This window comes from Amborella trichopoda, chromosome 4 (assembly GCF_054954075.1).
Source record: "Amborella trichopoda isolate Santa Cruz 75 chromosome 4, AtrichopodaSantaCruz75HAP2 v2.0, whole genome shotgun sequence".
Lineage (NCBI taxonomy): Eukaryota > Viridiplantae > Streptophyta > Magnoliopsida > Amborellales > Amborellaceae > Amborella > Amborella trichopoda.
The window spans coordinates 41,123,105-41,267,283 of NC_142339.1; the positions used below are offsets into that span (position 1 = coordinate 41,123,105).

Below are 144,179 nucleotides of genomic sequence, written 5' to 3' on the forward strand. Positions count from 1 at the left end.
ATTAAGCTTAAGGGTCATGCATCTGCCTGGTGGAAGTGATTAAAAAGGGCTCGAGAACAACAGGAAAAATCGAAGAAGGTTAAGGGAGCAGTTCTTGTCATTTAACTATGCCCAAATAATGTTTCAGCGACTTCATATCCTTCATCAAGTGGGGTGCTCTGTTGATTATTGTACTGAGGATTTCCATCAACTAGTTGAAGGGAACAACTTGTCCGAGACTGAAGGGCAACTAGTTGCCCCATGCTTAACGAGAATGCACCAATCAATTCAAGACGTTCTAAGCATGCACCTTCTATGGATTGTTTCAGAAGCCTATCAACATGCTTTGACGATGAAATAATAACATTCCAAGAGCAGGGTTGGCGCAGCCACGAGAGGAGATTCAGGTCTCCATGTGGGACTATTTCAAGATCGTGGTGCAAGGCCTAAAGATGCACATTCTGGGGGGTGTCGGGATGCCACTACAATACCTATTAATCGCCCAAATATTGTTGGCCTAGGTGCTAGAATTTAGGGCAGCAATTCAACTCTAGTTGTTGCAAGTGCAAGGAGGTGGATCATAAAGCCAGATATTGTATAAAGCCGAATAACTATCCTAACAAAGACATACAACTCATGATTGGGTAAGAGCACCTAGATGATGTTGATGGGTATGTCAATGATCCAATTTATGATGAGGAGCCAGATGAGGTTGATCTTGTCTATGGAGATGTTGGAGAGTCTCAGGTTATTCAAAAGAACTTATTAATGCCCAAGCATGAAACTCAGGAGGGCTAGTTGAGGACCAATATTTTTCAAACCACCTATACTATTGTAGGTAAGGTCTGCAAGTTTATTGTTGATAGTGGGAGTTGTGAGAATGTGATCTCACAAGAAACAATCACAAAGCTCAAGTTTGGCACTAAGAAGTATCCCCAACTATAGAAGCCCACTTGGTTCAAGAAGAACAATGATGTAAGAGGACATAGTAGAAGCCATAATTTTTGTTCTATTAGAAAGAAGTATTTTGATGAGGTGTATTGTGATGTAGTTGTCATGGATGCTTGTCATCTATCATTAGATAGACCACCGCAATATGGCCCTAGAGCTATACATGATTGGAGGAGAAAAACATACACTATTTGGAAACACAAGAGTAAAATCGTGTTGGCTCCCATGAAAGAGGAAAATATACCTAAGCCTAAACCAAGGGAGAACATAAATTTACTCTCAATAGCTTTATGGAGGAGTTTTTAGAGACTAGGTCAATATTTGCTTTAGTGGCTCATGAGAAGAGTTAGATCATTACTCCTGAGGAGGTTAAATCTCTAAATGAGGACTATAATGATGTTATGAAATGACCTGCCTCCGGGTTTACCACCCATGCGAGATATACAACATCACATAAAGTTTATTATGGGTTCTAGCTTGCCAAACAAGCTAGCATACCACATGAGTCCTAAAGAGCATGAGGAATTGAAAATAAAGGTTATGGAATTATTGGAAAGGGGTTTTATCCGGGTTAGTATGAATTCGTGTGTAATATCTGCTTTGTTGATACCAAAGAAAGGTAGTAGTTGGCGAATATGTGTGGACAGTAGGGTTAAAAACAAGATTATTGTGAAATACCATTTCCCTATTCCTAGGTTAGATGACATGTTGGACCAACGTTTTGGTGGCAAGGTCTTTTCCAAAATTGACCTAAAGAACAATTATCATCAGATACACCTTAGACCTGGGGATGAGTGGAAAACAACTTCTAAAGCATATGATGGGTTATTTGAGTGGTTGGTTATGCCCTTTGGATTGTTGAATGCTCCTGTGCCTTCATGAGAATGATGAACCGTGTGCTTAAATCCTATATTGGTAAGTGTATTGTCGTATACTTTGATGGCAGATTGATTTATAGCCCTTCATGTGAAACTCATATGCAGCACCTCAGGGATGTTGTTGAAGCTCTAAGGCAGGAGAAACTTTATGCTAATCTTAAGAAGTGTAGCTTCATGAAAGAAAGTACAATATTTTGTAGGTATGTTGTTTTTCTAAAGGGGTGAAAGCATATTAGTTCAAGGTAAGGGCTATACTTGAGTGGTCTACTCCACTCAGCATACATGATTTATGTAGTTTTTATAGTTTGGCTTCTTTTTTACAAGTGGTTCATCAGGAATTTCAATGCCCTCATTTTACCAGTTGCATATTGTTTGAAACTGTGTACATTTCAGTGGATTCCATAAGTAAAGCATAACTTCCAGTTCACAAAGAAGAAAATGTTAGAAGCACATGTATTGGCTTTATTTGACTCCGATAAATTTTTTGAAGCTGATTGTGATACATCAGGAATTGGTATTGGTGTTGTGTTAAGTCAGGAAGGAAAGCCAGTGGCATTCTAAACTGAAAAGCACAATGGGTCTAAGGCTAATAATTCTTCTTATGAGTTTTATGTCATTGTACTAGTACTGAGGCATTTATAACATTATTTAGTGCAGAGAAAGTTTATTCTTTACTCAGATCATGGAGTTATTAAATACATCAATAGCCAGCACAAACTCAACGGAAGGCATGGTAAATGGGTGTCTTACTTGCATGAGTTTACTTTCACCTCGAAGCATAAAGTATTTATATTCGGGCAGCTGATGCTTTGAGTAAGAGAGTTACGCTACTTACCACTATGAAGGTGAAGCTGGTGGGCGTTAATACTTTCAAGGAGTTGTACCAAGATTATCCTCAATTTGGAGCAATTTTGGCTCTTAGCAGGTAAGTGTGATGACTACTATGTGCATGATATTTTCTTTTTGGAGGCCTGAACTATGTAAGCGTGATGATTATTATGTGCATGATATTTTCTTTTTGGATGCCTGAAACTAGATATACCAGATTGCTGACTACAAAAAAGATCATCTAGGAGTTGCATAATGATGGTCACTTTGGTCCTGACAAAGCCATGGCCTTGGTGTATAATGATTATTTTTTGCCCAAGATGTTACATGACATTGGTAGATTTGTAGACAGATGTTATATTTGTCAAGTCTGCAAATGAACAGCACAGAATATTGCACCCTATACTCCATTACCAATACCAACTTCACCATGAAGGATGTCAATATAGATTTTCTGTTGGGTTTACCAAGGACGCAAAGAGGTATGGATTCAGTATTTGTGGTGGTAGACAAACTCTCCAATATTGCACATTTTATCTCTTGTAGGAAAACTATGGATGCTTCTAACATTGCCAAAATCTATTTCAAGGAGATTGTCCAATTGCGTAGCATTCCAAAGTCAATCACTTCTAACATATATGCAAAATTCATGGGTCATTTATAGAGATTTCCATGGAAATTGATTGGAACGGAGCTATATTTTAACAATGTTTATCATCCACAGCCTGATGGTCAGACATTGGTAGTGCATAAGAGCTTAGAAAAATTAATGCCCACAAGTTGAACTTGCTTTCAAAACAAGTCCTAGAATCGAACTCCTCAAAAAAGCCCGTTTGAAGTTGTCTATGGATATAATCCATACATTGTGCTAGATTTGACTCCTATATCTCATGCAACAAAATTTAATGGCAAGGTAGAAGACATAGCTGACTAAATCAAAGGCATTCATGAGCAAGTTAAAAAGCTTGTACGCAAGGCCGCTGCAGATAAGCATCATCGCAAGTAAGTATTTGAAGTCAGAGATTATGTGTCAGCTATTTTGACCAAAGATAGGTATCAAGCTCAACAATCAAAAGATTGAGCCATGCAAAATTTTAGGTAGTAGTTAAAGCTCCTAAACTATATGAAGCTTCTGACATTTTCAATGTCAGTTGCAGGAGATATCTCTAGTAATAAAGAGCTTAAGTTGAGAACGAGTTCTCTCCAATCATAAGAGGATGATGCAGTAGAAATTATCGCGTAGGACTATCTATAGCGGTCAGATCAGGATTGGAAGAAAAGGCACTAACAAGGAAGCATTATTGGGGAATTATCGTATCGTAATTTTTATTTTATTTTTTTATTTGTAAGAACTCTTTAATTTAGAAAATCTTTTTTTTGTAGTAATCCGTTTTATTTTTGGGGGGACAGGCTTTATCCTTATTAGAGTCCTTTTTTTTTTCTTACCCATATAAGAGTAAGATGTTTTGTTTCCCTTACCCAGCAAAATTTCATTGGTTAGCAAGATAAAGATCTTTAGTAACTAAGGGGGAAGTTGTATAAAACACAGCAATGAACATTGTAATGGTTTCTTTTTTTATGATGGAGAATGAAAAGCCGTTGACGTGTAGAGAGAGAGAGAGTGTCTTTTGTGAATTTTTTCCCCCTTACTTGTGTTTTTGTTGCACGTGGCGGAGGATTAGAATCATCACGATGTTTGTACTTTCTTACGATTTTCTTGTCAGTTTTTGTTTCTCTAAAACGCTATTATATACGGTTGTTGTTGACTACTAGCAAATTTTCGTTTGCATCACTAGGAAAATACAAATTCTTCGGAATGTAAAAAATAAGAATGTTAAGATCAGGCTGTAGTAATGGGTAACGCTTGGGATACTCAATATAATTATTTACTATAGGCACGACAGGCAGACGAATGGGGGGGAGGGGGTTATAGTTCGACTTAGGCACTGTATGTAGCTCTTACAGATGAATTACTACAACCATTGTCATCAGTATTAGAGAATTGATGAAGAATTTGGTCCAATCAAACCTAATCCAACTTGGTGTTTTATTTGGAAGCTCCTTATTATTGATGCATTAAGAAAAAGGGAAAAAATATTATAGATATCAGCGTACCGTGCAAAAAGAAAGAAGAAATAGGTAATCATCTTCAGTCATCGACTGCCATGCTGCGTTGAGGGGTAAAGGCATAATGAGATGATCTTCCAATCTTTTGAGTGTGCCACGTTCGAAATTTCTCATTTCAATATTGTATGATACAAGTGGAGTAAGGTGGGCATTGATAGGATAATTCACGCTGGATATTGTTTGCAAGTAGTTGTGAATGGAAGAATGTACAGGAATATCTTTGATTTTTTACGTAATGTAACGACTGGTGAGGTAAATGTCTTACTGTCCCTAGATTGATGTAATTTTGAGAAGGTGATAAGAAACTCGTTATTCTTGTTAAGAGAGAGAGAGTCTGATTCAAATACTGTTTTCTGAGTCAAAAGCTCCCGTTATTTCACACTAATTCCAAACTAGATTTCCTCTCTCTCTCTAACTGATCCAAATGGCAGTGAACTAGAGCGACCAATTCTTCGGTTAAATCTCTTCCTCCCTCTAAAGGTGGCAGAGAAGTAGATCTCTGCCTCCCTCACCGAGTGCGCACCTCCTCATTTATATTTTGCTGGTATTCACTGAAGGACATGGTTTCTATGAGTTCACGTAAAAATGAGTTACCTCTTAAAAACTTATTTTTGAGATGGATTTTTGGATTTAATTTTAAGGACATGCAATCTCTAACATGGAGATCATGAATATGAATAAATAAATAAATTTTATATTAAAAATAATTCTATTAAAAAAACATTTGGACTGTTAATTTCAATTGACCAGCCATTTGTATCCATCTTTAAAATAGCTGTTTTGTTTTATACCTCGAGAACCGCAATGTAGAAATGCAGTCCCCGCCATATGAAACAATCTTCCTCCACAGAACTTCAAAAACACAGAAAACCTCTGCAAATAAACCATAATGCCGTTACAACAAAACTTGAGGGGCTGCAACTCCCGTTATGCTCTACTTCCTTTCTTCTTCTTACCCACGCTTGTGGCTCGTTTATTATTCTTTGACCTCGATTTTGGAGCTTTCTGCTTTGAATTGAGCGTGGCCACATCCTCATCTGCCCTAACCTCCTCCAACTTTATTGGGTTAATAATTACACCAGGCCTTTTAACCACCTGGAAAAAAAAAGATGACAATCCTCCAATCAAAAGAGAGTAAGGTGTAGGTTCTTAGGATGCAAGAATTCAAAACTCACACAAAAACACATACACACGCATGCACATTTTTCAAGCATGGTCAGTACCATTTTTGTATAGAGCCCTTAAAACGATGACAAGAGCATAAGGTTTTAAATAGGAACTAGCCAAGAAAAACTAAATCATCACATGTTATCCCAACAATCAAGGAAATAACTACAAAAATAATGTTACCAATCATTATTCTCGCTCTCTCTGACATGTGCACGCGAACACACAACCCTTTCACTTCCAAACATTATTTTTGAGTCCTAGACCCATGGAATGGCTCCTCCACCCCACAAATCCGTGTTCTCTGTGGGAGTAGATGTCCATCCAATAGATCTGCCTCGGATCGCCGGATTGCCAATCCAAATCGGTCCAAATTGGCAATTTGGAAAAATATTAAAAAAAATATATACAAGAAATAAAATAAAGGTTTACCCGCAGCGGGGGGGGAAGGGGGCGGGATTTAGGGGGATATATATATAAACTGGCTCCATCACAGCCAATACAAGTTCGCATCCGTGACTCCCAATCTGGATTACGAGTTTTTTGAAATACTAGTCATAACTAAAAAAACTGAAACGTTGAAGCATTTCTGGGATTTAAAAAGTACCTGAATGCTTATCAAAGGGTGGTTTCAGAAAATTCTTCCAAAAGCATAAATAAAATGCTCAACCCAATCTCCTAAATCCCAAAAATTACGTTGGCCATAACAGGTACCATAGAAAAGCACGAGGCAATTCAGTTGTTTCCATCAGAATTTACAGGTTTATTTATCTTTTGCTTCTAGAGAAATTCATTATAATTTTTACACAAAAAAGAGTACCACTCACCGATGGCCGGACAAGGGCTCTGAAAGAAGATGTGGGGTTATAGTCAGGTCCGAGAGGCACGCGGATGCTCTGTTCAAAAACCTCCTTGGACTTGTAAGGAAAGGGAAGTTCCTCTGCATGAAATTTTGCAGCCTGACAAATAAAGAAAAGCATGCCCATTATTACCGCATGCCCAAGAAAGGACATACATATGTTCAAAGAAATGCACCGCTACAGTATACATTTAGATTGATATCATGCAATGAAAATCTCATTCCCTGGGGGCTGAGTCAGTTGTATTTTTCAAAACAAGAATGGACCATAGGATTCCATCCGTTTGGACCAGAATTGGTCTATGAAATAGTATGGTTGAACCCATAAATAAAAACACGAGTCACGAGATAACAACTGGGTTGATAAGACTAACACTCACAACTGACGAGAACAAATTTTTCCCCTTTTTTTGTTTAAATCTTTTTGCCCAGACAATTGGGCTGGCCCTCTTAAAGCCCAAAATTCATCCTTCCACTGGACAAAAAGAATGCGCAACATTAGGTAGAAGTCTTATTGATCGCAAAAATAAAACAAGCAGGAAAAAAGGAATGAGAGAGTCAGAGAGGCAAGAAGGAAAACAAAAAGGAATACAATTGAGGAATAAAAGGAAAGGATGATAATATAGGCCATCTGGCATTCATAAAAACACGCAACAAAAGGAACTCAAAAAAGTATGGAAGCTCCATCAGAGACTTAAAATCCAGAATCAATTCAAAGGCCATACAACAGCTAAATGCCCTACAAGTGCAATCTTAATAACAAGATTTCAAGTGCAGCCAATGAGATAAGAAATATTAGTCTTCAGTGCGTTAGCAAGAGCAGTGTTCATTTCTATCAGGAATACTTCTTAGGAAAAACTACGAGATAAATGCTGTATAACCCGATAAGAATTGGATATTTTCCAACAAGTTAGAAAATTTCAGAACATAGATATGCGAAGTGGTTTAGAACACTGACCTTTTTGTCAACCCTTTCAGAAATAATCACGTGTTTAAGATTTGCATCTTTCCTCTTTTTAAGTGCATCTTCCCTCTTCTTTTTAGCACTTTCATGCTCTTCCACCATCCATGAAGGTAAGCCTTTCTTACGCTGAACATCTGTCCACTGGCCCCAACCAGGAAGCATAACAAGCTTTTCAGGTTCAGGGATCTCTTCATTCAACAATGCCAATTTCTCCTTCTCAAATTCTTCTTCTACGTCATCACCAGCAAAAGCACGGTGAATTAGGTCTGATTGCGTGGGAAGATTGTCATCTGAGTCTACTCCATCAGAATGACTCTCCCCTTCTGATTCCTCATCGCCACCCGTGTCATCATCGGTTTCCTTTAACACACCAACAAAATTAGACGTTAATTACACTAAATTTGAAGATATGATGATGGGCAAGGATATTATATTCCAATCGATACTGATGAGCAACAAAGGACAGATTTTTGAGAACTCATAGTCCATTGGGAACATCACTGTCCAATGGAATGATTGATAGGGAGTGAAATCCATCATTAAGGTCATACCCTGTAATTGTGGCAACCCCACAATCCATCACCATCCATTGGATTGTCATGAAATCAATGGACTATGGTCCTTTGAATTGTGCAAAAGTCAATGGACTACATTTTCCATAGCCCAGTGATTGTAGAATACTTTCCCTATAGAATATAAGGGCCATGAGAAAGTGGACCAAATAAATCAGCTTAGACCTTGGGATCCTGAACAGGCATTGTGTCCAGTGCTGTCTTGGACTTAGTTGTATCGACATCAATTTTCTTCTGATATTTCCTCTGTTCAAAAAAAAAAAATGGAAGATCAAAAGCCATAGAAAGTAGCATGAAACAATTGGATCTTAGAAAGGGAAGAAAAGACGAGAGAGAATGACCTTTTGAAAAGAACCTGAGGTAAATATTGCAACGTCATATGTTGTTTTTGGTCCCAGTTCCTTTTCTATATCATCAAAACTCTGAGCGCCAAACGTGAAGCACATTAAGTACAGGCATAAATCTTAATGGAAATGCGAGATCTCCAAAATAAAAATCAAAATACATCTCACACACCTTATAGACAGGATCATGAGCTCTCTCCGATTCTTCACGGAGTACTTCAAGATCAACCACAGCTTCTCTCTGTACAGGACCAGGATCGGAGTCAACCTTTTCCTTGACTTCAAAGTCATCTTCACTATCACTTACTCCATCAATATCATTTGATTTAGTCCTAACAGTGGGCTCTTGAGATTGCCTTTTTGGTTCTCCAAAGACTCTTCTACCACTTACAACACCTCCTTTTACATTTGGATCATCATCCTCACGCTTCAAAGAGGAATCATACTCCTCAAGAGCAAGACGAGCTTCTTCATATGCCTCCATCTTTCGCTTTTTTATTCCACGAACCTAAACATAAATTGTTCTCAGCGCAAAAATATGGAAAGAGTAAAGATTTTCATTTTCCTTACATTGGTTAGACATCAGACAAAATTTTAAGGATGATAATACGTTTTAATGATAACTCAAATGCAACAAAAGAGAAAGAAATACAATTCAGCAAATCAATACATTTATAGATACTGCAAACAGCAGCTAGCAGTTTTGGCTTTTATTATCATCTTAAGTTTCAAAGATCCACAAAAGTAGTTTGTGTCCACATGTGACATGGAGAGAGGTCCTAAAAATCTGCATATGTTCACAGAGTGGAGCTCACACAACTTGTATCTACATATGATGCAGAAATAAGAAAAAAAGGCATTCATAAGTAGTGAATAGCATATTTATGTTAGCAAAATTGCATCAAATTTAGCATTCAATTTTAGTTAGAATAGCACACCATTCTAAAAATTGTCATATGATACATCAAGGCTGCTCATTAGCATGCAGAAACAGCCAATTAGCCCCCACTATCGAAGCCTACAACTGTATCATCAGATAGGGTACGTTACTACTGATAAGACCGTACAAGTTCATGGTAAGCAACTAACTATCAATTGATGTGCACATTGACCGATAGTTACTGTCATTGCAAATTGGGGAATGGTATGGAAGCTAAAAATCCCTTACGGAAGGTTAAAAAGCCCTTACTGCGCAGAGAAAACAACAGAAATATGTGTCATGGTAATATATATATACAAGTAAAAAAAGACTTGCAAGAAACGGCCTGTATTTTGTTCACCGAAACGGGTCATCTTATGGGGAAGAATTAGTTACTTTGACAGAAGAACTCCAGCAAACCCAAAAAACTTCTAAAAGAGCAACTGAAACATTTCCAGTTTAGCCAACTGACAATGGCAAAATTTCAGCTTAATAAAATGATCTAAGGCAAGCAAGTTCCACAACTGTGGCCTTGACCACTTGCATTATTGCATGACAAAGTTTTATTGCTACTGCCATAAAATGGTCCATTGGAATCAGGTCTAAAGACTGATATGAGAATATGGGGCTGAGTTAGATGGTGAGTTATGTGAGTTCATTTTTCTTCTTGTAGGAAAATTCTATGATTATTGACTAATAAGGGATTGTTGCCATGAAACTTGATTTAAATTTCTCATAATCTAAATAAGAAGATAGTGAGATACTTTAAAATGGCAGCCGGTGTTGGGGTGCTTTCAGTGTCAAGAAGAAACTGGTGAGAGAATTTGTGTCTACAAAACTTGCATGAGACAAACTTTGAAAGACTCTAAAATCGTGAAGTGCTCCTATTACTTGGTCATAGGGGCTACATGTGACCAAATGTGTGCCAACTTGGTATACCACTACTCATGACACAAATTAAGGAACTGAACCAGCTTATTAGCAAGATACCACCAATCAGCCGTTTTGACCTTTTGGATAAAGTGGAAAAAAAGAAAAAGAAAGGAAATCCTCTTTTATCACTATCACAACAAACTTTGCTATTCTTCCCCTGGATTGTGACCATTGAACGGTGCCTATTTTGAGGGAACTAAAGATACAGATATGGCTATCAACACATCCAATGGGCCCTACCCTCCACAACTGAATATGGATTCCAGAGAACACCGCCCTACCCCTCATCAAATGCACCCTATAATGAACAATGAAACACAAGAAGCAACAATCAGAAGATTCTCTCAACCTTTTTTTTTTTTTTTGGATGAAGTTAACTGTTACCTTAGGACCATTAAACACAAGATTCTTTCAATTTTTTCTTAATTGTTACTTGAAAGCAGAAGGCACTTTCAAGTAAAACCTCTTTTCCGACACCTCACATGTCAGCAACTCATCTTTAACCATGAACCGCACAACACTCCCCTACAAAGCAAAGCATGAGTTCAAACTTCCCAAAGTCCGGCACCAATCAACTGTGCACTCTCTTCTAAAATATTCATCAACAGAGCAAGTCCTTTCCCATACGACTCACTAAAACAGATGGAGGCTACAACATAAGCTTAGCTTTCGCCTCAGCAGTTCTAGATGAGCATTAATCACCTCTGAGTCTGTTCTTTTTCATTTCTTTATAATAAGAGAAAATCACAAAAAAATTCACGTACCACATAGCAATTTAATCCTTTATTCTACATTGTTCAAAGCAACTCAAAGTGTGTCATGTTTTAACTAGAACTTATGAGCTTAATTCTTCTCAAAAGTGGTACATACTGTTTGATTGTTTTAGTAGACAGGATTTCTAAACAGAATCTGTGAAAGCAATCAAATTTTATGCACATAAAGAGTAACCATAAAAGGATAAAAATTAGTTGATCAAAATGATAAAACTTAATTGAAAAAAATTAGCTGAAAAATCTGATGCGTAAAAAGGAAAAGACTGAGATGCAAGAAGTTTACCATAAATGGCAAGGACATCACTCCTGATTTTGGGATATCATTCTCATCTAAAAGCTTCGTTGTCTCCTCTTTAGCATTTTCAATAAGCTTGGACACCCCTTCATCATCATCTCCACTACTTTCATCACTGCTAGAACTATCCTTCATGGAATTCATCTTTCTAGTAAGGAGCTCATGTTGATGGAGTTGTTCTGCGATAGCTGCACGAGTCCCTTCATCTTGAGCTTTCAATCCACGTTTCAGGATTCGTTTGGCCCATTTGGAACTGTTTTTATGCTTCAGAGTCATCCGTTCCTTCATTGCCAATAGAATAACTGAATTTAAGTTTAACTAATTTATTTGAATACATTATATTCAGTGACCTAAAAATCATTGAACAGCTCTACAGACAGCTCAACAATCACGAAATTGGCCCTACAGATATGCCACGTATGTACGTTACCCAGAAAGAGGAAAGTGAGCATTTTTAATTAAATTTGAGTATTTGAGTATTTCATTACTGAATTCAAGTGCTTAACTTTTAAGTATGGGTGTGGTTTCCATAAGGTTGCAACCTTAAACAATCCATTTAAGGCACACCTTCAAATTTTATCATAACATATAATTTTGATGTAAAATATTCTTAAGATTATCTCAAAATCTATTTTCAAATCTAATTATGAATTTTAAACTCCAAAAATGATTAAAATCAAGTAGATCTGTAAACATATGAAACTCCTCAAAATGGATGGTCTAGATAATGTGTTGTAAGATGCATCATTTCTAGGACTCAAAATCTTTTTTTTTCATGGTCATACATCTCGATGTTGAGATGATCAATTAGAGGGTTTTCAACATTAAAACAACCTTTACTGATGGATTTTTGAGGTGCATCCGTAGTTCTACATTTTAAGGTTGCAATCTTATATAAACTTTTCCCTTTAAGTATTTGATGAGTAACTAAGTTGAACACTCGTATTGATTAATCAAATACATGCACATGCACATGTGAGCACACACACAGTTTGTATGTGTGTGTCAAGAGAGAGGTAGTAGGCGATAAACTATTCCATTTACCTCAGCACGCTTGAATTCCTGCTTCATCATGTATTCTTTTGCTGCTTCTGGGTCCATTTCCATTTCCGCTGATGCAGATTTCAATCTGTCCCTCTTCAGCATGCGATGATACGTCTTAGACTTAATCTTCTTTAAGTGCTTAGCTTTTAACTCATGACGGAAGAGCAAGCTACGCATTTTAGCCAGACGATTCTGGCGCTCCCTTACATCTTCAACTGAAACCTGAAAAAATTGGAATGCAAATAAATATGCAATTTGAGAATAGAAAGAAAGTTTTCACACTTTTACAGAAAACTCTATTCAAACAATATAAACAAATTGAGTAAGATGGACATTGTCACGTAAAATGAGAGTAGTACTAGGAACAATTCAGGAAAAAGTACATCAGTGCATCCCAAGTTCTGAACTAGCTGAAGTAAACCAAAAAAAAAGTCTGAGGTAATGTTAAATGGGTTCCATGAACAAATCATAAGAGCAAAAGACAAGGATATATAGACAATTATAAACAAGTTAGATAGTAGCCAAAACATAATAGGCTAAAAGGGAAAATGCATGCATGCTACAAAAGCAAGTAAATTTTACAAAATCAAGAAGCTCCAAATAGGTAAAATTTACAACTGAGAAGCCAGGTCCAGCAAAAATTACGTGATGGTAAGCTTGCCATATTACAACAGAAAACCATCTGACAAAAGAATATGCTCTCAGTCAACTGCAAGAACTCAGCGATCTACAGATTCAGTGAGGAGAAATCTTTTCAAACACCAGTTCCATATACTGCCTTTTCCAGGATAAAGGAGATGCATATCTGACATGTCTGTCACAATCTCTTCTGAAGGACAACAGAAGTTAAAAAGTATAATTATAACAACGGTGAAGTAGCATCAATCATGCATGAAACGAGAGATGAATGTCATTTTTGATGTGATGTTTCTATGAGGGAACCTATCCAATGAACAAAGTAATGCATTGTGCAAGGTAGCTATATCTTGCTCTCAACTGAAACCATCAGTGAACAATACAGTAAGCAATATCTATTGAGTGGAATCATACTTTATCTGGGAAATTAAGGTCCCTACCTCCTAACCCATGTGCTTTCTTTTTGCAAGGTAAATAAGCATGGAGCTACAGGCTAAAGTTTGCAACAACAAGCGCCTCCCAATTGAGCAATAGGCATGAATCCCGATCCCTTGTGCTTCCACCAATCCAGGCATACTTCTATGAGTCCTCAATTTCGTTTTATGACCAAATATCATTGGCATTTTCCTGTGCAGGCAGTTATGTCGGTAAAATTTCCTAATGTGAATATACATTGGTTTATTTATCTCCAGTTTGAATCCATCTTGCATTTTGATAGGTGTGTAGATATTCCAACAAAATGCCGTGTTCTGCAAGTGGGATGAAAACTGATGTTTTCATTTTTTTCATCTAATTCACAAGATCAAGGCACATTTTGAGTGTGTCATTACCTACTTGGAGTTCTAAAGTGGCACCCATGGGTAACACATGACCATAAATGGTCACTCACCCAAAATGTTGACCCAATAGCGCCAAACCATGATTTGGGTGCAAACAAATCCTTACGGAGATGGATTAATAGGCTTTCTTTTTAGAAGTTGGATTTCCTTGGCACAGATTCATCATTATGCATCAATTCAATACTCAAACATAGGTAAACAAGTCCCTCACAAAATAATGTTTCAATTCAGCGTCTAAGCCACTGCAACTTCTATAAAACAGGGCCTAATATTTACAATAAATACAAGGCTCTGCATTAATAACTAACAAATGCAAGCAAAATAAAATGGAAAGTAGGAATGTCACCACATAAATAACAAGCAAACCACTCAAACTACAACTTCTTTAATAAAGGGAAACAAGAAAGAGAAAAACAAGACACAAACTAGAGTCAATTGGACTAAAACATGATATGAAATTATGCATTACATACCGCGTTAAACTCAAGAAGCTTGGAACCATCTTCGCGATGTGCTTCCATAACCTTAGAATCAGTCAATAATGTAGCCATTTTTTTCTCAAAATCTGTTCTAGGCTCAAATTTGGCAGCTACGGCTCCTACTGTCGAGAATCCCACATCAGTGTTGTCATCAAAATAGATTGTGGGGGCCACTCTATTCTTCTTAACAATTGGTTCCCATTTTGTAATGTCATCTTTAGATTGCTTGTAAGCTACTTTCCTTTCCAACCTCTCTTTCAAAACTCTAGGAAGGGGAGGCTGGATAGGTGTCGCATTCTTCTCCAATTGTTGCATCCTTTTCCTGAGATTAGAGTAACCAGCTTTGTCCTGAAGTGGGTCCAAAAGATCCTGAATTGTGATTGGGGTGTTTCCATCTGAAGGTTTCTGGTCCAAATTATACTCAGATTCTGGGAGTGTCTCAGACACAACCTTCTTACTCCTTTTCATGCCTTAACACAAACACGTCAGAAGTCAGAAAGCCCGTAAAGGAGTAAACTAGAATCTTGTTTTACATAAATTCATAACCTCCTATCAAAAACATGGGTTACAATAAATGATAAAATTGTCAGCTAAATAACATATTATTCAAGGAAAAAAGAGAAATAGGAAAAAAGAGAAATAGGTGATTGTTCAATATCCTTATCATCTGAATCACACTGACACAAAATAAATCTACTGCTCATCAACAAAAATAAATGGAGAAAATACACTTCCAATGTGAAACTTTTCATCAAAATCCCACGGTTAATTTCATTCGACCATATCATTCAAATTGATCTTAAAGACCGAATTTTAAAATTTCATCAAAACTAAACTCCCATTTAGTTTGATTCTCTTTCATGGTGACAAAGGAAACACGCAGAGGCTACCTTGGCGAATATTTCCGGGCATTCCAGTAATTGCTTCTATCATCTTTTTGTGTCTCTCGTCGTCTTCTTCCCCCAATTCTTCATCTGCTTCATCATTCTCATATTCTGAAGTATCCAAAAAATCCTCGCTTTCGTCATCTGAGTCATCATTTCCCTCATGGTCTTGTCCCACTCCAGGAAATTCATCATCACCAGATGCCAAATCCTCATCAATCTCCTCATCCTGTGAAACCAATAAGAAACCCAAATTATCACTCAAAAACCACATAGTTGACAAAACAGGGGGAATTTTCATGGAGATGCAAGAAAGTAAACCATTTTGCCTAGTTCTTTTTATTTCTTTCATGATTGGTGAAAACAAATACAATAAGTCATCCAAAAACCAGAATAATTTCAGTGGTAAGTGGAACTCAGAGAAAACGAAACCAAGTCGCTTAATCTGGAATTTTGAGAAACCCACACGAAAAGATTCGGGCAGCTCGTACTCAAGGTTATCAACATGATCAAATCTACGGTTCTTCTTCGATTCCTCTTGGGGCAATGGCTCGTCATACTCATAAACCGCATCTCCTGGGTGCAACTCTTCCTCTGAATTAGATTCATGGCCATCTTCTCGGTTGAATCTCTCAATTCCCAGTTCTCTTCTTAGGCTTGAAGGTAAATGAGGCATTTTTTTATCTTTTCTCCCGCCACCCTTCTGATTCTTTCTTTTCCTGTTATTCATGGTCTTTGTCGGGTTTTTCTGCAATTCTGAGACAAAACGAAACCCCGATTTCCTAGAAAATGCAGAAAATCTAGGGTTTTCGGTGGAGGAAACCTCTATCAGAGAAGTGGTCTGTCAGCGAAAACCCTAAACCTCACGCTCTCGGGCTCGAGGGACCACGAAACTCACCGTCTGATGAATGAAATTATACGGCGGCACCAGCAATATGCACAGGCTCTCTGGTGGTCTCATCCGAAGGATAGATAACTTGGTTCCATTTAAAACAGGGTGTGGTTTGTATAAGGCCCGCTCTCTAAACAATCAAAGTGAAGGGCACCTTCAAATAGTGTGAGAGAAGTAGTCTCAATACTAAAAATCGGTGTGATGGCTTCTAAATTATTTTTATCGATAATTATCAAATTTAAAATTTAAAAAATAGTGTAGATTAAGCATATCTACGAGCACTTGAAAATCTTGAAAATTGACAATCCAAAAATACATTACAAGATTCACTATTTCAAAAACTTGAAATTTATTTATTTTTTTCATGTCCATGAATCTTGAGGTCGAGATGATCAATTTGAGGATTTTTAGACATTAAAACAACCTCTTCTGGTGGAAATTTTGATGTATGCCTTAATTTGATTGTTTAGAACCTTGCACTTATACAAACGTTTTCCTTTAAAACGTAATATTAAAAACAAATAATAATAATAATAATAAAAAAATCAAACTTTTTTTTGAGATATATTAAAAACTTTGAGTTTTTCAAAAGATTTTCAAAAAATCATTTATCTTAATAGAACTAAGATGAATATGTATTTTTTAAACAAGATCATCAAAAAAACTTCTTCCCTATAATTTTATTGGAACTTCTATTTTCTTCATTGATTTAATATCTTTGACTTTTCATTTAAAGATAAACGTATTAAAGTGATACCAAATTGAAAATCTCGATTTTACAAAAGATTCTATAAAAAATATTTTCTTCAAAGGGTGTATTAACAAAAAAACACAAGCACTATACTCCCAAAATAATAATCTATCAATGGTATACCTAAAAATAATGGTAAAGTTAGAAGAACAGTAATTCATCCAAAATAAATAAAAAAAAGTTAGAAGAAGGATAACCCAATAAAAAATCTTCTGTTCTCTAAACCTAGAGCATTATAAAAAGTCACACGCGTCAATGAAACACATACTTAAGCATTTTATTGTCTTCTTTTTGTAAACATAAGTTTAGCTTTTCAAAAAATGTGTCATTTTATTGGAGTATATATCACAACATTTTGGATGGACCACTTATTTTCATATTTTAATTTTTATATTTAGCCAACTACAATCCTATATTGATAATATTTCTATCGAGGATCTTTCTTTCTTCTTCTCCATTTTAACAATAATCATGTACCGTTCGTTACAATTATTATTTGCTAATGTAATTCTTGTGTTTATTGTTGTTACTTCATTGTGCGCTCTTAATAAATCTATCCTGTGTTGTATCGTAACAACATAGTAAGCATTGTTGTTGTATATATTGAGAATTTAGACCAAAATTAATCATATATTACCCTAATGATACTTAGAAAAGAAATGAATTTATTGTTTAATAGCTTTAATATATCCATACCATATCTGCAAATCATAATATCATCTTGTGCTATTTTTATATATATGATTTTTGCAGTCTGTCCTTTTTAGTCAAATCTTAAATATTCCTAAATTCTTTAACTTACCTAGATTTTGGAGATCCATAGTTTTTACCCAAGTTTTTGGGTCTGACTTTTTGGAACAAAATATATTTATTATATATGTTTTGGTTTGTCGATATATTGTTATTCCCTAACTTGTTACCTATGGTAGGGATAATGTGATATTGATATAAATATTTGGAGAAATAATGATTATGCCTCTTTATACTATGTTATTGAATATTATATATGGGTGCAGTTTGCATACGGATGCATCCGTAGGGGCAAAGGTAAGGTGCACCTTCAAATTTTATCATGGTATATAATTTTGATGTAAAATGTTTTTAGGATTTTATCAAAATCTATTTTTATATTGAATTAAAAAATTTAAAATTTAAAAATTAGTTAAAATCAAGTAGATCTATAAACATATGAAAATCTTGAAAATGGACGGTGTAGATAATATGTTGTAAAATGCACTATTTTTTAGACTTAAAATCTTTTTATTTTTCATAGTCATACATCTCGATGTTCAAATGATCAATCAAAAGGTTTTTCAACATTAAAACGACCATTTCCTATGGATTTTTGAGGAGCATCCATAGTTCTACATTATAAGGTAGCATCCTCATATAAACTTTTTCCATTAGATATTGGTTTAGTCAGATGAATAAGTCATTTATGTTATTTTTATAACAATAGATATAGGACAATTATCACAATTACAATGAATTTAATTTACTTGTAACTAAATTAAATCATATTAAATTAACTAATATTAGGGTAATTACCAATAATATCCCATATTCTAATAAATTTTAAAAATACCTAACATTTAACATCTCTGCCTATACCTATTTTAAAAATTGTAATAAATTTTTATTAAAATTTCTTTCACAATTTTATTAGAACCGTGATGTTCCAAGCTTAGCACTCACGGCCCAAGTCATTTTATAGATCACCATGGTACTAATAGTATCATGATGGTGCAATGTCCTAAAACGACCATCACTGCTTTATTAGTGTCATAATGATTTAAGTTTCTTTGGACCATCACGGTACTAAAACCATTGTGATAGTTCTTGATGGACTGGAAAAGAACATTAAACCATGACGATATCATTGGTAGCCCGTGATGGTCTAACAAAAAACCTGAGGCGTGAGAATTAGGCGTTGGACCATGATGGTTCTAATAGAATTATAAAGGAAGGTGTGAGAATTAAGCGTTGGACCGTTCTAATAGAATTATAAAGGATATTTTATGTATATATATAGCGAGAGGAAAAAGCTTGGGTGAGCCCACTAGCTCACAGGAAAAAATGAGTCTCATGGTGACGATCAATGATGTCTAGTAGTGTTTGAATTTTAATATGTTTTTTTTACAAATCCAAATCAATTGAAATTTTAGAAGTGTGTTCTTCTTATCAAGTCGCACCTAATAAAAATATAAAAAAAAAAAATTCGTAAAAAAACAATTGACCAAAATACTCCTGAAATTTTTTGGAAGAATTTTGGTCAATTTATTTCATATAAAATATTTTTTTGATATTTTTCGAAGATTCATCTATTTTTTTACATACACACGCTCCAAATTTCAAGTGATTTGGAGAAAAAAAAATTAAAATTCAAATAGTATCAGATATATGTGATCGTCAAATCGGCCCAAATTCAATTTCGGCTGTTGGGCTCATTTTTTCCTATGAGCTAGTAAGCTCACCCTAACATCTTCCACACACATTATATATATAATATATATATATATATATATATATATATATATATATATATATGAAGAATACGTATAGACGTAATTTTCAAAGAATTTGGATATTTTTCAAATTTATTAGAAAGTAAAAATTTGTGATAATTATCCATAATACTATATAGTTATTATTATTAAAATTATATATAATGAATGTTAGTAATAATCACAAATATTTTTTTAGGATAGTTCAATGGGGAAGGGGTCCCGTACCTGTGAATTGAATTCACGTACCTATCTGTTAACATATTCTCTTTCCATATTGTTAACTAAATCTAACAAAAAAATAAGGAAAACTCTTCCCAATACCTATAGGTGAAAATGAACAGTGATTTCGCCTATCCTCATCACCATCCAAACTTCATCGCATGATCACAGTTGTCTGGCAGTATTTCAATTTTCTTGATTTTTCTACAAATCCAAATTACTTGAAATTTAAAGCCTGCGTACATCTTAGTGAGGCGCATCTAATAAAAATGTGAAAAAATAATTCATAATATAAATTAACCAAAATACCCCCGTAAAGTTTTGGGGGTATTTTGGTCAATTTATATTTTACTAATTATTTTTTTCATATTTTTATTAGATGTGTCTCACTAAGATGTACACATACTCCAAATTTCATATCATTCCAATTAGTAAAACCAAAAATGAAAATTAAAACACTATCAGACAACTGCAACAGTGCGATGAAGTTTGGATGACAATGAGGGTAGGCGAAATCACAGTTCATTTTCGTCTATAGGTGTTTTGTAGTATCTTCCAAAAAATAAATATATTCCTTGAAATTCGTTCCAAGTTTATCCCTTTGAAATAATGTGGTAAGGCTTCTATCGCTACTTTTTAATGGGAAAGTTTAGATTAAAGAGAGATTTTAGGAATTTTTTTTGTGAGAGAAGTGGAGAAAGAGATAGAAAGAGAGAGCAACTTTCAAATTCAGTTACCTATAAGAGAGACATTTTGAATTCTAATTATTTAGATAAAGAGAAAACCAAACCCCAATTTCTTTGAAAATGTAGAAAATCTTGGGTTTTAAATGGAGGAAATGAAGGTGGTTTGTCAAGAAAAAACCTTAAATCCCAATTTTCTCATGCTTGAGGGACCAGGAAACTAATGGTTAATTGTATGATATTATATTGTACAAGTGAGATGCATTTGCTTTGCTTGTAGATCCCATTAGAAGGTTATATGCATAATGTGATAATCATAGAAATGTTATGAGAATTAATAACTATGTCTCTATCTATACTATGTCATTGATTATTAGATATTGGTTTAGCTAAATAAATAAGTTACTTATGTTATATATCATAATAACATATTTTCATATGTTATATTAGAATTATATATAGAAAATAAATATTATTTAATGATAACAAATATACTGTTTTAGTTAGTTTAGCGGAGAAGGGCCGTACTGACCACTTAACATTGAGCCTATTCCTAATAATAATAATAAATATATGCTATTATAATTAGTACAATCATAATTTAATTATTATTATTACATGTAATTGCATAATTATATTTAATCCTGATTTTAATTAGTTTTAGTTATTATAATATTCATTACAATGACAGTATATGAACTGCAAATTTAGTAATAATAGGAGTAGAGACGAGAAATTAATTACGATTAATGGCCGAAAAGTACCAAAAAGACCCCACTTTTAATATATCGGGTCGATAATATAGGAAAATAGAGAAATTGAGGAAGATGTCACGCACAGAATTAGAGTTGAGTAGGTGAAGTGGAGATGTACAACTGTAATTTTATGTGATCACCGCATACCAATGAAGTTCTTCTATAGGACAGTTGCGAGACCAGCTTTGCTCTATGAGGCGAGATGTTGGGCAGACAAAAAACAAGATATTCATTGAATGAGTGTAGCGGAGATGAGGATGTTGAGATAAATGAGCAACAAGATAAGAGGGGATAGAGTTTGAAATGAATCTACTCGGGAGAATTTAGATGTGGCCTTGATGGAGGGAAAAATTATACTTACTTTTAATTTCTATTCAATTTTAAAAGATATAAATTCTGATTTATTTCTATTTAGTTTTAGGATTTATTTTTAGAATTTTTAGTTTTTTAGGAATTCTAGGGTTTTTATAGTTTTTTTTATTTATTTCATTAGTAGTATTCACTAGTACCACTCAAGGGTAATGCTCACAGGAGCAAAATTGTCATTATAAAATTTAAATTTAAGTTTAAGTTAGTATATGTAGGTCATTTTAATCATTTTATGGACATGTAGGGTACGTTTGATAGCACTCTAATATCCTAATATTTCTAGCTAATATAGAATATTTTATCATTTATATTATATAAGTTTGTATACCATATTTGATAAGATCAAATCAAATTTTCTAATATCCAAATAAGCTCAAATTATCTAAATCCTCAATAATTCAAATCCTAGTTGAATTTTGCGGTATTCTATTTCTCGATCAAATTTATATGTGTCTGTTCCATTCATCTACCTCTCTCGTATAAGGCAAAGGCCACTTCTCTATAAACGGATATCCCAACCCCTCCTCACCTCCCCCCCTCTCTCTCTCTAAACGGAGACTCTCTCTCCACATCATTTAAGAGTTATGCAGTACTTTTTTCTCTCTGTGCATCTTTTTTACAAAGGCAGACAAAATTAGTCCTATCACAAAGGGAACATTAAAATGTTCCCTTGAAATTCCTTCTTGCCCAAAGGGAACATCAAATAAGATAAAGTACTCCTTTGAAATATGTTCTTCACCAAAGAGAAAATCAGGAAAGAGAAAGAGTGTTCATTCTTCTTCCACAAAGGAAAAATCAAGATAGAGAAAGAGTTCCCTTGAAATTTATTCTCCTTAGCTGAAAGAAAAAATCGAGAAAGAGGAAGATCTTCCATGAAACTAGTTCTTCATCAAAAGGAAAATTAAGAAAGAGAAAGAGTTCCCCTGAAATATGTTATTCTTCTTCACCTAAGGGAAAATAGAGAGCTATTCAATAAGCTAAGCGATTTTTGTACACTCAATTCGCACATAAACAAATCTTCAGTGAATGTGAGTGATAAATTTGCTTAGCTACGCCAAATCATGCGGAGCTTGCTTCTTTATTACAAGGCCTAAAGTTATTCATCTCCAAAAATCTAGCTCATTGGTGTATCTGCGAAGGAGATTATGTAAATGTTATTAATTGTTGTAAAAAGGAGTCACGCACGCCGTGGTTACTTCGGTCTTTTTTGTTGGAAATCATGGATTTAGTTGCTCCTTTCCCTATTCCTTCACGCATGTTTGAAGCCAATTATGTAGCAGATTCCTTTGGTAAAGGCGATGCTTTTTTGCCTTCTCTGCTTGTCCTCTAATGTAATTTTTTTTGCTTACGTTTATTAATAAAGTCTGGAACATTTGTCAAAAAAAAAAACATTTGCAAGCATTACATGATATCTTGTAATCTAAGTAAGACTAGAGGGTGAAAACTCAAGCCATTTTTGGTGCGAACTTCTTGGCCTCACTGGCAGTCTCCCATCATATCAAAGTTTTACCGAGAGATCACCATTGTTGTTTGCCTGGTTCATTGGGACATAAACTAGGGTCTGGTTCCATGATGATCTTTGCAAAAAACTAGGGTTGAGAGAAAGAGAGAGATAGTGAGTGTGAGAGAGAGAGTATGCAAAATGAACCACGCTTTCAAGGTATTGGTGTGTTTTTGGATCTCGACAGAGCACAATATGCATGCCTTGTTCAACCTGGCCACGCGGGAATGGATTGTCAGCAGGGAAGCTTGCTCCCATGCAAAATTAGAGAGAGAAAGATGGGGAGTCATGTAATTTTCCCACTTGTTTTTTTTTATATAAAATATAATCAAACATGCATAGAAAAATATATATCAGTATAATTTATAACTTATAGCTGGCAATAACTTTATTCAAATTTCTATAAATTTGAATATTCAGATTCCATTTTGTGAAACAGAGCCGTAATGCCTTTGAATATCGAAATGTAATTATAAAAAGTGTGTGGGGATGTTGAGAGGTGAAATTCCAAATGATTTTTATAATTTGAAAGAGGGAAAAACTTAGGCTTTTACAACTCTAGTTTGGCTGTGGAGAAGAAACATATGGTTTCTTTTATTTATGCTTGTATTTAGCTTTGTTTCTTGTTGATTTTATTGTTCCCTCAAATTTCTCTACATTAAATTGGTATCAGAGCCCATAATATATACAAAAAGTATTGTAGCACTATACAGAGTTACTATAATACCGATATTTTAGCACCCTAGGGCAACAACAAAGCGAGGAAGTTACAAAGGGGGTCTAGGGTTTGCTGATTTTGTCTAAGGTTTTACCAAAACAAATTAGATCTTATTGATTTCAACAATTTTTTTATTGATTTTTTGCATAAGATTTGTGATTCGATGAACCAATGGTAGCGAGAAGGGGTCGTCGAATGGATATTTTTGTAGATCCACTACATAATTTCACAGATGATAGAATTGGAAAACTTGAAAGGTAAGTACAACAGTTAGCTCAACAGTTCACGAGCCTCAATAATGGGAAGATGGTGATCTTTCAACGTAAGAGGATCTCCAGTACAAGTCTTCTCACTTTCGCGCTTTGTGTGTGGAGTCAGATGATGAGGATAGTGATTAAAGACTTAGAAGAGGGATCATCACTCTAGGGTTTTCAATTTGACGGATGAGATTTTTTATTTTGACACAGAATGTATGGAAAGTAGAGAAATTGTAAATTGGGATTCACTATCAATCTTTGATATATACTCAGATGAACAATTATATGTTTTAGAAAATTTTGTTCTAGTGAATTTAATAATTTTTGTAGTGAGCATAGTATTGCTGAGCAATTGAAAGTTCTTGGAACACCTCAGTAAAATGGTATTGTTGAGAGGATGAATCGTACTATTAGGGAACATGATATGTGTATGTTGAGTGCTATCAGGTTAGAGCAATATTTCTTGGTAGAAGCAGTTTGTACAACTTGTTTCCTAATCATTAAGTCTCCTAGGTCTGCTATTGACTACAAGACACCAGATAAAATTTGGATAGGCATACCTATTGATTATTCTTTCTTTCGTATTTTTTGTTATGTTGAATATTCTTTGATTTCAAAGAAGAACAGAACTAGTTGGATGAAAAATCCAAGAAATGTATTGTTCTTGTCTATTATGATGGTTAGGTACAAATTATGGGATCCTACTGACCACAAGGTTATAGTAAGCCGAGATATTATTTTCAATGAAAATTCCATGCAGAAGAAGAAAAATGAGCCAGATGCAAAAACTGTTGAGGTGGAATGCACCCACGAGAACCAGCGAGATGGTGGTCAGGACCAAGAACTTGAAATTGTCAAAAAGCATGAATAATATTTAGGTGATCTTGAATTAAGAAGATTTGATAGACCTAAAAATGCTCATGTGAGGCTTAACGACTATATCTTATCTTATGCTTGCCTAACAGAAGAGGGCGAGCCAGTTTCTTTTCGTGACGCATGTGAGGTCGATGAAGCCGATTAATGGAAAACATCTATGGAAGAAGAGATGGAAGCCCTGTGGAAAACTAAAACGTGGGACTTTGTCAAATTGCCAGAAAAACGTAAGGCAATTGGTTGTAGGTGGGTCTTCAAGAAGAAGAAAGGTCTTGATGATACTGTTAAAAGGTACTGAGCTCGATTGGTTGTGAAATGGTATGCTCAGAAATTAGGTATTGATTTTGATGAGATTTTTTCTCTTATTGTGTGTATGTCTACTATTAGAGTTGTTTTGGATATGGCTACAGTTATTGATCTAGAGTTGGAATAATTAGATGTGAAAACTGCATTTTTGCATGATAACTTAAAAGAAAAAATTTATATGACCCAACCTGAAGGTTTTATTTGTAGGCTAAAAAAATCGTTGTATAGGTTGAAACATGCGCCGAGGTGTTGGTACAAATGATTTGACTTTTTCATGTTCAGCTTGAATTTTCATAGATGTAAAGCTGACCATTGTGCTTATTTTCGAGGCAATGATGATGAAAGCTTTATTATTTTCTTATTATATATCGATAACATGATTGTTGCAGGACCAAATAATGAGAATATTGCCATACTTAAAGCTCAGTTGCTTAGGGAATTTGAGATGAAAGAATTGGGAGCCGTTAACCGAATTCTTAGGATGATTGTACTTAGAGACAAGAAAAACATGAAAATCTGGTTAACTAAGACGAGTTATGTGGAGAAGGTTTTGCAACGCTTCAATATGCAGAATGCCGAACCAGTTATTATCTCAATTCTTGTGCATATGAAGTTGTCTTCAAAACAATGTCCTAGCATCGAAGAAGAGAAGACACATATGTCTTGAGTACCATATTCATCTGGAATAAGGAGCCTCATGTTTGCCATGGTTAGCACAAGACCTGACATAGTACAACCTGTAGGAGTTGGGAGTAGATCTATGGCAAATCTTGGCCATGATCACCAGACCGCTATGAAGTGGATCTTTCGGTATTTGAAGAGAACGTGATGATGGTATTTGTTATAGTGGAATGGATTTAAAAATCACTGGTTATGTTGATGCTAACTTTGCAAGTGACTTGGATAAAAAAAGGTCTATTACCGAATATGTTTTTTATTTTGGAGGTGGTGCAGTTAGTTGGTTATCAAGGTTGCAGTTTGTGGTGGCATTGTCTTCTATAGAGGCTGAGTATATGTCACTTACTCATGCATCTAAAGAAGAAATTTGGCTAAACATGTTACTTGGTGAGTTTCGAGTTGTACAAGATAGTATTCCGCTTCATTGTGATAATTAGAGTGCCTTGTTTCTAACAAGGAATCCAGCCTTCCATGACAAGACCAATATATATTGATGTTCAGTATCACTTTATTTGTGATGTGGCAGAAGATGGATAAATTTTATTGCAGAAAATTCATACTGATGACAATCCAGTGGATATGTTGACTAAACCCATTTATAGGGTTCGGTAAGTTGCATACGTCCACGGGATAGCAAAGTTCTCTTCCACTAATCAATACCCCAATATATCAGGGACTTGGGCACAAATAAGTTCACAAATACAAGTTCTTGACTTAGCCATGGAACAAAAAAGTTCTTCTTAAATGAAAAATAGAAAAGTTGAGGAATAAAAATTTTCCAGTAAGTTTCGGACATCCTGTGCGTCAAACATGGGTTTGCTATAGTGTTAGGGATTTATTTGTTCTGAAGAAATAAGTTCCCCCAAACAAATGTGCCTTTAGAATATAAGTGTATGGTTGTTTGGAAATTTGGATAACATTGGTAAGAGGCTGGAAGATGTATGTCCACTATTTGGATTGCCTGGAAGACGTGTCTCCCAGAAATTATATACTATAATGTTATAGAATATTATAATATTATAGAGTATTACGTTTATATATTAAATATATACTAATTATTGTATATTATACATATTAGTTAGGGGTGAGAATTAACTCGATCCGTATCTGAAATATGGATCCAGATACAAAAGTAAGGTCCGAATTGAAATCCAAATCGGATCAGAGTGCAGGTGGAGGTGGATCCAATTTGCATCTAATCTAGATCCAATTCGATATCCAACACGGGTTTTAAAATAGTAAATTTTTATTATATATATAATTTTTTAAAATAGTACATATATAATCTGGATCTGGATCCAGATCCATATCTGATGAATACTATCCGGATCCGAATTTAGATCCAAATATCCAAGATCCAGTTTGAACATGAATCTAATATATACTATTTGGATCCGGATCTGGATCTGGTCGGATCTGGCCCCGCTTTCACCCCATTTCTATGGAACCAAAGGGCCTTATCTCGGATTTATACATTGAGTGTGGTTCGTATAAGGCACATGCATATAAAAGATTCACATAAACAATTGTTTTGATGCACAAAACTTTTTCAATTGAAAAAAAAAAAAAAAAACTCTTTTCACTGTAATTATGAAATGGAAAGCTTCAAATATACGGTAGATCAATGCACTTGAAAATCTTGACAATTGACTGTCCAAATCAATGTTATCAAATTCGCTTTACTTCGACTGAAGAGGCCGAAGCCTTCAGAATTTAAGCGTAAACCGAAGCTAAGAGAAGCGTAGTGCTGCCGCTTTGGTCAGATTCGGACCGCTTCGGGCTGTTTCGGCCTGCTTCGGGTTTGCTTCGATCGAATCTTCGGGCTGCTTCAATCATAAAAGAATGCATATATAAAAGTATTTTTTTTAATTTCTTTTTAACTTTTCTTTTTTAAATTTTTTTCATTATTTATATAATATATATATATATATATATATATATATATATATATATATGAAAAAAGCTGGGATTAGCCCACTAACTCATATGAACATATGAGTCCAACGGCCTAGATTGAATCTGCGCCGATCTGACGGTCACGACCTCATTTTGTGTTTGAAATTTAATTTTTTTCTACTAATCCAAATCATTTGAAATTTTATACGTATGTTCTTCTCATCAAGGCGCACCTAATAAAAATAAAAAAACAATTATTCGAAAAAATAAAATGACCAAAATACCCCTAAAACCTTTTAGGGGTATTTTGGTCAATTTATTTTATGTAAAATATTTTTTTGATATTTTTTTAAGATTCAACTATTTTTGATGAACACAATCCTAAAATTTCAAGTGATTTGGATTGGTAGAAAAAATATTATAATTCAAATACTACTAGACATCTGTGATCGTCAGATCGGCCCAGATTCAATCTAAACCGTTGGCCTCATATGTTCATATGAGCTAGTGGGCTAATCCCAAATTTTTCCGATATATATATATATATATATATATATATATATATATATATATATATATATATATATATATATATAGGAAAAGTCTTCCCAACATCTATAGTCGAAAATGAGCAGTGATCGCCTACCCTCATCACCGTCCAAGGTTCATCACACGTTCACGATTGTCAGGTAGTGTTTTATTTTTCATTTGTTTTTTTATAAATCAGACTAATCTGAAATTTGGAGCATGTGTACATCATAGTGAGGTACACCTAATAAAAATATAAAAAACATAATTCGTGAAAAATACATTGACCAAAATACCCCTGAAACTTTTCGGGGGTATTTGGATCAATTTATTTCATGTAAAATATTTTTTTGATATTTTTTATAGATTCGTCTATTTTTTATGAACACACGCTCTAAATTTTAGATCATTTCGATTTGTAAAAAAAAATGAAAAATAAAATACTATCTGACAATCGTGATCGTGCGATGAACTTTGGACGGTGATGAAGGTAGGCGAAATCAGTGTTCATTTTCGGCCTATAGGCGTTTTGTAGTATCTTTCATATATATATATATATATATATATATTATTTATATTAAATTTAAAATAAAAATATGAAGTCTTCCTTGAATTGCTTCATTTTTCTTATCAAACCGAAGAAGACTCCGAAATGAATCTGACAACATTGATCCAAATAATATGTTACAAGATGTACTACTTTTATGACTCAAAATCTACGTTTTCTTTTACATTCATACATCTCAAAGTTAAAACTAGTTTTAGGCAATAATTGTTAAAGACTTTGCTGCTCCCCTATATTCTACTGGAAGTAGTTTTAAATTTCCCTTCCAGAATAAGCAGTTTGCTCGTGTCTGAAATTAGCTTCAACATTCGCACCATTGCTTTGCATTCTGCCTCATTTATAAAGCATGGTATGGAGGCTCCTAACAAGTTGAGTATATAATTGCCCTTATGGTCCCTCGATAGTCCACCTATTCCTGCTAGATTGGGATAAACTTTAAGGCCCTTTTAGGGTATGACCTCCCATCAATCTGACCTCTTCAACCTTGGGTAGGATTTAACTCTATATTTGAATCATCTTTGAGGTGAGTGATGAAGATCGAATTTCTATAACCCTAAAGTTCCTTTTGAACCTTTGCTCAATAACTCACTGTCTCTTAAAATGCCACCCATTTCTCTCTAACCACAGTGCCCACAGTGTTGTTGTGATCATAGTCCCACATAGGACATACCGGCCTTTTGGAACAGTGGGGATCACGCACGATCGAATTCTATATCACCCACTGTATTTAAAATAAAAATAAGTCCAGTATATAGTGTTTGATATGTAGAGAGTACAAAAAATGCAATATAGAAGATGGTCTACCATTTCCTCTGCATTCATGCATAACAAGTCCATATTTGGAATACTCAACCTCTCCACCATAGGTTATTCACATTGTTATCAACAAGCCACTCTATAAGTTTTCTTTTCCCTATGTTTCCATTTATTCCTCGAACTAGCTCAAAGAATCTGAGAAAAAGCTAAAGTTGTTGGCCCGACTCTTAAAAGTTCAACAGAAAAATAAAGTTTCTACAGCATATTGCAAGTGTGACACCATTAGTCATCCTTCCTTTATCTCGCATCCATCCAGTAAACGGGCCTTTCAGGTTCACTGACTTTGATATAGTGCTCATGGATTCTACTATGAGAAAGGGCAAAGGGGAAAAGGGCCCCTTGATTTCTCTAGATGCCATTAAGAAACATTATGATGCTAGGTTGATTAAACAGATAAATGGTGGAAGTGAAATATCGGGAGATCCTCTCTACGTTTTTCTTCAGTGTTCGTTAACTCTTCGATTTTTAGCAAATATGACCGAGTCACTGTATTAAAAGCACTATCTAAGTCGAATTTATCAGATGAGGCCTCATTTTCTAGAGTGGAGACCTTCGACCTACCAATATATTGTGTGGGCACAATGTCTGCTACATCAGTAAGATGATTCATATCTACTCTCTTGAGAGCTCTCCCTTCAAGCTTTTTAATGATTATGGGCACGTGTGTTGCATGAGAGTAGATAAATAATTATTAAAAACAATTTAGTATAAATAAAAATAATATTTGTGTTTGAGCACATAAATGTGCTCTTTTGGAAGCATCCCTAAGTTAGAAGACCTAATTGGGAGATTTTTTTCAATCTGAAATTTTGGAAACCACCTAAAAATCATTAGATGATTATTTTCAAAATAGAAAAAAAAAATTGAAATCTGACCTTTTGAACACTTAGATCTTACTTTCTAAAACTGGATGGTCTCTATTCAACCTCAAGACATTATTTTATCAAGTGTATAGAGGTTGCAATCAGGAAATTTTTTTATTGAAGTTAATTTATGGGCTAAAAAGGTTACATCCCTGAAATTTGGATTCCTCAAATTAATTTTAGGATAGGTTTTACATGAGGGAGTAAATACACAATATACTCTCACATTAGCATAATGTTTACTGAGGTCATGATTTTAAGTACACACTAAAAATTTCAGCCCAATCTAATTTATAAAACGAAAGAAAATATTGTAACAAATTATAAATCGCACTCTCAATCATCCATCAAGATCAGATAGAGTGTGTGAAACGTTTATATAACGTGTCAACCATATACTATTGATGTAAAGGGTGTCTAAAAAATACTCTAGAAAAGATTATTTTAACATTGAAAAACCCTCTAAATGATCATCTCAACCTTGATATGTAAGGATATGAAGAAAAAAATAATTTCAAGTCCTATAGTAGTAAATTTTGCAGCAAGTTATCTAGACCATCTTTTTCAAGATTTTTAAGTGCTTGTTATGTACCATTTCTTAACTTTTAGAGTTTATTACTAGGGATGAAAATAGATTTTCAAGTCATTGTAATGTTTTCGATACCGGAACTATATCTCCAAGCAAAATTTAAAGGTGTATCTTATTTATATATATAAGGTTGACACTTTAAAATGCATAATGAATAGTTAAGGTGCACCTTTAAAATCCTTCAAAAAAAGTTGTTTTAATGTTGAAAAAGTATATAATTGATCATCTTGACATCAAGAGATATAGTTATAGAGAAATCAAGATATTTAAAGTCCAAAATATACTACATCTTGCAGCACATTATCTGGACCGTCCATTTTCAAGATTTTCATGCAATTATAGATATCCTTAATTTGAACTACTTTTGAAGTTTAAAGATTTATAATTAGAGATAAAAATAAATTGTCGTACAACCTAAGAATTTTCGACACCAAAATTACATCTCATAACAAAGTTTGGAAGTATATCTTCTTTTTTTTTTTGGGTAATTAGATGTACCTTACTTTGATTGTTTAAGATTGCAACCTTATGCTAACCACGCTCTACATACCTATGAGGTACTCCTACTTTCGTATCTCACATGGCCCAATTTGAGTTTAGGTCGTTGGGCGGCTATGATATATTGAAGTTTTTTATTTTTATATTTTAAAATGCTATTGACATGAAATGTGGTGCGTCCATATTGCATCAATCAAAATAGAGTGAACCCAATAAAAAATAATAATATTTAAACTAAACAACGTGACCAAAATGGGAGTTATCTTAAGTTTGAAATGAATGTAATTATCTCTACTCCTACAAGATGAAAGCATATTCTTGCCCAAGTGGTGAATGTGGACATGAAGATATGCCATATATGCTTCAAAAGCCAATTTGGCTGTCGATACTTTGGCCAAAGCAGCAGTATGTATGAATGAAGCAACGGTGTGGCGGGCTCAGCCCCTAGAGTTTGTAACGATTTCAATTGTATTTGATGTTGCTAGTGTCCCTTTTGGCAAAGGTTGTTTAAGGATTGTTTATGTAATATTTTCTAAGTTCTTAAAAAATGGGTAGGGCCGATATCCCTAGGGATTCATCCCAATAAAAAGAGTGCGGTTTGTATAGAACCGAGGCTCTAAACAATCAAAGTAGACGCACCTTCAAATAGTGTCGCGAAATGTGGTTTCATTCCTAGAAATCTTTGTAATAGCTTTAAAATATATTTTCATTTAATTATAAAATTTAAAGCTTAAAAAATAGTGTATATCGGGGAGATCTATGAAAACTTGAAAATGTTGAAAATTGATGGCTAAAAATGTGGTGCAAGATGTGCTCTTTTCAAAGCTTGAAATCCATTTTTTTGTTTTTTTCATATCCATGCGTCTTTGAGGTCAAGATGATCAATTTGAGGATATTTGGGGCATTAAAACAACCTCTTCTAATGATTTTTTTTTAAGGAGGGCTCTAGTTTGATTGTTTAGAGGATACTATTTGGTTTGGGCTCCTAGCCCCTATTTGGTTTCGGGCTGCTGGGTGCATACGGGCACATTTCTAGTTTTGTTGCACATTACTAAACTGATGAGAGGTCTGGCCGGCATTTGGTTTCTTCTCCACAATTATAGTGGATCGACATTAGAGATGTTCCTAAGGTGAACTCCATTGGTTAAGGCATTTGCAACACTCCATCCCAAGTTCGAACCTACCCCTTCGCTAACCATCCCCACCCCCCCAAAACCCACCAAAAAAAGAAGAAGTATTGGATGTATGTAAACCAGGGGCACCTGCTCTTTGCCTGCTTTACCATCTAACCAGGGGCACCTGCTCTTTGCCTGCTTTACCATCTAGGTTAACGTTCTAAAACGTGTTTATTTCCCTCACGCTCCTGAGAAAACCCATACAAATGACGAGGTTGCAATAATCTTCTCAAGTATATACGTTAACTTCTTCCATCTCATGCACAGAGGTGCCCCAACTAGCTCCATTTGTGTTTGTGCAAATTCATTTAATGCACATCCCAAACTGCTTTTCAATTCGTGCGTGTTTTGTAAGAGCATGCTGATGTCTATTACTTTGCTTTCATTTCAAATTAATTCGCAACAAAATTTTCAGATCACCATTTTCATATATTTCTCAACTGAATTTCTGAACACTTAAAACAGTATCGATGTATAACAAACATTAAATAGGCAAACCGATGTTACAATACACTCAAGAGCGCGGAAAACTTTACGTGCAGACCCATCACACTTTAATGGAAGTTGTGCAAACTTTTTGCAGAGTCAAAGGGTATTTGATAGAAGCATAGCAATGGTCATCGGGCCCACTCCTCCAGGAACTGGAGCTATAGCTGAAGCAATCTTGCATGCCTCTTCATAATATACATCACCCAGCAGCCGATATCCTCGTTGACTGGTTGGATCCTGTAGAATGAAACCAAGCAATTAGTCATGATTCATGAATAGAGAAATGGGCAATCTGAGTCCCTTGGCTTTAGTTTAGTGAAAAGACATTGCATGAAAGGGGTGATGGATTTGAAATTCGACACAAAAACAAACCATGCTAATCGATTCATGTCTTCATACGAAGAACGGACAATGTGATAAACACTACTCACACCATGCAAATTAACACTCAAAAGTAAAAAATAATGGAATCGAGAATCTCTCTCTACAATGTTGTTTCTCAAGAGATTTTCAAATTTTGGGATTTTCTCCATATTCTTTATAACATGAATTAGCATATCGAAGTAAGAAAATGATAACAATAACAGAAAACATAATAATATGAAATGCTAACATGTGAGGAAAAGAGCATAAAATGTGTGTTCTTACTAACATATGAGAAGAAGAACATAAAATGGCTGTTCTTTTTTTTTTGGGAAAATGACCTCGACCCCCCTCCCTAAAATTTCCATCCTTATTAACCCCTCAAGTTTTAAATTTTGGGACCGTTAGCCCCCTAATTATGTTTTTCTTTGTTTTTTTTATAAATTTGATATTTTTATTTTACAAAATACCAAACCCTTCCATTAGTCAACTTCCTTTCTTTTCTCGTCTAAGACCAATCTTACTTCCAAAGACCCACTCTATAAATTTAGACACAAAGAAAATGATTTTTTTTAATATTGTGACCTATTTTACAATTGCATCAATGTCTTTTGAACTTTGAAAATGATTAGTCAATATCTTTATTACTATTGTTAATGGATTATTATTATTTATTTATTCACTTAATTAAAGAAATTTCTCAAAATACCTATAAGAGATGAATTATTTTACAATTAATATATTATTGTTGTTATTATTGTTATTATTATAATTATTGTTAATTATAATAATAATAATAATAATAATAATAATAATAATAATAATAATAATAATAATAATAATAATAATAATAATAATAATAATAATAATAATTATTATTATTATTATTATTATTATTATTATTACTATTATCATCATCATCATCATCACCATCAATAACATTTTTATATCAAGTCACCAAAAAAAAAACGGATGACCAATGTATAGGTTTAGCACTTTGTGATCAAATTTGTTAAACAAACAAAAAAAAAACATAAATAGGGGGCTAATGGTCCCAAAGTTTTCAACTTGAAAGGGAACAAGGGATTTTGGTGATTCCAAAGGGCTAATAGGACGGAAATTTCGGGGAGGGGACAGAAGTCATTTTCCCTCACCAGCATCACAGAAACCTCAAGCTTTTAACTCTTAATAACTTTGATATAACATTCTCTAGAATATTTTGATATTTAAGTTTCATACTTTTATTTTCCTGATACTTCTAATAACCTACATTTTTCATAAATGTAAACATTTTATTTTTATCAAAAGGGCGTGGTTATGTTTAAGCATAAATGTTATTTAAATGATGCAACTTCTAAGAAAAAATCAGAAAAAATATTGGTCTTAGGGAGAACAAATTTTTGGAAAACCTCGCAAGATTTTAAGAGAAAAAAGTGGTAACATTTATCACTTTGGGATTAGAGCGTGGCATCTCTTTCGGTATGTGTATATTAAACAGAAAATAAAAGTTCTGCAAATATAGCTAAAATACGCACATCCACAGCTTTAATCCCAACATCAATCACTGCAGCACCAGGCTTTATCCAGTTGCCCCTCACTAAGTTTGCAACTCCAACAATCGCGATGACAATATCTGCCTCCCTTGTGATTTCTGCTGGATTCTTGGTCCTGGAGTGCACAATGCTCACAGTTGCACTATGCCTCTGCAAACGCAGCATCAGATAATATAAGTCCCACTAGTAAACAGAAGAAAATAAAAACTTACAAATTCTTTGTTATGATTTATGAAGGTATAAGTGGGGGTCACTGGAACCCAACTCAATCACCAAAATGAAAATCTTGGGTTTGTTGGTGTCTTTATCATTACCATATTTTTTAATGATCCTTATAGATGTTCTGAGTGTCTCAGTGGATGAATGAAATTCAGTTACCAATTAAGAAAAAAGATCCAACAGATAAGGGAAAGGGAAGATCTTATATATGTTGACTACATTAAATGCCATTAGCATAAATTAACAAATATTAATGAGTTAAAGAACTTCAAGGAAGTCGCAACTTAAATAGAACATTTATTTATAGAGAGAGAGTCTTATTTTTTAAAGTGGTATTTTTTTTCTTTTGGTGGGTGGGGGGGGGGGGGGGGAAATGCTATTGGGAATCTACAGTGAAAAAGTTTTAGTTTTCTACCTGTAACAGAAGGGCAGCAGGGGTTCCAACAATATTGCTTCAGCCAACAAGTACTGCTCGTTTACCTTCAATCTTAATGCCGGACCGAGTCAGCAACTCTATGCAACCTTTGGGGGTGCATGGAACAAATAATGGTGCCCTGCCTTGCATGGCAAGCCGCCCCATGTTCAACTCATTAAAGCCATCTACATCTTTTTCAATGCTAACGGCATTCACAACTTTCTCTTCGTTCATATGCTGTCACCAAACCATAGAAGTAGCAATACTGGTAATTAAAAGAAGCCCAATCTAAAGCTGCACAAGATATTCACAAATTAAATGAATAGGAATTTCAAATTGAAAATACACCATAAACAATCACAAAGAGGCCAATAATGATGTACTGTCGTATTTTCAGATAGAAAGATATTTCCCGGCTAGCTGTATGTGCTATCATGAAGGAACAAATAGTATGCCATCAAATGGACACATCTACTCAAAACCCATGGGTCGGAAGAGTCAAAGAACAGTTTGTACCAGGAAAGAAACTGAGAACTCATAAGAAAAGAGAAGACATGGAAAGCAGACTACCACAAATCCAATCACAAAATGAGAATTAGATTACTGTTGTTAAGTCGCATAAGATGGAGGTGCATTTGCAACTACTAAGGGGGCATTGATTATGCCAACATTGATCCATATGGGACCGGCAAGTCTCCACGCTTCAAGAAATCGCCACTTTTCCCATGGCAAATGGTAGAAGCTGAAACGTCTGAATATTTCAAGTAAAATGACTAGCCGTTTGGAGTCCAAGATTCTTGGAAAATCTTGACAAAGTTATAACAGTATAATACTCAATGAATTTAAGCATGCGTGTGCGTGCAAGCATGAGCATAATTTCATCTTAGTATCATCAGATCATATGTATTAAATTTAGATAAATTCCTTAGGGCGTGTTTGTCATCTGGAACTTCAGTTGTCAGACAACTGAAGTTCCAACTTACTGTCCAAGTTCCAAATTTGGTTAGGCCGATGTTTGAGGCATGAGGAGACCATCTCACACAAAACATGAAGTGCAGTCCTCCACCCTACCCGAGGGAGAGCAGCGCTTCATCTTTTTATTTCCGTTCGCTCTCCCCCAGCTCAAAACCCTAACGCTTAGCGTTCTCTCCAAGAGCGAGCTCTCCTCCTACAATGCCATCCTCTTCTCTCTCCTCACTCTACAATGCTCCTCTGCTTTCTCAATGCTCCCAAATTCAAAAGGCCATGAGCCTCTCTCGAACCATGAGAGAGAGGTTTGAACCCAAAACATACATTTCCAATAAATTGGCTGTTGGACTCTGTTCAGTTGGTAGAGTTGAGGAAGCTGTTGAATTGCTCAATGAAATTAATCAAAATTCATGTGAAAAACCAGAAATTTTATACATATACAGGTGCCATAGATGGTCTTTATAAAGTGGGGCTATCAGCTGAAGCAAGGCAATTGCTTGAGGAAGCCATTAATTTAGGTATGAAGCCAACCCCAATTGCTTATAATACTCTGCTCAATGGTTGCAGTAAAGAAGGAAGGGCTTTCGAGGGGTTTAGCCTTTACAGGAGATGATTGATAGGAAAATTTATGCTGATTTCATTAGCCATGCAAATTTACTTCATGGTTTGTTGAAATGGAATGCAATCAAAATGGGTCTACAAATTTACGATCAAATGTCGAGAATTGAGTTCGAACCATGTGAAAGAACCTTTGACTAAGCTTGCTCAAGGTCTTTGTAGGCTTTCTTTGTGTAAAGAAATCTCTGAGGTAGACATAGAGAGGTTTTAGGAGAACTGGGGAATTGGGGTATGTACCATCTCCTCATTGTCTAATGACTCATTCTCTCTACAAGAGGAGAGATTGATGGAGAAAGCTTTGTCAATTCCAAGAGCAATTATCGAAAACGGGCATCCTCCAAAGAGGATGACTTATAACACTGTGATTAAGGTGCTTTGTACCAAGGGGAGGATAGATGATGGTGCAAATGAGTGTGATGAAACTCATGTTAGACAAACAAGTCCTAGTAAAGCTCATACAACATCTTGGTTAAAGAATTTAATCGATTGGATCGGGTCTTTGATGCAGCTAATCTTTGTGCAATTGTATTGAAGAGGGGCGTGTTCCTTATCAGCAACCAGCTGAAATTTTGGTGAAAGAAACTGAGTTTTGTGAAGCTAGCACCATTTGATTACTAGATTTTTGACACTTACGAGTTTATGCAATGGATCTGATGGATTACTAAGAATACAGGTCGATTCCAAGAAACTATTCAGTGACATAGCTTTCTTTGGGTGTAGGAGATATTTGGTTTGGTGAAGAGAGAGTGAGAGTGAGAGTGTGTGTGTGTTTAAGCTGGAATCAAACCCACAGACTTCAGGTTCAGATATGGAGCTGGAACCCCATAATGGAGCCTTTGATGTCAGAAACAGAGGATTCACATTCTTGTTAGTTTCCAAATTTAGTTATACTGGAGTAAATGGGCCCTTTGATTGCTGAGACCCATGGGGCAAAAAAAGCAGAAAAAATTCAGGGGTCAGAATGCTCAATTTTCTTGGAAATTGATCCAAATTCCATCCAAGTATTACATTGAACTCTGCTAAATTCTAGCAAAACCAGTAGCTGGTCGGAGACTTGGCCATGATTTGACAACACAGTTTTGAATCAAGCACACCGGCCTGATTTAGAGAAAGAATTCTTCTGATTTTTTTTCTAATCGGTTCCTCCAAAATTTGGTGATCTGTTTGAACTTTGAAGTACCACCCAAAGTTTGCAGCATTTGAAGTTTAGATGAATTTTAAGAAATGGCTAACTCATGAGAGGATGTAATACCATTACATTGAATTGTTTGCTCCCTCCCTCGCTTGCTCCCTCTCCCTCCCCATCCATGCACAAATAAATTCCACCTAAAACCTTTGTTAGGAATAACTTATGTTTCAGCAAAATTAGCTGGTTGGCAATCCTCAATTAGCCATCTTTCCCTTCACTTATCCCGGTTTACAATAAAAAGCCAGAGACAAATAGATGACTCAAAGGAATTCCTAAGCAAAGTAATCATAAATAGTGGCAGTTTCATTAATTTGGATGTGAGGTTTCCAAGCACAACTTGAGGAGACTCTCGGTTGTTAAGAGACTTGAATTAGCAAAACAGGATCCTTTCAGGCAAGTGGTAATAAGTAGTAATAACACTTTGGAGGGGAACTGAGTAGACTGCGGTCTATAGTGATTGGAGGCAAATAGAGTAGGAGCATTAATGGCGGAGTTTGGGGGGCTGGAACTGGATTGTGATACATTTCAAGGATATTGAGGTCCATTGTGTTTATAGGGGCATCTGGGAGATGGTAGTACCACTCAGTTCTGTTTTGATGTCTGATGTGGCAGGTGTGCAAGCATATTAGAACCAAACAAGGTGCATTGGTCAAGTATTTCAAGGTTAGGGAGTACAGAAGCTGGAAACCTCTTCTTTCACTTCTCAAGAAAAACTCCTAATCATAACCGTCTTCTTCCCTCCTTTTCAGATCTCAATTTCTATTATGTGTCATCTCATTCTTATCGTATATAGCTCCTAGAAAACACAAACAACTGCCCTTATTATGTGATCCTTGTATTGGTATCTTACTAACTTAATGATTGCATTGATAAAATGTTCCAACCACAAGTTCAAGGCTAACAGGGACAGGTTTCCAAGATTCGTATCCACTGTCCAATAATTCAGGCCAATAATCAGACAAGGATATGGGTAAAGATGTCCTATTGAACAATTCTAGGACATACAATGTGTGAAAAACTCTTATATGACAAGTTAATCCACCTAAAAGAACTAAAAATTTTGTAATGTCCAAAAAAACAGTATTGCGCATTCCGTTCACATATGCACATGTATGCATATTTAAAATTTTAAAAAATTATTTATCCAATTGATTGAGAGTAATTGTTGTGCATAAGACCATACCAAAAAGCTCAACAGGTCTAGATTACTAAATAAAGTGAAATGAAAATAACAATCTTCATTTCTATACGTGTGTATTCTGGGGAGAAATAAACTTTTTTTCTTTTAGCATTCTAGCTAGAATAATACATCAAATGAGAACAAATGAGAATATCGATGCTTAAATTGTAACCGTGGCAGTTACGTCGTATGAAAGAACCAAAAAATTCATCATCACATACGGAAGAACTCAAAAAGTCAACATAGTTAAGAACTTTGAAGTGAATGGTTAGATATTCAAATTAAATAATCAGACATCAACATTTAGATCCACAGTGGATTTTTTTAAATTTACTTTTTACATTTCTAAAATTTTAAGTTTTCCATTTTATTGGTAATTACTCATTTCAAATATACCAAGTTGCAATTCATATGTAAGACATAAAAACTTAAATGACACTTGTGTATCATAGATAAAAAACAATGGTCTAGATCATGTTCTGCAAATGGTTACAACCAGTGTTTTCAAACTCAGGGAGTCCAACTCGGACTCACCCAAGTTACAGGGCTCAGCAGGGAGGCGTCTCAAGCCCGAAACTCCCCAACTGAGGGGTATATATAAGTGATATATAAATCAGTAAAATGGGTTTATCATTGATATAATCAATTTTTTTTTTTTGATAAAGTTAATTGTATTGCTATAAATATTTTACATGGAGTGTTTGAACCGAGAGTCCCTCCATGGTAGGACTCTTCGTAAAAAATGGGTCAACCGACCCTATACAAAATGATCGTATCGATCTGTCCAAAGTTATACAAAATACACAATGAGATTACAAAAAAAGGGCCTATAGTATTACTATAATCATTGAATCAGTTCTACTTGACTTATAATTATTCTATATATACTTTTTTATGGTTTTATGATTTTTAATGGTTTTTTATTTTTCTCATTTTTCTGAGAAAATGATCTTTAACCACTTTTTTTATTTTTTGACCTTTTGAAAAAAAATATTCTCGTCTTTTATTGTACTTTTTCTGTTGTTCTGTTTACCTTTCTTTACCAATTTAAGGAATTTTTCCTTTTTTGGGTTTTTTGGCTATTTGGTCCACTCGCACAGACTCAGGCGAGCAACTAGAACTCACCTGAGTACCTCAGCCAGGCTAGGGACCAAGATCTGAGCCCAAGCTGAGTTTAAAAGCAAAGGTTACAAAAGGGAATTTGTAGTGATGAACTCATAACTAGATAACCTAATGTGGAGACATACCTTTGGAAGGGGAAGTTGAATAAGAATGCCATGAACTGTAGGATCAACATTGAAACGTGATACAGCAGGGAGAACTTCTGCTTCTGAAGAATCTTCAGGTAAATGAACCTCTTGAGATGTAATGCCCGCAGCTTCACAAGCTTTCTTCTTATTTCGAACATAAGTTTGACAATCGGGTCTTGAACCAACTAAAATGACAGCCAACCCTGGAACTATGCCAAGTGCATCTTTCATCCTAGATACTTCAACTGCAAGTTCATTTCTAATTTGCTTTGCAATTGACTTTCCATCAATAACTATCGCAGCGGGTTCACTTGGCACTATAAAATACATAGAAATTAATTATGTACAATGATCCCAAATTGAGTCTAATCACAAAATATGCATCCAAACCCACACACACACAAAATGTGAGCATAAGCTTGTATGCGGAGAGAGAGAAGGAAAGAAGCAAAACATGTCATCGATAATAATTTGGCATAACATACAACGTGAAACAATAATTCCATGGTTGATCGTGTTCAACACATTCATTAAGACAATATGTTATGTACCCTAAATATACAACAAAAACATAAATGTGTTTAACACATAAACAAAATTCTGTGGCAAATGTCTAGGGAAAATATTACTCAACCTGCATGGTTAATCATGTTAAATACATTCATTAAGCCAATATGTCCTATGCCTTATAAATTAGAGCAAAACAACAAATGTATTCACCACATTAACAAAATTCTGTGAGCATATCTTTTTGCGGCAAATTAATTCAGGCACATTTTGCTCAAAACCTGCAGGAATAAACAAGAATCAAAAGGAAAGCTATAAAGCAAAAGCAAATAGTACAGAAATTAAACTCACTTAGTACCGGTTCTATTAATTAGAGGTAAATGGGTCGACATCTGCCAATCCAAATGGTATACAAGTCAAAACCTACACAGTGCATTCCTAAAATGAGAAAACAAGTACATGACGAGGTTCAGTGGCTTATTTGACTTAATCTTCTTATTTTACGTCACTACCCACAATTACAACTACAAACTCCTAACTAGAACAATCACCTCAATCATGTATATACAATAGATTGAAACGTTTATACGAACAAACCGAACAAAAATCTAGTACAACATAGAAAACTTTCTGTTAGTGACATTGAGAACACATTAAACAAACTAATCCAATCAAATGATCTATCACAATATATAAAACTTTCCTTCAGAGGTATTGAGAACTCAATAACTGCTTTAATTGCAATTATCATAACAAATCTACAGTTTTAACAATGTCATGCAAAAACTAAATTTTCTAGTACATGAAAATTTTTACAGTTTGTCAGAATGCACATGTACAAGCTATCCAGCTCATTGCATACTTGATTATAAATATATACGTTGACACGTAAACAACACGCCCATGGTGTCCATAAGAAACTTAATGCCATTTGCTCCTGTATATACGTTTGGTGGTATTAAAAATGTCATACTTGCAGATTAGCTTCAGACAAGCTCATAAATTCGCAAAATGAAGCAATGAAATTCATTAAAAAAAGAAAGAGAGAGAAATAAAAATGAACAGTATCGTCAGAAAACCCAAATTTGTCACTCATTCCCATTTAGAAACACGCATTTCAGTATTTTGCCTGCCAAGGAACTGTAAGCATTAACCAGTACTATCAATGTATCAATGCAATCACAAGAAATAGAATAACAGAAATCCAAAGTAAATACAAACTCCAAAACAAAAAGCATTCCAGTAAAGTAAGAACTCACAGCTAGCATCTTGGACGGCCATATATATATATATATATATATAGAAAAGCCTTCCTAAGGCAAAAATGAATAGTGATTTCACCTATCATCATCACCATTCAAATTTCTTCGCGCGGTCACAATTGTCCAATCGTATTTTATTTTTTATTTTTTATTTACAAATCGAAATGACTTGAAATTTGGATATTACGTTCATCTTACTGAGGCGCATGTAATAAAAATATAAAAAAAATTATCCACAAAAAATCAATTGATCAAAATACCCCCAAAACATTTCAGGGGTATTTTGATTAATTTTTTTATGTAAAATATTTTTTTTATATTTTTCGAAGATTCCCCAATTTTTGATGAATACACGCTCCAAATTTCAAATCATTCTGATTTGCAAAAAAAATGAAAAAATGAAACACTACTGGACAATTGTGACCGCACGATGAACTTTGGACGGTAATGAAGGTAGGCGAAATCATTATTTATTTTTGCCTATAGGCACTGTATAGTGTTTTCCTATATATATATATATATATATATATATATATATATATATATATATATATATATATATATATATATATATATATATATATATATATATATATATATATATATATATATATATATATATTCACGGCACAATCCATCAGTATTATAATAATTTTATCCGTCTCTCACAATAGCTATTTGAACATTAACTACATTATTTTTTAATAATTTTTTATTAATCAATAAATTTTTTTTTGTAAGGAATAATAATGGCAACTATAGGGAAGCAACAACATACAAAAGCACACCAACGATCAAGAGAATATCGTCATGCAATACGAGTAAGAGCACAACAAACAAAATAAAGAACATGCTTGCGCAAATGAGAGCCATAAGTGGAACACACAACAAACAAAACAAATAACATGCTATAAAAGATAATACATTAATCCTCAACTAAACTTCTAACACAGATTTTGATACTACGGAAATCTACTTAGATATACTTCCAAATTGCTCCCGCTGTCATGCGGTGCACCTACAATATGAGCCATCCGGATTCTGTTGCTGCAATGGATAGATTCTATTATCATAGACAGAGCCTCCTTTAGAATTATGAGAACTATTTATAGGAGAAGCTGATCACTGCAAAATATTCCAAGAAATATGCAAGGATATAATTTAGCATTTCAGTTTGCTATATTCTCAATACCTGAAACAATGGAAAATTAATATAAAGGAAAATCAGTTTACATATTTAAAATAAGTGGTCAGGTGTACCTCTACGATCCATAATTGATTACAGAAATTGATAAACTGATATTTCTATAATTATATTATTATGATATAAAAAATGAGACAAGCAACAGATTACATAAAATAAGCATTCATGATCAAATAACTGAGAAACAGTACATTATTGACATTCTAAATGATCTGTAATCGTTCTTATATCCCATTACTATATCACATAAATATTTTATATGAATTCTTGAGTATAATTTTGAGCACAAAAAAAAATGATTTAGAATGCCTTGTTAATTATATTTAGTCTCAAAAAAATGTGTCTAGTTGAAATAGCTACTTTGGATGTGGGAGATGCTTTCTTTGGTGAAGTGTGTGTGTATTTCTAGGATCAAACCTGCAAACTTCTGTTTCAGATATGGAGCTGGAACTATAATGCAGCCTTTGATGTCAGAAATTCAAACCAGGGGATTCACATTCTTTTGCTAGTTTCCAAGTTCAGTTATACTGGAGTAAATGGCCCCTTTGATTGTTGACATCCCATGGGGCAAAATGAGAAAAAAAAAATTCGAGAGTCAGAATGCTCAATTTTCTTTGAAACTTGATCCAAATCCCATCAAAGTGTTATTTAACTCACATGAATTCTAGAAAAACCAGTCGCTGGTTAGATATTTGGCCGTGATTTGACAAAAAATGTTAAATTAACATACTGAGTGAATCAAGCATAACAGCCTGATTTAGCGCAAGAATTCTTCAAAATTTTCTTTTTAATGGGTTCTTCTAAAATTTGTTGATTTGTTTGAAGTACCACCCAAATTTTGGTGATTCTTCAATATTCTCTTCTTCTGAAAATCGGTGCCTCGGATCGGGCATCCCAAAAACCCATTAAGATCGGTGAATCGGCGGTTTCGATCAGAGATCAGTCGAATCGGTCCGATTCGGCATTAAAAAAAATCCAAAAAATTATTAAAAATCATTATTAATGTTGTTTTTTAAGAATATAATAAAAAATAGGGGTACTACATTATTAACTTTTATTTATTTATTCATCAATATGCAAATATTGAGATGTTCTTTCTCTGTATGAATTTATGTTAACCATTAAATTTACATCACATAAAAGAAGAATCATAAAATTATCATGAATGGCGTATATAATCACACATGGACTACAATAAAGCATACGATTCATAAAATACAACCTTTACCTAGTAAAAATAATAGCTCACGATGACTATAGCTCCATATCAGAAAAAAGAAGAAGGAAAAAAAACAGAAAAGAAAAGAGAAATGATCCCCCAATAAACATCAAGAGAATATGAAAATGAAAAAACGAATAAAAATGAAAACCCAACAATGATTCAAACAAGAAACGCAAATTATTATCACCTACCTAACTATAATATAAAATTTTTACAACCTAACTAACTATAATATTATATTCTAAAATTGAAATTGTTGGTTTATATTTTATAATTATTTTACTATACAAATAATAAAAAATACAAAATATCTTATAGTATCATCTAATTTAAAATATATTATTGACAACTATAAAAAAAATAGTACATTACGTAATTTATAATGAAAATAAATTAATAAATAAAAAACAAGATTTGGTTATCAATGTAGAAATTATTAGAATGCGTCCAATTTTCAAAATAAAAAATTAATTTTTCAAAAATCTAATTTTTTAGATTTCTAGAATAAATTTAGTGGAAGAGATTCTTAGGAGAGAGAGAGAGAGAGAGAGAGAGAGAGAGAGATAGAGACAGAGAAAGAGAGATTTCAAATGGCCTCATTATGAACCGGATCTCTTTAAATTAATATTCTTAAATTTATGTTAATGACCACTATGTTATAAAAATAAAAAATATAATCAGATCATTTATTCCTAGGTAAAAAAAAAAAGTCTAACAATAGGCATTGATATATGAGAGAGAGGAAAAAAGCTAACATGCTCCGTGCTTCCAGCAGTCCAATGACGTTGTGCATGTCGAATGGGACGAAATATCCCACGTCGAAAAATTAGAATAAGGGTGCTTGAAAAGTATGATGAAGTATGAGGCAGTGTGCCTATGGTTGATAAGGGCATGTGGCCCTAGGGGGGACATGATTGACGACAACAAGAGGCACACATGGCCATGTAAGACCTGAAGTACATGTACACCACAATTGCCCAATTTTTAAAGGAAATTAGAAAAATGTCCTTCTACCTTTTTTTTAAAAAAAGTGTGATGGGTCAATACTCTGTCATGCTTACCGCGATTTACTATGCAAACATGGTCGGATCTTGTTTTATGACTGGATTCAGAACGGTACAACTGATACCCAATCCAAATCGCTCAATTTCGGATTGGGTTGCCGATTTTTTGAACACTGATTTTAAGTAATGGTTAATTCATGAGAGGATGTAATACCATTACATTGAATTACTTGCTCCCTCCGTCCCTTCATATATTCACAAATAAATTCCATTTAAAAAAGTTTGTTAGGAATAACATATTTGTCAGCAACACCAGCTGGTTGGCAATCCTCAATTATCAATCTTTCCTTTCATTTACCTATACGATTATAATATTGGGTGCGTGTAATGCATTATACGTGTAATGCATTATACACATACTCCCTAGGGATTTTCCTAATATTTTCAAGGACTTTTGGATGTCTAATTTTTAAGGAATTCTATAAAATTGTTTTATATTTTGTGAGTTTCAAGGGATTTTTTTATGATTTTTATGTGATTTATTATGGGAGATTGGGGGGTTTATACAGGGTTTGCAAGTAGGTATCTCCCATAACCATTGGAGATTATGCTTCGTAATAATTAATTTCCTCAGATAATCCCAGCCAAAATCCTAGTCAAACCTCATCCAAAAATGGTCAAACTGACCATCCAACCCTCTAGAACCTTTTGGAAAATTTTGGAGATTTCTAGGGTATGAAAGGGATAAGTGACGTGATATGAGTCGCTAGGCCCATTGGGCTTAGCAACGAGAGGCATGTTGCTGGCCTAGACAAACTCCTAGTGATTAAGAGAAACCTGTTGAATCTAGCCGTGGTGACCTGGTCTAGTTCGGACACATCTTTGGATTTGCAATATGGGGTTTTCTGGTGATTCTATACTGACATGGTATTCTGACCTGATTTAGTTGGGCATGATGGTTTCATATAGATTGTGGACTACGTTTATAGGTATACTACAACTCACTAAGCTAGTATTGTCCCTAAGGCTCAGAATGATAGGTCTCTGAGAACTTTTTTTAGCCAAAATTTAAAAGGGGTGTATGCAATCCAATATAGGGAATGACCTAAACCTTGCTCCCTCTTGGTCCAATATGGGGAGGGCTTAAAACTTTCCCCTGTCGGTCCTATGGGGAACGACCAAAAACTGATACCTTCTTGGTCCGATATGGGTGTTACCCTAAAATTATCCCTTCTCAATACAAGATATTTGATGGCCTTAAAAGCTCCTCATCATGGTCTAACATGGGCACGAGTCATGACCATAAAAACACTACTCATTTCATTCCCTCTACCATAATGCTTCATGTAATGCTCCTTTTTGGTCCAACATGGAGAATAACTTTAAACTTGACCCCTCTCAATCTAAAATGGGTGTGACCTTAAAAAACACCTTTATTCAGTTCAACGTGGGGAGAAACTTAAAACTTTCCTTCCCTCGATCTAACATGGGTCATCATCATCATTATTTTAGCTTTTTTTCAATTAATTGAGGTCGGCTACATGAATCGTAGTTTTCCATTATGTTTTATTAAAGGCTATATCCTCAGGGAGGCCAAAAGTCTCAATATCTTTTCAGATTACTTCCAACCACGTCTTTTTGGGCCTACCCATTGCCATTTTCAGTCCTTCCACTTGAACTAACTTGCACCTTCTAATATGTGTTATACTTGGTCGGTGTCACACATGGCCAACCTACCTTAATCTACTCTTTTTCATTTTATCACCTATTGGTGCCACGCTTAAATTCTTTTGAATAGATTCATTTCGAATTCTATCCCTTATTATCTTGCCACTCATCCATCTCAACATCCATATCTCCGCTACACTCATTCTATGGGTATATTGTTTTATCTCTTCCCGACATTCTGCCCCATAGAGCAAGGTTGGTCTCACCGCTGTCCTATAGAGCTTTCCATTCAGCCTCTCGATCTAACACATGTGATGGCCTTAAAAACACTCCCATGCGTTTTAACATGTATGAGTACCTTAAGAGCACGCCTTCTTCGTGCAATGTGGGGAATGACCTAATACTTCCCCCTCTCAGTCAGAGATAAGTAATGACTCTAAAAGCATTTCCATTTGGTCTATTCTAACTTATGTCCTTAAAAGCTCTCTCCCCAAGTCTTGTACTAGAGATGTGCTCATAAGCACTTGCAACAACCAAATATGCCCCAGGAGGATCGCACTTATGATGCCCAATTTATGATGCTATTACCAAAACCTATTAGCAATTCTAATATCCAAGTGACAGAACAATAACTTTAGAAGACCGTGGCATGGAAGGCCGACACGAGTTGCACAAGGGGTAAGATGATCTGGATGACTGTCAGTATCATAATTGTCAAAGCCGGCCCGGTTCATCTAAGATAAGGGATAAGGACAATAGCGCCCAAACGGCTTATGCAGCTGGTCCAACCAAGTTTGCATGACCCCTCGAGCAGCCAACCTAGCATAGCATCCGAGGAAATCTTGCACAACAATCAAGCGTGCTCCCAAAGATGACAAGGTCAAGTATGATGTCCTTGCTCATCTCAAGAAGCTGCCATAATATTATGTGTCTATGATGTTCTAATGCTGTCAAAGGAGATTCATATGGCACTCTTTCAAGCTCTCACTCGCCCTGAGGACTATGAGGCTCAAGTCTAGTAGATCAAAGTGGACCCAGCTCTCCTTGCCAATTGAATGGAGATCATTTTCTTAGTTGATGATCTACAGTTAGAGTCCAAGTTTCATAACTGCCCATTATTTGTATATTGCCCACCCATCCCATGACTAGAATTATGTTGGATGGTAGTTCTGCTATCAAGTTGTTCCCTATGATAGTGCTCACCTACATGGGATTGGGAGTTGAGCATAACATATGGCTGAGGCTCAAAGTAGGGGACTTGAGCACTTGTGCCTAATTCCATGTCATTGAGGCTGACATATCCTCCAACTTCTTATAGGGGCAGCCTTAGCTTCATGAAAATGGTGTGATACCATCTACTTTGCATCAATGCTTCAAAATATTATCGTGAGGAAAGACAATATATGGTCTATGCTGATAAAAAGGAGGCTTCCCATAGAAAAATCCTATTATGTCGATGCGAATTACTACTTTATGGACATGGTACGAGCCAAGGAAAGAAAACTAGTACCATCAACCATGACTAAAGAAGTGGTCAACGCCAGAGCTGGTACATAGTGAAGCCCATCTCATGCTTTTGATCCCAATGAATAGGATGTGGGGAAATACCTTGGGAGCCATGTTCCAAGACATAGAGGAGGACAAAGTCAAAACTTTGACCCACTTAACCTAGACTCTTCTTCACTTCAAAAAAAATAACATCTTACACACTCTCTCTTCTTATCTTACTTTTTATCTTTTTGAAAGTAAGGCGAATCTAGTGCTTTGAGATCTTGCTATTCCCATGCATTGAACAAGCAATGGTAAGTGATTGAACTTCTATTTCTAGAGATGACAAATTTTCCAAAAGAACGTAATGCATATTAATTATTATATGTTGGGAATGTATCATTTTGAGTTAGCAATAACTTGCCCAAAAATATGAAATATCTGTTCATCAATTTGTTCTCAAAAACCATAAAGCAAACTGATTTTTCATTGCCGCCGATTCACTCACATGTAATAACAATCTTTTCCATTTTCATTGATTGTTTATAATGCCATAAGTTATGCAATTGTACTCAAAGTAAGCTCTAGTAGTCCACATTTCAAATTTTCAGAAAATTTTCAAATGACTCTCAGAGAAGCAAATATACTCCAACATTGCTCCTCAAGTTTCACTGCACATTTAAAACCGAAAAAATAAATGAATTATACAACTTAGCCACAAAGCATAAAATTTAGAACATTAATCAAACAAATAATTAAAAAAAGAAAAACTAGCTCGTCATGTACTTAAGTGTCCTACCCACCCCTTGCGCGTGCATCTGACTCAAAAGACTTGTAGTGCGTGCCTCCTTGAAAGGGCTTGGGAATGTAGTTATGTATATATTTGCAGTTGCAGTGCATTTGGAAAGGGATTGAGAATGCACTATGTGCATTATTTGATCAAAAGAATTTATGCTCCCGTGGGATCGTTTCCTTATTCCCAACCTTGGGTAAAATTTAATTTAGGGGTATTTTTAAGACCTCAAAATTTGAGGAAGCCACCTTTTCATTCTATACCAAAATTTGAAGATGTCACTTTTTGCTGATGGCCTTTGAACCTCATCACTCCACCATCAAGTTTTCGTATTAGAATTTCGTTTTCCTCTAGTTTTTCTTAAAACTTATTTTGCTACTTTCTTAATGTAGGTAGCCTTCTCATTCTACATAACATTACTTCATGTTCAACATTCTATTTCCCTTCTTTAACTAATTTATCCTTAAATAAATCTACTTTTTTTAGTTTTTAAATTCCACGATCCAGTTCTTGGACACCTATAATTTCAACCCTTCTTTTCCATCTCTTTATGTAAACGTCCATAACCACGAGTCTATGTTACGTGGTCAAACTCTCTCCTGGGATAACCTTACGATTTTTACATGATAGTCGATCTACCTTCTTAAGTAGGACGAAGTTTAACTAGCTTTTATATGATCTACTTTTGTAGGTTATTAAATGTTCATCTCGCTTTTAAAAGTAAGAGTTTGCAATTGCTAGGTAGCAAAATCTAGCATAGTTTCACCTATCGAATTTCTTTCACCAACCCATATCTCCCATGTATATCATTTCCTATTCTTCCCAACATGAACATATAAGTCCCCTCCTAAAAAGGTCACCTATCCATTTGGTATGTCTTAGACTAGTCTATCCATGTCCTCCCAAAAATATCTTAATTCTATCCTCTAGTCCTACTTGTGGTGTATAAGTACTAATTAAGTTAATTATCTCTTACCCTAATACAAATTTAATTAATAGGAGCCTATCACTTTGTCTCTTGACATTAATTATTTTATCTTTTAAATCTTTATCTATTTTTATGCCTAGCCATTTCTATTATTATCCTTTCCTATATACCAAAGTTTATACCAATTTATTTCTTTAATATTTTTCCCTTTCTACTTAGTGTCCCATTGACAAACTATGTTTAATTTCCTTCGTATCATTGAATCTACTAACTCCACAATATTACTTGTAAGCACTTTTGTATTCCATGTGGCTAGATGAACTCTATTTTCTTTAACTCACTTCTTTACCGGCGCTCGTCCGAAATGTAAATACGGTTATGCTACATATAAATTTCAATACGGATATATGTGAACATGTGCATATATGTTGACAAGACACTACCACGTGTGGTGTCTAGATGTCTTTTTATGGGGTTCACATTTTTTATATTCACATCCATTTTACAAATAGACACGCGTATCCGTTTCTCGGTAACATAGCATGATACCGAACCCAGTGTTGATTTTGGACGATTAGATCTAAGAACTAAAGAACCCAATATCCAAATCTTTCTTGAAGATGATCAACTAGGAATTGGTTGAGTGGATCCCAAAACTTCAATCTTTTAAGTGGGGAAATGTATATTCCGCTAAATTTGGCAACACGCACACCAAACCAATGCATCACGCAAAATACTACGTTTGATTTGCTAACAAGAGTTCACGTCACATTATAGGAATCCAAGAAATGTCTTCCAATCTTTTTGTTTTCACCTACACCCTGTTTGGTAATTGATAAAACAAGAGAAAATGGTCTGTGTTCTCAGTTACCATAGTTTCCTTAGTTTGGAAATGGGAAAAGTGCGAAAACTCAGATACCAGCATTCCCTCTTGTTTCCACACTTTTCTCTTTTTAGGGGACAACTATAGAGTACCCTAAAGGGTATTTTGTCGATTTCTTGGGAAAATGGGGGAAACATAAAACTACCTCATCCCCATTTTATTTCTTTAACCTCATGTTCTCTTTCTCTTCTCAATCTCTCTTTGCTCAAGCTCTAGAGCTTTCTCTGGTTTTCACAGACAGGTTACCAAACTACAGTTCTCAGCTTCCGACGAGGGTTAGCTACTTTTACGTTTTATCCCCGGCTTCCAGTTTCTCAAAGATTTTCCAAAAAAACAAACTTTCTTAGTTACCAAATACGCCCTTACCTTACTATATGGGCATATCCACACGTGCACATAAGGAGGGAGAAACCCTATCCTTAAAAGGGATTGAATCATGGTCCCTATCATGGGGCCCGAACGTCCAATGAAATTTGGAGACGAAGAGGGACCACAAAGAGAGACGCCATGGTCTTTCTCGTGTCATTGTTTCCATCCAACTCCAGCTTTTTTGGTGGCGCCGAACAACCAAGACACGGAACTCCTTTCTCCCTATGGTTTCGTATCACTCTTTGGTTCATTAATTTGCCCGGATTTATCAATCTTATAAGGTTGAGGTTTGTATAGAGCCGAGGCTCTAAACAATCAAAGTAAAGCATACTTTCAAATAGTATCGAGAAATATGATTTTAATACTAAAAATCTTTGTGATAATTTTAAAATATATTTTTATATATAATTATAAAATTTAAAACTTCAAAAATAATGTAGATCATGAAAATCTTGAAAATTGACGGTCCGAAAATGCGTTGCAAGATGCACTATCTCAAAAACTTGAAATCCATTTTTTTTTTATTATTTCCATGCATTTTGATGCCAAGATGATCAATTTGATAATATTTGAGCATCAAAACAACCTCTTCTTATAAAAATTTTGAGGTAGGTTCTAATTTGATTGTTTAGAGCCTCGGCTAACTTTGTCCATCGGATAATGGTTAGGTGAAAAAGGTGCCGCATCCCTTATTCGTGGAACGACTTTATAAAAATAATTTCATTTCTTACCCCCCTTCTCTATTGGTTGAAAATTATAGTTGTAACCCACCATCTAATACATTACGTCAGACACCTTTTGCGAATCATTCCTACAATGTTATGTGATTAAATAATCTCATACATTGCTCTCTAAAGTGATTGGAAAGGTATGCCTTGTCCGAATCACTTATGCTGCTCAAAGATATGTAAATGGTAGCAATGTATAAATTTTTTATATACAATTTAGAAGTTGTTGGCAAATGTTGGTGAGTTCCTTTTCTCCTTTTCTTTTCTTTTCCTCTCCTTCCTTCCTTTCTTTCTTTTATTTTTATTTTTTATTTTTTTTATTTTTATTAATTTTTTTTTGTCACTTATCCTTTTTTACATTATCTTTTTTTAGTTTATTTTAAAGGGTTATGTTAGGCAGTTTACACTAGAGAGTATTTTATAATTGTAATCAACAAATTTTGGATACTTATATACCCTTGTTTTATTTTGGTAAGGGTATTTTTGGTAATTAGGAGGGGTGTGACATCATTATTAATGTGCTCGATGTGAGTGATGTCACATTCTATGTAGATGATGTCATACCCCTCCTAATGACCAAAAACACCATTATTAAAAAAATACTCCATGTACAAAACAAGGGTATATAAGTATTCAAAATTTGTTGAGTACAACTCAAAACAAGGATATTTAAGTATCCAAAATTTATTAAGTACAATTATAAAATTCTCTAGTGTTTGAACACCCTAACATAACCCTATTTTAAATATCCTCAACCATAAATGATGGGCAAGGTTGCTATGCGTCCAACTCTCATATTGTAGAAATGCGGGCTTGGCAATAAATATTTTTTTAACTATAATTTGATCGTAATTTTTTAGAGAATATATAATCTTTAACATGGAGATTATAAATATAAAAAAAATGTTTTTTTTTTTAAGACTAAAAACAATAATTATATTAAAAAACATTTGGACCATTACTCACACTTGTTTTTGGATGGACCACCTATTTGCATCCATCTTTAAAATGAATGATTTATACCTCTGGACCTCATACTATAGAAATGCAGTCCAGCCCACATGAAATAATTTTTCATAAATGATTTGGATAAATATTATTGGCAAATATCGGAACTTTGGGCACATTAATAAAAAAGACTTTGTTTTTTTTGGGTAGATCAGTGGGGAAGTCAGCCCCTACGCATTCTGCTTAACCTCTCTCTCTCTCTCGTTTATCTTGTTTGCTTTTGCAGGCTGAAATTCCTAGTTAAGACCAGGCCTCATTCCCTGGGCCTACGTCTTAGTGACGTGCAGCTCTTATCAATCCTTCAAGATAAACACCGTACGGCTTCCCTACATGCTAGCAAGGATTGCAAATTGCAAAGTAAAAAAACCATTAAAAAAATCAAGGATTGTAAACTGAAGTATGAATGGTTCAAGGATAAGTATAAATGGTTCCCTACATGCTAGCAAGGATTGCAAATTGCAAAGTAAAAAAACCATTAAAAAAATCAAAGGATTGTAAACTGAAGTATGAATGGTTCAAGGATAAGTATAAATGGTTCATTGCTTCTGCATGTGTGACATCCTCGTGCTGCTTCCCAAAACAAAAACCAAGGTTAACAAATGTTTTACTCAACAAATATTCCTAAGATCAATACTCTCCTTCTCTTAACTTTCAACACTTGGGACATTCCAAAATTGAAAATTCTTTTGTATAGTTCAAGGGGAGACGAACGAGTCACTAGGTCGGCCTCTCTAATCCTACTTGCTACAAAGAAATCATGAAAGAGATTACTAAGAAATCATGAAAGAGACTTCCTCTTGCTGCTTCCCAAAAAAAAACAAAGGTTAACAAATGTTTTACTCAACAAATATTCCTAAGATCAATACCCTCCTTCTCTTAACTTTCAACACTTAGGACATTCCAAAATTGAGGAAAATTCTTTTGTATAGTTCAAGGGGAGACGAACGAGTCACTAGGTCAGCCTCTCTAATCCTACTTGCTTACTAAGAAATCATGAGAGAGATTGTACACCAACCTTTTGAAAATATCCTGCATTTCATTGGAAAATTCTTTTGTATAGTTCAAGGGGAGACGAACGAGTCTCTAGGTCAGTCTCTCTAATCCTACTTGCTTACTAAGAAATCATGAGAGAGATTGTACACCAACCTTTTGAAAATATCCTGCATTTCATTTTTTATTTTTATTTTTATTTTTATATGATGAGTCTTTTTATGAGCATATATATATATATATATATATATATGGTGACGTGATATCGTTTTCCAAAAAGAGAGAAGAATATAGAGAAGAATACCTCATTAGAAAAGGAGATCTCTAAATTGTCTAGAGAATTTGTGACGATAGAGCATAAAATTCTCTTTTTCTTCATAGACATACATCTTAAAATCAAGATGTTCAAATTGGAGGTTTTCCAGCATGAAAACACTCTCTTATAGATGATTTAAGGTAAACTTTACTTTAATAGTGTAAGGTTAACACTATAGTTATTAAGAACAGAGGCGGTTTCACCAGTGTTTTGGCCGGTCTAGTCTAGAGTAAGAAACGGATTTAGTAAGAAAAATAAAGTCAATACCAGTGTTTGATCGGTTTTGGCCTGTCTGACAAGCGGTTTCCACCAATTTGACCATCTGAACAAACTGAACATTTTTTCTAATGTATTATATATTTTTAAATTATTATTCACATTGTCTTTTTTATATTCGAAAGATCAGATCAAGTTGTTTCGATTGACGATTAGACCGGTTTTGATTAGACCAGGCCCATCACGGGTCACAGTGAACATGCAGATCATAATAACACTGGTTGACACCTTATATGAACTTTTACTGTTTCCAAATTGTTTTCTTTCTTTTTCATTTTCTGAACTGTTAAACCATAGATATTATTATTACGAGTTTCCATTAATGTTTTAAAAACTTGTTTTTCTTTTTGGGTAGATATAGCATTAGAAACTCAACGATGTGAAAATATAAGGTCACATTTAAAATAACACGCTTAAGTGTGGAAACAAATGCTGAAGAAAGGAAAGAGACTGAAATAATTATTGATGAGATTCACCTAGGTAAGAAATCCCTATTATACCTCAAATTATGACACGTGCCACATATAGTAAAGATAAATTTATACGAAACATGCCTCCTTTGACAAGGTTAGCCAATGGGATACCAAGTTATTAACACATTAAAAGGCCTATTAAGCCATTTGGAATCACACCAAGCAAGAAACCGTTTCCAATTAGTTACCCAAAATTTGTTTTAATACTTACCCAATAAAAAAAAAAAAAAGAAACAGTTTCCAATGAAATAAGCACATGAATATTCGAGGTATTTCAGACCAAATTTGGCTGATTATTTCCAACTAAATTCCTTGACCATTTCATGTTAATCTTCCAATGTTCATGAGTTGACCGTCCCATGATATTGCCCCTATTGCCTATGCTTCTTGTTCTATAAGTGCCCCAATCCACTTCTTTTTTGGCTCAATAGTTGTTTCTTTCCCTACAAGCCCACCTTATCCTCCCTCTCTCTACCATAATTTGACCTATCTTTTTCTCTCTCTACCTATCCCAACCTCTCTACATCGTACTCTAATTTTGTCATTTGGCCCAGTTTATATCTATCTCTCTTACATACTCACACCTTTGGGCCCTGGGGTTTTGGGGGCCAACCCAATAACAGTAATTGGCTTTACAGCATTTGAATGGAGATGGAAGGGGGAAGGTGGAGCATGAACCAGCCTCCAACTTATGGAGAGATGATAACAATTCTAAGCATCGATGGAGGTGGAATAAGAGGGACTATCCCCGCTACGATCCTCAGCTTCCTCGAGCACCAGCTCCAAGTATTAATTCATCCTGCTCTTCACTATACATTTATTTTAATTGCGTAGCTTCAAATCGAAACCTTAATTCATCCTGCACTTTTATCTACTGTGTGAGAGAGAGCAAACCGTAGTCACAATTGCTTCTTAGTGTTCACAGGTATTGGTTTTTCTTTGCTTCCCTACTCAAATAACAAAAAGTCCATACAAACAAAATGGATAATGACAGGAGATTCCCATGGATGCCCTTATTTCCATGTTAGACCCTCCCTTATTGCCCCTGCAAAGTTACTATTTACGATATATATATATATATATATATATATATATATATATATATATATATATATATATATATATATATATATATATATATATATATATATATATATATATATATATATATATATATATATATATATATATATATATATATATATCTTTGGTAGCCACTACACAATGCTTATGGTTATATATATATATATATATATATATATATATATATATATATATATATATATATATATATATATATATATATATATATATATTTATATATATATATATAATTTTCTAAGACAAGCTCATAGAAGGTTATATGCCCCCAAGCCATGTTGAATTTGGGCTAATTTGATGAAAAGTCTAGATAATATGGCTTTTAAATTATTTGGAAATCCAGTAAATCTGAAATTTTGGCGCTGTGTAGTTGATCTAGGAATAGCGTACGACTATTACAACTATGGGATGGTAAGCCATTGAATTTAGACATGGGACGTTATGTTGCAATTTTCAACACTCAAACTATCAACCCATGTATCCAGTTTGAAGATTGTAGCTACACAACTGCAACGTTGCAAACTTACATTGCCCGTGCCACTTCCATGCTAACGAATTATAAGGGATAAGACCCAAATTGCAAAGGGGGTAGATATCAATTCAATTGCAATCCCTGGTACAGGCGAGTTTTACTGAGAATTGTCATCCTCTTAACAGATATTGGATGGTGAAGATGTAAGAATTGCTGATTACTTCGACGTGATCGCCGGGACAAGCACTGGAGGCCTAGTAACAGCCATGCTCGCCACCCCAGGGAAAGATAATCGCCCTCTTTATGCCGCAAAGGACATTCCTACGTTTTACCTTGAACATTGTCCTAAGATCTTTCCTCAATCAAGGTCCTTATCTCATCTCCTAATGATGAATGTCCTTGTCTTATCTCACATGATCTGTTTTTGATCCATTTTTTTGATGAATGATGCCATTTTGCTTTACTGGTGATTACAGTGGAGTTCTGGCGTCGACCACGAAGCTTTGGGGAGTCGTATCTCGGCCAAAATATGACGGAAAGTATCTTCATGACCTCATCAGACGTGAGTTGGGAGATAAGAAGTTACACCAGACTTTAACCAACATTGTCGTCCCTACGTTTGACATTAGAATCATGCAACCAGCTGTCTTTTCCACTTATCAGGTTATGGCAGTTCTCTAGTTTCTTTCTTTCTTATAGTTTTTGATGTAAATTTTCTATTGCCAAATTTCTTAAATATTTAATATTTACGAATGTTTCCTTTTTCTTTCTTCAGTTAAGAGATTACAGTATCAAGGATGCGTTACTATCAGACATTTGCATCAGCACATCAGCCGCACCAACATACCTTCCTGCCCATTACTTTGAGACCATGGGGTCTGATGGGATGGTGAAGAACTTCCATTTGGTTGATGGAGGGGTGGCTGCTAATAATCCTGTAAGAAAATCAAGTATTCTTCCTTTCACATGCTAAGTGGAATAGTTATTTTGGTACTTTAAAATTGTAGATATTTCTTAAGCATTGTGTTATCAGGAATAGTTCATTATGGTCAGTTATATCTTATAATTGTAGACACTTGTGGCTGTGGGCGAGGTTACGAGAGAGATATTTCGGAAGAACCCTGATTTCTTCCCTATCAAGCCCATGGATTATGGTAGATTTCTTGTGATCTCTCTTGGCACTGGTTCTCCAAAATCTACTGATAACTATAGTGCTAAAGATGCGGCAAAGTGGGGTGTTCTAGGGTGGTTATACCACAATGGAGGCACTCCATTAATAGACACATTTACTCATGCTAGTTCCGACATGGTAGATTTCCATCTCTCTGTGGTCTTCCAAGCTCTTCATTCTGAACGTAATTATCTTCGCATTCAAGTATGTAAATCCCTCTCTCCTTATCTTATGTTTTGTGTCTATGCGCACACATTTGTATAAATTAATGTGCATGTACATGCATACACCGATAGCTGAAATGTGTTCATATGAATACAGTTCACAAAAACACAAGTGTATAGACGAATCCATACATGTAGATAGCCCTATATCGATCTCCTTGCTATTATAATGTTGCTGTCATTTTTGTGCTTAGGATGATACATTAACTGGCCATGCATCCTCTGTTGACATCGCAACCAAAGAAAATCTGGAAAATCTTGTGATGATCGGTAGTGATCTCCTGAAAAAACCAGTCTCTAGGTTAAATATGGAGACTGGTCTGTTTGAACCAGTAGAAGGTGAAGGAACTAATGAGCAAGCATTAACCAGGTAACCATTTCCTTTCTCTTGGTTTTTCCTATTGATATTTAGATGTCAAGTCATCCCAATCACATTAAACATTCATGACAAAACCTTGGTGTATATTTCTATATTCAGACATGAAATTGTGAATGGTATGTTTCCCATTGTTTCTTCGTATTCCAAATGTGAAAAACTGTTATAGAAACCAAACATATAATGCCCTTAATTATTAGGATTTGTTTCTTATTTTCTGCATTTTTGTATTTGTCCTCAACAAAAAAAAAAGTTTCTCCGAGGGAATCAACGCAACCAATCGTTTTAATGTTTAGAAAATCCCAAAAGAAAAAAACACCAAACTCTTATGAACTTCTAAATATGCTCCTTGTGTAATTGAGCTTTGTTTTTCTTTTACGATATAAAATCCCTAGCAAAAAATATCAGTTACAATAATGGTTTTTCTGATAGTGTCTTGATATCTTCTTGTAGGTTTGCTAAGTTGCTGTCGGATGAGAGAAGACTCCGTATGCAACGATCACCCCACAGCCCCTCCATCGAATAATACATCATGCCATTGTTAAAAAAAAGAAAAGAAAAAGTATCTATTTTAGTTTTTTATTCATTGTAATGCAATGGCAAAGGGCATATTAGTCAGAGTATGCATGTCTATTCTTTTATGCTGGTTATTTGTAAGTTCATATTATTCATTATATTGGTTGTATGTAGGCTAAGCAGTCATGACAAGTCTGGACTGATTATGTATGTATGTTTTATTTAAACTAGTAATAGTATGCAATATGTTTTTATTCCTTGTAATTATTTGTCTTGTGAATGGAGACTAAACATGACAATGTTTGCTACTGAAAATAGAGTCATTTACGTATGGACCCTAAATTTTTTCTAAAATACGAAATGCTCTGTTTATAGGCAGAAATTACAAAGAATATCAGTCAATCTATGTTTTTATATTTTACGAAATGCTCCATTTATAGGCAGAAATTACAAAGAATATCGGTCAATCTATGTTTTATATTTTTTCGAAAATTGCCCCTCGGTCCAAGGATCCTCCGACAGAATTTTAAATTTTTTTTAAGTGTTTTTGCTAGTTTTAATTTTAATTTTAGTTTCCGTACTAATGAAAAACATAAAAAAAGAAAAAAAGTTAAAATTAGGTCTAAGGATGGGATCATTTTGTAATTTTTACCTATAGAGAAAAAAGAAAAAAAAATGCGGTTGACCGACATGCTTTATAATTTTTACTTCTAAACGAAGCATTTTGTATTTTAAAAATTTTTTTAGGATCTGTACATTAATTACTCTTGAAAATATATAGCGGGGAAAATTAATGCCTCACAAAGTTGAAATGGTAGTATCCCTACACCTAGTCATCCCATTGTGATTTCCATTCTTATCACTAACACCACCAAATTACCACCTTAAAAAAATCTAACTCCTAATCTACTTGAAAAAAGGGGTAGGGGCCTATCTTCCTCACTAAATTACCTAAAAAAAGAACAGCTTCAGCCCATAAGGTTTTTGGAATTGAGGATGACATGAGTAGAGCTCGTGCAGTTTCTAGAATGTGACGGTTTTGACGCTCAGCAACACTACTCTGCTGAGGTGTATAGTGTCACGGCCTTACTGTCCCAGCCGGACCCACAAAGGGCTAGGCCTAGGCCAGCAGAAGGACCAAATGGCGTTGGGTCATGACCATAGGTAGCAAGTGCCACTCAGTTTGGAGAGCACTCAATACTTTGACAAAGAAGGAATTACAAGTATCAAAGCCTGCCACAAAAGAAACAAAAAATGAAACACAATATACATAACCATAGTCAGTGGGACAAATAAGTCCCGAAATATATATAACAATACAAAATAGTACATATAGGTCCAAGGCACAAAAAACTCAACATAAAGACATACTACCAAATCAAAATGGACTCTATGGTTGACTGCCAACCAAAACATATATTGGAAAATGAAGCTTCAACAGTATGGTTATAAGGGACCCCAAGCGTGACCACCAGGATATGTCACTCCAATCACGCTGGCTATCACTCTATATGGAAGAAAAGTTTAAAAGAATGAGCTGTAAAGCCAACTAAATAAGATCTAGATGCCATGCTTTCATTCTTACAAATATTATATATGCAAGTCTTACAAAACATACAGTCATGTGTCAAATTCATATTTAAACAAACGTGTCATGCATGGTATGTTTCATGGTGGAATAATAACTAATTATATTAATCATATATGATTGTAACAAGAAGTCGATCAAATCATTTAGGCACGAGCATCATAACAGATCAAAACAATTAGGCATGTATGTGATAAGCATAATCAAGATCAAGAGATACCAACTAACTCCTGAAGTAGAATCCTCACCCATCATGACAATTAAATCTTGATACGTAGAGCCTCTACCATCACAATCAAGAAAGAAACATCACCAATGGGTAAATCCGTTGCGTGGTGTCTCCCACATGCATATGATCCCCAATGCATGTTGGGGCTTTTGATAGGCAGTGACCTTGGCCCTCTCTTATACACGTTCCCCAATGCACTTTGGGGCTTTTGATAGGCACTAGCCTTGGCCCTCTCTTGTGCCCTTCTGACGAGAGAGCATTACATTGCCAAAGGGGTCCCAATGAGTAGTGCCTCATATAAGTTTGGGGGAGCGACCACCCAAACACACACACTCCTAACTCTCATCTTATCATAGAGAGTATGGAAAGATCATAGTTGCCGACACAAATATCTCATTAGATCATAATAGAACTTTGTCTCCATGGTTACGTATCTTCTCGAAAGCATATTACCATGTACACATATCTTATCAGAAGCATGTTACCATGAACATATATCTTATTAAAAGTATGTTACCATGCACACATATCTTGTCAGAAGCATGTTACCATGCACACATATCTTATCAGAAGCATGTTACCATGCACACATATCTTGTCAGAAGCATGCCACCATGCACACATATCTTATCAGAAGCATGTCATCATGCACATATATCTTATCAAAAGCATATCATCATGCACGGATCATATAACAAAACCATGTCTCCATGCACACGCATCATATTTGAAGCATGTCGTACATATCACAAAAAAAAAAAAAACATCATCATGTTCAGAGCATGCTATATATATAATCACAAAAAACATTACTATGTCATATTATCATGCTTATCAACTCAAGAGACATTATCATGTCGATAACGTGCTATATATCAATGTAATAGACGTCATTATGTCATATTATCATGCTTAATAATTCAAGGGACATCATCATGTCAATATCATGCTATATATCTATGCAATAGACATCATTATGTCATATTATCATGCTTACCAACTCAAGAGACAATATCATATCGATAACATGCTATATATCAATGTAATAGACATCATTATCTCATATTATCATGCTTATCAATTCAAGAAACATTATCATGTCAATATCATGTTATATATCAATGCAATAGACATCACTATTTTTGGTTATCTAAGATGAATACTGTCCACCTTTAAGGGCATATCATTAAATTTAAAGATCATTTAAAACTGCAACTAATTTTATGACAATCTAGACTCATAAAAAGACAACATTCATATAGGAAGTAACCCAAAATATTAGTCTAAAGTTTGTCAAACTATTTAATGTTCTCAAATGAAATTTCTATTTTGCGTAGCAGAAAATTTAGGGTGATACCCTACTAGAAAAATGACTATAACTTTCAAACCATAAGGAATTTTATTATGAGTCCAAAACTAATTTTAAATTAGACTAATTTATCTAATATTTAAAAGTAGTTTGACCTCATTCTAGTATATTTGGTTCAGTAAAAAGCTTCACACAAAAACATGTTAAAATCCTTAAAATTTCATTTGACAAATCTGACATTCGTTATAAAATAATTAATAGCTTTCAAATTAAATGAGATATTAACAAGAGGGTCTTTTCCATGTGAAACTACATTCAATATATTACTGATCCACCAAAATTCATAGTTTAAGGAAAGGTTTAAGGCACCCTAACAATCTCTCAAATAGGGACCACAATTCAAGAAATCAGAATATGCTTTAACATAATTTTAGTAAGCATGCACCCACACTCACACACACACACACCCATACTTGAATTTCACATTTTCATTAGGTAAGGAAACATTCATTAACATAAGCATGAAACCATGGAAACTAAATCTACTTACATAGTCCAATTGAAATCCCCAAGATAAAATGTTCTACAAGCTCCACTTCGGTTGCCAAGCTTCAAGTGGATTGAGTTCAAGCTTCAAAAGTTTAAGGCTTGGGAGGGCAGTTGATGGGCTTGGAGGGATTTAATGGCTAAGGGAGAAGAAGAAGAACAAGGGGGAAAGAGCGGCAAGTGAGGGAGTGAAAAGGTGAGGGTAGAGAGAGAAACCAAATTTATGAGTGGATGGGGAGGAATATATAAGCATAGGGTGGAAGCATGCATGTGCCACATAGCACTCAAGTGATCATGCATGAGGAGAGAGAACCCTTCAAGTGATCATGCATGAGGAGAGAGAATACATGCATGATGAACACAATGATGGGGGTGGAAGCATGCATGTGCCACATGATCACTATGTGCACTTTAGACCAGTGGTGATCTCGTGCGAGGTAGCCCGTAAGTGACCATCGCATTGACCTTGGTGACCCACATGCACACATGTGCCCCTAGACATATGTGTGGGGCTGTGCGCTAAGCAATGCATTACCATGTGCACCCATGCAGTGGATGTGTAGTGGTCTGGTGGGTGCACACATGCTGCATGGTAGTGCTGCCCCATGCGCTGCACACGTGCAATATGCTCATGTGCACACATCCCATACATGCAAGAAAAAAAAGTGCAAAACACGGCAAAAAAACACATATGTGTCAGGCCCTAGTCCTGACGTCACATGTGTGATATGTCTAAGCCCCACATGTGGGTACGTAAGACATGTGAACCACACGTGTGGGTCATGTGGAGGCAGCTCAAGTTGCAAAAAAATCATCCATGTAACGATTATCTTCTTATGGATATAGACTACAATGTCATCCAAGAATGTGATCACCTTACTTCCATAGTGAAGAGAAGCTGGATAGCAAGAATTACGTCATATAATAGTGTAAAATTCAAACCTGCTTGATGAGCAAGGCATGCTTGAAGACTTGACCACTAGCATGACTCCTTCTAACAAAAGGAACACAGCCTAGGCAAGTTGTGAAGCAGAATCACATAAAGCATGGCTCAAAAGGGATTATTGTGAATGTTTTACTATGTTAAGCAGCACGCAAAACAACTTTACTGGGTGGTTTGAGACATCTAAGGGTTGTAGCTCCAGTTCTCTTGCACCTGTCCCACTAGATTGTGCGTACTACTGCTGGCATTCTTGATGTATATGATGCCATCAAATGTGTTCATGATGGAGTATTTGAGAAAATTGTCACAGATGATATGTAACTTGAGTGTTGCAAGTATTGTGCTTAGTGACGAGATTATATCTGTTCTTAGATTACTTCCTTAGGAGAATATGGAAATTATGGTGACATAATATGAGAATATTAAAATATTTGCAATTATGGTGACATACTATGAGAATATTAAAATATTTGCTCATCTTTCTCATCATCTTGAATTCGAGATTGAGCATCGCTTTGCTAGTGCAAGCAAGCTCGCCAAGCCAGGCAAGCCTAAGGAGAGTAAGATATCCAAGGGAAACAATCCTCCAAAGAAAAAGGAAATAAAGGTTGAGTGTCCAAAAGAAAAGAGTAACAAGCAAAGTGGGGGAAAGTGCAATGCTCCTGCTGGTAAGTGGTAAATCAGCCTTGCCCTGCTTTTATTGTGGGAAGACTGGTTACTTCACACCTGAATGCCTTAGCCAAAAAAGGTACGAACCATTTATTCCTTTGAGTATGCTAATGTATGCAAAGAGGTGCTAGTTGTTAATCCTGTATCTAATAGTTGGACTGTGGATTTAAGAGTGGTGAAACTTATAGCGAGGGATGAAGATCGGTTCAGAGAGTTTCATTGAGTTCCTGTGGGAGGGAAGATACTCATAACGAATAAGGCCACTAAGGATGTGGTGGGCATGGGGACCTAATAATTAAAATTCCAATATGCTCAGTCTACCATCTCTCACAAGAAGGTCATTTGTTTGCTTTTTAGGCAATAAAGTAGAAATTAAAATTTATAATGATTTCGGTTTTGGAGGATTTCTAGTTGATAGACTTTATACTTTGGATATGGAAGAGTAGTTTGCGTTATTTCATCTCCTCCTCCTTCTACTAATGATGTATCATCCCTTCACTTTTAATTTCCTTATGATATATTTGCATCTATATTGTGGCAATGGTAGATTTGGGCACATAAGTAAATATATTATTGGCAAGATTAACCAACAAAAGATTATTAGGCTTATTGACCACAGTAGACTTACCCACACGTGAACCTTGTTTAATGGAGAAGTCCACTAGAAACTTGATTCCTAAGGCCTAAAGATGGAAAGAGGCCTTAGAAATTATCCATTTTCAAAGGATCTTTGTTTCCATCACTTACAAACATGTGGCGCCACTCTGGGCCAACGTTTTGCATGAAAACCAATACATTAAAAATAAGGCGCCACTTGCGTAACTTCAAATCGTGTCTTATTTTCAACCAAAAAATGGCGTAACTCAGATTAGTGCCTCCCTCAACTAGTCAGCTAGCTGTTGGGACACTTGACATCATTTCAAGGTCTATTGCACACTTGTCGAAGCCTTGAGGACCCACTTTTTGCATGGGCTTATATCTAGGGCGCAACTTGGACTTGCGCACTAGTGGATGATTTGAAGTTGTGCATTTTTTTAAGATTTCCTTCCCCTCATATTTTCAAGGTTTACCCTTTCAAAACTTTGTAAATAGCCCTACCGACCAATTTTCACCTACCTTTTGGAGACTACGTTAAAATTATGCTAAAATTGTATAAGAAGAGAGATTATTCTACAAGGTCTGTGCTTTCTTAATAATTGATTTATGCATGGACTAGTAGGCCTATCATAGCTTTGGTGCAAGGTCTTCTTTGCAAGCATTTGACTATGAACATGCCTCCCACATATCCCGGCGTGGACATCTTGAACCACTCGATGGGCTTCTTCCTCAAGCACCGAAGCAACATGTGGTTGAAAGACTTCTTGAACAAATCCCCTCTGCAGATGGCATAGCGAGTTTCACACGAATGCAAGCAAGAAAACATATGCGCTAAAGCTAATGCTAGCGCTAGGCTAGACCTTGCTTCTTTCAAGAAAATAGATGCGCTAACGCTAGCGCTAGGCTAGCCCTTGCTTCTTGCTTTCGAGCCAACGAAGACAAGCAAGAAAACGGATGCACTAATGTGTCGTTGCTTATTGGCTTTCGAGCCTACGCTTGTTGGCTTTTTGCTCTTGCAAAGCCCTCAAAAGTGAATGCTTTGATGTTGCAAGCCCCAATTTGATGTGTAACCTATGCTACACATCTTCTTGCTTGGGGCTTGCAACAACAAAAGCCCTCTTCCACTTTTCCTTTGCTCGCGCCCTCTCAAAATTTTACTTTGACATTGCTACCATTGGCTTTGCTCGTTGGTAACCAAAATCACCTTTGTTTCCTACAACCGTAGGTTCGCTTTGGAAACGTTAGCAAAGAAAGCTTAGACATGACCAGGGCTTGGCTTGCTACGCTTCAAAGAGTTGATACACTTGGAAAGGGGCCGGGTCTGGTGGTAGCAACCCCATACGTAGTTACCATGTTGTTGTTTCCAATTCTGCTGACAACACCCATTGACACCTTCAAAATAGCTAATTCCCAAATCTATATGAAAAAATAGGTAGGAGCTTGTCTTTCCCACTGAATTACCTCAAGAAAAAAAAAAGAAAAAAAGAGTTGATACTTGTTGCTGATTTGGAGCTTATAGAAGGCAACACTTTATTTATTTAGTATTTCATATTCCTTTACGTTATCTTCATCTCAGTCTCTCCTTCCTCCATAGATCAATTCTCATGATTATGTTTGTATTCTTTTAAAATTTTTATATTCTATTTTATTTAAAGGATTTAGAATTTTTGTAAAGGAAGGTTGGAGCTCATTGTATCGAGTATCGAATCACTATCTAGGTGCTATAAATGTTAGGCCCCTTAGGTATCCATTTTAAGGTTGGCCCAATACTTATAGTTTTGAGTGAATTCCATAATCCACGCATACTTCTAATTCACATTATGCATATGCAAGTTTATTGACTTGTATAAGCATAATCATAGGCCCCTCGGCCTCTTCCAAGGGTGGCAATCACATTTCCAGCACCTTTTCTCTCTTTAACCAGTTTGTAGAGTATTATGAAGGAGTTGGCATGGTCACAAACCTTGCAACTCTCTCTTGGGGGCGCTACAATTCCAAGCAAGAAGGAAGCTTACAAATATTCTTAAAGTGCATATGTACAAGACAAGGAGCAGTCCAAGCTTAACTCTCTCACACAATTCTTGATCTCTTTCGCTGGGTCTCACCTTACTACTCCAATGGGAGAGTGCTTAGACTCTCTCTCTCGCTCACATTCTTTCTCTCTCAAGAGGAGTTCCACCACTCTCTCACACCCTTTGTCATTTTTGCTGTGTTGAGGCTCATTGTGAGTTGAGGCCTACACCTCTCCCCCTTTTATAGTGAGAGTTAGGGCCTAGAATGGACGTGAAGGGTGAGCCTTCACTCCTTCTCCTGCCAAGTTTGCTAAACCAGATGTCTCTAGGGCTTTGGGGATATATGCCCAGGAATGTTCTTCTAAGTCTTTTGGTATGGGAGGAGTCTTCTTCTTCTATGTTCTCTGAGTTTTTACAGAGAGTCTGATTCTTTTAGTTAAGGTCTACTGGAGTTTTCCTAGGCTTATTGGATTGGAACTGGGGAAGTCATGGCTAGGATTGTTCCTAGAAGAAGGTCCTTGAAGTCAACCAACAGTGACCTACAAATTGGCAAATCTCATAAATCATGAGGTTGGAGCCCCGAATCAAATTTGGGTCATTCAAGTTGCGCGATCGTAATGATTTGGGCACAAAACAATGTGCGCTTGACATGCGTAGCTCAACTACTGATCCCAAATGTTTGTTTCACGTGTTGGTTTCCTGGTTGGTAACAATTCTAGTCAATTTTGGATCTTCGGTTAACTGGTTTCGAATTTTCTCCTAACATATTATCTTTGGTTTTGATTTTCTTAACAATGGGTGGAAATAGTAGTTTTATAAGTCAAAGAGGCCCCGGACCACGTGGCTAGTTGTTCGGCTCAATCAGAACCGTACATCTTTGTGCAGCTCATTATGCATGACGCTTGTACACATGCACAACTTGATATTTGTCCGGTGAACTGAGTGACAACCCAAAATTTCTCGTGATCAATGGTTGCTAGCTATTTTCCAATGATTTGATGAGGCATACATGCCATTTCTCAGTTTGGAACGGACTTTATGGTTCAACTCCATCTCATGTGTCCTATTCTTTAAAGGGAACGCAAGGATTTTCAAATATTCTTTATGCTCTATAGGGAGTAAAGATCATGTTTGGGGGTATCATAGTGTGTACAAAGCTAGTACGATCCCTATAGTGTAAGAATTTTGAAATAATTCCAAACTTAGAGGGTGTGTCCAAAAGCAATATGTCAAGCTCTTTTATTCATGGGATGGCTACTCAGGGTACAATAAGATTAGGATGTCCCCAAAGGACAAAGAGTAAATAGCATTTTGCACGATCAAAAAGATATATTGCTGTAAGATGATGCCGTTCAGTGTGAAGAATGCATGGGCTACATATCAACGTGTAATGACAGTTGTCTCTAAATCTAAAGATTGTTGCACTCACATACACGATGCTTGGGGTAGTGATTGAAAAGCTACAAAAATATCAGCTTAAGATGAATCCTTTGAAATATGCATCTGATATTAGATCAATCAAGTTTCATGGTTTTGTGCATCGAGGGATTGAGATTGATCATGTGAAAATCAACGCAATATAGGATATGATGCCACCCACTAACCTTTGAGAGTTAAAAGTCCGTACAAGGAAGACTTTCCTATAGGAAGTTCAATTTAAATTTATCAGGAAGATGTAACTTTAGGCTTACGGCAAAGGATATGCCTTTCATATGGGGAAACGTCTGTTAGACAACTTATCAGGCGATTAGGGATTATCTCTTGAAACCACCGCTCTTTATGACACCAATTTTAGGCAGGCTGTTAATACGGTATATGACTGCCTTGGAAGGGTCACAGGGCACAATGATGAAGGCATTAAGGTTGCTCTATATTATCTATATCACAGCATGATGGCATGTGAATACAACTATTTGGCCATTGAGAAAATGTCTCTCACTTCAGTATTTTTCGTTCAGAAGTTGGGGCATTACCTATTGGCTCATTCCATACAACCTATTTCACGAGCAGATCCCATAAAATTCTTGATGACACGACTAACTTTGTTGGGGTGTTTTGCCAAGTGGGTACCGTTTCTTATGGGATTTGATTTCGCCTATGTCCCATAGAAGGTTGTGAAACATGCTCTTACAAACGTCTTAGCCGGCCATCCTTTATGAGGATTGTCTAGATAAGGAAGTGATGTGCACTCAATAGGAGTTATTCTTTGATGGTGCATCTCAAGAAAAGGGATCTAGAGCTAGAGTTTTGTTCATATCTCTTGATAAAAGTCTCCTCCCATATGCGTTTTCTCTGGAGAAAAAATAATTTAACAATGACGCAAAGCATCGAGCCTATTTGTAATGATTCTTTCATGATTAGCTCATAATTCTTTCATTATTAGCCCTTATAAATACATTTAGGGAAATTTGCCAAAATGCACCTAATATAATACATATTAGAATTTCGCCCTTATTGTTTTATTTAATTACAAAATACCCATCAAAATACATATGATATTGAGTTGGAATAGTACAGAAAAGGGTAAACTTAAATAGCTGAAAGGTGTTGTATTTTGATAAATTTATCATACACTTGCGAGGAATGCTACTTACTATAGCAACTTTTATAAATAGGTAGAGTTGAATTACTTGAAGGGAATAAGTGCACACTTATTTTGATAATTCCAAACATATAACGAATTCATATTTATTTCTGATGCAAATAATATTACGGTTATTTTAATTTTTTTATTATTCTTTAGTTTATCTCTTCAGGAATAGGAGAGGAGGTGAGCAAGATATTTGTGGGCATTGAGTTTGTGTGTGAGTTGATATTTATTGATTGGGTTAGTTAGTTTAGGAATATAAATAGTATAAGGTTAAATATAGGGGGTTTATCTTTTCAACTTGGGAACGTTTTGGATAAAAAGTAGATTAAGAGAGAAGATATCTGTTTGGTACTTGATGGTTAAGAGATCACGTGAATTTAAGATGAAAAATATAGGGATAAGAGAAAATAGGTTGGAAATAAAATTGAAAAGTCAGTTGTTTATTTATTTATTTATTTTTTTAAGTGCGTTTAAAAGAACGTTTCCCTTCATTGTAAAAGGTGGTAGATGAATTAATAAAATTTGGTCTTGTGAAGATATTTTTGGGGTAGATTCCCTTACATACCTTGAGAGGGGGTATATTCGCTCAGCCTTGGGGTGGATTCTCTTAAAGACCTTAAGGGAGGGTATATTCTTTGAAAATGTTATTTTTATTTTTTTCTGATTTTATTTTCTCAATTTGCATCAATTGATATCAGAGCTGCATTAATTTCTTAACGATTCATTGTCGCTAAAGTCTTCCTATTACATCAATTCATCAAATCGAATGCATACACGTGCTTAGATCCCACACACTAGCTGGAGGTATTGGTTGGAATGCACATAATTAAAGGAAAAAGTTTATATAAGGATGCTACCTTATAGTGTAGAACTATGGATGCTCCTTAAAAATCCAAAGAAAAATGTAGTTTTAATGTTGAAAAACCCTTTGATTGATCATCTTGACATCGAAATGTATGACTATGAAAAATAAAAAGATTGTAAGTCTCTGAAATAGTGCATTTTACAACATATTATCTACACCGTCCATTTTCAAGATTTTCATAGGTTATAGATCTACTTGATTTTAACCATTTTTGAAATTTTAAATTTTATAATTAGATATAAAAATAAATTTTGAGATAATCCTAAAACATTTTACATCAAAAATATATACCATGATAAATTTGAAGGGCACCTTACCTCTGCACACCTACGGAGGCGTCCGTATGCAAACTGCACCCATAATAAAATAAAAGAAATCCTTCAGCTATGAGTGTGGTAAAAACTCGAGACTCTCCTTTAGAGCTACCGTTTTCGGTGTTAGAATATTTGCGCATCCGATTTTTCTTCTCTTCGGACAATAACTGCGCTAACCTACACAAATAAATCAAAATTTAGTTAGTTCCATACTTATAATTTCCAATTAATCTCAAGCAAAATTTCTATTTCCTTGCTACCGGTTTGTGTTTTGGAAAAATGTTTCATGCGGTCTGGAACGCATTTCTACAATTTGGGGTCCCGAGGTATAATGCATCGATCTTAAAGATAGATGTAAATAGGTGGTCCATCTAAAAATAATTGTAACTAACTGTCCAAATGTTTTCATAATATAAACATCTTTTTCAATTTTCAATTTTGTTTTCTTCATATTCATGACCTCCATGTTAAAGATTGTATATTTTCTAAAATTAGGATCAAAATATATTTATTGGCAAACCGTATTTCTACAATATGAGGGCTGGCCGCATAGAAACCGTGTCATGTTTTTGCTAATGAAGGGAAATTTGTCAAAATACACGTAAATTTTGAAATGTGTAATAACTTACTCTTTATTAGAATGCACGCAACTTTTTAACTATGTAATAGTGTATTCTTTTTCGACTGTTACAACTTATGGTCATGTGTATTGGGATACTAATTCGAAATAAAATACAAAAAACATGGATAAAATATTGCAAAATTGAATTTTTATTTACATTTTGATTCATTTCCCACTTATAAACCACAGGCGTACTTTATATTTCCTTGATATAAAAATTACCTTTACGAATAAATGGAGCTTCATTACCCAAGGCAAGAAAATCTATTAAACTGAAAAAATCATTTTGTGTAAGTGGGTTATTGATGCGTTTGATTTTGATGTTTGCAAACAACGAAAAAGCATAGCATGCGAAATTCGTTAGTGGACTTTAGGAAGTAGATTTAAGTACCTGATTAGTGCGTCCTTGTTGGTGCCTCCATGGCTCAAATATTCCAGTGTCCAAGTTTACCCTCGAAATTGGCTTTTCCAAGAGCTCTTCATCCGCCTTCACAAGATCGTTCTAAGTTTTTTCCCGCTGCAATGTCGACGGCCTTTGTATCTCCCATTAATCGATCATGACAATAATAACATCACACATTTTACAACAATGTTTTATAATTCGGTGATCTCGGATTGATAACACCAATTTAAATGAAGAATCAATAGGAACTGAACTGATTTCGAGATGGTATGAGTTCAAGCGTGCTCCTTCCCCCTAAACCCACCCTTTCGTATTTCTTTTTTATTTTCCCAAAGCTTATCTAATTCCCCCTAAATCTGGACCCATAAAGCCCTATTTTAATTTTATTTCATATCATTTTTTTTTTCTTTTTCTGTATCAACACCTATTCAAACTAATCCAGGATGACGATCTAGCAATCCGATGTGGATCTTTGAGGTCAAAGAACCACCTCTCGGATCCGGATTTTCATAGACTGATTTAGACGAAATTTGGACAGGGAAACCTTAACCCAATGAAAAAAATTGCATGCCCCCACAATCCCGCATGTGTACATGTACGCATGCATATGTCATATGTACAAGTCACACAATCATCCGTACATGATTCCAACATATAAGCAGTTGTTTTCGCGGGGCATACAAGCATACATAGCATATGCTTATATCACGTAACATATAACAGTGGAGTGGGAATTGACACCGTTTGAGGACTTTGTTTACTCCTTATTGATGGAGGGGCAAGCTTTTTATGCTTTCCCTAATGCATAAAATTTAGATATTTTCCCCTTTTGAATTGTATATTGAGAATGGACAGTTGAGATGATCTCAATCACAATGACACATCTCTACATTATTTTATTTTTAATTTTTTTCTACAAACTATATTGATACCAAAATTTAGGTGTCCACTCCTCTCTTAGACTCGTATTTGTAAAAATATAAAAAATATTTCCCATAAAATAAAATGACAAAAATACCTTTGAAAATTTCAAGGAGCATTTTGGTCATTATATTTTGTCGAAAAATTATTTTAGTATTTTTATTAGGTGCGCCCCCTTGAGAAAATGACACGTGCCAAATTTTATATTCATACAATTTGTAGAAAATTAACTAAAAATAAAATACTCTAAAACATCCGATCCTGATTTAGACATGAATATTTATTGATAATTACTAACTAATCTTATCTAGATATATATACCCATACAATCAATATATCTTTATATATATATATATATATATATATATGCTAACATTCCATCTCAAACTTAAGATACTTTTACACAAAGTAGTTGGAGGAGTTTGAACAATAAGTTGCATAAAATAATGAGTAGGATCTTAAAGTCTTTACGTGCATGGCGTGACCAATTGGATGTTTAAGTCTTCACGTGCATGGCGTGACCAATAGAAGTAGTGATCTCTATGATCAAATGCTCGAACAACAAGCACATAATGGTACTTGAGCCAACATAACTCGGTGTGGATTCGAGACAGATTCAACAACTCGTAGTCCGAGACTGATTCAACAACTCGCAATCTAGAACACATGCCAGAACAAAGACAAATGTTATTTTGCAGAGAGTTGAAACACGACTCGGTAGAGAACATATGTTTTGAAAGCGAATCTGAGGCCTTTGGCAGTGCTCTCTTGTTATATGAGTTTCTTTGATTCAACCATGGACGAAGAGGAGAGCTGATGTTTTTTGCAAAAAGGGGAGTCTCTTAATTTCTTTAACATATCTCATAGAAGATGTTGCAAAAAGGGGAGTCTCTTAATTTTCTTTAACAAAACTCATAGAAGATGTTGCAAAAGGGGGAGTCTCTTCATTTTTTTAACAAAACTCATAGAAGATGTTAAACTAAACTGAATAGAGCCATGATTGATACCATATTAGAAACTCAAAATACTACAGAGAACTCTCTTAATTATCCCCGTATAAATATACGGGTAGTAACAGTTCTGGATAGACATCAACAGTTGTTGATAATTACAAACTAATCTTATCATAATTCTAGGCATCTAACCTTATTAAGAGATATATACACATACAATATATATATATATATATATATATATATTAACAACCTGACCTCGCCTATTCAATATGCTAGAATAGCGAGACTATAAAGCACCAGAGTTGCTTTTAATTTCTAGTGTGAAGCAGTAAGAAAGAGAAGAAAAGTGTCAAGAAAATATCTTGTAAATGCTATGCTCGCTTGAAAGTATAATCTACTTCTACTCAGTATAATCTACTTCTACTCCCTCGTTTTGAAGACCTACACACGAGGATTTTTCAAGTCAGAAATTTTAAATATCACTTGAGAATTACTAGATGATTATTTTAAAAAAAAGTTTTCAAAACTGAGTTTTTCAACACTTAGATTCACCATCTAAAAAATTAGATGGTCTCTATGTTGGGTTTAAATGGCTATTAAAGGCCTTATGAGAGCCTTTATAAATTTTTTATATAGTGAAACATAAACTCAATAGGATTGTAGTCATTGTGTGGACTATATTAAGCAAATTGCGATTTGCTGATACTCGACATGTTAGGCTAGCCGAGTTTTGGAAAAACCCAATATAACTGAGCATAAGGATCTAACCTGCTAGATTGGAATAAACTTTAAGGCCCTTTTAGGGTATGACCTCCCATCAATCTGACCTCTTCAACCTTGGGTAGGATTTAACTCTATATTTGAATCATCTTTGAGGTGAGTGATGAAGATCGAATTTCTATAACCCTAAAGTTCCTTTCGAACCTTTGCTCAATAACCCACTGTCTCTTAAAATGCCACCCATTTCTCTCTAACCACAGTGCCCACAGTGTTGTTGTGATCATAGTCCCACATAGGACATACCCGCCTTTTGGAACAGTGGGGATCACGCACGATCGAATTCTATATCACCCACTGTATTTAAAATAAAAATAAGTCCAGTATATAGTGTTTGATATGTAGAGAGTACAAAAAATGCAATATAGAAGATGGTCTACCATTTCCTCTGCATTCATGCATAACAAGTCCATATTTGGAATACTCAACCTCTCCACCATAGGTTATTCACATTGTTATCAACAAGCCACTCTATAAGTTTTCTTTTCCCTATGTTTCCATTTATTCCTCGAACTAGCTCAAAGAATCTGAGAAAAAGCTAAAGTTGTTGGCCCGACTCTTAAAAGTTCAACAGAAAAATAAAGTTTCTACAGCATATTGCAAGTGTGACACCATTAGTCATCCTTCCTTTATCTCGCATCCATCCAGTAAACGGGCCTTTCAGGTTCACTGACTTTGATATAGTGCTCATGGATTCTACTATGAGAAAGGGCAAAGGGGAAAAGGGCCCCTTGATTTCTCTAGATGCCATTAAGAAACATTATGATGCTAGGTTGATTAAACAGATAAATGGTGGAAGTGAAATATCGGGAGATCCTCTCTACGTTTTTCCTCAGTGTTCGTTAACTCTTCGATTTTTAGCAAATATGACCGAGTCACTGTATTAAAAGCACTATCTAAGTCGAATTTATCAGATGAGGCCTCATTTTCTAGAGTGGAGACCTTCGACCTACCAATATATTGTGTGGGCACAATGTCTGCTACATCAGTAAGATGATTCATATCTACTCTCTTGAGAGCTCTCCCTTCAAGCTTTTTAATGATTATGGGCACGTGTGTTGCATGAGAGTAGATAAATAATTATTAAAAACAATTTAGTATAAATAAAAATAATATTTGTGTTTGAGCACATAAATGTGCTCTTTTGGAAGCATCCCTAAGTTAGAAGACCTAATTGGGAGATTTTTTTCAATCTGAAATTTTGGAAACCACCTAAAAATCATTAGATGATTATTTTCAAAAAGAAAAAAAAAAATTGAAATCTGACCTTTTGAACACTTAGATCTTACTTTCTAAAACTGGATGGTCTCTATTCAACCTCAAGACATTATTTTATCAAGTGTATAGAGGTTGCAATCAGGAAATTTTTTTATTGAAGTTAATTTATGGGCTAAAAAGGTTACATCCCTGAAATTTGGATTCCTCAAATTAATTTTAGGATAGGTTTTACATGAGGGAGTAAATACACAATATACTCTCACATTAGCATAATGTTTACTGAGGTCATGATTTTAAGTACACACTAAAAATTTCAGCCCAATCTAATTTATAAAACGAAAGAAAATATTGTAACAAATTATAAATCGCACTCTCAATCATCCATAAGATCACGTGTCAACCATATACTATTGATGTAAAGGGTGTGAAACGTTTATATAACGTGTCAACCATATACTATTGATGTAAAGGGTGTCTAAAAAATACTCTAGAAAAGATTATTTTAACATTGAAAAACCCTCTAAATGATCATCTCAACCTTGATATGTAAGGATATGAAGAAAAAAATAATTTCAAGTCCTATAGTAGTAAATTTTGCAGCAAGTTATCTAGACCATCTTTTTCAAGATTTTTAAGTGCTTGTTATGTACCATTTCTTAACTTTTAGAGTTTATTACTAGGGATGAAAATAGATTTTCAAGTCATTGTAATGTTTTCGATACCGGAACTATATCTCCAAGCAAAATTTAAAGGTGTATCTTATTTATATATATAAGGTTGACACTTTAAAATGCATAATGCATAGTTAAGGTGCACCTTTAAAATCCTTCAAAAAAAGTTGTTTTAATGTTGAAAAAATATATAATTGATCATCTTGACATCAAGAGATATAGTTATAGAGAAATCAAGATATTTAAAGTCCAAAATATACTACATCTTGCAGCACATTATCTGGACCGTCCATTTTCAAGATTTTCATGCAATTATAGATATCCTTAATTTGAACTACTTTTGAAGTTTAAAGATTTATAATTAGAGATAAAAATAAATTGTCGTACAACCTAAGAATTTTCGACACCAAAATTACATCTCATAACAAAGTTTGGAAGTATATCTTTTTTTTTTTTTTGGGTAATTAGATGTACCTTACTTTGATTGTTTAAGATTGCAACCTTATGCTAACCACGCTCTACATACCTATGAGGTACTCCTACTTTCGTATCTCACATGGCCCAATTTGAGTTTAGGTCGTTGGGCGGCTATGATATATTGAAGTTTTTTATTTTTATATTTTAAAATGCTATTGACATGAAATGTGGTGCGTCCATATTGCATCAATCAAAATAGAGTGAACCCAATAAAAAAAATAATATTTAAACTAAACAATGTGACCAAAATGGGAGTTATCTTAAGTTTGAAATGAATGTAATTATCTCTACTCCTACAAGATGAAAGCTTATTCTTGCCCAAGTGGTGAATGTGGACATGAAGATATGCCATATATGCTTCAAAAGCCAATTTGGTTGTCGATACTTTGGCCAAAGCAGCAGTATGTATGAATGAAGCAACGGTGTGGCGTGCTCAGCCCCTAGAGTTTGTATCGATTTCAATTGTATTTGATGTTGCTAGTGTCCCTTTTGGCAAAGGTTGTTTAAGGATTGTTCATGTAATATTTTCTAAGTTCTTAAAAAATGGGTAGGGCCGATATCCCTAGGGATTCATCCCAATAAAAAGAGTGCGGTCTGTATAGAACCGAGGCTCTAAACAATCAAAGTAGACCTACCTTCAAATAGTGTCGCGAAATGTGGTTTCATTACTAGAAATCTTTGTAATAGCTTTAAAATATATTTTCATTTAATTATAAAATTTAAAGCTTAAAAATAGTGTAGATCGGGGAGATCTATGAAAACTTGAAAATGTTGAAAATTGATGGCTAAAAATGTGGTGCAAGATGTGCTCTTTTCAAAGCTTGAAATCCATTTTTTTGTTTTTTTCATATCCATGCGTCTTTGAGGTCAAGATGATCAATTTGAGGATATTTGGGGCATTAAAACAACCTCTTCTAATGAATTTTTTTTAAGGAGGGCTCTAGTTTGATTGTTTAGAACTTGGATACTATATAAACATTTTTCAAAAAAAAAAAAAAAAAAACTTCAAAGCACCGAACCCAAAACAATAATCTTACGAAGAGCCCACTCTCTCTCTCTCGCGTACGTGAGCAGTGAGAAATGTCATTTTTCGTATTTTCAAACATAAGAGTGTACATATTCCATTTCTTCAAAAGAAAGCTTGGATAACCTTAAAATTGATGCCAAGACCATTACGATTTCAATGGCTGCATTAGATCAATAACTCTACAAGAACACGATTGCATCTAAAATAAAATAGACAAAAAGATTTGTTTGTCTTTCAAAGTTTGTTTTATTTTTATTTATTTATTTGTTTATTATTATTGTTATTGTTATTGTTATTATTATTATTATTATTGGGGTTAAATCCCCATGCTTCATAAAGTCATTTTTTTCCACTATTTATTATTACTAAAACATTAATCATCTCTCTATTGTTTGTTGTCCTATGGTCTTAGGATCAATTTGTAGCTAACCCACCCACAAAGAGGAAGAGACTGAGAAAATGATTATAAAATAAAGATAGAATGAAATTTGGATGGTATAACATGAGACTATTTATTTTTAGTACAAGGTCACAATTATTTTTAGTTGTCAGATGTAAAATCTAACAACTTGGAACGCGTATTTTGGATTTTGAGTTCAGTTAATGAGACATCCCCAACTACTCAATTCTACCTCCCATGACCTTATTGTTTGAAAGATAAATGATTTTATTTCGAAGTAATGTTTCAAAACCCAGTGATCTTGGTAAAAATAATCACCAATCCAAACGAGAAATCAGTCGGGACCAAACTGTATGGGTGACAACGGGTAGGATACAATTGAACCCGGATCTCAAATATATTCGGGTCCATGTTTTGTACCTAAACCGTTTGATTTGTCGTTTAAATGCTAAAGATGATTACGAGTTCTTATGGTATACGATCCTTAATACACCAAAACGAATAGAGCTTAAAGTATAGTATTTTATGTCCAACAGTTTACGGATACAGGTCGGGTCCAGCTAGACCCGGATCCAAACCCGAATAGTGTTCAAGTCCAAGTTTTGGACCCAGACCCAACCCATCGGGTACAAAAAGTAGACCCATACCCGGATTCGAGGTCGGGTTTACTCATCAGGTCCCAGGTCTGATCGGGGCCATTGCCACCCCTACCAAACTGGTTTTGAGAAGCTATTGGCACTAGCCTAGTCCGCTGCCACCCCGGACCCACCCCCCCTCCAAAAAAAAAAAAAACCGCCATTATAATTTTATTTTTAAATTGCCAATTTGTACCAATTCAGATTGATCCAGATCAACAATTGGAAATCCAACAGGCGTGGGATGGATGATCCACCCCACGGATCAGGGTTTTAAGACGTCAAATTCGAAGGCATTTACGTTGAGGATACGGTGAGTAAATAGCATATCAAGGAAAAATCCAAGAGATTGTAGCAACTGGGGCCTTCGATGGAGTTTAGGATTAGCTTTGCCTATGGAAGTCATTACAGTATGGCCACATCAAGAAAGGTCAATAATCGCTAACAAAAAGATTTCAATAAAGCTTTTCAGGACTATAAATTCCATGGGCAAGAGATCTAGAAGGTGCAACCAGTTCCTTAAAATAATATCACATCTCTCAAATTCTGCTTTGGAGGTTTCAAAGACGTCATTTTAACTTATTGGACTTTTAGCTCGAAAGATGGAATCAACACCACATAAGGATCTGTATTTGGGGATCTGTATTTTTGCCTGAATTGAGCATTCAATAAAGATATTGGGTGCTGAAAAGGCTCATTGAATTCAAATCAATTTTATTCTAGGCTAAACATATCCCTTTGGTACTATTACGGTTCTTAAGTATTTTATACTTTGAAGTTAAAGCATTGTCCGGATTGGAACGGATGGGAAATTGGCCCCTACCAACCCGGTTTTTTGTCGAAATCGCAAATCGGTCTGACTCGGATGGACGCGTCCAGTCTTGTCAAGGACTTGGCAAGTCTGTCAAGGTACTGAATGATCTAGACCAACCTGGTCACCTAGTTCCACACGTTATATTTTTTAATTTTTGAGGAACAATTCTAACACCAGAGATTTGGTCTGATTGCTGATCAATCACCGATCTAGATTGACAATTCTCCAATTTGAACAGGATTTCTAGAAGTCTGGTTCACCTAGTCCGATTTATATATTCATCTATCTTTTTCTCATCCGCACGTAAGTTGTTTTCAGCCTTCAACCAAGGTGACAACAAGTGCCTTATATTTGAGTTGTCAAAATGAATAAAAAAATTTGAGCTTGTTATAAGGAATTTAAGGATACGATATTTTCAATTTAAGGAACTGGGTCCACCTACTAAACGTCTGGCCCATGTAATTTATAGTTTTAAAGGCCTTATTGAAATCTTTTTGTTAGAGATTTAATCTTTTGACCTTTTGTCACGTGGTCATACTGAAATGACCTTCTAAGCACATAGAGAATATAGTTGATTTTTATTTTTTATTTTTTTTAAGGTTGGCTGTTAGGTTGAAGAAGCTGCAATCCCAAAATTTCAGGGCTTACAAATTCTACTGGTTTGAGTTTTACCCGTGGGAGCTCTTGCATGAGCATAAAAATCTTTTGAAAATTATCAAAGGCCCATTTCATGTAGTTGAATTTATTATTTTCCCCTTTTTTTTTTTTTTTTTTTCTTTTTAGGTTGGGGGGTCCCAGAGATTAAGGGGCATGCAAGTTATTTTATAAGGGAAGAAGGTTTCGAAGGTACTTTGGGCCAAAATAGACTAGACTGAGCCCCTATTTGGTTTGGGCTCCTAGCCCCTATTTGGTTTCGGGCTGCTGGGTGCATACGGGCACATTTCTAGTTTTGTTGCACATTACTAAACTGATGAGAGGTCTGGCCGGCATTTGGTTTCTTCTCCACAATTATAGTGGATCGACATTAGAGATGTTCCTAAGGTGAACTCCAATGGTTAAGGCATTTGCAGCACTCCATCCCAAGTTCGAACCTACCCCTTCACTAACCATCCCCACCCCCCCAAAACCCACCAAAAATCGAAGAAGTATTGGATGTATGTAAACCAGGGGCACCTGCTCTTTGCCTGCTTTACCATCTAACCAGGGGCACCTGCTCTTTGCCTGCTTTACCATCTAGGTTAACGTTCTAAAACGTGTTTATTTCCCTCACGCTCCTGAGAAAACCCATACAAATGACGAGGTTGCAATAATCTTCTCAAGTATATACGTTAACTTCTTCCATCTCATGCACAGAGGTGCCCCAACTAGCTCCATTTGTGTTTGTGCAAATTCATTTAATGCACATCCCAAACTGCTTTTCAATTCGTGCGTGTTTTGTAAGTGCATGCTGATGTCTATTACTTTGCTTTCATTTCAAATTAATTCGCAACAAAATTTTCAGATCACCATTTTCATATATTTCTCAACTGAATTTCTGAACACTTAAAACAGGATCGATGTATAACAAACATTAAATAGGCAAACCGATGTTACAATACACTCAAGAGCGCGAAAAACTTTACGTGCAGACCCATCACACTTTAATGGAAGTTGTGCAAACTTTTTGCAGAGTCAAAGGGTATTTGATAGAAGCATAGCAATGGTCATCGGGCCCACTCCTCCAGGAACTGGAGCTATAGCTGAAGCAATCTTGCATGCCTCTTCATAATATACATCACCCAGCAGCCGATATCCTCGTTGACTGGTTGGATCCTGTAGAATGAAACCAAGCAATTAGTCATGATTCATGAATAGAGAAATGGGCAATCTGAGTCCCTTGGCTTTAGTTTAGTGAAAAGACATTGCATGAAAGGGGTGATGGATTTGAAATTCGACACAAAAACAAACCATGCTAATCGATTCATGTCTTCATACGAAGAACGGACAATGTGATAAACACTACTCACACCATGCAAATTAACACTCAAAAGTAAAAAATAATGGAATCGAGAATCTCTCTCTACAATGTTGTTTCTCAAGAGATTTTCAAATTTTAGGATTTTCTCCATATTCTTTATAACATGAATTAGCATATCGAAGTAAGAAAATGATAACAATAAAAGAAAACATAATAATATGAAATGCTAACATGTGAGGAAAAGAGCATAAAATGTGTGTTCTTACTAACATGTGAGAAGAAGAACATAAAATGTCTGTTCTTTTTTTTTTGGGAAAATGACCTCGACCCCCCTCCCTAAAATTTCCATCCCTATTAACCCCTCAAGTTTTAAATTTTGGGACCGTTAGCCCCCTAATTATGTTTTTCTTTGTTTTTTTTATAAATTTGATATTTTTATTTTACAAAATACCAAACCCTTCCATTAGTCAACTTCCTTTCTTTTCTCGTCTAAGACCAATCTTACTTCCAAAGACCCACTCTATAAATTTAGACACAAAAAAAATGATTTTTTTTAATATTGTGACCTATTTTACAATTGCATCAATGTCTTTTGAACTTTGAAAATGATTAGTCAATATCTTTATTACTATTGTTAATGGATTATTATTATTTATTTATTCACTTAATTAAAGAAATTTCTCAAAATACCTATAAGAGATGAATTATTTTACAATTAATATATTATTGTTGTTATTATTGTTATTATTATAATTATTGTTAATTATAATAATAATAATAATAATAATAATAATAATAATAATAATAATAATAATAATAATAATAATAATAATAATAATAATAATAATAATAATAATAATAATAATAATAATAATAATAATAATAATAATAATAATAATAATAATAATAATAATAATAATAATAATAATAATAGTAATAATAATAATTATTACTATTATCATCATCATCATCATCACCATCAATAACATTTTTATATCAAGTCACCAAAAAAAAAACGGATGACCAATGTATAGGTTTAGCACTTTGTGATCAAATTTGTTAAACAAACAAAAAAAAACATAAATAGGGGGCTAATGGTCCCAAAGTTTTCAACTTGAAAGGGAACAAGGGATTTTGGTGATTCCAAAGGGCTAATAGGACGGAAATTTCGGGGAGGGGACAGAAGTCATTTTCCCTCACCAGCATCACAGAAACCTCAAGCTTTTAACTCTTAATAACTTTGATATAACATTCTCTAGAATATTTTGATATTTAAGTTTCATACTTTTATTTTCCTGATACTTCTAATGACCTACATTTTTCATAAATGTAAACATTTTATTTTTATCAAAAGGGCGTGGTTATGTTTAAGCATAAATGTTATTTAAATGATGCAACTTCTAAGAAAAAATCAGAAAAAATATTGGTCTTAGGGAGAACAAATTTTTGGAAAACCTCGCAAGATTTTAAGAGAAAAAAGTGGTAACATTTATCACTTTGGGATTAGAGCGTGGCATCTCTTTCGGTATGTGTATATTAAACAGAAAATAAAAGTTCTGCAAATATAGCTAAAATACGCACATCCACAGCTTTAATCCCAACATCAATCACTGCAGCACCAGGCTTTATCCAGTTGCCCCTCACTAAGTTTGCAACTCCAACAATCGCGATGACAATATCTGCCTCCCTTGTGATTTCTGCTGGATTCTTGGTCCTGGAGTGCACAATGCTCACAGTTGCACTATGCCTCTGCAAACGCAGCATCAGATAATATAAGTCCCACTAGTAAACAGAAGAAAATAAAAACTTACAAATTCTTTGTTGTGATTTATGAAGGTATAAGTGGGGGTCACTGGAACCCAACTCAATCACCAAAATGAAAATCTTGGGTTTGTTGGTGTCTTTATCATTACCATATTTTTTAATGATCCTTATAGATGTTCTGAGTGTCTCAGTGGATGAATGAAATTCAGTTACCAATTAAGAAAAAAGATCCAACAGATAAGGGAAAGGGAAGATCTTATATATGTTGACTACATTAAATGCCATTAGCATAAATTAACAAATATTAATGAGTTAAAGAACTTCAAGGAAGTCGCAACTTAAATAGAACATTTATTTATAGAGAGAGAGTCTTATTTTTTAAAGTGGTATTTTTTTTCTTTTGGTGGGTGGGGGGGGGGGGGGGGGAAATGCTATTGGGAATCTACAGTGAAAAAGTTTTAGTTTTCTACCTGTAACAGAAGGGCAGCAGGGGTTCCAACAATATTGCTTCAGCCAACAAGTACTGCTCGTTTACCTTCAATCTTAATGCCGGACCGAGTCAGCAACTCTATGCAACCTTTGGGGGTGCATGGAACAAATAATGGTGCCCTGCCTTGCATGGCAAGCCGCCCCATGTTCAACTCATTAAAGCCATCTACATCTTTTTCAATGCTAACGGCATTCACAACTTTCTCTTCGTTCATATGCTGTCACCAAACCATAGAAGTAGCAATACTGGTAATTAAAAGAAGCCCAATCTAAAGCTGCACAAGATATTCACAAATTAAATGAATAGGAATTTCAAATTGAAAATACACCATAAACAATCACAAAGAGGCCAATAATGATGTACTGTCGTATTTTCAGATAGAAAGATATTTCCCGGCTAGCTGTATGTGCTATCATGAAGGAACAAATAGTATGCCATCAAATGGACACATCTACTCAAAACCCATGGGTCGGAAGAGTCAAAGAACAGTTTGTACCAGGAAAGAAACTGAGAACTCATAAGAAAAGAGAAGACATGGAAAGCAGACTACCACAAATCCAATCACAAAATGAGAATTAGATTACTGTTGTTAAGTCGCATAAGATGGAGGTGCATTTGCAACTACTAAGGGGGCATTGATTATGCCAACATTGATCCATATGGGACCGGCAAGTCTCCACGCTTCAAGAAATCGCCACTTTTCCCATGGCAAATGGTAGAAGCTGAAACGTCTGAATATTTCAAGTAAAATGACTAGCCGTTTGGAGTCCAAGATTCTTGGAAAATCTTGACAAAGTTATAACAGTATAATACTCAATGAATTTAAGCATGCGTGTGCGTGCAAGCATGAGCATAATTTCATCTTAGTATCATCAGATCATATGTATTAAATTTAGATAAATTCCTTAGGGCGTGTTTGTCATCTGGAACTTCAGTTGTCAGACAACTGAAGTTCCAACTTACTGTCCAAGTTCCAAATTTGGTTAGGCCGATGTTTGAGGCATGAGGAGACCATCTCACACAAAACATGAAGTGCAGTCCTCCACCCTACCCGAGGGAGAGCAGCGCTTCATCTTTTTATTTCCGTTCGCTCTCCCCCAGCTCAAAACCCTAACGCTTAGCGTTCTCTCCAAGAGCGAGCTCTCCTCCTACAATGCCATCCTCTTCTCTCTCCTCACTCTACAATGCTCCTCTGCTTTCTCAATGCTCCCAAATTCAAAAGGCCATGAGCCTCTCTCGAACCATGAGAGAGAGGTTTGAACCCAAAACATACATTTCCAATAAATTGGCTGTTGGACTCTGTTCAGTTGGTAGAGTTGAGGAAGCTGTTGAATTGCTCAATGAAATTAATCAAAATTCATGTGAAAAACCAGAAATTTTATACATATACAGGTGCCATAGATGGTCTTTATAAAGTGGGGCTATCAGCTGAAGCAAGGCAATTGCTTGAGGAAGCCATTAATTTAGGTATGAAGCCAACCCCAATTGCTTATAATACTCTGCTCAATGGTTGCAGTAAAGAAGGAAGGGCTTTCGAGGGGTTTAGCCTTTACAGGAGATGATTGATAGGAAAATTTATGCTGATTTCATTAGCCATGCAAATTTACTTCATGGTTTGTTGAAATGGAATGCAATCAAAATGGGTCTACAAATTTACGATCAAATGTCGAGAATTGAGTTCGAACCATGTGAAAGAACCTTTGACTAAGCTTGCTCAAGGTCTTTGTAGGCTTTCTTTGTGTAAAGAAATCTCTGAGGTAGACGTAGAGAGGTTTTAGGAGAACTGGGGAATTGGGGTATGTACCATCTCCTCATTGTCTAATGACTCATTCTCTCTACAAGAGGAGAGATTGATGGAGAAAGCTTTGTCAATTCCAAGAGCAATTATCGAAAACGGGCATCCTCCAAAGAGGATGACTTATAACACTGATATTAAGGTGCTTTGTACCAAGGGGAGGATAGATGATGGTGCAAATGAGTGTGATGAAACTCATGTTAGACAAACAAGTCCTAGTAAAGCTCATACAACATCTTGGTTAAAGAATTTAATCGATTGGATCGGGTCTTTGATGCAGCTAATCTTTGTGCAATTGTATTGAAGAGGGGTGTGTTCCTTATCAGCAACCAGCTGAAATTTTGGTGAAAGAAACTGAGTTTTGTGAAGCTAGCACCATTTGATTACTAGATTTTTGACACTTACGAGTTTATGCAATGCATCTGATGGATTACTAAGAATACAGGTCGATTCCAAGAAACTATTCAGTGACAGCTTTCTTTGGGTGTAGGAGATATTTGGTTTGGTGAAGAGAGAGTGAGAGTGAGAGTGTGTGTGTGTTTAAGCTGGAATCAAACCCTCAGACTTCAGGTTCAGATATGGAGCTGGAACCCCATAATGGAGCCTTTGATGTCAGAAACAGAGGATTCACATTCTTGTTAGTTTCCAAATTTAGTTATACTGGAGTAAATGGGCCCTTTGATTGCTGAGACCCATGGGGCAAAAAAAGCAGAAAAAATTCAGGGGTCAGAATGCTCAATTTTCTTGGAAATTGATCCAAATTCCATCCAAGTATTACATTGAACTCCGCTAAATTCTAACAAAACCAGTAGCTGGTCGGAGACTTGGCCATGATTTGACAACAAAATTTTGAATCAAGCACACCGGCCTGATTTAGAGAAAGAATTCTTCTGATTTTTTTTCTAATCGGTTCCTCCAAAATTTGGTGATCTGTTTGAACTTTGAAGTACCACCCAAAGTTTGCAGCATTTGAAGTTTAGATGAATTTTAAGAAATGGCTAACTCATGAGAGGATGTAATACCATTACATTGAACTGTTTGCTCCCTCCCTCGCTCGCTCCCTCTCCCTCCCCATCCATGCACAAATAAATTCCACCTAAAACCTTTGTTAGGAATAACTTATGTTTCAGCAAAATTAGCTGGTTGGCAATCCTCAATTAGCCATCTTTCCCTTCACTTATCCCGGTTTACAATAAAAAGCCAGAGACAAATAGATGACTCAAAGGAATTCCTAAGCAAAGTAATCATAAATAGTGGCAGTTTCATTAATTTGGATGTGAGGTTTCCAAGCACAACTTGAGGAGACTCTCGGTTGTTAAGAGACTTGAATTAGCAAAACAGGATCCTTTCAGGCAAGTGGTAATAAGTAGTAATAACACTTTGGAGGGGAACTGAGTAGACTGCGGTCTATAGTGATTGGAGGCAAATAGAGTAGGAGCATTAATGGCGGAGTTTGGGGGGCTGGAACTGGATTGTGATACATTTCAAGGATATTGAGGTCCATTGTGTTTATAGGGGCATCTGGGAGATGGTAGTACCACTCAGTTCTGTTTTGATGTCTGATGTGGCAGGTGTGCAAGCATATTAGAACCAAACAAGGTGCATTGGTCAAGTATTTCAAGGTTAGGGAGTACAGAAGCTGGAAACCTCTTCTTTCACTTCTCAAGAAAAACTCCTAATCATAACCGTCTTCTTCCCTCCTTTTCAGATCTCAATTTCTATTATGTGTCATCTCATTCTTATCGTATATAGCTCCTAGAAAACACAAACAACTGCCCTTATTATGTGATCCTTGTATTGGTATCTTACTAACTTAATGATTGCATTGATAAAATGTTCCAACCACAAGTTCAAGGCTAACAGGGACAGGTTTCCAAGATTCATATCCACTGTCCAATAATTCAGGCCAATAATCAGACAAGGATATGGGTAAAGATGTCCTATTGAACAATTCTAGGACATACAATGTGTGAAAAACTCTTATATGACAAGTTAATCCACCTAAAAGAACTAAAAATTTTGTAATGTCCAAAAAAACAGTATTGCGCATTCCGTTCACATATGCACATGTATGCATATTTAAAATTTTAAAAAATTATTTATCCAATTGATTGAGAGTAATTGTTGTGCATAAGACCATACCAAAAAGCTCAACAGGTCTAGATTACTAAATAAAGTGAAATGAAAATAACAATCTTCATTTCTATAAGTTTGTATTCTGGGGAGAAATAAACTTTTTTTCTTTTAGCATTCTAGCTAGAATAATACATCAAATGAGAACAAATGAGAATATCGATGCTTAAATTGTAACCGTGGCAGTTACGGCGTATGAAAGAACCAAAAAATTCATCATCACATACGGAAGAACTCAAAAAGTCAACATAGTTAAGAACTTTGAAGTGAATGGTTAGATATTCAAATTAAATAATCAGACATCAACATTTAGATCCACAGTGGATTTTTTTAAATTTACTTTTTACATTTCTAAAATTTTAAGTTTTCCATTTTATTGGTAATTACTCATTTCAAATATACCAAGTTGCAATTCATATGTAAGACATAAAAACTTAAATGACACTTGTGTATCATAGATAAAAAACAATGGTCTAGATCATGTTCTGCAAATGGTTACAAGCAGTGTTTTCAAACTCAGGGAGTCCAACTCGGACTCACCCAAGTTACAGGGCTCAGCAGGGAGGCGTCTCAAGCCCGAAACTCCCCAACTGAGGGGTATATATAAGTGATATATAAATCAGTAAAATGGGTTTATCATTGATATAATCAAATTTTTTTTTTTGATAAAGTTAATTGTATTGCTATAAATATTTTACATGGAGTGTTTGAACCGAGAGTCCCTCCATGGTAGGACCCTTCGTAAAAAATGGGTCAACCGACCCTATACAAAATGATCGTATCGATCTGTCCAAAGTTATACAAAATACACAATGAGATTACAAAAAAAGGGCCTATAGTATTACTATAATCATTGAATCAGTTCTACTTGACTTATAATTATTCTATATATACTTTTTTATGGTTTTATGATTTTTAATGGTTTTTTATTTTTCTCATTTTTCTGAGAAAATGATCTTTAACCACTTTTTTTATTTTTTGACCTTTTGAAAAAAAATATTCTCGTCTTTTATTGTACTTTTTCTGTTGTTCTGTTTACCTTTCTTTACCAATTTAAGGAATTTTTCCTTTTTTGGGTTTTTTGGCTATTTGGTCCACTCGCACAGACTCAGGCGAGCAACTAGAACTCACCTGAGTACCTCAGCCAGGCTAGGGACCAAGATCTGAGCCCAAGCTGAGTTTAAAAGCAAAGGTTACAAAAGGGAATTTGTAGTGATGAACTCATAACTAGATAACCTAATGTGGAGACATACCTTTGGAAGGGGAAGTTGAATAAGAATGCCATGAACTGTAGGATCAACATTGAAACGTGATACAGCAGGGAGAACTTCTGCTTCTGAAGAATCTTCAGGTAAATGAACCTCTTGAGATGTAATGCCCGCAGCTTCACAAGCTTTCTTCTTATTTCGAACATAAGTTTGACAATCGGGTCTTGAACCAACTAAAATGACAGCCAACCCTGGAACTATGCCAAGTGCATCTTTCATCCTAGATACTTCAACTGCAAGTTCATTTCTAATTTGCTTTGCAATTGACTTTCCATCAATAACTATCGCAGCGGGTTCACTTGGCACTATAAAATACATAGAAATTAATTATGTACAATGATCCCAAATTGAGTCTAATCACAAAATATGCATCCAAACCCACACACACACAAAATGTGAGCATAAGCTTGTATGCGGAGAGAGAGAAGGAAAGAAGCAAAACATGTCATCGATAATAATTTGGCATAACATACAACGTGAAACAATAATTCCATGGTTGATCGTGTTCAACACATTCATTAAGACAATATGTTATGTACCCTAAATATACAACAAAAACATAAATGTGTTTAACACATAAACAAAATTCTGTGGCAAATGTCTAGGGAAAATATTACTCAACCTGCATGGTTAATCATGTTAAATACATTCATTAAGCCAATATGTCCTATGCCTTATAAATTAGAGCAAAACAACAAATGTATTCACCACATTAACAAAATTCTGTGAGCATATCTTTTTGCGGCAAATTAATTCAGGCACATTTTGCTCAAAACCTCCAGGAATAAACAAGAATCAAAAGGAAAGCTATAAAGCAAAAGCAAATAGTACAGAAATTAAACTCACTTAGTACCGGTTCTATTAATTAGAGGTAAATGGGTCGACATCTGCCAATCCAAATGGTATACAAGTCAAAACCTACACAGTGCATTCCTAAAATGAGAAAACAAGTACATGACGAGGTTCAGTGGCTTATTTGACTTAATCTTCTTATTTTACGTCACTACCCACAATTACAACTACAAACTCCTAACTAGAACAATCACCTCAATCATGTATATACAATAGATTGAAACGTTTATACGAACAAACCGAACAAAAATCTAGTACAACATAGAAAACTTTCTGTTAGTGACATTGAGAACACATTAAACAAACTAATCCAATCAAATGATCTATCACAATATATAAAACTTTCCTTCAGAGGTATTGAGAACTCAATAACTGCTTTAATTGCAATTATCATAACAAATCTACAGTTTTAACAATGTCATGCAAAATTAAATTTTCTAGTACATGAAAATTTTTACAGTTTGTCAGAATGCACATGTACAAGCTATCCAGCTCATTGCATACTTGATTATAAATATATACGTTGACACGTAAACAACACGCCCATGGTGTCCATAAGAAACTTAATGCCATTTGCTCCTCTATATACGTTTGGTGGTATTAAAAATGTCATACTTGCAGATTAGCTTCAGACAAGCTCATAAATTCGCAAAATGAAGCAATGAAATTCATTAAAAAAAGAAAGAGAGAGAAATAAAAATGAACAGTATCGTCAGAAAACCCAAATTTGTCACTCATTCCCATTTGGAAACACGCATTTCAGTATTTTGCCTGCCAAGGAACTGTAAGCATTAACCAGTACTATCAATGTATCAATGCAATCACAAGAAATAGAATAACAGAAATCCAAAGTAAATACAAACTCCAAAACAAAAAGCATTCCAGTAAAGTAAGAACTCACAGCTAGCATCTTGGACGGCCATAATGGGGTTGACACATATTTCATGCAATTACAACCCAATAGAAGGTGACAGTGGGGCATGCCTATCTGGAAGAAAGGAATGATAAGGAGCAGTAGGGCTTGAGCAAAAACGTTGCAGGCGAGAAGCTTTAATAGACGAATGCTTGGGTGAATGAAAATACATTGAGTTTGCTGCGGATTTTAAAGCTAGAGACTCCATTGAAAGGGTCTCAGCAATGGAGATGGATTGCAACTCTCCATTGATTTTCTATGGTCCTTTAACCCAAAAATAAAAGCTAAAATACCTCGAGGACCGCAAATGTAGAAATAAGGTCCCCACACATGAAACAATTTTCTATTTTTTAATTATATACGCACTTGAAAAAACAATGTCTTCAGATTGAATAGAGACCGTCCAATATTTAGATGGTGAGATCTAAGAGTTCAAAACTCAAATTTTAATTTTTTTAATAATAATCATCTAATAATCCTCAAATAATTATCTAAATTTCATATCGAAAAAATCGCCCAAGTACATCTTCTAATTGAGGGAGTAGTAGAAAATTATATTGGTGATGGAACATAGTGTACGTGCTCAAATAAAATCATCGGCATATCGAGCACTACCATACAATAATGTCAAATCTCAAATTCTCAAACAAATCGAATGGTTTGCATTTTGACATTCCCAAATTTTTTTTAAAAAAATTCTCTTTCCTAAGTATTTAATGATATGAGCATTCTTGATTTTTTTTTTTAAGATAATTAGCATTCTTGACTTAGCAATAACCGAACTCGCTCTCTAAATGTAAAGAAATTGCACTTATTCACCACGTGGAGGCAACGACAGTTGAGTTAGAAAATAAGAAACGAATCTACCATCAGAGAGTGACACATTATTCAATATTTTATATATTTGTAAATATTCCAATTCATAATCATGAGCACGTGTCGTATTTTAAAATTAAATCAAACAATATATGTAAAATATTAATAGTTCAAGGGTGTTTTGACAAAATTGTGAATAAAAATTAAACAGAATAGAAGAAGAGAATTAGTAACCAATAGTTAAATTGTTACGAGATCTATTAAGGTAGTCAAATGATCTTATATAACTTTCAAATTTCATTTGAATGAAGTACCTCTACCGATGGAGTGACCCAAATTACCCTTTTTCAATTTTGGAAATGCTAAAGGCAGGAGGCAGAGGACATAGGAATCCTTACTTGTTGAGGGTTCGGAACCTAAAACATGCATTGCATTTGAAAATACCCTATTATTCATTGTAAGCATTCGCCAATATCGGTGCAATCACATGAAATACAATAATAGAAATCCAAAATAAATACAAACCCCAAAACAAAAATAATTCCAGTAAAGTAACAGTTCAAAGAAACTCACAACTAGTGTCATAGAGCGCCAGAATGAGGTTAACACATTTTTCATGCAATTTCAACCCAAGAGAAGGTGAGAGTGGGGCATGTCTCTTTGGCAGAAGGGGACGAGAAGGAGAAAAATTGTAGGCGAGAAGCATTAATAGACGAATGCTTGGGTCAATGAAAATACAGCGACTTTCCTGCGGATTTAAATGTTAGGGACTCAATTGGAAGTGTTTCATTGAAGAAGAGCACTGGAGTTTAGGGTTTCTACTCCAAGCGCTCTACCAAATGACATCATGATGCTACAATGTAGGAAATATTATCAACTGGTTGTAAATTATATATATATATATATATATATATATATATATGGAAAAGCCTTCCTAATGTTTATAGGCAAAAATGAATAGTGATTTCATCTACCCTCATTACCATTCAAATTTTTTCGCACAGTCACAATTATCCAATAGTATTTTATTTTTTATTTTTTATTTACAAATCGAAATGACTTGAAATTTGAATATTACGTTCATCTTAATGAGGCGAATGTAATAAAAATATAAAAAAAATTATCCACAAAAAATCAATTGATCAAAATCCCCCGAAACATTTCAGGGGTATTTTAATTAATTTTTTTATGTAAAATATTTTTTTTATATTTTTCGAAGATTCCCCTATTTTTGATGAATACACGTTCCAAATTTCAAATCATTCTGATTTGTAAAAAAATTGAAAAATGAAACACTATCGGACAATTGTGACCGCGCGATGAACTTTGAATGGTAATGAAAGTAGGCGAAATCACTATTTATTTTCGCCTATAGGCACTGCGTAGTGTTTTCCTATATATATATATATATATATATATATATATATATATTCACGGGACAATCCATCAGTATTATAATAATTTTATCCGTCTCTCACAATAGCTATTTGAATATTAACTACATTATTTTTTAATAATTTTTTATTAATCAATAAATTTTTTTTTGTTAGGAATAATAATGGCAACCATAGGGAAGCAACAACATACAAAAGCACACCAACGATCAAGAGAATATCGTCATGCAATACGAGTAAGAGCACAACAAACAAAATAAAGAACATGCTTGCGCAAATGAGAGCCATAAGTGGAACACACAACAAACAAAACAAATAACATGCTATAAAAGATAATACATTAATCCTCAACTAAACTTCTAACACAGATTTTGATACTACGGAAATCTACTTAGATATACTTCCAAATTGCTCCCGCTGTCATGCGGTGCACCTACAATATGAGCCATCCGGATTCTGTTGCTGCAATGGATAGATTCTATTATCATAGACAGAGCCTCCTTTAGAATTATGAGAACTATTTATAGGAGAAGCTGATCACTGCAAAATATTCCAAGAAATATGCAAGGATATAATTTAGCATTTCAGTTTGCTATATTCTCAATACCTGAAACAATGGAAAATTAATATAAAGGAAAATCAGTTTACATATTTAAAATAAGTGGTCAGGTGTACCTCTACTATCCATAATTGATTACAGAAATTGATAAACTGATATTTCTATAATTATATTATTATGATATAAAAAATGAGACAAGCAACAGATTACATAAAATACGCATTCATGATCAAATAACTGAGAAACAGTACATTATTGACATTCTAAATGATCTGTAATCGCTCTTATATGTGTAATCGTTCTTATATCCCATTACCATATCACATAAATATTTTATATGAATTCTTGAGTATAATTTTGAGCACAAAAAAAATGATTTAGCATGCCTTGTTAATTATATTTAGTCGCAAAAAAATGCGTCTAGTTGAAATAGCTTACTTTGGATGTGGGAGATGCTTTCTTTGGTGAAGTGTGTGTGTATTTCTAGGATCAAACCTGCAAACTTCTGTTTCAGATATGGAGCTGGAACTATAATGCAGCCTTTGATGTCAGAAATTCAAACCAGGGGATTCACATTCTTTTGCTAGTTTCCAAGTTCAGTTATACTGGAGTAAATGGCCCCTGTGATTGTTGACATCCCATGGGCCAAAATGAGAAAAAAAAAATTCGAGAGTCAGAATGCTCAATTTTCTTTGAAAATTGATCCAAATCCCATCAAAGTGTTATTTAACTCAGATGAATTCTAGAAAAACCAGTCGCTGGTTAGATATTTGGCCGTGATTTGACAAAAAATGTTAAATTAACATAATGAGTGAATCAAGCATAACAGCCTGATTTAGCGCAAGAATTCTTCAAAATTTTCTTTTTAATGGGTCCTTCTAAAATTTGTTGATTTGTTTGAAGTACCACCCAAATTTTGGTGATTCTTCAATATTCTCTTCTTCTGAAAATCGGTGCCTCGGATCGGGCATCCCAAAAACCCATTAAGATTGGTGAATCGGCGGTTTCGATCGGAAATCAGTCGAATCGGTCGGATTTGGCATTAAAAAAAATCCAAAAAATTATGAAAAATCATTATAAATGTTGTTTTTTAAGAATATAATAAAAAATAGGGGTACTACATTATTAACTTTTATTTATTTATTCATCAATATGCAAATATTGAGATGTTCTTTCTCTGTATGAACTTATGTTAACCATTAAATTTACATCACATAAAAGAAGAATCATAAAATTATCATGAATGACGTATATAATCACACATGGACTACAATAAAGCATACGATTCATAAAATACGAACTTTACCTAGTAAAAATAATAGCTCACGATGACTATAGGTCCATATCAGAAAAAAAAAGAAGGAAAAAAACAGAAAAGAAAAAGAGAAATGATCCCCCAATAAACATCAAGAGAATATGAAAATGAAAAAACGAATAAAAATGAAAACCCAACAATGATTCAAACAAGAAACCCAAATTATTACAACCTTCCTAACTATAATATAAAATTGTTACAACTTAACTAACTATAATATTATATACTAAAATTGAAATTGTTGGTTTATATTTTATAATTATTTTACTATACAAATAATAAAAAATACAAAATATCTTATAGTATCATCTAATTTAAAATATATTATTGACAATTAAAAAAAAAAGTACATTACGTAATTTATAATGAAAATAAATTAATAAATAAAAAACAAGATTTGGTTATCAATGTAGAAATTATTAGAATGCGTCCAATTTTCAAAATAAGAAATTAACTTTTCAAAAATCTAATTTTTTAGATTTCTAGAATAAATTTAGTGGAAGAGATTCTTAGGGGAGAGAGAGAAAGAGAGAGAGAGAGAGAGAGAGAGAGAGAGAGAGAGAGAGAAAGAGAGATTTCAAATGGCCTCATTATGAACCGGATCTCTTTAAATTAATATTCTTAAATTTATGTTAATGACCACTATGTTATAAAAATAAAAAATATAATCAGATCATTTATTCCTAGGTAAAAAAAAAAGTCTAACAATAGGCATTGATATATGAGAGAGAGGAAAAAAGCTAACATGCTCCGTGCCTCCAGCAGTCCAATGACGTTGTGCATGTCGAATGGGACGAAATGTCCCACGTCGAAAAATTAGAATAAGGGTGCTTGAAAAGTATGATGAAGTATGAGGCAGTGTGCCTATGGTTGATAAGGGCATGTGGCCCTAGGGGGGACATGATTGACGACAACAAGAGGCACACATGGCCATGTAAGACCTGAAGTACATGTACACCACAATTGCCCCATTTTTAAAGGAAATTAGAAAAATGTCCTTCTAACTTTTTTTAAAAAAAAGTGTGATGAAGTCAATACTCTGTCATGCTTACTATGCAAACATGGTCGGATCTTGTTTTATGACTGGATCCGGAACGGTATAGCTGATACCCAATCCAAATCGCTCAATTTCGGATTGGGTCACCGATTTTTTGAACACTGATTTTAAGTAATGGTTAATTCATGAGAGGATGTAATACCATTACATTGAATTACTTGCTCCCTCCGTCCCTTCATCTATTCACAAATAAATTCCATTTACAAAAGTTTGTTAGGAATAACATATTTGTCAGCAACACCAACTGGTTGACAATCCTCAATTATCAATCTTTCCTTTCATTTACCTATACGATTATAATATTGGGTGCGTGTAATGCATTATACGTGTAATGCATTATACACTTACTCCCTAGGGATTTTCCTAATATTTTCAAGGACTTTTGGATGTCTAATTTTTAAGGAATTTTATAAAATTGTTTTATATTTTGTGAGTTTCAAGGGATTTTTTATGATTTTTATGTGATTTATTATGGGAGATTGGGGGGTTTATACAGGGTTCGGAAGTAGGTATCTCCCATAGCCATTGGAGATTATGCTTCGTAATAATTAATTTCCTCAGATAATCCCAGCCAAAATCCTAGTCAAACCTCATCCAAAAATGGTCAAACTGACCATCCAACCCTCTAGAACCTTTTGGAAAATTTTGGAGATTTCTAGGGTATGAAAGGGATAAGTGACGTGATATGAGTCGCTAGGCCCATTGGGATTAGCAACGAGAGGCATGTTGCTAGCCTAGACAAACTCCTAGTGATTAAGAGAAACCTGTTGAATCTAGCCGTGGTGGCCTGGTCTAGTTCGGACACATCTTTGGATTTGCAATATGGGGTTTTCTAGTGATTCTATACTGACATGGTATTCTGACCCGATTTAGTTGGGCATGATGGTTTCATATAGATTGTGGACTACGTTTATAGGTATACTACAACTCACTAAGCTAGTATTGTCCCTAAGGCTCAGAATGATAGGTCTCTGAGAACTTTTTTTAGCCAAAATTTAAAAGGGGTGTATGCAATCCAATATAGGGAATGACCTAAACCTTGCTCCCTCTTGGTCCAATATGGGGAGGGCTTAAAACTTTCCCCTCTCGGTCCTATGGGGAACGACCAAAAACTGATACCTTCTTGGTCCGATATGGGTGTTACCCTAAAATTATCCCTTCTTAATACAAGATATTTGATGGCCTTAAAAGCTCCTCATCATGGTCTAACATGGGTCACGAGTCATGACCATAAAAACACTACTCATTTCATTCCCTCTACCATAATGCTTCATGTAATGCTCCTTTTTGGTCCAACATGGAGAATAACTTTAAACTTGACCCCTCTCAATCTAAAATGGGTGTGACCTTAAAAAACACCTTTATTCAGTTCAACGTGGGGAGAAACTTAAAACTTTCCCTCCCTCGATCTAACATGGGTCATCATCATCATTATTTTAGCTTTTTTTCAATTAATTGAGGTCGGCTACATGAATCGTGGTTTTCCATTATGTTTTATTAAAGGCTATATCCTCAGGGAGGCCAAAAGTCTCAATATCTTTTCAGATTACTTCCAACCACATCTTTTTGGGCCTACCCCTTGCCATTTTCAGTCCTTCCACTTGAACTAAGTTGCACCTTCTAACATGTATTGTACTTGGTCGGTATCACACATGGCCAACCTACCTAAATCTACTCTTTTTCATTTTATCACCTATTGTTGCTACGCTTAAATTCTTTTGAATAGATTCATTTCGAATTCTATCCCTTATTATCTTGCCACTCATCCATCTCAACATCCATATCTCCGCTACACTCATTCTATGGGTATATTGTTTTATCTCTTCTCGACATTCTGCCCCATAGAGCAAGGTTGGTCTCACCGCTGTCCTATAGAACTTTCCATTCAGCCTCTCGATCTAACACATGTGATGACCTTAAAAACACTCCCATGCTTTTTAACATGTATGAGTACCTTAAGAGCACGCCTTCTTCGTGCAATGTAGGGAATGACCTAATACTTCCCCCTCTCAGTCAGAGATAAGTAATGACTCTAAAAGCATTTCCATTTGGTCTATTCTAACTTATGTCCTTAAAAGCTCTCTCCCCAAGTCTTGTACTGGAGATGTGCTCATAAGCACTTGCAACAACCAAATATGCCCCAGGATCGCACTTATGATGCCCAATTTATGATGCTATTACCAAAAACTATTAGCAATTCTAATATCCAAGTGACAGAACAATAACTTTAGAAGACCGTGGAATGGAAGGCCGACACTAGTTGCACGAGGGGTAAGATGATCTGGATGACTGTCAGTATCATAATTGTCAAAGCTGGCCCGGTTCATCTAAGATAAGGGATAAGGACAATAGCGCCCAAACGGCCTATGCAGCTGGTCCAACCAAGTTTGCATGACCCCTCGAGCAGCCAACCTAGCATAGCATCCGAGGAAATCTTGCACAACAATCAAGCGTGCTCCCAAAGATGACAAGGTCAAGTATGATGTCCTTGCTCATCTCAAGAAGCTGCCATAATATTACGTGTCTATGATGTTCTAATGCTGTCAAAGGAGATTCATATGGCACTCTTTCAAGCTCTCACTCGCCCTGAGGACTATGAGGCTCAAGTCTAGTAGATCAAAGTGGACCCAGCTCTCCTTGCCAATTGAATGGAGATCATTTTCTTAGTTGATGATCTACAGTTAGAGTCCAAGTTTCATAACTGCCCATTATTTGTATATTGCCCACCCATCCCATGACTAGAATTATGTTGGATGGTAGTTCTGCTATCAAGTTGTTGCCTATGATAGTGCTCACCTACATGGGATTGGGAGTTGAGCATAACATATGGCTGAGGCTCAAAGTAGGGGACTTGAGCACTTGTGCCTAATTCCATGTCATTGAGGCTGACATATCCTCCAACTTCTTATAGGGGCAGCCTTAGCTTCATGAAAATGGTGTGATACCATCTACTTTGCATCAATGCTTCAAAATATTATCGTGAGGAAAGACAATATATGGTCTATGCTGATAAAAAGGAGGCTTCCCATAGAAAAATCCTATTATGTCGATGCGAATTACTACTTTATGGACATGGTACGAGCCAAGGAAAGAAAACTAGCACCATCAACCATGACTAAAGAAGTGGTCAACGCCAGAGCTGGTACATATTGAAGCCCATCTCATGTTTTGATCCCAATGAATAGGATGTGGGGAAATACCTTGGGAGCCATGTTCCAGGACATAGAGGAGGACAAAGTCAAAACTTTGACCCACTTAACCTAGACTCTTCTTCACTTCAAAAAAAATAACATCTTACACACTCTCTCTTCTTATCTTACTTTTTATCTTTTTGAAAGTAAGGCGAATCTAGTGCTTTGAGATCTTGCTATTCCCATGCATTGAACAAGCAATGGTAAGTGATTGAACTTCTATTTCTAGAGATGACAAATTTTCCAAAAGAACGTCATGCATATTAATTATTATATGTTGGGAATGTATCATTTTGAGTTAGCAATAACTTGCCCAAATATATGAAACATCTGTTCATCAATTTGTTCTCAAAAACCATAAAGCAAATTGATTTTTCATTGCCGCCGATTCACTCACATGTAATAACAATCTTTTCCATTTTCATTGATTGTTTATAATGCCATAAGTTGTGCAATTGTACTCAAAGTAAGCTCTAGTAGTCCACATTTCAAATTTTCAGAAAATTTTCAATTGACTCTCAGAGAAGCAAATATACTCCAACATTGCTCCTCAAGTTTCACTGCACATTTAAAACCGAAAAAATAAATGAATTATACAAATTAGCCAAAAAGCATAAAATTTAGAACATTAATCAAACAAATAATTAAAAAAAGAAAAACTAGCTCGTCATGTACTTAAGTGTCCTACCCACCCCTTGCGCGTGCATCTGACTCAAAAGACTTGTAGTGCGTGCCTCCTTGAAAGGGCTTGGGAATGTAGTTATGTATATATTTGCAGTTGCAGTGCATTTGGAAAGGGATTGAGAATGCACTATGTGCATTATTTGATCAAAAGAATTTATGCTCCCGTGGGATCGTTTCCTTATTCCCAACCTTGGGTAAAATTTAATTTAGGGGTAGTTTTAAGACCTCAAAATTTGAGGATGCCACCTTTTCATTCTATACCAAAATTTGAAGATGTCACTTTTTGCTGATGGCCTTTGAACCTCATCACTCCACCATCAAGTTTTCGTATTAGAATTTCGTTTTCCTCTAGTTTTTCTTAAAACTTATTTTGCTACTTTCTTAATGTAGGTAGCCTTCTCATTCTACATAACATTACTTCATGTTCAACATTCTATTTTCCTTCTTTAACTAATTTATCTTTAAATAAATCTACTTTTTTTAGCTTTTAAATTCCACGATCCAGTTCTTGGACACCTATAATTTCAACCCTTCTTTTCCATCTCTTTATGTAAACGTCCATAACCACGAGTCTATGTTACGTGGTCAAACTTTCTCCTGGGATAACCTTACGATTTTTACATGATAGTCGATCTACCTTCTTAACTAGGACGAAGTTTATCTAGCTTTTATATGATCTACTTTTGTAGGTTATTAAATGTTCATCTCGCTTTTGAAAGTAAGAGTTTGCAATTGCTAGGTAGCAAAATCTAGCATAGTTTCACCTATCGAATTTCTTTCACCAACCCATATCTCCCATGTATATCATTTCCTATTCTTCCCAACATGAACATATAAGTCCCCTCCTAAAAAGGTCACCTATCCATTTGGTATGTCTTAGACTAGTCTATCCATGTCCTCCCAAAAATATCTTAATTCTATCCTCTAGTCCTACTTGTGGTGTATAAGTACTAATTAAGTTAATTATCTCTTACCCTAATACAAATTTAATTAATAGGAGCCTATCACTTTGTCTCTTGACATTAATTATTTTATCTTTTAAATCTTTATCTACTTTTATGCCTAGCCATTTCTATTATTATCCTTTCCTATATACCAAAGTTTATACCAATTTATTTCTTTAATATTTTTCCCTTTCTACTTAGTGTCCCATTGACAAACTATGTTTAATTTCCTTCGTATCATTGAATCTACTAACTCCACAGTATTACTTGTAAGCATTTTTGTATTCCATGTGGCTAGATGAACTCTATTTTCTTTAACTCACTTCTTTACCGGCGCTCGTCCGAAATGTAAATACGGTTATGCTACATATAAATTTCAATACGGATATATGTGAACATGTGCATATATGTTGACAAGACACTACCACGTGTGGTGTCTAGATGTCTTTTTATGGGGTTCACGTTTTTTATATTCACATCCATTTTACAAATAGACACGCGTATCCGTTTCTCAGTAACATAGCACGATACCGAACACAGTGTTGATTTTGGACGATTAGATCTAAGAACTAAAGAACCCAATATCCAAATCTTTCTTGAAGATGATCAACTAGGAATTGGTTGAGTGGATCCCAAAACTTCAATCTTTTAAGTGAGGAAATGTATATTCCGCTAAATTTGGCAACACGCACACCAAACCAATGCATCACGCAAAATACTACGTTTGATTTGCTAACAAGAGTTCACGTCACATTATAGGAATCCAAGAAATGTCTTCCAATCTTTTTGTTTTCACCTACACCCTGTTTGGTAATTGATAAAACAAGAGAAAATGGTCTGTGTTCTCAGTTACCATAGTTTCCTTAGTTTGGAAATGGGAAAAGTGCGAAAACTCAGATACCAGCATTCCCTCTTGTTTCCACACTTTTCTCTTTTTAGGGGACAACTATAGAGTACCCTAAAGGGTATTTTGTCGATTTCTTGGGAAAATGGGGGAAACATAAAACTACCTCATCCCCATTTTATTTCTTTAACCTCATGTTCTCTTTCTCTTCTCAATCTCTCTTTGCTCAAGCTCTAGAGCTTTCTCTGGTTTTCACAGACAGGTTACCAAACTACAGTTCTCAGCTTCCGACGAGGGTTAGCTACTTCTACGTTTTATCCCCGGCTTCCAGTTTCTCAAAGATTTTCCAAAAAAAAAAACTTTCTTAGTTACCAAATACGCCCATACCTTACTATATGGGCATATCCACACGTGCACATAAGGAGGGAGAAACCCTATCCTTAAAAGCGATTGAATCATGGTCCCTATCATGGGGCCCGAACGTCCAATGAAATTTGGAGACGAAGAGGGACCACAAAGAGAGACGCCATGGTCTTTCTCGTGTCATTGTTTCCATCCAACTCCAGCTTTTTTGGTGGCGCCGAACAACCAAGACACGGAACTCCTTTCTCCCTATGGTTTCGTATCACTCTTTGGTTCATTAATTTGCCGGATTTATCGATCTTATAAGGTTGAGGTTTGTATAGAGCCGAGGCTCTAAACAATCAAAGTAAAGCATACTTTCAAATAGTATCGAGAAATATGATTTTAATACTAAAAATCTTTGTGATAATTTTAAAATATATTTTTATATGTAATTATAAAATTTAAAACTTCAAAAATAATGTAGATCATGAAAATCTATTGAAACATGAAAATCTTGAAAATTGATGGTCCGAAAATGCGTTGCATGATGCACTATCTCAAAAACTTGAAATCCATTTTTTTTTTATTATTTCCATGCATTTTGATGCCAAGATGATCAATTTGATGATATTTGAGCATCAAAACAACCTCTTCTTATAAAAATTTTGAGGTAGGTTCTAATTTGATTGTTTAGAGCCTTGGCTAACTTTGTCCATCTGATAATGGTTAGGTGAAAAAGGTGCCGCATCCCTTATTCGTGGAACGACTTTATAAAAATAATTTCATTTCTTACCCCCCTTCTCTATTGGTTGAAAATTATAGTTGTAACCCCCATCTAATACATTACGTCAGACACCTTTTGCGAATCATTCCTACAATGTTATGTGATTAAATAATCTCATACATTGCTCTCTAAAGTGATTGGAAAGGTATGCCTTGTCCAAATCACTTATGCTGCTCAAAGATATGTAAATGGTAGCAATGTATAAATTTTTTATATACAATTTAGAAGTTGTTGGCAAATGTTGGTGAGTCCTTTTTCTCCTTTTCTTTTCTTTTCCTCTCCTTCCTTCCTTTCTTTCTTTTATTTTTATTTTTTATTTTTCTTATTTTTATTAATTTTTTTTTGTCACTTATCCTTTTTTACATTATCTTTTTTTAGTTTATTTTAAAGGGTTATGTTAGGCAGTTTACACTAGAGAGTATTTTATAATTGTAATCAACAAATTTTGGATACTTATATACCCTTGTTTTATTTTGGTAAGGGTATTTTTGGTAATTAGGAGGGGTGTGACATCATTATTAGTGTGCTCGATGTGAGTGATGTCACATTCTATGTAGATGATGTCATACCCCTCCTAATGACCAAAAACACCATTATTAAAAAAATACTCCATGTACAAAACAAGGGTATATAAGTATTCAAAATTTGTTGAGTACAACTCAAAACAAGGATATTTAAGTATCCAAAATTTATTAAGTACAATTATAAAATGCTCTAGTGTTTGAACACCCTAACATAACCCTATTTTAAATATCCTCAACCATAAATGATGGGCAAGGTTGCTATGCGTCCAACTCTCATATTGTAGAAATGCGGGCTTGGCAATAAATATTTTTTTAACTATAATTTGATCGTAATTTTTTAGAGAATATATAATCTTTAACATGGAGATTATAAATATAAAAAAAATGTTTTTTTTTTTAAGACTAAAAATAATAATTATATTAAAAAACATTTGGACCTTACTCACACTTGTTTTTGGATGGACCACCTATTTGCATCCATCTTTAAAATGAATGATTTATACCTCTGGACCTCATACTATAGAAATGCAGTCCAGCCCACATGAAATAATTTTTCATAAATGATTTGGATAAATATTATTGGCAAATATCGGAACTTTGGGTGCATTAATAAAAAAGACTTTGTTTTTTTTGGGTAGATCAGTGGGGAAGTCAGCCCCTACGCATTCTGCTTAACCTCTCTCTCTCTCTCGTTTATCTTGTTTGCTTTTGCAGGCTGAAATTCCTAGTTAAGACCAGGCCTCATTCTCTGGGCCTACGTCTTAGTGACGTGCAGCTCTTATCAATCCTTCAAGATAAACACCGTACGGCTTCCCTACATGCTAGCAAGGATTGCAAAGTAAAAAAACCATTAAAAAAATCAAGGATTGTAAACTGAGGTATGAATGGTTCAAGGATAAGTATAAATGGTTCCCTACATGCTAGCAAGGATTGCAAATTGCAAAGTAAAAAAACCATTAAAAAAATCAAAGGATTGTAAACTGAAGTATGAATGGTTCAAGGATAAGTATAAATGGTTCATTGCTTCTGCATGTGTGACATCCTCTTGCTGCTTCCCAAAACAAAAACCAAGGTTAACAAATGTTTTACTCAACAAATATTCCTAAGATCAATACTCTCCTTCTCTTAACTTTCAACACTTGGGACATTCCAAAATTGTGGAAAATTCTTTTGTATAGTTCAAGGGGAGACGAACAAGTCACTAGGTCGGCCTCTCTAATCCTACTTGCTTACAAAGAAATCATGAAAGAGATTACTAAGAAATCATGAAAGAGACATCCTCATGCTGCTTCCCAAAAAAAAACCAAGGTTAACAAATGTTTTACTCAACAAATATTCCTAAGATCAATACCCTCCTTCTCTTAACTTTCAACACTTAGGACATTCCAAAATTGAGGAAAATTCTTTTGTATAGTTCAAGGGGAGACGAACGAGTCACTAGGTCAGCCTCTCTAATCCTACTTGCTTACTAAGAAATCATGAGAGAGATTGTACACCAACCTTTTGAAAATATCCTGCATTTCATTTTTTATTTTTATATGATGAGTCTTTTTATGAGCATATATATATATATATATATATGGTGACGTGATATCGTTTTCCAAAAAGAGAGAAGAATATAGAGAAGAATACCTCATTAGAAAAGGAGATCTCTAAATTGTCTAGAGAATTTGTGACGATAGACAGTCCAGAGAATCCAAGACAAGATACTCTTTTTAGGGCATAAAATTCTCTTTTTCTTCATAGACATACATCTTAAAATCAAGATGTTCAAATTGGAGGTTTTCCAGCATGAAAACACTCTCTTATAGATGATTTGATGTAAACTTTACTTTAATAGTGTAAGGTTAACACTATAGTTATTAAGAACAGAGGCGGTTTCACCAGTGTTTTGGCCGGTCTAGTCTAGAGTAAGAAACGGATTTAGTAAGAAAAAAAAAGTCAATACCAGTGTTTGATCGGTTTTGGCCTGTCTGACAAGCGGTTTCGACCAATTTGACCATCTGAACAAACTGGACATTTTTTCTAATGTATTATATATTTTTAAATTATTATTCACATTGTCTTTTTTATATTCGAAAGATCAGATCAAGTTGTTTCGATTGACGATTAGACCGGTTTTGATTAGACCAGGCCCATCACGGGTCACAGTGAACATGCAGATCATAATAACACTGGTTGACACCTTATATGAACTTTTACTTTTTCCAAATTGTTTTCTTTCTTTTTCACTTTCTGAACTGTTAAACCATAGATATTATTATTACGAGTTTCCATTAATGTATTAAAAACTTGTTTTTCTTTTTGGGTAGATATAGCATTAGAAACTCAACGATGTGAAAATATAAGGTCACATTTAAAATAACACGCTTAAGTGTGGAAACAAATGCTGAAGAAAGGAAAGAGACTGAAATAATTATTGATGAGATTCACCTAGGTAAGAAATCCCTATTATACCTCAAATTATGACACGTGCCACATATAGTAAAGAGAAATTTATACGAAACATGCCTCCTTTGACAAGGTTAGCCAATGGGATACCAAGTTATTAACACATTAAAAGGCCTATTAAGCCATTTGGAATCACACCAAGCAAGAAACCGTTTCCAATTAGTTACCCAAAATTTGTTTTAATACTTACCCAATAAAAAAAAAAAAAAGAAACAGTTTCCAATGAAATAAGCACATGAATATTCGAGGTATTTCAGACCAAATTTGGCTGATTATTTCCAACTAAATTCCTTGACCATTTCATGTTAATCTTCCAATGTTCATGAGTTGACCGTCCCATGATATTGCCCCTATTGCCTATGCTTCTTGTTCTATAAGTGCCCCAATCCACTTCTTTTTTGGCTCAATAGTTGTTTCTCTCCCTACAAGCCCACCTTATCCTCCCTCTCTCTACCATAATTTGACCTATCTTTTTCTCTCTCTACCTATCCCAACCTCTCTACATCGTACTCTAATTTTGTCATTTGGCCCAGTTTATATCTATCTCTCTTACATACTCACACCTTTGGGCCCTGGGGTTTTGGGGGCCAACCCAATAACAGTAATTGGCTTTACAGCATTTGAATGGAGATGGAAGGGGGAAGGTGGAGCATGAACCAGCCTCCAACTTATGGAGAGATGATAACAATTCTAAGCATCGATGGAGGTGGAATAAGAGGGACTATCCCCGCTACGATCCTCAGCTTCCTCGAGCACCAGCTCCAAGTATTAATTCATCCTGCTCTTCACTATACATTTATTTTAATTGCGTAGCTTCAAATCGAAACCTTAATTCATCCTGCACTTTTATCTACTGTGTGAGAGAGAGCAAACCGTAGTCACAATTGCTTCTTAGTGTTCACAGGTATTGGTTTTTCTTTGCTTCCCTACTCAAATAACAAAAAGTCCATACAAACAAAATGGATAATGACAGGAGATTCCTATGGATGCCCTTATTTCCATGTTAGACCCTCCCTTATTGCCCCTGTAAAGTTACTATTTACGATATATATATCTTTGGTAGCCACTACACAATGCTTATGGTTATATATATATATATATATATATATAATTTTCTAAGACAAGCTCATAGAAGGTTATATGCCCCCAAGCCAAGTTGAATTTGGGCTAATTTGATGAAAAGTCTAGATAATATGACTTTTAAATTATTTGGAAATCCAGTAAATCTGAAATTTTGGCTCTGTGTAGTTGATCTAGGAATAGTGTACGACTATTACAACTATGGGATGGTAAGCCATTGAATTTAGACATGGGATGTTATGTTGCAATTTTCAACACTCAAACTATCAACCCATGTATCCAGTTTGAAGATTGTAGCTACACAACTGCAACGTTGCAAACTTACATTGCCCGTGCCACTTCCATGCTAACGAATTATAAGGGATAAGACCCAAATTGCAAAGGGGGTAGATATCAAGTCAATTGCAATCCCTGGTACAGGCGAGTTTTACTGAGAATTGTCATCCTCTTAACAGATATTGGATGGTGAAGATGTAAGAATTGCTGATTACTTCGACGTGATCGCCGGGACAAGCACTGGAGGCCTAGTAACAGCCATGCTCGCCACCCCAGGGAAAGATAATCGCCCTCTTTATGCCGCAAAGGACATTCCTACGTTTTACCTTGAACATTGTCCTAAGATCTTTCCTCAATCAAGGTCCTTATCTCTTCTCCTAATGATGAATGTCCTTGTCTTATCTCACATGATCTGTTTTTGATCCATTTTTTTGATGAATGATGCCATTTTGCTTTACTGGTGATTACAGTGGAGTTCTGGCGTCGACCACGAAGCTTTGGGGAGTCGTATCTCGGCCAAAATATGACGGAAAGTATCTTCATGACCTCATCAGACGTGAGTTGGGAGATAAGAAGTTACACCAGACTTTAACCAACATTGTCGTCCCTACGTTTGACATTAGAATCATGCAACCAGCTGTCTTTTCCACTTATCAGGTTATGGCAGTTCTCTAGTTTCTTTCTTTCTTATAGTTTTCGATGTAAATTTTCTGTTGCCAAATTTCTTAAATCTTTAATATTTACGAATGTTTCCTTTTTCTTTCTTCAGTTAAGAGATTACAGTATCAAGGATGCGTTACTATCAGACATTTGCATCAGCACATCAGCCGCACCAACATACCTTCCCGCCCATTACTTTGAGACCATGGGGTCTGATGGGATGGTGAAGAACTTCCATTTGGTTGATGGAGGGGTGGCTGCTAATAATCCTGTAAGAAAATCAAGTATTCTTCCTTTCACATGCTAAGTGGAATAGTTATTTTGGTACTTTAAAATTGTAGATATTTCTTAAGCATTGTGTTATCAGGAATAGTTCATTATGGTCAGTTATATCTTATAATTGTAGACACTTGTGGCTGTGGGCGAGGTTACGAGAGAGATATTTCGGAAGAACCCTGATTTCTTCCCTATCAAGCCCATGGATTATGGTAGATTTCTTGTGATCTCTCTTGGCACTGGTTCTCCAAAATCTACTGATAACTATAGTGCTAAAGATGCGGCAAAGTGGGGTGTTCTAGGGTGGTTATACCACAATGGAGGCACTCCATTAATAGACACATTTACTCATGCTAGTTCCGACATGGTAGATTTCCATCTCTCTGTGGTCTTCCGAGCTCTTCATTCTGAACGTAATTATCTTCGCATTCAAGTATGTAAATCCCTCTCTCCTTATCTTATGTTTTGTGTCTATGCGCACACATTTGTATAAATTAATGTGCTTGTACATGCATACACCGATAGCTGAAATGTGTTCATATGAATACAGTTCACAAAAACACAAGTGTATAGACGAATCCATACATGTAGATAGCCCTACATCGATCTCCTTGCTATTATAATGTTGCTGTCATTTTTGTGCTTAGGGTGATACATTAACTGGCCATGCATCCTCTGTTGACATCGCAACCAAAGAAAATCTGGAAAATCTTGTGATGATCGGTAGTGATCTCCTGAAAAAACCAGTCTCTAGGTTAAATATGGAGACTGGTCTGTTTGAACCAGTAGAAGGTGAAGGAACTAATGAGCAAGCATTAACCAGGTAACCATTTCCTTTCTCTTGGTTTTTCCTATTGATATTTAGAAGTCAAGTCATCCCAATCACATTAAACATTCATGACAAAACCTTGGTGTATATTTCTATATTCAGACATGAAATTGTGAATGGTATGTTTCCCATTGTTTCTTCATATTCCAAATGTGAAAAACTGTTATAGAAACCAAACATATAATGCCCTTAATTATTAGGATTTGTTTCTTATTTTCTGCATTTTCGTATTTGTCCTCAACAAAAAAAAAAGTTTCTCCGAGGGAATCAACGCAACCAATCGTTTTAATGTTTAGAAAATCCCAAAAGAAAAAAACACCAAACTCTTATGAACTTCTAAATATGCTCCTTGTGTAATTGAGCTTTGTTTTTCTTTTACGATATAAAATCCCTAGCAAAAAATATCAGTTACAATAATGGTTTTTCTGATAGTGTCTTGATATCTTCTTGTAGGTTTGCTAAGTTGCTGTCGGATGAGAGAAGACTCCGTATGCAACGATCACCCCACAGCCCCTCCATCAAATAATACATCATGCCATTGTTAAAAAAAAGAAAAGAAAAAGTATCTATTTTAGTTTTTTATTCATTGTAATGCAATGGCAAAGAGCATATTAGTCAGAGTATGCATGTCTATTCTTTTATGCTGGTTATTTGTAAGTTCATATTATTCATTATATTGGTTGTATGTAGGCTAAGCAGTCATGACAAGTCTGGACTGATTATGTATGTATGTTTTATTTAAACTAGTAATTGTATGCAATATGTTTTTATTCCTTGCAATTATTTGTCTTGTGAATGGAGACTAAACATGACAATGTTTGCTCTAGCTATTGAAAATAGTGTCATTTACGTATGGACCCTAAATTTTTTCTAAAATACGAAATGCTCTGTTTATAGGCAGAAATTACAAAGAACATCAGTCAATCTATGTTTTTATATTTTACGAAATGCTCCATTTATAGGCAGAAATTACAAAGAATATCGGGCAATCTATGTTTTATATTTTTGCGAAAATTGCCCCTCGGTCCAAGGATCCTCCGACAGAATTTTAAATTTTTTTTAAGTGTTTTTGCTAGTTTTAATTTTAATTTTAGTTTCCGTACAAATGAAAAACATAAAAAAAGAAAAAAAGTTAAAATTAGGTCTAAGGATGGGATCATTTTGTAATTTTTACCTATAGAGAAAAAAGAAAAAAAAATGCGGTTGACCGACATGCTTTATAATTTTTACCTCTAAACGAAGCATTTTGTATTTTAGAAATTTTTTTAGGATCTGTACATTAATTACTCTTGAAAATATATAGCGGGGAAAATTGATGCCTCACAAAGTTGAAATGGTAGTATCCCTACACCTAGTCACCACATTGTGATTTCCATTCTTATCACTAACACCACCAAATTACCACCTTAAAAAAATCTAACTCCTAATCTACTTGAAAAAAGGGGTAGGGGCCTATCTTCTTCACTAAATTACCTAAAAAAAGAAGAAGAAGTTGATATTAAAACAAGAGTGCAGTTTGTATAGAGTGGAGGTTCTAAACAATCAAATTACATCCCACCTTCAAATAGTGTTGAGAAATAATGTTTCAATACAAGAAATCTTTGCGATAGGCTTAAAATATATTTTCATCTTTAATTATAAATTTAAAGCTTAAAAATAGTGTAGATCGAGCAGATCTATGAAAACATGAAAATCTTGAAAATTGATGGTCCAAAAATGCGTTACGAGATGCACTATTTCTAAAACTTGAAATCCATTTTTTTCTCATGTCCATGCATTTTGAAGTTGAGATGATCAATTTAAGGATATTTGGGCATCAAAACAACCTCTTCTAGTGAAAATTTTGAGGTGGGCTCTAATTTGATTGTTTAGAGCCGCGGCTCTATATAAACTTTTTCCTTAAAACAATCGACATTGGTCCCTAGACATGATCGTCAGTCTGGTTTCCGTTTAGGATTCCGGCACATTCTAATTTCCCATGTGATTGAGGATTTTTTTTTCTTTTTTTTAAAGAGAAATTTACGTATGGACTTGTGAAAAAGATGCGTTGTAGCTCAAGTTCCATAGAATTGGACGTATTAGAATGACCATGCTTTTTCTTGGGGTTTTTCTCTGTTCCCAGTTTTGGGGTTCCTACTTGACATAAGGGTCTGTATTCATTCTTATTTTTGTGCAAAGCCAACGAATAAAAAATCCCAAACTTTCTTAACATTCGTTTAAAGAATATTTTATACAAGATTGAGTCCCTAATCAATCAAACTAAGGCACGCCCCGTACCTTCATTAAAATAAGTTCGTAACTTCATTAAAAGAAGTTGTCTCGATGCCAGAAAACCTTCAAATCCAATCATCTCGATATTGAGATACATGGGAGTAAAAAAGAAAGAAGACTTCAAGTCTTAGTACTAGTAAATTTTGTAATACATTATCTAGACCGTTAATTTTTACGATTTTCAAGTGTTCATAGATCTAATTGATCTGCACTTTATTTGGAGATTATAATTTTATAGCTAGAGATGAAAATAAAATTTTAGGCCTTCGTAAAGATTTTTGGTATTGAAACGACATCTTTCGACCCTATTTGAACCCTATTTGAGCGTGCACCTCACTTTGATTGTTTAGGGCATCAACCTTGTATGAGCCACACCTTTGGTTAAATGATTAACCATTAGAAATATTCTTGGTATGTTTATCATGCCTCACCATTAGAATTGTTAACGGGCCAGGTACAGGCTGGCACTTGTGCGAATTGAGTTTGCAGAAACCTTGTATGGTAGGCCCGAGCCCGAAAATTTAAATATGGCCTAGCCAAAGACTGGGCTGAAAAAATAATAACTTGGCCCAAGCACAACACAACCCAAAAAGTTCCAGCCGGGTTGGGCTAAGCTTGTGCTAGCCCCCAACCTGACCAAAAGTTTATTACTGTGAGAGAAAAACTTATGTATGATGGGAGAAGACCCCATATTTATGCAATATTTGACAAGTTACACAACCTTTGTAATCATAGAAAATAGAAGGACAATATACAAGAAAATAAAAGACATCACAACCTGCATGATAGCCTTTATGATATCAAATGAAAAAAGAAACACAATATTATACACGCACACTCCCCCTCAAACGCGTGATGGTCGAAAGCAGACCATTGAGAGGTTGGACATAAGGTTCGAAAACCAAAGAGCATTATCAGACTTCGTAAAGAAGTAAGCAAGTTGTCCAGATGAGGAGATATATAGAAGAGCGAGTCCCGGTTAGATACTATTGTCTAACAAAATAACAGTCTATATTAATATGTTTGGTACGCTTATTAACCTCAGAATTCTTAGCAATATAAATTGCACTTTTGTTATCACAATATAAAGTCGAAGCAAAAAGTTCCATGTCCAAGTCAGTTAATAACCAGTGAAGCCAAACAACCTTAGCTGTTGTTTGAACCATGACATGATACTCAACTTCAGTTGTAGATTGAGCAATACGTTGTTTCTTTTAGCTCTTCCTAGAAAGGAAAGAGTCTACAAGAAAACTAAAAAAACCTGTATTAGACTTCCTGCAAAATCAGAGTTAGTATAAGCACAAAGCTCAAGCAAGGAAGTCGAAGAAAATAACAGAGCATGATCAAGAGTGTCTCAGATATAACGAATAATATGCAAGACAGTTGCCAGGTGAATAGTGCATGAAGCACTAAAAAACTGATTGACTAGATCAACAACATAATCAATATCTGGTCGAGAAATAGTCAAATAAAACAAACTGCTAACCAATTGGCAGTAAAATGTAGGATCAGCAAGAAGCTCACCATCAGTAGGATGAAGTTTTATATTCAACTCAATAGATTTGGTAACATGCTTAGTATCATTAGCTAAACGAGCTTGATAATAATATCTGTAGCATACTTGAGCTGAGAAAGCAAATAAGCCCGAGGTATAGGCCCAAAAAATACCTGAAGAATCCCAGATCTTTCATTGCAAAAAGCTGACTTAGTCATTGCATAATTTGCTGAATTGTGTCTTTATCATCACCATAAATAAGCATATAATCAATATAGAGGAGGAGAATTGAATGTCCTATGGCTGTAACTAATATGAACATAGCAGGGTCATGATGGCTCTGTTGAAAACCGTCAGAAATAACAGTAGCATTAAATTTTTTGAACCAAGCACGTGGAGTTTCTTTAAGCCCATAGAGTGCACGTTGTAAACGACATACTCTATTATTAGCATCTGAAACTCCTGGGGGTAGCTTCATATAAACTTCCTCTACAAGATCACCATTGAGAAATGCATTCTTGAGATATAAAGGCCACTGGAGAGTAGTACCCACATAAATCAGGGTACGAACTGTAGTCATGTGGGCAACAGGAGCAAAAATTTCAGCAAAATCAATTCCAAATAGTAAGGTTGATTATAACCTTTAACCACAAGGTTTGCTTTATAACGCTCAATGCTACCATCAGCTTTCATTTTGATTTTATAAACCCATCGATAGCCAATGGAATTCTTATTTTTGGGAAGAGGAACAAGGTCCCAAGCACGCATTTTAGTGCGAGTAGCCAATTCTTTGGCCATGACATGTTGCCATTCAGGTTGTTTGGAGCTTCACTATTTTGTGACTCAAAGTAAGAATGAACAGAGGTAAGAAAAGCTCGATGCTGAGGTAAGAAGGTTTTATAGTCCATGAAACGAGGAGGTAAAATAGAAACACAAGTACAACTGAAGGCATTTGTATAGGAGTAGCAAGTACAAGTGCTTGATTTGGTTCAACAACAGTAGTCGAGTGTTCTACCAATGGACCATCTATTGGTGGTGACGGTGGAGACATTGAAGAACAATCATAAAAAAACAAGGAACAAGAAAATAGGTAGAAGAAGAATCAACAACAGGTGGAGTTGAATGAAGAGGAATGTTTTAAGAGAACACCATATTGCGAGACACACGAAGTTTCTTAGTTTCAGGATCATAACACCTATATCCCTTTTGGTTATCAGGATATCCTAAAAAGCAACATTTTTCTGCTTTGGTTGACAATTTATCTCTTTCAGACGTAGGCAATAGAACAAAACATGCACAGCCAAAGACACATAAAACATAGTAATCTGGGGTTTTTTGAATAATTTATCAAAAGGTGAATAATCAGACAAAATAGCAGAAAGCATAATGTTAATTAAATAAATTGCTGTGAGAACAGCTTTAGCCCATAAGGTTTTTGGAATTGAGGATGACATGAGTAGAGCTCGTGCAGTTTCTAGAATGTGACGGTTTTGATGCTCAGCAACACTACTCTGCTACGGTGTATAGTGTCACGGCCTTACTGTCCCAGCCGGACCCACAAAGGGCTAGGCCTAGGCCAGCCGAAGGACCATAGGGCATGGGGTCATGACCACAGGTAGCAAGTGCCACTCAGTTTGGAGAGCACTCAATACTTTGACAAAGAAGGAATTACAAGTATCAAAGCCTGCCACAAAAGAAACAAAAAATGAAACACAATATACATAACCATAGTCAGTGGGACAAATAAGTCCCGAAATATATATAACAATACAAAATAGTACATATAGGTCCAAGGCAAAAAAAACCCAACATAAAGACATATTACCAAATCAAAATGGACTATATGGTTGACTGCCAACCAAAACATATATTGGAAAATGAAGATTCAACAGTATGGTGGTAAGGGACCCCAAGCGTGACCACCAGGATATGTCACTCCAATCACGCTGGCTATCACTCTATATAGAAGAAAAGTTTAAAAGAATGAGCTGTAAAGCCCACTAAATAAGATCTAGATGCCATGCTTTCATGCTTACAAATATTATATATGCAAGTCTTACAAAACATACAGTCATGTGTCAAATTCATATTTAAACAAACGTGTCATGCATGGTATGTTTCATGGTGGAATAATAACTAATTATATTAATCATATATGATTGTAACAAGAAGTCGATCAAATCATTTAGGCACAAGCATCATAACAGATAAAAACAATTAGGCATGTATGTGACAAGCATAATCAAGATCAAGAGATACCAACTAACTCCTGAAGTAGAATCCTCACCCATCATGACAATTAAATCTTGATACGTAGAGCCTCTACCATCACAATCAAGAAAGAAACATCACCAATGGGTAAATCCGTTGCGTGGTGTCTCACACATGCATATGATCCCCAATGCATGTTGGGGCTTTTGATAGGCAGTGACCTTGGCCCTCTCTTGTACACGTTCCCCAGTGCACTTTGGGGCTTTTGATAGGCACTAGCCTTGGCCCTCTCTTGTACCCTTCTGACGAGAGAGCATTACATTGCTAAAGGGGTCCCAATGAGTAGTGCCTCATATAAGTTTGGGAGAGCGACCACCCAAACACACACACTCCTAACTCTCATCTTATCATAGAGAGTATGGAAAGATCATAGTTGCCAGCACAAATATCTCATTAGATCATAATAGAACTATGTCTCTATGGTTACATATCATCTCGAAAGCATATTACCATGTACACATATCTTATCAGAAGCATGTTACCATGAATATATATCTTATTAGAAGTATGTTACCATGCACACATATCTTGTCAGAAGCATGTTACCATGCACACATATCTTATCAGAAGCATGTTACCATGCACACATATCTTGTCAGAAGCATGCCACCATGCACACATATCTTATCAGAAGCATGTCATCATGCACATATATCTTATCAAAAGCATATCATCATGCACGGATCATATAACAAAACCATGTCTCCATGCACACGAATCATATTTGAAGCATGTCGTACATATCACAAAAAAAAAAAAAACATCATCATGTTCAGAGCATGCTATATATATAATCACAAAAAACATTACTATGTCATATTATCATGCTTATCAACTCAAGAGACATTATCATGTCGATAACGTGCTATATATCAATGTAATAGACGTCATTATGTCATATTATCATGCTTAATAATTCAAGGGACATCATCATGTCAATATCATGCTATATATCTATGCAATAGACATCATTATGTCATATTATCATGCTTACCAACTCAAGAGACAATATCATATCGATAACATGCTATATATCAATGTAATAGACATCATTATCTCATATTATCATGCTTATCAATTCAAGAAACATTATCATGTCTATATCATGTTATATATCAATGCAATAGACATCACTATTTCTGGTTATCTAAGATGAACACTGTCCACCTTTAAGGGCATATCATTAAATTTAAAGATCATTTAAAACTGCAACTAATTTTATGACAATCTAAACTCATAAAAAGACAACATTCATATAGGACGTAACCCAAAATATTAGTCTAAAGTTTGTCAAACTATTTAATGTTCTCAAATGAAATTTCTATTTTGCGTAGCAGAAAATTTAGGGTGATACCCTACTAGAAAAATGACCATAACTTTCAAACCATAAGGAGTTTTATTATGAGTCCAAAACTAATTTTAAATTAGACTAATTTATCTAATATTTAAAAGTAGTTTGACCTCATTCTAGTATATTTGGTTCAGTAAAAAGCTTCACACAAAAACATGTTAAAATCCTTAAAATTTCATTTGACAAATCTGACATTCTTTATAAAATAATTAATAGCTTTCAAATTAAATGAGATAATAACAAGTGGGTCTTTTCCATGTGGAACTACATTCAATATATTACTGACCCACCAAAATTCATAGTTTAAGGAAAGGTTTAAGGTACCCTAACAATCTCTCAAATAGGGACCACAATTCAAGAAATCAGAATATGCTTTAACATAATTTTAGTAAGCGTGCACCCACACTCACACACACACACACCCATACTTGAATTTCACATTTTCATTAGGTAAGGAAACATCCATTAACATAAGCATGAAACCATGGAAACTAAATCTACTTACATAGTCCAATTGAAATCCCCAAGATGAAATGTTCTACAAGCTCCACTTCGGTTGCCAAGCTTCAAGTGGATTGAGTTCAAGCTTCAAAAGTTTAAGGCTTGGGAGGGCAGTTGATGGGCTTGGAGGGATTTAATGGCTAAGGGAGAAGAAGAAGAACAAGGGGGAAAGAGCGGCAAGTGAGGGAGTGAAGAGGTGAGGGTAGAGAGAGAAACCAAATTTATGAGTGGATGGGGAGGAATATATAAGCATAGGGTGGAAGCATGCATGTGCCACATAGCACTCTAGTGATCATGCATGAGGAGAGAGAACCCTTCAAGGGTTTTGTGCATTGAGGGTTTTGTGCATTGAGGGATTGAGATTGATCATGTGAAAATCAATGCAATATAGGATATGATGCCACCCACTAACCTTTGAGAGTTAAAAGTCCGTACAAGGAAGACTTTCCTATAGGAAGTTCAATTTAAATTTATCAGGAAGATGTAACTTTAGGCTTACGGCAAAGGATATGCCTTTCATATGGGGTAACGTCTGTTAGACAGCTTATCAGGCGTTTAGGGATTATCTCTTGAAACCACCGCTCTTTATGACACCAATTTTAGGCAGGCTCTTAATACGGTATATGACTGCCTTGGAAGGGTCACATGGCACAATGACGAAGGCATTAAGGTTGCTCTATATTATCTATATCACACCATGATGGCATATGAATACAACTATTTGGCCATTGAGAAAATGTCTCTCACTTTAGTATTTTCCGTTCAGAAGTTGGGGCATTACCTATTGGCTCATTCCATACAACCTATTTCATGAGCAGATCCCATAAAATTCTTGATGACACGACTAACTTTGTTGGGGTGTTTTGCCAAGTGGGTACCGCTTCTTATGGGATTTGATTTCGCCTATGTCCAATAGAAGGTTGTGAAACATGCTCTTACAAACGTCTTAGCCGGCCATCCTTTATGAGGATTGTCTAGATAAGGAAGTGATGTGCAGTCAATAGGAGTTATTCTTTGATGGTGCATCTCAAGAAAAGGGATCTAGAGCTAGAGTTTTGTTCATATCTCTTGATAAAAGTCTCCTCCCCATATGCCTTTTCTCTGGAGAAAAAATACTTTAACAATGACGCAAAGCATCGAGCCTATTTCTAATGATTCTTTCATGATTAGCTCATGATTCTTTCATTATTAGCCCTTATAAATACATTTAGGGAAATTTGCCAAAATGCACCTAATATAATAATTATTAGAATTTCGCCCTTATTGTTTTATTTAATTATAAAATACCCATCAAAATACATATGATATTGAGTTGGAATAGTACAGAAACGGGTAAACTTAAATAGCTGAAAGGTGTTGTATTTTGATAAATTTATCATACACTTGCGAGGAATGGTACTTACTATAGCAACTTTTATAAATAGGTAGAGTTGAATTACTTGAAGGGAATAAGTGCACACTTATTTTGATAATTCCAAACATATAACGAATTCATATTTATTTCTGACGCAAATAATATTAGGGTTATTTTAATTTTTTTATTATTCTTTAGTTTATCTCTTCAGGAATAGGAGAGGAGGTGAGCAAGATATTTGTGGGCATTGAGTTTGTATGTGAGTTGATATTTATTGATTGGGTTAGTTAGTTTAGGAATATAAATAGGATAAGGTTAAATATAGGGGGTTTATCTTTTCAACTTGGGAACGTTTTGGATAAAAAGTAGATTAAGAGAGAAGATATCTGTTTGGTACGTGATGGTTAAGAGATCACGTGAATTTAAGATGGAAAATATAGGGATAAGAGAAAATAGGTTGGAAATAAAATTGAAAAGTCAGTTGTTTATTTATTTATTTATTTTTTTAAGTGCGTTTAAAAGAACGTTTCCCTTCATTGTAAAAGGTGGTAGATGAATTAATAAAATTTAGTCTCGTGAAGATATTTTTGGGGTAGATTCCTTACATACCTTGAGAGGGGGTATATTCGCTCAGCCTTGGGGTGGATTCTCTTAAAGACCTTGAGGGAGGGTATATTCTTTAAAAATGTTATTTTTATTTTTTTCTGATTTTATTTTCTCAATTTGCATCAATTGATATCAGAGCTGCATTAGTTTCTTAACGATTCATTGTCGCTAAAGTCTTCCTATTACATCAATTCATCAAATCGAATGCATACAAGTGCTTAGATCCCACATACTAGCTGGAGGTATTGGTTGGAATGCACATAATTAAAGGAAAAAGTTTATATAAGGATGCTACCTTATAGTGTAGAACTATGGATGCTCCTTAAAAATCCATCGAAAAAGGTAGTTTTAATGTTGAAAAATCCTTTGATTGATCATCTTGACATCGAAATGTATGACTATGAAAAATAAAAAGATTGTAAGTCTCTGAAATAGTGCATTTTACAACATATTATCTACACCGTCCATTTTCAAGATTTTCATAGGTTTATAGATCTACTTGAATTTAATCTTTTTTGAAATTTTAAATTTTATAATTAGATATAAAAATAAATTTTGAGATAATCCTAAAATATTTTACATCAAAAATATATACCATGATAAATTTGAAGGGGCACCTTACCTCTACACACCTATGGAGGCGTCCGTATGCAAACTGCACCCATAATAAAATAAAATAAATCCTTCAGCTATGAGTGTGGTCAAAACTCGAGACTCTCCTTTAGAGCTACCGTTTTCGGTGTTAGAATATTTGCGCATCCAATTTTTCCTCTCTTCGGACAATAACTGCGCTAACCTACACAAATAAATCAAAATTTAGCTAGTTCCATACTTATAATTTCCAATTAATCTCAAGCAAAATTTCTATTTCCTTGCTACCGGTTTGTGTTTTGGAAAAATGTTTCATGCGGTCTGAACCGCATTTCTACAATTTGGGGGTCCCGAGGTATAATGCATCGATCTTAAAGATAGATGTAAATAGGTGGTCCATCTAAAAATAATTGTAACTAACAGTCCAAATGTTTTCATAATATAAATATCTTTTTCAATTTTCAATTTTGTTTTCTTCATATTCATGACCTCCATGTTAAAGATTGTATATTTTCTAAAATTAGGATCAAAATATATTTATTGCCAAACCGTATTTCTACAATATGCGGCTGGCCGCATAGAAACCGTGTCATGTTTTTTGCTAATGAAGGGAAATTTGTCAAAATACACGTAAATTTTGAAATGTGTAATAACTTACTCTTTATTAAAATGCACGCAACTTTTTAACTATATAATAGTGTATTCTTTTTCCACTGTTACAACTTATGGTGATGTGTATTGGGATACATTTTGATTCATTTCCCACTTATAAACCACAGGCGTACTTTATATTTCCTTGATATAAAAAATACCTTTACGAATAAAATGGAGCTTCATTACCCAAGGCAAGAAAATCTATTAAACTGAAAAAATCATTTTGTGTAAGTGGGTTATTGATGCGTTTGATTTTGATGTTTGCAAACAACGAAAAAGCATAGCATGCGAAATTCGTTAGTGGACTTTAGGAAGTAGATTTAAGTACCTGATTAGTGCGTCCTTGTTGGTGCCTCCATGGCTCAAATATTCCAGTGTCCAAGTTTACCCTCGAAATTGGCTTTTCCAAGAGCTCTTCATCCGCCTTCACAAGATCGTTCTAAGTTTTTTCCCGCTGCAATGTCAGACGGCTTTTGTATCTCCCATTAATCGATCATGACAATAATAACATCACACATTTTACAACAATGTTTTATAATTCGGTGATCTCGGATTGATAACACCAATTTAAATGAAGAATCAATAGGAATTGAACTGATTTCGAGATGGTATGAGTCCAAGCGTGCTCCTTCCCCCTAAACCCACCCTTTCGTATTTCTTTTTTATTTTCCCAAAGCTTATCTAATTCCCCCTAAATCTGGACCCATAAAGCCCTATTTTAATTTTATTTCATATCATTTTTTTTTTCTTTTTCTGTATCAACACCTATTCAAACTAATCCAGGATGACGATCTAGCAATCTGATGTGGATCTTTGAGGTCAAAGAACCACCTCTCGGATCCGGATTTTCATAGACTGATTTAGACGAAATTTGGACAGGGAAACCTTAACCCCTCTTATTTAACCCAATGAAAAAAATTGCATGCCCCCACAATCCCGCATGTGTACATGTACGCATGCATATGTCATATGTACAAGTCACACAATCATCCGTACATGATTCCAACATATAAGCAGTTGTTTTCGCGGGGCATACAAGCATACATAGCATATGCTTATATCACGTAACATATAACAGTGGAGTGGGAATTGACACTGTTTGAGGACTATGTTTACTCCTTATTGATGGAGGGGCAAGCTTTTTATGCTTTCCCTAATGCATAAAATTTAGATATTTTCCCCTTTTGAACTGTATATTGAGAATGGACGGTTGAGATGATCTCAATCACAATGACACATCTCTACATTATTTTATTTTTAATTTTTTTCTACAAACTATATTGATACCAAAATTTAGGTGTCCACTCCTCTCTTAGACTCGTATTTGTAAAAATATAAAAAATATTTCCCATAAAATAAAATGACAAAAATACCTTTGAAAATTTCAAGGAGCATTTTGGTCATTATATTTTGTCGAAAAATTATTTTAGTATTTTTATTAGGTGCGCCCCCTTGAGAAAATGACACGTGCCAAATTTTATATTCATACAATTTGTAGAAAATTAACTAAAAATAAAATACTCTAAAACATCCGATCCTGATTTAGACATGAATATTTATTGATAATTACTAACTAATCTTATCTAGATATATATACCCATACAATCAATATATATATATATATATATATATATATGCTAACATTCCATCTCAAACTTAAGATACTTTTACACAAAGTAGTTGGAGGAGTTTGAACAATAAGTTGCATAAAATAATGAGTAGGATCTTAAAGTCTTTACGTGCATGGCGTGACCAATTGGATGTTTAAGTCTTCACGTGCATGGCGTGACCAATAGAAGCAGTGATCTCTATGATCAAATGCTTGAACAACAAGCACATAATGGTACTTGAGCCAACATAACTCGGTGTGGATTCGAGACAGATTCAACAACTCGTAGTCCGAGACTGATTCAACAACTCGCAATCTAGAACACATGCCAGAACAAAGACAAATGTTATTTTGCAGAGAGTTGAAACACGACTCGGTAGAGAACATATGTTTTGAAAGCGAATCTGAGGCCTTTGGCAGTGCTCCCTTGGTATATGAGTTTCTTTGATTCAACCATGGACGAAGAGGAGAGCTGATGTTTTTTGCAAAAAGGGGAGTCTCTTAATTTCTTTAACATATCTCATAGAAGATGTTGCAAAAAGGGGAGTGTCTTAATTTTCTTTAACAAAACTCATAGAAGATGTTGCAAAAGGGGGAGTCTCTTCATTTTTTTAACAAAACTCATAGAAGATGTTAAACTAAACTAAATAGAGCCATGATTGATACCATATTAGAAACTCAAAATACTACAGAGAACTCTCTTAATTATCCCCGTATAAATATACGGGTAGTAACAGTTCTGGATAGACATCAACAGTTGTTGATAATTACAAACTAATCTTATCATAATTCTAGGCATCTAACCTTATTAAGAGATATATACACATACAATATATATATATATATATATTAACAACCTGACCTCGCCTATTCAATATGCTAGAATAGCGAGACTATAAAGCACCAGAGTTGCCTTTAATTTCTAGTGTGAAGCAGTAAGAAAGAGAAGAAAAGTGTCAAGAAAATATCTTGTAAATGGGGAAATGTAACAAGTGAGTGACTTTTCTAGTTGAGAGTTGTAAGTGCACGAGGTAATGTGATTGTTTTTCCATTAGGCATAAACTCTTCAACCACCGCGCAACATCTAATTGCTAAAAATAACTATTGCGACATCACATACACATCGTCTGAACGTCGGGACTTGGAAAAAATTCATGTGCGGCGAGCCTTCACACTTTCCCTTTTTTCTACGACCGTAAGGTTGAAAGTGTTCTTATATAAAACATTACTTTCTTTTTTTCTTTTCTTCAAATTGGAACTAAAAATCCACATACACTCTCTCTAAAGAAATATTTAAAAAAATTATATCGTTCATTGAGCGAATATATTATGCTCCCTCAGGAGCATACTATCATTTACTCTTTTGGGCAAAATGCTTAGTCAGGGTATTTCTTTTTATTTGAAATTTTGAGATCGATCTCAATATCGGTAGATGATTGTTTTGAAGACAAAATTTAGATTGAGTTCTTGAACATGGGGACCATTCCCTTAAAAAATTAGATAGTTCTGGTGTGTTTTGTTTTTCTGTTAGGGTCGCCGAATAATAGAGATCGAATCCCCAAAATTTGGGATCCAATGGACATTCTAAGCATAAGTTTTGCCCAGTGGAGCACTCTTGCGCAATAGGAAACCTTTAAACTAGTTTCACAATTATTTATCAAGGTACCACAATGCTATGCTCGCTTGAAAGTATAATCTACTTCTACTCAGTATAATCTACTTCTACTCCCTCGTTTTGAAGACCTACACACGAGAATTTTTCAAGTCAGAAATTTTAAATATCACTTGAGAATTACTAGATGATTATTTTAAAAAAAAGTTTTCAAAACTGAGTTTTTCAACACTTAGATTCACCATCTAAAAAATTAGATGGTCTCTATGTTGGGTTTAAATGGCTATTAAAGGCCTTATGAGAGCATGTATAAATTTTTTATATAGTGAAACATAAACTCAATAGGATTGTAGTCATTGTGTGGACTATATTAAGCAAATTGCGATTTGCTGATACTCGACATGCTAGCCTAGCCGAGTTTTGGAAAAACCCAATATAACTGAGCATAAGGATCTAACCCATGAACTGGAATTACATCTCCTAGTTTGGTGGCTAATTTTGATAGTCCAATTATGAACCCCTGCAGTGGACTGTGGGTCATGGGAACTGCTGGATCAGTTTGAGAAAGCTAGGTGGACCGTGGTCCGCAGTTGAAGGTGAAGTGTTCCAGTATATTGATAAATTCTTAGATCTAACGGATCTGATTCCCATCAAAATTAATTAATCCTATGTTATATGATTTGTAAAATGTTTATTTGAATTTTTGTGAATCTTTTGATATTTATTTTTGTCTTTTGGATTTATAAATTAAAAGAAATTAATTTTCCTATATTTTAAATAAAATATGAGATTTAAAATTATAAATTCAAAATAAAATATTTTTTGAAATTATGTGGGACCCTCCATACATATGGGGCCCAATTTGACACATGTGGGAATTGGGTAGGGCCCTCCAAAGGGTGGCACAACCCACCCATAGCGACTAACTTGATCACTTAGCTAGGTGATAGTTCTCTGCTTTGTTGGTTGGCTTTTTTATTTGGATATGGCCAACTTGCATGATAGATTCAAATATTTCAAATATTTAGTAAATCTTGTGAATCAAAGTCGCATGATTCAAGAAATAAGGAATGGATATAATAACATAAAACTAAGAGATATAATTTTCTTATTTAAAGATTGATGGGAATAGAATTAAGAAAAGGAGCATAAAATTTTAAGACCTTCTTTTGAATATTGATGGTGGATCAAAGGAATGAATGACTCACATCTCTCACTCCACAAGTCTCCTTAGATCGACAGTAAAGATTTGGTCCTACTAATTATGACAAAACCTAAGGCATAAAAAATCTATAAAAGGAGGCTCTTCTACCTCATAAATCTTTATACCAATTCTCTCTTCTCTCTCTCTAAGATTTATATCTCTCTCCCAAGTCTCATGAAGGCTATGCTCCAAACTAGATAGGTCATATCTCTCTCCAAGTTTTTAAGGGGGGGCGCGCCTAATCAGGATTTCTCTCTTCAATTCTCCAAAGGGTCTCTTGAGAGTTGTAAGAGGCATGTCCAAGCAAATGTTGGATCTTGAACTTTGTGGGTAGCAAAGGGGAACATCCCCTAGCTAGTAGATATCTCTCTCTTTTTTTGATTTTTATCTCTTATATATCAGAAGATCAAACAAATTGGCTTGAGCAAGACAAAGGCATTGAGGCCTTAGGTAGTTGGTTCTAGAACGAAATCCGTATGCCATTGAAAGGGTTTTTCCACAACTAAGAGAATTAAGAGGCATATCATAGATCCCGAGCGCCATCGGAAGAAGGAGATTCGGCGTGGGGTATACTAAGCCCAGTTGAGGTAATCCCCAGCAATTTTACTTCTTTAAATTTTATTTTTTTGTTAAGTTTTGTTATTCCCATAAAAGTAACGAGTCAAGATTTTATTCAATAGTGGTAGTAAGTGAAGTTTCTCTTCTTTCATTTATTTGTTTCAAGAGTTATTTAGTTGTAATTGGACATCGTCAGTAGTCTTGCCGATGTAAGAATAAGAAAAATAAGAGAAATTTTTATTTATAAACACCGTGCTAGATCACATAGTCCAATTTAACTTTATTCAATCTCAAGACATTTTTTTTCATGTGCATATTAGAAACAGTATTTCTGTATATTTGGGCTTTAGGCCCCCATGGAAGATTATTTTAGAATACTGCAGAGAACTCTCTATTTATTGATTAATAAAAATATACAAGACCCTGTATAAATATATTGCTAGTAACAATTTTGGATAGACACGAACTTGATAATTACTAACTAATCTTACCTAGACACTTAATCTTATCAAGAGATATATACCCATATAGATACATATCTATACTGATATATTTCCCTAATGATGTATATCAATACTAACACGAGATATCAATCCTGATATGTATCAGTAACGATGTGTATCAATACTAACATGAGATATTCATCCATACGCTAACAGTTCCCCTCAAACTCAAGATGCTTTGACATAAAGCAGCCGAAGTTTGAACAATACTAAGTTGCCAAAACTGAGTAGTGATCTTCAGATTGCTTGAACAACAAGTACATATTATTTGAACAACAAGAACAGATTGCAGTGGCGGATCAACAAGGAACAGACGGCTTTAGGAACATCTGGGATTAAGTAACAAAAAACTCGATCAACAACAGACAAACAGGCCTTCGAAATATTCGGGATCGAGTAACAAAAAACTCAATCAATAGATAGAATCGAATATTAGAAAACATGATCATCAAACATGATTGAGTAACGGAAACAGGCATTCGGAACATCCGTGATTGAGTAACGAAAAACTTGAACAACATACATGATCAAATAACTGAAAATACGATCATCAAACATGATCGAGTAACAAAAAACATGATCATCAAATAAGATCGAGTAATAGAAAGCTCGATCATCAGGAAAGATTAGAGTAGCTCATGGGAGTTCAGACAGATCACCCTGAGATCAAGATCCAGAGGCAAAACAAAGAGAGGGATGATTTTCCAGATAGAGCATATCGGCCTTTTTCGTTGGCCATTTTTCAAAGGTAAATTTTGCAAATTAGTGATCCTCAGAAACCGACGCCTCGAATAAAGCAGTCTCCCATAACACCCAATCAATAGGCCTCCAAAATAGACATGATCGTGTAATGAAAAACACTTGATCATCACACAGGATGGAGTAACGGAAAGCTCCATCATCCAATAGGAATGAGTAACAAAAACTTCAATCATTAAACATGATCAAGTAACAGAAACTTGATCATCACCCAGGATCGAGAAATTCGATCATCAAATATAAGGTACTTGGAAGAGTTAACAGAAGTCAGCAACGGATCAACAAAAACATTTGGATTTTAGATTCGGAGTTGAGAACAGTAAGATCCAAAATAAATCAAAGAGTCGAAACATAACTTGGCAGAAAGACATATAAGAGGGAGTACAACAACAATGATTTACTTTTTATAAAATAGTAAAGAACCTAGTGGTGCACTTGCTCAAGGCACACTTTTTGTATGTGTAGAATGAAAGAGAGGATGCCCAACAAAAGAAGGAATTTACCCAAATAAAGAGGCTTCCATGTATCAAATGAAGGCAGGTCTTTTGGAATAATAAGAGACTTAAAGGTGTACTTTTTGCCCAACAAAGTGCCCAATAGAGTATGAAGTAGGGAGAGAGAGGATGGCAAATGTAAGAAAGAGGTTTTTAAAAGTTACAGGGTGTTTAAAGGGCACCAAACGCCATTCATTCCCAGCTCACGCCTTGGAGCCTCTGATTCGTCGGCTGTGGCTTGAACGTGTTGCAAATAAGGTATCATCTTTTACACAAAACCTGAAGGTGAAAAGGGCAATTTGGCCACTAGCATCCCCTCAAAGAGAGAATTCAATAGCCCAAAGACAATGATAAGAACCAAAGTCCCAACCCCACCAAACTTAAATTTAGAGAGATAAAGGTCTCTACTTGATACAAATCCTTTAGCCACAGCTGTGAGATGAGGTCGCAGATCTTGTCAATGAAAGTGAACTGCTCTAACACGAGTGACCCAAGCTTGAACTCCTTGACGCAGCACTGCTTCAGCTGCTTCGCCAAAAGATTTTCGACCGACAAAAAAGTTTTTGTGCCATAGGGGGTTGATATTTGCAACATAGTAGGTCTCAACAAATTGGGAAGAAACTGACAAATTGCACTTTCTCTCTCTAGGAGATGATTTCTTGATACAAACTATGATGCAAATTATGAAGCAAAATGGAGGCAAAGGAGTATGGGCAGGTGAAGCAAATTGATGGGCAAAGGACTATGTAGTAAAGGTTTTGTTAAAGGATCGTAACAAAACTATGATCTGAGCACGCACCTCACGGCAACCTCAGATCTGAGCTCGCACCTCAGATCTGAGGTTGAGGAGCCTATAGCTCTGATACCATATTAGAAATAATATTTCTGTATATTTGGGTCCTTAGGCCTCCATGGAAGATTATTTTAGAATACTACAGAGAACTCTCTCTTTATTGATTAATAAAAAATATACAAGACCACATATAAATATACAACTGGTAACAATTTTGGATAGACACCAACTTGGTAATTACTAACTAATCTTGCCTAAACATCTAATCTTATCAAGAGATATATACCCATACAGGTACATATCTATATTGATATGTATTCATAATGATGTATAACAATATTAAGACGAGATATCCATATCCATACTGATATGTATCAGTAATGATGTATATTAATACTAACATGAGATATCCATCCATACGCTAAGAGTGCATAAAAAGGTACAATTAGGAATTTTTTAATGAGTTACCACATGGGTTAAAAAAGTTACATCCCCAAAATTTACAGTAGTAAAATTAATTCTAATTGGGTTTTTAATACTGTCCCGCGCTTAGAAATGTTTTTGGTACTATCAGTTTCAGAAGTCTTGCAGATATTTAAAACTACTAAAATGCCCTTCTAAATCTGAAAAAGGCGTCCTTGTAGGGAAAAGAATGTCAAAAACCACTGCAGAGAGTGAACAGCCACTATCTTCCGCTACCCCACTTGACTCTCTCTTTCTCTCTCTTTAGTTAGTTCATTCAACTGGCCATGGTTTTCACTGAACTTGGGAACAAATATTTTTCTTTTCGTATAAAAAAGTATCAGATAAATATTGAGTTTTCTTTAGGAAGATGGAGGGTGCCTGATTTCCTAAACCTGAGAACCACCTTATTGGACCATGGCACCCAACTCTATCTGGGTTTCAATGGCCGCCGTACCAGCCTTCAACTCCCTAATCATCTCCCTTTCTTAGATGGTGAAAATGGACTAGATTCTTTTCTTTTAATTATGTCAAATGATCCCAAATTGAGTCTAATCACAAAATATGCATCCAAACTCACACACACAAAATGTGAGCATAAACTTGTATGCGGAGAGGGAGAAGGAGAGAAGCAAAACATGCCATCAATAATAATTTGGCATAACATACAACGTCAAACAATAATTCCATGGTTGATCGTGTATTGAACATTCATTAAGACAGTATGTTATGTAACCTAAATCTACAACAAACACATAAATGTGTTTAACACACAAACAAAATTTTGTGGCAAATGTCTAGGGCAAATATTACTCAACCTGCATGATTAATCATGTTAAATACATTCATCAAGACAATATGTCCTATGCCATATAAATTTGAGCAAAACAACAAATGTATTCACCACATTAACGAAATTCTGTGAGTATATCTTTTTGTGGCAAATTAATTCAAGCGCATTTTTGTCAAAACCTGCAGGAATAAACAAGAATCAAAAGGCAAGCTATAAAGCAAAAGAAAATAGTACTGAAATTAAACTCACTTAGTACCGGTTCTATTAATTAGAGGTAAATGGGTCGACATCTGCCAATCCAAATGGTATACAAGTCAAAACCTACACAGTCCAGTCCTAAAATGAGAGAACAAGTATATGAAGAAGTTCGATGGCTTATTTGACTTAATCTTCTTATTTTACATCACTACCCACAATATAACTACAGACCCCTAAATACAACAATCACCCCTCAATCATGTATATACAATAGATTGAAACGTTTATACAAACAAACCGATCAAAAATCTAGCACAACATAGAAAACTTTCTGTTAGTGATATTGAGAACACAATGAACAAACTAACCCAATCAAATGATCTACCACAATATACAAAACTTTCCTTCAGAGGTATTGAAACTCAATAACTGCTTTAATTGTAACTATCATAACAAATCTACAGTTTTAACAATGTCATGCAAAAACTAAATTTTATGGTACATGAAAAATTCTACAGTTTGTCAAAATGTACATGTACAAGCTATCCAGCTCATTGCATACTTGATTATAAAAATACATGTTGACAGATAAACAACTTGCCCATGGTGTCCATAAGAAACTTAATGCAACTTGCTCCTGTATATACGTTTGGTGGTATTAAAAATGTCAGCCTTGCAGATTGGCTTCAGACAAGCTCATAAATTCGCAAAATGAAGCAATGAAATTCAAAAAACAAGGAAAGAGAGAGAAATAAAAATGAACAGTATCATCAGAAAACACAAATTTGTCACTCATTCCCATTTAGAAACACGCATTTCAGTATTTTGCCAGCCAAGGAACTGTAAGCAGTAACCAGTGCAATCATTGTATCATTGCAATCACAAGAAATGGAAGATGACACGTTCCAGTAAAGTAAAAACTCCCGAACAAAATATAAAATACAAAAAGCAAATGACACTTTCCAGTAAAGTAAAAACTCCATAACAAAGTACAAAAGCCAAATGACACTCTCCAGTAGAGTAAAAACTCCATAACAAAATACATAATACAAAACAAAATGGCACATTCCAGTAAATACAAGCTCCAAAGCATTTCAAAACAAAATACAAAATACAAAATGACATGATCCAATAAAGTAAAAATTCCAAAGTAAATACAAAATGACACATTCCAAAGCAAAAACTCCAGTAAAAATGACACAATAAAGTAAAGTAAAGTGAAAAAAACAATAAAGAAAAGTGAAAACGACACAATAAAGTAAAGTAAAGTAAAAATGACACAATAAAGTAAAAATGATACAGTAAAGTAAAGTAAAAGTGACACAGTAGAGTAAAGTAAAAGAAAGTAAAGTAAAAACTCCAAAGTAAAATAAAAACTCCAAAGTTAATGCAAAGCTCCCTAGCATTCCAAAACAAAATAAAAAATACAAAATGACACATTCCAGTAACGTAAAAACTCCGAAGTAAATACAAACTGCAAAACAAAAAGCATCCCAGTTAAGTAAAAACTCACAGCTAGCATCTTGGAAGGCCATAATGGGGTTGACACATATTTCATGCAATTTCAACCCAATAGAAGGTAAGAGTGGGGCATGCCTCTGAGGAAAAAAGGAATGATAAGGAGCAGTCGGGCTTGAGCAATAAAAATTGCAGGCTTGAGCGAAAAAATTGCACGCGAAAAACTTTAATAGAGAAATGCTTGGGTGAATGAAAACACATTGAGTTTAGGCCCTACATTTTTTTAAAAATAATATAAAAATGTGGTCACCAAACGCTAATCAGTGAAATGAGCGGGATGTCATGAAAAGCTAAACGTTTGTATCATATTTTCCAAAGGCACCAAGTCTTCGTGGTCATAAAGTTTAACTTTTTCAAATTTTTCCATATTTTCATGAATACTCAGTTATAGAAATTAGGAAATCCGATGTTTAAAGTTTGCTTTTTCAAATTTCTCCATATTTTCATGAATACTCAGTTATAGAATTTAGGGAATCCGATGTTTTGAGTTTTTAGCTTTCCTTATTTGCTTTTTATTTGAAGGAAAATTAAAGGAGGAACAAAAGAAATTATTGTTGAACCTCTATTAGTTTCAACTTTCATCTCTTCATTATGTTGCTCCTAGGACTTCCCCAACACTCTCTTTTCACTAAAGCATATTATTTCTAGAATAGAAATAGTATTGATTTAAGGTCCTGTATCTTTATAGAACTACCTTAAAAGGTCCTCATATTTCAGCCCTTCTATAAGTGCCATCCTAATTATCTTTCACATGATCCTTCCAGTTTTTGAGAGAGGCTGAGAGAGCCACTGTGTTAGGAGCCATGCAAATAACCTTAATTTGGTGTATTTAAAGGCGTGATCCGAATTTTCAGCGAATGAATGATGTAGATCCATTATTGGATAGGTACTCCATTAGACCTTCTTTAGAGCACAAATTTAAAATTTTTTCATTGTTAAGATCAGTGTTTCTAGACTCCGCCGAGTACTATGTAATAATTTTATGTGTATTTATATCCCCAACTTTATTCAAATGAAGTGAATTATTGGCTATTACGTATGTCATTAGCGAGTTAGGGAGATAGAGAGAGAGAAAAACTCTTCCCAACATCTATAGGCGAAAATGAACCGTGATTTCGCTTATCCTCATCACCATCCAAACTTTATCGCACGGTCACAGTTCTCTGATAGTGTTTCAATTTTAATTTTTCTTTCTACAAATCCAAATTACTTTAAATTTGGAGTGTGTGTACATCTTAGTGAGACACAAATAATTCGCAAAATACAAATTGACTAAAATACCCCAAAAAATTTATGGGGTTATTTTGATCGACTTATATTTTACGAATTATTTTTTTCATATTTCTATTAGGTGCGCCTTACTAAGAAGTACACACGCTCCAAATTTCAGATCCTTCCGATTAGTAAAAACAAAATGAAAATTGAAATACTACCGGACAACTGTGACCGTGCGATGAAGTTTAGATGGTGAAGAGGGTAGGCGAAATCACTATTCATTTTCGCCTATAGGCATTTTGTGTAGTATCTTCAATTTTAAACAATCCAATTAAGGCGGCAACTCCAAATTTTATAATAATATGTAATTTTGTTATAAGAAAATGATAGGATTATCTCAAAATCTATTTTCATATCTAAGTATAAATTTGAACTCCAAATATGGTTGAAATCCAGTAGATCTATAAATATATGAAAATCTTGAAAATAAACGGTCTAGATAATGTGTTGCAAGAAGCACTATTTTTGGGACCCAAAATCTTTTGTTTTCATATTAATACATCTTAATGTCGAGATGATCAATTAGAGGGTTTTCAACATTAAAACAACTTTTTCCCATAGACTTTTGACGTGCATCTTTAATTATATATTTTAAGGTTCATGTATATATATTCACAGTGCATCATTATTATAATAATTTTATTAGTCTCTCACAACAACTATTAGAATATTAACTACTTTATTCTTTAATAATGTTTTAGTAATCACTATATATATATATATATGTTTTTGTAAGGAGTAATAATGGCAACTATAAGGAAGCAACAACGTACAAAAGCGCACCATTGATCAAGAGAATATTGTTGTGCAATACGAATAAGAGCTATAAATAGAACACACAACGAACAAAATAAAGAACAAGCTCGCACAATTAACAAAATAAAGAACAAGCTCGCACAATTGAGAGCCATAAGTGGAACACACAACATACAAAAGATAATGCACTACTCCCCAACTAAACTTCTAACACAGATTTCGATACTATGGAAATCTACTTAGATATACTTTCAAATTGCTCCCATTGTCATACGGCCCACCTACAATATGAGCCACCCTGATTCTGTTGCTGCAATGGATAGATCCTATTATCATAGACAGAGCCACCTTTAGAATTATGAGAACTATTGATAGGAGAAGCTGATCACTGCAAAATATTTCAAGAAATATCCAAGGATATAATTTAGCATTTCAGTTTGCTATATTCTCAATGCCTGAAACAATGGAAAATTAATATAAAGGAAAAACAATTTACACATTTAAAATAAGTGGTCAGGTGTACCTGTACGATCCATCATTGATTATAGAAATTGATAAACTGATATTTCTATAATTATATTATTATGATATTAAAAAATGAGAAGGAACAGATTACATCAAATAAGGAATCATGATCAAATAGCTTAGAAACAATACATTATTGACATTTTAAATGATCTGTAATCCCTATATATCTGTAATCGTTCTTATATCCCATTACCATATCACATAAATATTTTATATGAATTCTTGAGTATAATTTTGAGCACAAAAAAAAATTTATTTAGAATGCCTTGTTAATTACATTCACTGTCTCAAAAAAACGCGTCTAGTTGAAATAGCTTTCTTTGGATGTGGGAGATGTTTTCTTTGGTGAAGTGTGTTTATTTCTAGGATGAAACCTGCAAACTTCTGTTTCAGATATGGAGCTGGAGCTATAATGCCTCCTTTGATGTCAGAAATTCAAACCAGGGGATTCACGTTCTTTTGCTAGTTTCCAAGTTCAGGTACGCTGAAGTAAGTGGCCCCTTTGATTGTTGAGATTCCATGGGCCAAAATGAGAAATAAAAAATTCAAGGGTCAGAATGCTCAATTTTCTTTGAAAATTGATCCAAACCCCCATCAAAGTGTTTTGTGACTCATATGAATTCTAGAAAAACCAGTCGCTGGTTAGATATTTGGCCATGATTTTGACAACAAAAATTTGTTAAATTAACATAATGAGTGAATCAACCATAACAGCCTGATTTAGCGCAAGAATTCTTCAAAATTTAATTTTTAATGGGTTCTTCTGAAATTTGGTGATTTGTTCGAAGTACCACCAAATTTTGGTGATTCTTCAAAGTTCTCTTTGTTCTTCTGAAAATCGGTGCTCCGGATCGGGCACCCCAAAAACTCATCGAGATAGGTGAATCGGTGGTTCGGATAGGGAATTTGGCCGAATCGGTCGGATTCGGCAATGAAAAAAACAAAAAAAATTGCTAAAAATAATTATAAATTTTTTTTAGGAATCCAATAAGAAATGAGGGTACTACATTATTAACTTTCATTTTTTTCATCAATATGCGAATATTGAGATGTTCTTTTCTTATAAGAACGTATGTTAACCATTAAATTTACATCACAGAAAAGAAGAATCATAGAATTATCATGGATGAAGTATATAATTATACATGGACTAAAATAAAGCGTATAATTTGTAAAATATTACTTAAAATCTTGTAATAATAACAGCTCACGCTGATTACAACTCCATATCAGAAAAAAAATAAGAAAAAAGAAAAAAGAAAAAAACAATAGTAGAAAGAAATGATCCCCCAATCAACATCAAGAGAATATGAAAATGAAAAATAAGAATAAAAATGAAAACCCAACAATGATTGAAACTAGAAAAATTAGATTTCATACAATCAGACAATAAAAAAAGGAAATTTGTAAAGAAAAAAATAAATAAAAAAATAACAATCAACCTTATAAGTGTTCATGTGCAAAGCCCTCTCGAAAGGAATTTATAAAAAATAAAAAAAAACAAAACAACAAATCATGTTAACTAATTCTGGTGAAATTTAATCTTAACACGATCTTTCAAAATAAAAAAATGAATCAAATCGATGGAGAATAGCCCCATGATTCATTGTTTTGTGGAAAACCAAACCCTCTAAAAAAAATTGTGAATCTCTCTCCGAAAAAAAAAAATCGTAAAACTAAAATACAAAACAAGAAATCATAGTACTTGATTTTAATGAAGAATGTATTATCACATTCATTTAGGAAAAAAAATGGATTAAATCGATGAAAAAATGGCCACCAAAATCTCGAATTGGTGGAAAACACTAATCCGCTAAAAAAAAAACAAATTATTACAACCGACTTAATTATAATAAAAAATTATTACAATCTAACTAACTATAATATTATATTCTGAAATTGAAATTGTTGGTTTATATTTTATAATTATTTTACTATACAAATAATAACAAATCCAAAATATCTTATAATATTATCTAATTTAAAATATATTATTGACAAATTGTAAGAAAAATAGTACACACATAATTTATAATAAAACTAAATTGATAAATAAAATACAAGATTTGATTATCAATGTAGAAATTATTAGAATGCGTACCAATTTTCGAAATAACAATTTAACTTTTTAAAAATCTAATTTTTTAGGTTTCTAGAATAAAATTAGTGGAAGAGATTGTTAGGAGAGACAGAGAGAGAGAGAGAGAGAGAGAGAGAGAGATTTCAAATGGCCTAATTATGAACCATTTCTTTAAATTAATATTTTTAAATTTATGTTAAAGTCCACCATGTTGTAAAAATAAAATATATAATTGGACCATTTATTACTAGGTAAACAAATTTTTTTAACAATAGGCATTGATATATGAGAGATAGGAAAAGAGCTAACTTGCTCCAAGCGTCCAGCTGTCCAATGATGTTCTGCAGGTTGAATGGACGAAATGTTCTACATCGAAAAATTAGAATAAGTTTAACGTGAATAAAAGCCTCCTCAGTACCATGCTCAAAGGCGAGCTTGAAAAGCATGATGAAGCATGAGGTAGTGTGCCTATGGTTGATAGGGGCATGTGGGCTTAGGGGGCCATGGTTGACAACAACAAGAGGCACCCATAGCCATGTAAGACAAGAAGTACTTGTACAACATAATTGTCCGATTTTTCAAAAAAATTAACAAAAAAGCCCTCCCTACTTTTAAAAAAAAGTATGATAAAGTCAATACTCGGTTTGATGATGTCATAATCAACGGACTCGGTGAGTTGTGACGCCATGCTTACCGATTTATTGAGCAAACATTGCCGGATCGTGTTTTATGGATGGATCCGGAATGGTCCAGCCGATACCCGATCCGGATCGCCCGATTTCGGATCAGATCACCGATTTTTTGAACATTTATTTTAATTAACCGTTAACTCATGAGAGGATGTAATACCATTATATTGAATTGTTTGCTCCCTCCCTCCCTCCATCTATGCACAAATAAATTCCATTAAAAAAAGTTTGTTAGGAATAACATATTTTTTCAGCAACACCCGGTGGTTGGCAATCCTCAATTATCCATCTTTCCCTTTATTTACCTATACGATTATAATGTTGGGTGCATGTAATGCATTATACACTTACTCCCTAGGGATTTCCCTATTATTTTCAAGGATTTTGGAGGCCTAATTTTTAAGGGATTTTATGAAATTGTTTTATATTTTGTGCGTTTCACGGGATTTTTTATGATTTTATGTGATTTATTATGGGATATTAGGTGGGTTTATATAGGCTTTGGAAGAAGGTATCTCCCATGGAAGGTATCTCCCATGGCTGTTGGATATTATGCTTCGTAAATAATTAATTTCCTCATATAATCCCCGCCAAAATCCCAGTTAAAGCTCATCCAAAAATGGTCAAATTGACCATCCAACTCTCCATAACCTTTTGGAAAATTTTGGAGAATTCTAGGGGTACGGAAGGGATAAGTTACGTGATATGAGTCACTAGGCCCATTGGGCTTAGTAACGCGAGTCATGTTGCTAGCCTAGACAAACTCCTAGTGCTTAAGAGAAACTTGTTGAATCTAGTAGTAGTGACCTAGTCTAGTTCGGACAAATCTTGGGATTTGGAATATGGCGTTTTCTAGTGATTCTATACTGACTTGGTATTCGGACTTGATTTAGTTGGGCATGATGGTTTCATAAGAATTGTGGATTATGTTTATAGGTATACAACAACTCACTCAGCTAGTGTTGTCCCTAAGGCTTTTTTAGCCAAAATTTAAAGGGGGTGTAAACAATCCAATATAGGGAATGACCTAAAACTTGCTCCATCTTGTTCCAATATGGGGATGGCTTAAAAATTTTCCCCTCTCGGTCTGATGGGGAACGACAAATAACTTATACCTTCTTGGTCCGATATGGGTGTTACCCTAAAATTACCCCTTCTCAGTACAAGATATTTGATGGCCTTAAAAGCTCCTCATCATGGTCTAATATGGGTCATGAGTCAAGACCATGAAAACACCACTCATTTCATTACCTCTACCAGAATGCTTCTTGTAATGCCCCTTTTTGGTCCAACATGGAGAATAACCTTAAACTTGACCCCTCTCAATCTAAAATGGGTAATGACATTAAAAAGCATCTTTATTCAATCTAACATGGGAAGAAACCTAAAACTTGCCCCCTCTCGGTCTAACATGGGTCACCATCATCCCATTTTAGTTTTTTTTCAATTTGGATTTGGCTACATGAATCGTGGTTCTCCTTTATGCTCTATTAAAGGTCATATCCTCAGTGAGGCCATTAGTCTCCATATCTTTTCAGATTACTTCCAACCACGTCCTTTTGGGCTTACCCAATGCTCTTTTTAGTCCTTCCACTTGGACTAACTCGCACCTCCTAACATGTGTTGTACTTGGCTGGTGCCACATATGGCTAACTCACCTAATTCTACTATCTCAAATTTTATCACTTATTGGTGCCATGCCTAAATTCTTTCGAATAGATTCTTTTTTATTTCTATCCCTTATTGTCTTGCCACTCATCCATCTCAACATTCTCGTCTCTACTACACTCATTCTACAAGTATATTGTTTTTTCTCTTCTTGATATTATGCCCCATAGAGCAAGGCTAGTTTCACCGCTGTCCCATAGAACTTGCCCTTCAGCCTCTCGGTCTAACATGTGTGATGACCTTAAAAACACTCCCATTCGGTTTAACATGTATGAGTACCTTCAAAGCACTCCTTCTTGGTGCAATGTGGGGAATGAGGTAATACTTCCCCCTTCTCTGTCCGAGATAAGTGATAACTTATGTCCTTAAAAGCCCTCTCCCCAAGTCTTGTACTAGAGATGTGCTCATAAGCACTCTAATCTAACTTATGTCCTTAAAATATCTCTACCCAGTGAGGCAAAAACTCCAACGTCAAAAGATCTACCTCGAATAAAAATCAAAGAAGAATTTGATCAACTGCTGAAGCCAAAATTCAATATCTCTGTCGATTACTCAGAGTGGTTGGCCAACATAGTAGTCGTACCCAAGAAAGATGGGGGGATTTGAGTGTGTGTTGACCATAGAGATCTAAATAAGACAAGTCCCAAAGACAATTTCCCCTTCCAAATGTGGATGCCTTGGTCGACAACAATGAGGGGCACGAGATATTGTCATCATGGACGACTTCTCGGGTTGCAACCAGATCCTCATGGCAGAAGAAGGCCAGACCAAACATCGTTCATAACACAATGGGGAACTTACTGCTACTGTGTGATGCCCTTTGGCCTAAAAAACGCAGGGGAAACCTATAAACGGGCAATGACTAGCATCTTCTACGACTACGTCGACAATATTCTGGTCAAGTTAAAGGCTAGGGCTGATCATCTCACTAACCTGAGAACTATTTTCGAAAGACTCTGGAAGCATCAACTCAATTTGAATCCACATAAATGTGCGTTAGGAGTTTAATCCGGCACATTACTAAGTTTTATAGCAAGCCAAATGGGCATTGAGGTGGACCTGCCCAAAATACGAGCCATCACTGAAACACCCCCTCCCTAGAACATCAAAGAAATATGTGGGCTTCAAGGTCACATACAAGTCATAAGGCGCTTTATCTCACAACTAGCAAATAAGTACATACCTTTCAATAGGCTCTTTAAGAAAGATATGCCATTCATATGAGACAATGAATACCAAGAGGCATTCGACCAAATCAAGCAGTACCTATCTAAACCTCTCATTCTTAGTCCTCCTAATCCAAACAAATCCATGTTCCTATACATATCTGCGAACGACAAAACCATGGGGGCAATGTTAAGAGAATATGATCACTATAGAAAAGAACAAATCATGTACTACATCAACAAAACCATGGTCGACTATGAGACGAGATACACATATGTGGAGAACATTTGCTTAACGCTTACGTGGGCTATGCCGAAATTAAGATACTATGTCTTATCTCTTACAGTCAAGCTCATCCAAAGAATGCACCCACTTAAGTACATATTGAAAAGACCAGTCCTTAATAGACGTTTAGCGAAGTGGAGAATGATATTGAGCAAGTTTGAGATCGAATATGTTATTAAAAAATCAATCATATGGCAAGTCATTGCTGACCACTTAGCTGAACACGTACTGCCAGATAACACTCTCCTTAACACGGATCTCTTAGCTGGACTCGATAATGCCATAGAACTGAAGATCCAACAAATATGAGTCATTGGTGACTCCTTGCTCATCATAAACCAAGTTCAAGGGATTTGGAAGGTCAAAGAAGAAAAATTAATGCCCCAAGAAAAGGTGGAAAATATGATAAAATATTTTAAGCAAATCACCTTCCAGCATGTGATTAGGGAAAATAATTGGTTCACGGATGCCCTTGCAACGCTTGCTTCGATGGTCAACATCCCTTTAGAAGTCACCACGCTACCATTTTACATCAAGCACAAGTATGACCCTTGCCCATCGAAAATTGAAGAGAAAATAGGTCAAGAAAATGAGAACGATGGGGAAGTGTCTTTCGTGACCTCAGATACACTAGTTAAGACAAAAACATAGTTCCATGATGTGTTATCCTTGTTGAAAGATGGGTCATACCCCGACGGAGCCACCAAAAAGGATAAGGAAGTCATCCGAAGGTTTTCTATGGTTTTCTTATTAAGAGACAATCTTATGTTCTAGAAATCCTTTGATGATATCATCTTGCAATGCCTTGACCAGCCAAAAATTGATCAAGTGTTAACAGAATTACGTAATGAAGAAGGACACTCCGGGGCAGCTACCTTAGCCCAAAAAATCAGGCGCCAAGGCTATTATTAGACTGCCATGGCCGAAGATTGTTGGAAGTTCGTTAAGAGATGTCCCAAATGTCAGCTTTATGGAGACCTCATCCATGCACCATCTGTACCACTTAACTCAACATCACCTATATGGCCCTTTGTGATGTGGGGTCTTTATATCATTGAAATGATTTCACCAAAAGCCTCGAACAACCATCGGTATATACTAACGACTACATAATATGTCATAAAATGGGTACAAGCTGCATCATTCGCCAAAATTTAAGGTTAATATGTCTGTCATTTCATGAAGAACAACATTGTATCCATATTTGATGTTCCTGAGACAATCATTACTGATAATGGAACCAATTTAAAAAATGAAAGGGTCACTAAGGTGTGCAAAATGTTTGGAATAACGCAGAAATTTTCCACACTCTATTATCCTCAAGGAAACGGGCAAGCTGAGGCCATAAAGAAAGGACTTCTCAAAATTATAGACAGAATAATAGAAGGTGACCAAGATTAGCATGAAAAGCTAAACCATGCACTATGGGCCTGCTGGACAAATGAGAAGACTCCTTCTGACATGACCCCGTACTCATTAGTGTATCGTATGGAGGTTGTGCTACCCATTGAAGTTGAACTATTGTCTCTTCGAGTGCACATTCATAAAGATTTTGATAAGGAACAAAAGATCGAAGCACGAGTCGTCGCCCTCGCTACTCTAGAAGAAAGATGACTACGAGCAACACAGAATATCGTAGCTTACCATAATAGAATCGAGAGGGGGCATGCCAAAGAAAAGTTGTTCCCCGATAATCTAGAGAAAGAGACATGGTACTCAAGAAGATCTTCCACACTCCTACGAATCCACACCCATTAGGAAAATTCAAATCTAATTGGGAAGAGCCATTTGTGGTAACTCGAGTGCATATATGCAATTCCTATAAAATAAAAAATCAGGACGGATATGAACTCAACAACCCCATTAATGCAATACATCTCAAAAAATACTACCTGTAACGGGCTTAAAAGAAAAAAGCAAACAATGAAGGACGTGGTGAAAACTTGAAAATCCATCACAGAAAAAAAAAAAAAGAAAAAAAAAAAAAGACATGGTGAAAACTCGAAAAGGGGAGCCATGGGTAAAATAGAATCATGAAAAGAAAATCCTCCAAAAAGGAGGCCCTAATCCAAAACTTCAAGTACAAATAGGTACTTGCAAGTCACAACAATGCTGCATAAGCGGACCCTAAGGATGAAGACTCCACCTAATCCCTACAGGTTCCCAATAGAACCAACCTCAGAAAGATATGTGAAGGTGACATGAATTGGAGACCTAAGAGACTTCAATGAACCTTGGGAAGAACTTCGAGACCTCTCCAATAAGGAAGACCGATAATAACCCAAAGAACTCTTCATGGTCTTGCGAAATACAAGATTAGAGCTCCAAAGACCAAGAGAAATTTCAAGTCTCATGAGCCCTCACGATCTCACAAGGAAATTCATTTCATCATCTTTAAATTAGTGAATAAAAAGAAAATAAAGGGTTCACAGGTGGCAAAAGTTGTAAGGTCTGTCTCTCTTTTGAAAATGCTTTCCAAAGTAATCTATCATTTTCTCATAAATAAAAAAATCATTTTCAAAATTCCTTTTTTAAAATCGAGAAATGACTTCCTCCATCACTACTAGAGGCTAAATTGTTAGTCAGTCTGCCCTTGCTCTCGAAGCCAACTTCCTATGCTTGTTATGAAGGCTTGAAACTAGCGAGGTAATCCATAGCTGTATGAGTACAAAAACCAACTACCACATATCGGAGATGAGTGAACCTTGTCAATGATGACATTTGTTAGTTTGGGAGCATTCCCTCTCTCAACTAAATTCTTTGAGGCAAACTGGGGCAAATCTATCCCTGTGTGTATGTATGACGGTCCACTAGCCCGAATTTTGTGACATAAACCCTATAACAAGGGGAACTAAGTTTGTTGAAACTCGGTCTAAAAAGTGTGCGTAAATAAAATGCCTCTCTCTACCTCGATGAATCAATTGCATATATAAAGATTAACAAACAAAACACCCTATAACAGGGGCAATGGAGCAAGAAATTCCCTGAAGCAAGGATAAAAGCTATATAAAAAACGAGCAAGAACTACCCCATATGAATATTTTTCATCCAGGGGCATCTTGGTCGTTTTTGACGAGATATAAGGGGCAGTAACACAAAAATATTGACTCATAATTAACTCTTAGCACCAAAAATAAAATTTTTCTTTCTCAAAATGCCTGTGCTTAGATTTTGAAGGCTCCTAGAGACTGATACAACCACAGGTATGTATTTCTCTCTGAAAAAGACTGTTTAAAATTTAATTTGTTTTCAAAAGTTTTAAGACACTCCTTAATGGAACAAGCCTAAACTGCCAACCAATTCCAAAAGAAAAATATTTGATTTAAAAAAAAACAAGATGCTCCTTGGTGGCACGAACTTAAACTGCTAACCAAAATCCAGTTCAGAAAATGTCTAGCCCCATATGACATAAAAGGTCGGGTGTATTCTTCTAGACCCGTATGACGTAAAAGGTTGAGTGCATCCATCTAACCCCGTTTAACGTTAAAGGTCAGCTGTATTCAGAAAATATCTAGCCTCGTATGACATAAAATGTCGGGTGTATCCGTCTAACCCCATACGACATAAAAGATTAGTTGTATTCGTCTATCCCCATATGATGTAAAGGGTCGGGTGTATCCCTCCATCGCTGCATGACGTTAAATTGCTTAAAGGGCTCCATTGTTGCATGAGCTAAAACTACTCACAAAAATTTGTTTTTCAAAATATCATTCTCATTTCAAAATTTTCATTATGAGTCTTGTGTTATAAAAACCTTTGAAATTGTGACCTATCCAAGCTCTGGGTTATATTTCAAATCTCTCTAATTTAAAATTTTCTAAAATGTCCTTTAAAACGAATGAGCTTGGACGCCCGTACATGATGCTATGACGTTGCCGCCTCATCTCTCTCTTCATAATTGACTGAGAAAACATTTTCCCATTAAGCAAAGCCTTTTAAACCTTAAAGAAAATCAAAGAAAATGCCAGGTTTAAAGATTTGAAATTGTGAAAAACCTTGAAGTTAAGTGGCATGGCCAGAAAATCCAACTGAGATCCATGCTTACGTAAATCACCGAAACATCTCACACCGAAAACCCTAGGAAGAAAACGCCCTAGGTGGGTGAGTAGGGAGCGCAATATCTTGGAGGGATAGTTGGTGTGCCCTCTGACTATGAAACGTTAGGATGAAATTTAAAATGCTTACATTATCTACTTCTTTGCCACCCTCAAAGGAC

General features: G+C 35.0%; 3 protein-coding genes, 1 long non-coding RNA gene and 2 pseudogenes across 11 annotated transcripts; 2 read left to right on the forward strand and 4 right to left on the reverse strand.

The window, feature by feature from the left end:
- Window positions 1–5,453: 5,453 nt before the first annotated feature.
- On the reverse strand, window positions 5,454–16,551 carry LOC18425088 (uncharacterized protein C57A7.06). 3 transcript variants are annotated; one of them, XM_020661885.2, is made up of 11 exons: window positions 15,938–16,551; window positions 15,478–15,700; window positions 14,582–15,057; window positions 12,634–12,855; window positions 11,578–11,871; window positions 8,842–9,177; window positions 8,667–8,747; window positions 8,491–8,571; window positions 7,748–8,113; window positions 6,758–6,889; window positions 5,454–5,858 (listed from the first exon to the last, which is right to left on the reverse strand). In XM_020661885.2, the coding sequence occupies exons 1-11, from the start codon at window positions 16,199–16,201 to the stop codon at window positions 5,691–5,693; spliced, it is 2,643 nt and encodes an 880-aa protein (XP_020517544.1). In that variant the 5' UTR covers window positions 16,202–16,551; the 3' UTR covers window positions 5,454–5,690. The 3 variants fall into 3 exon arrangements, with proteins under 3 accessions (XP_020517544.1, XP_088721412.1, XP_088721413.1); XM_088865286.1 differs by having other exon boundaries at window positions 15,963–16,430; XM_088865287.1 differs by lacking the exons at window positions 15,478–15,700; window positions 15,938–16,551 and having other exon boundaries at window positions 11,578–11,891; window positions 14,582–14,771.
- A 16,773-nt stretch (window positions 16,552–33,324) lies between these two features.
- LOC18425087 (bifunctional protein FolD 4, chloroplastic-like) lies at window positions 33,325–41,572 on the reverse strand (annotated as a pseudogene). The gene is made up of 4 exons (XR_016054523.1): window positions 41,153–41,572; window positions 35,950–36,186; window positions 35,298–35,465; window positions 33,325–33,636 (listed from the first exon to the last, which is right to left on the reverse strand). The product of XR_016054523.1 is annotated as a bifunctional protein FolD 4, chloroplastic-like (transcript).
- A 15,129-nt stretch (window positions 41,573–56,701) lies between these two features.
- Window positions 56,702–60,398, forward strand: LOC110008282 (patatin-like protein 2). The gene is made up of 7 exons (XM_088864023.1): window positions 56,702–57,060; window positions 58,033–58,214; window positions 58,324–58,510; window positions 58,623–58,784; window positions 58,920–59,222; window positions 59,437–59,612; window positions 60,072–60,398. Exons 1-7 carry the CDS (start codon window positions 56,920–56,922, stop codon window positions 60,142–60,144), a joined length of 1,224 nt encoding a protein of 407 aa, XP_088720149.1. The 5' UTR covers window positions 56,702–56,919; the 3' UTR covers window positions 60,145–60,398.
- A 21,872-nt stretch (window positions 60,399–82,270) lies between these two features.
- Window positions 82,271–90,529, reverse strand: LOC148782453 (bifunctional protein FolD 4, chloroplastic-like; annotated as a pseudogene). The gene is made up of 4 exons (XR_016053539.1): window positions 90,110–90,529; window positions 84,909–85,145; window positions 84,256–84,423; window positions 82,271–82,529 (listed from the first exon to the last, which is right to left on the reverse strand). The product of XR_016053539.1 is annotated as a bifunctional protein FolD 4, chloroplastic-like (transcript).
- Window positions 90,530–106,650: 16,121 nt separating this feature from the next.
- On the forward strand, window positions 106,651–110,698 carry LOC18425085 (patatin-like protein 2). The gene is made up of 7 exons (XM_006829639.3): window positions 106,651–107,562; window positions 108,333–108,514; window positions 108,624–108,810; window positions 108,923–109,084; window positions 109,220–109,522; window positions 109,737–109,912; window positions 110,372–110,698. The coding sequence occupies exons 1-7, from the start codon at window positions 107,422–107,424 to the stop codon at window positions 110,442–110,444; spliced, it is 1,224 nt and encodes a 407-aa protein (XP_006829702.1). The 5' UTR covers window positions 106,651–107,421; the 3' UTR covers window positions 110,445–110,698.
- Window positions 110,699–113,178: 2,480 nt separating this feature from the next.
- On the reverse strand, window positions 113,179–131,041 carry LOC148782454 (uncharacterized). Of its 4 annotated transcripts, none has more exons than XR_016053543.1 (3): window positions 121,341–131,028; window positions 120,400–120,563; window positions 113,179–115,368 (listed from the first exon to the last, which is right to left on the reverse strand). It is a non-coding gene; the product is annotated as an uncharacterized LOC148782454 (long non-coding RNA). The 4 variants fall into 4 exon arrangements; XR_016053544.1 differs by having other exon boundaries at window positions 113,179–113,464; window positions 120,390–120,563; window positions 121,341–131,024; XR_016053542.1 differs by having other exon boundaries at window positions 120,390–120,563; window positions 121,341–131,024.
- Window positions 131,042–144,179: the final 13,138 nt, after the last annotated feature.

Excerpts from the sequence above, each read along its gene's own strand:
- LOC18425088 (XM_020661885.2), bottom strand. The coding sequence starts at position 16,201 with ATGAATAACAGGAAAAGAAAGAATCAGAAGGGTGGCGGGAGAAAAGAT. Across the intron at positions 8,572-8,666 it reads CCTCAGGTTCTTTTCAAAAG|AGGAAATATCAGAAGAAAAT; the intron begins GTCATTCTCTCT and ends TTTTTTGAACAG. Across the intron at positions 5,859-6,757 it reads GAGCCCTTGTCCGGCCATCG|GTGGTTAAAAGGCCTGGTGT; the intron begins GTGAGTGGTACT and ends TTTTTTTTCCAG.
- LOC110008282 (XM_088864023.1), top strand. The coding sequence starts at position 56,920 with ATGGAGATGGAAGGGGGAAGGTGGAGCATGAACCAGCCTCCAACTTAT. Across the intron at positions 57,061-58,032 it reads TCCTCGAGCACCAGCTCCAA|ATATTGGATGGTGAAGATGT; the intron begins GTATTAATTCAT and ends TCCTCTTAACAG. Across the intron at positions 58,215-58,323 it reads AAGATCTTTCCTCAATCAAG|TGGAGTTCTGGCGTCGACCA; the intron begins GTCCTTATCTCA and ends TGGTGATTACAG.
- LOC18425085 (XM_006829639.3), top strand. The coding sequence starts at position 107,422 with ATGGAGATGGAAGGGGGAAGGTGGAGCATGAACCAGCCTCCAACTTAT. Across the intron at positions 108,515-108,623 it reads AAGATCTTTCCTCAATCAAG|TGGAGTTCTGGCGTCGACCA; the intron begins GTCCTTATCTCT and ends TGGTGATTACAG. Across the intron at positions 108,811-108,922 it reads CTGTCTTTTCCACTTATCAG|TTAAGAGATTACAGTATCAA; the intron begins GTTATGGCAGTT and ends TTCTTTCTTCAG.